At 32.2% G+C, this 144179-nt stretch overlaps 10 protein-coding genes across 21 annotated transcripts in view; 8 read left to right on the top strand and 2 right to left on the bottom strand.

The window, feature by feature from the left end:
* Positions 1–11811, bottom strand: part of LOC114324771 (uncharacterized) — a 12508-nt gene extending 697 nt beyond the window's left edge. The window contains exons 1-5 of the mRNA XM_028272613.2: positions 11805–11811; positions 6452–6788; positions 1005–3243; positions 667–859; positions 1–434 (exon numbers count right to left, since the gene is read on the bottom strand). The exon at positions 1–434 is cut by the window's left edge and continues 70 nt beyond it. Coding sequence (XP_028128414.2) covers positions 1–434; positions 667–859; positions 1005–3243; positions 6452–6788; positions 11805–11811 — 3210 coding nt within the window. The remainder of the gene's footprint in view (positions 435–666; positions 860–1004; positions 3244–6451; positions 6789–11804) is intronic.
* A 426-nt stretch (positions 11812–12237) lies between these two features.
* Positions 12238–26106, top strand: LOC126882737 (zinc finger protein 208-like). The gene is made up of 5 exons (XM_050647726.1): positions 12238–12346; positions 14186–14902; positions 20738–21691; positions 22912–23802; positions 25232–26106. Exons 1-5 carry the CDS (start codon positions 12238–12240, stop codon positions 26104–26106), a joined length of 3546 nt encoding a protein of 1181 aa, XP_050503683.1.
* Positions 26107–27604: 1498 nt separating this feature from the next.
* On the top strand, positions 27605–28156 carry LOC126882736 (zinc finger protein 32-like). Its single transcript, XM_050647725.1, has one exon. It carries the CDS (start codon positions 27605–27607, stop codon positions 28154–28156), a length of 552 nt encoding a protein of 183 aa, XP_050503682.1.
* A 7451-nt stretch (positions 28157–35607) lies between these two features.
* Positions 35608–41169, top strand: LOC126882735 (zinc finger protein 239-like). The gene is made up of 3 exons (XM_050647723.1): positions 35608–35680; positions 39070–39150; positions 40310–41169. The coding sequence occupies exons 1-3, from the start codon at positions 35608–35610 to the stop codon at positions 41167–41169; spliced, it is 1014 nt and encodes a 337-aa protein (XP_050503680.1).
* Positions 41170–57795: 16626 nt separating this feature from the next.
* Positions 57796–100974, top strand: LOC114324775 (gastrula zinc finger protein XlCGF57.1-like). 11 transcript variants are annotated; one of them, XM_050646151.1, is made up of 5 exons: positions 57814–58682; positions 78335–78466; positions 87881–87961; positions 99605–99736; positions 100160–100974. In XM_050646151.1, the coding sequence occupies exons 1-5, from the start codon at positions 58442–58444 to the stop codon at positions 100969–100971; spliced, it is 1398 nt and encodes a 465-aa protein (XP_050502108.1). In that variant the 5' UTR covers positions 57814–58441; the 3' UTR covers positions 100972–100974. The 11 variants fall into 11 exon arrangements, with proteins under 11 accessions (XP_050502099.1, XP_050502098.1, XP_050502100.1 ...); XM_050646147.1 differs by having other exon boundaries at positions 57815–58682; positions 78335–78415; positions 87881–87955; positions 99605–100974; XM_050646146.1 differs by having other exon boundaries at positions 57815–58682; positions 78335–78415; positions 99605–100974.
* Positions 100975–101017: 43 nt separating this feature from the next.
* Positions 101018–101725, top strand: LOC126882734 (zinc finger protein 723-like). Its single transcript, XM_050647722.1, has one exon. The coding sequence runs from the start codon at positions 101018–101020 to the stop codon at positions 101723–101725; it is 708 nt and encodes a 235-aa protein (XP_050503679.1).
* Positions 101726–106481: 4756 nt separating this feature from the next.
* Positions 106482–106946, top strand: LOC114324768 (zinc finger protein 468-like). Its single transcript, XM_050647721.1, has one exon. It carries the CDS (start codon positions 106482–106484, stop codon positions 106944–106946), a length of 465 nt encoding a protein of 154 aa, XP_050503678.1.
* Positions 106947–106992: 46 nt separating this feature from the next.
* On the top strand, positions 106993–107700 carry LOC126882732 (zinc finger protein 723-like). The gene has a single exon (XM_050647720.1). It carries the CDS (start codon positions 106993–106995, stop codon positions 107698–107700), a length of 708 nt encoding a protein of 235 aa, XP_050503677.1.
* A 13672-nt stretch (positions 107701–121372) lies between these two features.
* LOC114324766 (ER membrane protein complex subunit 7 homolog) lies at positions 121373–129304 on the bottom strand. Its single transcript, XM_028272608.2, has 2 exons — positions 128603–129304; positions 121373–121783 (listed from the first exon to the last, which is right to left on the bottom strand). Exons 1-2 carry the CDS (start codon positions 129006–129008, stop codon positions 121488–121490), a joined length of 702 nt encoding a protein of 233 aa, XP_028128409.1. The 5' UTR covers positions 129009–129304; the 3' UTR covers positions 121373–121487.
* A 351-nt stretch (positions 129305–129655) lies between these two features.
* LOC114324765 (high mobility group protein 20A) lies at positions 129656–140613 on the top strand. Of its 2 annotated transcripts, XM_028272607.2 has the most exons (5): positions 129674–129971; positions 130030–130235; positions 131616–131899; positions 135073–135391; positions 140259–140613. In XM_028272607.2, exons 2-5 carry the CDS (start codon positions 130061–130063, stop codon positions 140399–140401), a joined length of 921 nt encoding a protein of 306 aa, XP_028128408.1. In that variant the 5' UTR covers positions 129674–129971; positions 130030–130060; the 3' UTR covers positions 140402–140613. The 2 variants fall into 2 exon arrangements, with proteins under 2 accessions (XP_028128407.1, XP_028128408.1); XM_028272606.2 differs by having other exon boundaries at positions 129656–130235.
* Positions 140614–144179: the final 3566 nt, after the last annotated feature.

Below are 144179 nucleotides of genomic sequence, written 5' to 3'. Positions count from 1 at the left end.
ATTTATCATAGTTGAAAATGTGCTACTCATGGACCGAGTTTCTCTAAATACTTTTTCACATGGCTGACTGCTATACAGCCATGGAAGAAAAGCTTCTGAAATTCCATTTTGCCGAAGTTTTTCAATGACTAAAATAATTCCATGAGCGTTTATTTCTATGCATGTATAGGCATTTGTGGTGATAAAATTCTTTTGGATATTTTCACCATTTTTTTTTAGCCAGGCTTTCCAAATACGCATGAAAAAAGTTGAATACCAAATTAGGTATACTCGTCTTTCAACACTAATTTCTTTTAACAAGAATGCATCCAATATGTTGCGAGTCAGTATTAAATATTGCCTTGTAGCTTCGGCGTTGGGAACTTCCTTAAGCATATTTGTGACATGTTCAGAACTTAACTTGTCTATTGCATTGAAGTTCATTTTGTCGGAAGCTAAAAAGAAAAGTGTCAGTGCATAGCTCAAAAATGTTTTGTGGACCGAAAATTATTATCTATGTAATACAGCCAAATGCATAATAGTCCTACCATAGCTACATACATACATACATATATATCTAGTTGGGACTTTAATTTGAATAAAGCTGACAAATTGATATATTTTTACGTTTTTCTGGAAGATTCTTGATTAGAAAAGTAAGTAGCAAATTTATTCTAGTATACTTACATTCAAGGAAGCTCTTGCATAATAAGTGTTTATCTCTAGGATAGTTTTCAATTATGTACCGGATATTGTCAATAGATACTCGTTTTCCTCCCATATTCATAGAAATATTTTCATTTAATAAACGAGTCTTAAGCTTCGTTGATATATGTATAGTGTCTTGAAAAACTGCTGGATTTTCTAAATTGTAATTCGCCTAAAAATAATTACAAATTAAGTATAGAATAGTAGAGCAAAATATGTATTGTTTTCGAGATTGTTTTATAGTGAGAAAAAAAATAAAAATTTTTGAGGTTTTATAAAATTATGAATTTAGAATATCACAGTACTATATAACTAACCTGAAAATAGGGAGAGTAAGGGTTCAATGAAGTAAATGACAATTTCGATATAATTTTCATACTTTTTAAGCACCGAGTGTCACCATCGCTTGAAAAGCCCAAAATTGTAATTCCATGTTTTCCTGCTTCCTTTATGAGATATTGCCATCGTTTATAAACATCTTCTGAGGTAAATCTATTATCACTGCCAAATATTGATATACAAAATGCGGGTGATCCATCTACTAATGGCTGAGCCATAAAAATATATGCATTTATTGCTAATGTTTTATTCTTAAAAGCATTTTCAATGTCGCTAACTGAATCAACTGGGAATTTGTTAATGCGAGGAAATCTCGTCTGTTCCTGTAAAGGTGCTACAAAGCCAACCATTTGATTTGAAGCTGAATCATATTGGACTTTTTTGATGAGTGCAGTTTGATCTTCGGATATAAAAATTATGGGTGGATAATTTCTCTTTTGTAAATAAAGTTTTAAGTCTTCAATTCTCACTTCACCCTCTAATATATTATTCATTTCTTCTAGTTGTCTGTGAATAGTTGTGACAGAAGGCAGTATATTTTTTAAATTTGAGTGCAATATTTCATAACTCATCCTTCCTGCGCTAATGAATATATAAAGCCAGAATCGTTTCATTCCATCATCAAATTTATTTGTGTGTCCTGATTTATTTTTAGAGTTTCTTATTGCTGAGTCTAATAGATATTTTAGTAGGCCTTTGGTGCCATAATTAAATTTATTAATGCCTTGATTTTCGGTAAGGATACTTGAGGTGTTTGTAACTTCTGGGTTAGTGTCTATGGCATGATTTATGGTATTTAGAAAAGTTGTTATTTGTGTTTGATGATATGGTAACTCATTTAATATGCGCAAGCTTCTTTCTCTTCTGGAATTGCTATCATCAAATAAAGATTTAGCTTTGGGAGACTTTACTTTTTCAGAACCATTATTGCTTTGATTGATTTCCGCTACATTGTCAAGAAAGAAAAAATCTTCCAATGGAGATGAATTGTCTGGATTATACTCTAATTCAGATACTGGGATATCATTTACAACTTGGCTGGCTCCTTGATGTTCCTCAGTAGAAAAATCATTAACAACAATTGTTCTTAGTTGACTCGACGATTGATTATCTGTTGGAGAGTCTGTGTCGAGGTCTGTGTTATAGTGTAAAAAAACCCCATTAGGATTATTTTGCTGTGCCTCATCATGAATTTCGTAATTTTGGTCAATGAACGAATCATTTTGACTCAATTCAGTAGTCAATTCCAAGTGCAATCCAGATGATGTCGAAGCTCCATAATTTAAATCTGTATTGGGATCGGTTAGGTCAAAGAGATTTCCTCTTGGATCTTCAAAATCTTGGTTTAAGTCACATTTTTTATTAGCATCTTTTTTTATAAAGTTAAGTATAGTGGTCTGAATTTCGGGTTTCTGCGGTTTAATCGGTAATTTTTTAGTTAAGTTGGTTCCATCATCTTTAAAATGTATTTTATAATGTCTCAGGAAGTTTGAAATCACCCATTTTCTTCCGGTTTTGGAGTTCTTCACTGAATAGGCTGAAGAAATAAATGTACATAAAGGGCAAGATATTTTTGCAGTAAATTCACCATCCATTTTGACTTTAAGGTTTTTGGAATTATTTAAAACATCTTGTAATCGTTCTTCACTAATTTTGCCTTTGTCGAATTCATTTCGTGAAAATTTATCGATATAGCTTCGACTAATATTTAAAACATGCTGCATCGCATAATTAACTTGCTCTTCATCTTGAGAAACACAACCATCATTTGGAGTACAAAAACCATCGCCTTCATTACCACTCTCAGATCGAGATGTACTTTTATTTGTCACTGTTCTTCTCTTTTTGGGGAAAGTTTTTTCAGCTGGACAGCCTTCAGACCTTTCACAAAGAAGTGGACGTTTTAGCAGTTTAATTTTTTTTTCTGATTCTTCCTTTACAAAGCGCAAAAGCTTTTTATGGCCTTCCGGAATTTTAAATAGAGAGCATTCTTCGCTGACAATTCCAAACATTGCTTTTTTTTCTTCTCCTTTCAATACCTTTGAAAGGACGTCCCTTGCATAACACTCCATTCTCTCAATGTCTTCATCAATATTAAACTGTGAAAGGGAATATAAATTATCAAATCCGTTGTATATAAGAAGTGATTTGAGATAAGCGGGAACTTCAGCTTCAAAACTTTTTAACAAACCATTAATATATTCCATCGTAAGTAACCTGAAAATAATAACAAATCTAACTCTTAAATAAAGCAATGCCTTTTTACGAGTATATCTCGGAGTATATATAGTACCTATTCTTATTAGATACATTATAACAGTGCTGTCAGATTCGAGCACAGTTTGATTGCAACGACGTACTTAAGCCATACTCTCTAACTTTTACACTGTTCATAATAATTTTATTTTATTTTAATTATTATGTAATGTTAGTTCAGCTAGTCCTAACAAGAAAGGTATAAATTAGTTATCATTAAAAATGTAAAATTTATAGGGCCTGGTTGGAAATCAAAGAAGCCAGAATGTTTGCTGGGTTTGTTAATAATAAATACAAATTAATAAATTTAAATACAGTGAATGCAATATTGACCCTTTAAATTTACATAGATGCAAATCAAACAAATCTAAACAATTCAACTAGATTATTAGCTAAAGATGCTGATAATGTCGGTAAAATCACATATTTTTTAAATTCCATACTCAAGAATTAGTATTACTTACCAGTTTTGTAATTTTTTAGCACTAAAAACACTCAAAAACCCACAAAATCTAAACAAAAACAAGGCAGCTAAAACATGTGTGAACACAAGTGATATTAAAAAGTGAGGTTATTTCTATGGATTTCCACATTGATTTCCATGGATTTCCAAGTGATTCCCATGGATTTCTATGTGATTCCCATGGATTTCTATGTGATTCCCATGGATTTCTATGTGATTCCCATGATTTCCATGTGATTCCTATGGATTCCCAAGTTGATTCCCATGTATTGCCAGGTGATTACCCAAAAAATGTACAATGATTTCTAATAGTGGTTTACCCCTCGTCTGACTCATTTATTTATTTATTTATTACGGGATGTCCCCATTTTTACAAATAACAAAAGTAAAGTATCCTAACCATAACACAAATACTATATTAAGTATTAAATAATTAGTAAATATTGTTAAACAAATTATTATAATTTAGGTAAATTAAAATTCCTGAAAATATTATTAAAATGAAAATCTCTGACAATTAAAATCAAATGAAATGAAGACTCCAAGGTAAAGGTCACTCATCTTCGATTCCTTACATACTCAGTCAGGCAGTGCTTAAATCTTACAGATCTGGTATCCACCAGATCATAAGATTGACTAAAGTAATTTCCCAGTGTCTGAATCCTGTTAATTAGAGAGAATTTGCCATTGTTGGTGCGATAGTGTTTTATAGAAAATATGGGCATGTCCCTAAGAATTATAGTGCTACATCTAAAGTTGATAAGACTTAATAACTCAGAACAGTCGGTGGTATGGTCAAGTAGTTTATAGAGAAAAATTAAATTACATTTAGTTCTGTAGTCTTCTAAGGAACTGATATTTAGCCTTGACCTTAATTCCACTGAAGACATTATGCTCTTTAAGTTTAACCTATAAGCACAAATCTGGAGAAACCTATTTTGAATTTTTTCAAGGGTGTAAATATGGTTAAAATAGTATGGTGACCATACTATAGAAGAATAAGACAGGATGCTACGGACGAAAGTAAGATATAAAATTCTATATGTGGGTACGGAAAGATCTCGAGAGTTTCTTGTGATAAAACCTAGTATGCTTTATTTGACAAATTGTTAATGTGTGGGATAAATTACAAGGAACTGTCAAATAACACCCCCAAATCTTTTATTTAAGTCACTCTTGATAGAATGCTTGTATTAATGTGATAGTCAAACACAACATTATTTTTAGATTTGCTAAAGGATATAACAAAACACTTATCTTTATTTAACTGGAGACAATTGGAAAGAGACCAATTGTATAGAGAAGTCAAGTCTTCCTGGATCCTTAGACAATCAGACAGATTTGAAACTTTGAAATATAGCTTAAGGTCATCAGCAAATAGCAAAAACTGACAAACTTTTATTACCTCAGAAATATCATTAATAAACAAGTTAAAGAGAAGAGGACCCACATGTGAGCCTTGTGGGACCCCTGAACTGACCAAGATAGGAATCGAAAGTGAACCCTTTATAAAAACAAACTGAACTCTTTCATCAAGATAACTAGTCAACCATGAAAGAAACCACTCAGGAAAACCTAAAACTTAATTTTAAGATGAGTAAAGAATGGTTCACTGTGTCAAAAGCCTTCGAGAAATCAGTATAAAGGGAGTCCACTTGGTACCCATCTTCGAAAGCCCTGACAATGTAATCATGATATAAAACAAGATTTGTAGACGTAGATTTACCCTGCCTAAATCCATGTTGCTCATTAATTAAGAGATTTCTACAATGTCAAGTAAGATATTTGTTTAAAATTAATTCAAAAAGTTTGGGGATGGCAGATAACATAACAACAGGTCTATAATTTTTTATATTGTCTCTGTCACCGTTTTTAAATACCGGAGTTATATACTAGGGAAGGTATGTAGTCTCAAAGATAAATTAAATAATGCATGTAAAGGTTTAGATAAACTGTAGACACATCTTTTTAAAAAAATATGTTGGAATGTTATCAGGGCCATAACGGAGTTTATCCTTAAAGACCATTTATAGACTCAAAGACTTCAGAAAGTGAAAATTGAATAAATGGAATGTCGACCGAATTTTTTAATTTAAAATCGTAGTTACTTAAATTAACTTTGTCAGAGCGATAGACACTAGAGAAATGGCTCGCAAACAAGTTTGCTATTTCCTCACTTGATTCTGCTGAAATGTCATTAAAATGCATAACACTTGGAATTCCATGGCTTTTATTCAATGAGTTAACATTATTCCAAAATTGTTTTGAATCTGAGTGAATAGATTCCTCAATGTTGGAGATATAAGATCTATAGCATTGATTTGTTAATGTTTTGCGATCTGAAAATAAGGTATAATCAGCAGCCTACTGAGTATGTTTGAATCTAGTATGAGCAGTTTTTTTTGAAATAACAAGTTTTTTTAATTCTGGAGAAAACCAACGAGGAAATTTTGAAGGTTTATATATTTTTCTCAGAACAAAAAGTGATATTGATATAGTGATATTAATATTTGCAGTATCAAAAACAATATTCCAGTCAACAGAAGAAAAATAATTATTTGACTCACAAAATTTGCATTACGATAGTCAAAATATGTAATATTATAATCTAATTGTTTAACATTACCACTAAAACTAAAATCACAAGTAATTGCCAAATGATGAAAATTATTGGGAAGCAAAGTGTCAACTGTTTCATAGACTGACAGTTTCTGATAATCTTCAATCCTGTGGAAAATCAGATCCAAAAATACTCCACATTGATTTGGTATGATATTTGATTGCCTCAGGTTTAGGTAAGAAAAGCATTCGCATATCAGCTTTGCTGGATAGTTTTCTTGGCAGTCAACGAGCAATCCCTCTTCATTTGAGTGAGCCCAAGAAGCCAGTGGTAAATTGTAGTCGCCAAATAAATATACAGGTACATCTGGCCTATTGTTTCTAATAGTTTCAACTGCTGAGCAATGACCAAGGTAGATATCTTCTGATGAGTTCAGAGGAATGTATACTCCACCCAAGACAACTGATGCACATTCACAATCCACTTGAACAAACAGATGCTCAACATTATCAATGTTAGATTTGATTTGTTTAGCTTTAAAATGGTTTCGTAACAAAATTAAAACTCCTCATCCATGCTGCTTAGTACTAGTTCTTAAATTACGATCCAATCTGAAAACGTGGTAGCCAGAGTTTAACAATTAATTATCCGAATAATCTTGATTTAGCCAAGTTTCTACTAGAATGATGACATCGTAGTTGTATTGAGAGATGGAGGTTCGAAGTTCATCTAGTCGAGTACGTATTCCTCCAAGATTCTGATAATATATAGACATAGTGTTTATTGCGTTTGGTTTTTTGAAGGTTTTTTAGCAACTGTCGGAAGTCCATTTATAAATTTAATAGTCAAGTCAGATTCTCCCTTCTGTTCGCGAGCACGCAAATCTGTCAAAACAGTTGTTTTAAACTGTTCCTGTTGAAGTTTCGTTCTATCATAGCCTATTTTTATGCCATCCTTAATGCGATTGCGCTCTTAATTGCGTTTTTGACTATATGGCGGTTTTTGGTTACAACTTTTATTGGCCTGTTTTTGCCATCATATGTCTGCCCCACACATAATATCTTCACCACATCGTTCTGAACAAGACCAATATTGTTGAAGATAGGAGTAAGTGCACTGTTATCAGCATTTATTTGTTCTTGAATATTATTACTTGGTGATTCAGGGATGCCATACACCATCAAATTATTAGCAAGTTCAGCACGATCCTCAACCTCATGCAATAATAATTGATGGATTCGACCGTTACTTGAGTTCATTTTATCTAACACAACGTTTTCCAAATGGTGGGTCACGACCCGGTACCGGGCCACGAAAGCAAAATGCCGGGTCGCCTCACCATCGCATGGATAAGGAATCCATTTACAATGGACGTAGAATCCAAGACAGGACCTCCGGATTTAGATATTGAGTCAGTAATTAAACTACCGTGTGATAGGGCACTCAAAGACATATTTGACAAAATAACACTGATAGATTTTTGGCTGTCTTGCCGCCAGGAGTACCCAGTTTTAACAGAAAAAGCGATAAAATTTCTAACTTCCACAAGGAAAAAGTTTTGCTGTAGTTGGCTGTATACCATGTAATACAAAAAATAGTAAAATCCTTTATAAAAGGTATATTTAAAATCCATAAAAAGGACTACATCACAATCACATAACTAGTTTTCGACTAGTTTACCAGTCATCATCAGTGCTTACGTGAAGTTTACATGCTAACCACCAATATATAATTTACAAAAATATTAGGGTCAAAGCCCTGTAAAAGTAATCCGTCAAGGAAACATCGATTGAAAATACTGATTTAAGCGTTGATGTTTGAAATATTTGTTAATATGCCCCAGGTAACATCTGAGCTGTGATTTGACTTGTTCACATGGTGGAAGTGTAGCAGCAAGTGATAACTTTTTAGGGATTTTAAATATACCTTTTATAAAGGATTTTACTATTTTTTCTAATTTCCTTTTGTTACGACCTACTATAAGCGTGAGGTAGGGTTGTCAACACTGGTTTTCCTCAAAAATAAATATATTAACCTTTTGGAAGTCAAACCAGACGTGAGGATAAAATTGACATCTTTTCTTCCAAACGTGAAATTTTTAGTTAACCAGGAACAACTGCATACTTCATTAATACAGTATTTGATTTTTATTTTGTTTTATTACATTTTTGTTTGAGCTAATTATTCTATATTAAATTATATAAAACTAATAAATATTTAAATACGTTTTCTTGTACACTCACACCAGGGTAGGCAAAAAAATTAGTAAGTCACGAAAGATAATGACAAAAATAACCGGACCACAGAAAAATAAGTTTGGGAAACGCTCTAACAATAAAACACTGAAAACATATGTTTTCTATACTTCCACAAAATTTATTACAACTATGTGACTACAGCTGTTTTGGCAGAGTGCCTTTCTCATGTGATTTAGTTTACAATGGTTTGCCTATTTAAAGTCTTTAACTGAAGAGGTTGAGGAGTGGGGAGCTGTTTGTCTCGAGTTGGTCATTCAGAATTATATCTGTATTTTTCAATTTATTAATTTCCATAGATTCTGCTGTTCTGCATATTCAAAATAAAGGCATTAAGCTATCTTTATTAGAATCTATGGAAATTAATAAATTGAAAAATACATATATAATTCTGAATGACCAACTCGAGACAAACAGGTCCCCATTCCTCAACCTCTTCAGTTAAAGACTTTAAATAGGCAAACCATTGTAAACTAAATCACTTGAGAAAGGGACTCTGCCGAAACAGGTGTAGTCACATAGTTGTAATAAATTTTGTGGAAGTATAGAAAACAAACGTTTTCAGTGTTTTCACGCAATAATGTTTCCATATTAGTTGTACCACCAACACACAGTTGTTGCTTAATTGCGTTTAGCTCCTCCTTTAAGGACTTGATTTGATCTTCCAGTTGAATGAACTTGTTAGTTAAAACAGGTATTTTTTTCGCAGGTATTTTCGCAGGTATTTTTTTAACAACAGTCTTCGCAGAAGAACAAAATTATCAGTTTTTGAACAACAGTGGCTCTTTGCTCACTATATCGGCAATTTAGACATACATTATACATTTTAAAGTAGAAGACTTTAAAATGATATTACAATATTTATGAGTTGCGTTTGAAAAATGCCATAAGCAAATAGCTAGAACAATAGTGTAGAAATAATATTGGAAGATTTCTATTAATGTAAATAGGAAACTTGCCCATTTTTTTTATGCATAATATTGTTCAGTTTTGTTTAAAAATGAGATTTCCAAAATTTCGCGCTTCAAAAACTCATAACCTAGAAGTACAAGTTTAAAGTCTTCTGTATTTTAAAATACATAATTCAAACTTCAAACGACCCGTGACATCACATAGATTAACTTTATGGTTATATTTAGGTGTATTATTTTCTTCTTTAGTTTATTGGCGTCCACCTACTTTTCTATTTGGCCAGCACCTCGTCGTGTAATAAGGGAAACATATTTATATTCTAATGACATTTATTGTATGTCATTGTAATAATAATATATACCAGTTTGTTGAGATTGGAGTTTGATACAGTTTTTGAAGGAAAGGAAAGAAGGTTTACTATGGAAAATAAAAGAAAACACCATAAGTGCTATTTAGTGCCATTTTCTAAAAGTACAAGTTTTCTATGATTTAAAATAGTTCAAACGATCAAACGTATTTTCTACTGACGTTTATAGTGTCTAATTTAAAATTATATACAATTTTGTTTACTTTGTTGGTGCAGAATGTAAACATATAATCATATGACGTCACGAAGCGTTTTGGACTGGCTGAAATAATTTGAATTTAGAATCGTCTTTAGGGGCCAAACGAAACACAAAAACTTTTTTTTTATCTTTGATACATGTTTTGAATTATGTTCCGTGAATTACGTTACGTATATAACTTAATTCTTGTTTTCTATTTCTAATGTTTTTATTTATTTACATTGAATATTAATTTGTTTTGTTGCATAATCCACTTCGCAATAATTATGTGATATAGATTTAAAATGAATTCAGGAATTTTTTATTGTCATTTAAATGCCTTTTTTTATACTGCAGACATAACACATTTATGTTAATCCATATTGTAATTTTGTATGTTGTGAAATATCCAAGTTTATATTAGTAAAGCATACTTTAGGCTATAATCAAAATCTCTATTCGCTGGTTTCACCAAAAATGAATAGTAGTTTATTTGATAAATAAATAAAGTTATTTCACCAATAGAACTGACACACCTATGTTTCACTAACGTCAAAAACTTATGTTAATTATTTGTCAAATAAATATTGACTCTTCAAGTAAATTGACAAGTTCATCTCGCTTTAAATATAATAATAACGTCGTCAACACAAGAAAAACTCATAACTCCGTTTTCCTTAATTTTTCAGGATTGCCTAAAAACAGTAACATGTAACATTAGAAGAACATGTTACTGCTTTTCTAGTATACATTTTAATATTAGAAATCGACATTTAAATGACGTATTATTTGTCGGATGGCTAGAATAGGCGATTGGCTAATGGATGGCAGTAAAATCTCATTTTAAGTAAAAATTGGAGTTATGCGGTTTTCTTGTGTCGACGACGATAAATAAAATAATTACAATATAATCGACCAATAAATTTTATTCAACCAATAACTATTCACTGATTTATTTGATGTTGGTGAAACCAGCCCCAAACATTCTGTATTTTTTTAAATGTTGTTACAATATAATTCTCAATAAATACTTTAATGTTTATTTTTTTCAAAAACAATATTGTAGACTTTGTATCCAATTAATTTGTGACAGTCTCATATTATGTATGTTTATTACAAACTAGTGATTTTGCTCATGTCATGTGACAGGGGATCCAATCAATAGCCATCCATATCTATAGCCACTCCACTCAATTTTTTTAAAATATTTCATCATCATTCCACTTTTCAGGATCAACAAACTTTCAAAAGAAGAAAAAATTAAATATTTAAAATAATAAATGTCTTTCATGTAGACCAAGTAAATATAAAATACATAACATAAAGCCTTAAATTGTTTTTGTTAATAAAGTAACCAATATTTTTTTTCAATTTTACGAAAAATTTAATTCAGTACAGAATCTGGGAGTAGGTATCATTATATTACTTTTTCAAGATTAAGATCACAATGTAAAGTCCTATCTAAAACTTGTTACAGTGAATTTGTGTCCAGCTCGGAGAATGCTATTGTCAATGAAAGTAATGTGAAAAAATTGTGGTCCTATGTCAATTCACAACGAAAATCTAATGATTTACCATCTGAAATGTTTTACAATGAGTTGAGTTGCCAACTGTTTGCAACTATTTGCAGATTATTTTAAAACTTTACTCAACAAAATATTGTCAGGTGGTTGAATCTTTATTCTTTAATAATATTAGTATAAATAATCTTCACATCAGGATATCAACAATTTAGTAATAGATTTGTAATCTAAAAACTAACAAGAGTCAAGGGGAAGATGGAATACCTCCCATTATTCTAAAGGCCTGTAGTTTTGTACTTTCTCGTCTTCTCTATATAATACTCAACTCTTCTTTAAAGTCTGGTTATTTTCCTAAGTTTTGGAAGACTAGCTGCTTGACCCCCATATACAAATCAGGGAATAGAGCTGATGTGTGGAAGGTCTACTGAGCTTAATTTACTGGTTTACAGTGAGTTTCTATCAAATGTCTTGGATGGTGGTGGTGAGGTACATAGTATATATACTGACTTGTCTAAGGCCTTTGACAGGGTAAATCATACAATTTTATTGGATGAGCTGAGGATAGCAGGCTTGGGTGGTGGTTTGTTGAGCTGGATGGGCAGCTATTTGTCTGATATATCTCAAATAGTAAAGGTCAAAGGCTTTAAATCTAAGGAAATACAAGTACCTTCTGGTGTGCCTCAAAACATCTTTATAAATGACATCCATAGTTGCTTTCAAAATTTCCGAATTTCTATGTTTTGCTGATGACCTGAAATGCTTCAAGGCTGTCTCTTTTACTACTGATTGTATCAACTTGCAGTCAGGTTTGTCCAGACTTGTGGACTGGTGTGAAAGCAATTGCATTAATTTAAATCCAAACAAATCCCTTACTATGTATTTCTCTAAAGGCGTTACCCCTTGGCTCTTCCCTATGCAATTTCTAACATCATCTTGATCAACATCTTATAGTCCTATTTGACAATGCTCTATCCTTCAAAATTTCATATCTCAGTGATTGTTTCTAGAGCCCTTAAAATGGGTGGCTTTGTCAAGAGATGTACAAGAGATTTCAAAAATATCTCAGCAATCCGCCTATTGTATTGTTCATTGGTCAGACCCCTTTTGGAATTATGCTTCTTCAGTCTGGAATCCTCTCTATACATGCCACGTACACAAATTAGAACAAGTGCAAAGAAGATTTTTGCGGTACTTGGCTTTTAGGACTGGATTGGATCCCCCTGATAACTATCATTACAACTATGATTCACTTCACACGAGATTTTCTCTCTCCTTTTCAGGTTCCTAGGCAATGTAGGGGCTTACAGAATCTCTACAAAATTTTTAATGGTATTGCTGATTGCCCAGATCTCTTGTACTCTATTAGAAGACTATATATGTTAGAACTTTTTAACCGGAAATGATATAAAAACCAAAAGTATACATTTGTTCTCATCTGGCTAAGGCACGTCGAATAATATATCGCTTATACTATTTCGTTGGCTTTAAAATAGTATTTCCGGCTGCAACTCTAAAACCGCAAGTCCGAGGTCAAATTTCTCATCTTTAATACCAGCCTTAGCTGTATTAATAACGGGGGAGTTTTATTCGCGGACGGACGGACAGACAATCATGAAAACATATCGCTTGTACTCTTCCGGCGACTTTAAAACAATACTTCCGGTTGTATTTCTAAAACCTGAAGTCATATTTAAAATTTCTCACCTTTAGTACCATCTTTGGATTATAAGCTTTGATTTGACTGTCATTCTACCTGGTATAATCAGCGCCGCCGAGAGGGATGATCGGGCCCCGGCAAGAAGTGACGAACGGGTCCCCGCAAAAGGTGAAGAGCGAAAAAAATTGTTCAACTTTTATAAAAATAAACTTATCAATACATAGTAAAAATATGTAATAAGAAACATTTCAAATATAAATTTTATTAAATTTTCATTTTATTTATATCTAATGGTGAAAATATTTATAATACAGGTGCTTTTCGAGTTTTCTGATTGGAAAAGATGTCTATAACTTTCGAAAAATCGCAGGATTTTACCAAATCATTCTCAATGCACAGAGTTGAAAGGCGAGTTAACCAATCCTCTTTCATTGTAGATATCACAGCATTCTTTATGCGGAAAAGAAAACTAAAGGATCTTTTCGCTTCTGCGATTGTCACCGGCAATGTGCAAAATATTCTTAACGCAATAACGAGGTTAGGAAATAATGAATCTAATTTGAGATGTTTAATTTTATTAAGTAAATCTATTGGAGAAATTGCAGGGAAAGATTTAAGGAAGGCGCAGCATAGGTAGAAGAAAAATGTCCTGGCAGAGAAATCTCAGAGAATGAGTTTTCCTACTATTAAAATCTCAACAATCAACTAAAGGTCATGTTAAATATAGCCGAGGATTAATTAAACGTATTATGGACATAAAGTGAAGAGCAAAAAAAAGCGGGAAGAATTACGTCTTTGGTCTGGTCGACGCCGGGCCCCTTACATCGCCGGGCCCCGGTAAAATGTACCGGCTGTACCGCCCTCTCGGCGGCCCTGGGTATAATGACGAATTGTGTTTACGGACGGACAGACGGACGTGGACAATTCAAAGTATTCACACTTTTTCAAAATTGGGTGAAAAATTCTCACAATTTGGTTTTTATTTTAGGTGCTTCACAGGATATCACACTGGAAGTTGCAATTGCCGAACCATTCAATGCTCCCAATTTGAAAACATGTACTGGTAAAAGATCATATAAATGTGAAATGTGTAGTAAATTGTTTACTTTAAAAAGTAATTTAAAACAGCATATGAGACTTCACACTGATGAAACACCTTATAAATGTGAAATTTGTAGTAAGTTGTTTACTACAAAAGGTAATTTAAAAATGCATATGAGACTTCACACTGGTGAATATCCTTATAAATGTGAAATTTGTAATAACCAGTTTACTTTAAAAGGTAATTTAAAACAGCATATGAGATATCACACTGGTGAAAAACCTTATAAGTGTGAAATTTGTAGTAAGCAATTTAGTCACTTAAATAGTTTGAAGCATCATATTATGGTAGTTCACACTGTTGAAAGGCCTTATAAATGTGAAATTTGTAATAAGCAGTTTACTTTAAAAGGTAATTTAAAACAGCATATGAGACATCACACTGGTGAAACACCTTATAAGTGTGAAATTTGTATTAAGCAATTTAGTCACTTTAATAGTTTTAAGCATCATATGGTAGTTCACACTGAGGAAACACATTATAAATGTGAAATTTGTAGTAAGTTGTATAACGCAAAAAGTAGTTTAAAGACACATATGAGACTTCACACTGGTGAATATCTTTCTAAATGTGAAATTTGTAATAAGCAGTTTACTTTAAAAGGTAATTTAAAGCAGCATATGAGACATCACTCTGGTGAAACACCTTATAAGTGTGAAATTTGTAGTAAGCAATTTCGTCACTTACAGAGTTTGAAGCATCATATGGTAGTTCACACTGATGAAACACCTTATAAATGTGAAATTTGAAGTAAGTTGTATAATGCAAAAAGTAGTTTAAAGATGCATATGAGACTTCACACTGGTGAAACACCTTATAAGTGTGAAATTTGTAGTAAGCAATTTAGTCACTTCAATAGTTTGAAGCATCATTATGGTAGTTCACACTGTTGAAAGGCCTTATAAATGTGAAATTTGTAATAAGCAGTTTATTCAACTAAGTAATTTAAAAGAGCATATGAGAGTTCACTCTAGCCAAAGAGCATATAAATGTGGAATTTGTAGTAAGCTGTTTACTACAAAAGGTAGTTTAAAGATGCATATGAGACTTCACTCTGGTGAAACACCTTATAAATGTGAAATTTGTAATAAGCAATTTACTCAAATAAGTAATTTAAGTACGCATATGTGAGTTCACTCAAAAACCGCAAAAACCTTATAAATGTGAAAGTAATAAGCTGTTTACTACTAAAGCCCTAATAACACAAAACATTCCAGGAATGTTCCTAGAAAGTACACACAGGACATTGAAAACATTCCTGGAATGTTCCCAAAAGCACACGAACGTCCCTGGAAAGTCCCAGGAATGTGCTGTGTCAGCATTTTAAGCATTCCTTGAATGTCTTGTTGGAACATTCCATGAATGTCTACGAATGTTCTTTGAACATTCACAGTATATTTTTTAGACTGAATGACTTGTTGAAACATTCCATGAATGTCTTGAAACATTCCATGAATGTCTACGAATGTTCTTAGGACATTCAAAGTATATTTTTAGACATTCTCTGAAATATATCGTCAGTGATGTGACAATACCTCCTATATGTTTTTCATGAGTTTTGCAGGAGACGAAAAACATTTTTTAAGGTCACCTCCTGTTTTCATACGTAAGTTTTGACTTGTTTTGTAGTAAATAGGTAGTTGAATTTACTACAAAACAAGTCAAAAAATATATGAAAACAGGAGATGGCCGAAACAAGTTTTTAGTCTCTCTTACAAATCTCATGAAAAAACAAATAGGAGGTATTGTCACATCACTGACAATATGTGGCCATACCAAATAATACATCCTTGATAAATATAAACATTTTTATTGCACAAAATCTTTTCATACATTTTTTTAATGTAGTTTACTGATATTCCTATAAAAAATGTGTTACATTTGCTTTGTAAACCTTTCTTTTGCCTTTCGTAGCCACATATTCCGTTTCCTTCCTGGTTTTCTGTAGACCACTTCTCTCAGCTGATTCTAAAAAAATTAAAATAAATGGTAATTTTCCTATCCTTCACAATTAACAATCAGAAGAGATATTAGGTATTTACAGGTAATAATATGGATAAATAATAATAAAATAAATATTAAATAATATTTAAATAAATAATATTTTGTATTTTGACAATGACGTCCAATGTGGTTCATTACAAAAATGCCACAAAGAAATAGCTTTTTCAAAAAGAAATAAGTATTTGTTTTATTATATTTATTGTTTTTACTGTCTACTTTAACGTTAGATTATAACTTAATTCTTGTTTTCTATTTCTGATGTTTTTATTTATTTACATTGAATATTAATCAAATAATTGAAGACACAAGTGCGTGAAGGGTCTATGTGACATTTGCAAGTTATTGAGAAAAATGAAGTTAAAGTTTTTATACTAGAACTTTTTTACTACAAGATCTAAACAGACTAAATTTATAGGATAGGTAGTCCCAAAACTTTTATATTTATTAACACTATTAAAAAAAACTTAAAAAAATATTTATTATATATTTTTTATATATAAAAAGTGTACATAGATCCTTTATGCACTTACATTTTAAAATTTACTATGTACATAGATCCTTTACACTCTAGTAACTTAGAAAATATTAATTTTAAAACGTGTTTGGCTTGTTTGAAAGATTTTTAGGTTCGAACAACTTACTTTTAACAAAAACACATGTTTTGAAAAATTTGTCACATAGACCCTTCATGCACTTGTATCTTCAATTAAACAATGTCAACTTAGATCTCTGATGTAGATAATGAAGTGCAACGGTATCTATATTGTACGGACTGTATTATTAATTAGGCATTTATTAGTTAAGCATATTACCTGTGTGACATAAGCTATTGGAACAGCACAGTCTCTCAATGAACAGATGAAAGTGAAGTTATGTCAATATCTTTTTCTAAAAAATGTTTTGAACATACTCCTCTATTAGCATTATTAACAAATTTATATTTTAAATAAAAAATATGATTAATGAACTCAAAAATATTATAAAACAGCTTAGAAATTGTTTATTAGTATCTTTATATTCTGTGTATTCATTAATTGGTACCATTACAGTGTGAGGTCTACCATTGTGTTTTAAACGCAGACATTAGCAAAAACGCAAAAAGAAGAATAATTATTTTAATTTTACAAATAATAGTTTTGTTATTATCTCTATTTACTATATTAGTTAGGAATAAGCCGAAGTTTGTGGCTTATTCGCAGTTAAAATAATAAATTGATATGGCCAATTATTAACTTCGAATAATTCTTCTGATTTATGCATTTTATTGACTTTGTAAAGATTTTCATTATGGTGTTCTGAGAAAAGATTAAAAAAATATGGTATCGTTTAGCCACACAGGTGGGTATATACAGTGCCAGTAAAAAAATCTTTACAAAGTGAATAAAATACATAAATCAGAAGAATTATTATTTTAACTGTATAAATTAAAAATTTGTCTTATCAATTTACTATTGTAGTTGGGAAAAGGCTACAAAATTAGCTTATTTTGTACACTATACTAGATAAGGATATGGAGACGGCTTACTATGTTTTACTTTTACTCTTTTGTTAACGTTTCAAAATATTCAATGACTGAAAAATTAATCGAGAAACGTTATCTACGTTACTTAAAAGATGTTTTATTAATAGTATTAGTATGAATTTATTTTCTGAAATATGAGTAATTCCTTTGTTTACATATTTGCATACTAACTTATGAATGAAACGTTATTTCTGCAGATTTTTAATCTACATTGCTTCTGCTACTGCAACTGCGTTGAGAACAGGACACCATTTGATGCACTATCGTAATAATACTATTATTAAAGTTATATATAAAAGTCTCCGAATTGAAAAAATCCTTTCTTTTACGTGCTTTTACGTCCTTTAGCAAAACAAAAACGAGGAACGGCAAGATGGCCGAAGCGAGGTCGTTCGGTGGTTGGTCGTTTTTAGTCACGTGATGCCCTCTCTAAGCGTCTTGCACAAATACACGCGCAGCAAATTTGAAAATGAATGCATTGAAGAATAATTATAAATGTCTCTCTTCGTTTTTGCACAAGTTTCTGTTATAATGTTATATCTGTTACAAGTATTTATTATTTGGCAGCTTAAAATATAGGAACATTGGTAGTATGTTCACAGAATGTCTTATGGTAACATTCCAGGAATAATTTAATCAGATGTTCACCGAATGTTCCCTGAATGTCCAGGACATTCAAATATTGATAGAACTTTGGTAGTACATTCCTGGAATGTTTTGTGTTGTTAGGGAGGTAGTTTAAAGATACATATGAGACTTCACACTGGTGAAACATCTTATAAATGTGAAATTTGTAATAAGCAAATTACTCAAATAGCTCATTTATATGAGCATATCATCGTTACTTGACAATGCTGTATCCTTCAAAATTTCATATCTCAGAGATTGTTTCTAGAGCCCTTAAAATGGGTGGATTTGTCAAGAGATGTACAAGAGATTTCACAAATCTCTCAGCAATCCGCCTATTGTATTGTTCATTGGTCAGTCCCCTTTTAGAATTATACTTCTTCAGTCTGGAATCCTCTCTATGCATGCAACGTACACAAATTAGAACAAGTGCAAAGAAGATTTTTGCGGTACTTGGCTTTTAGGACTGGATTGGATCCCCCTGATAACTATCATTACAACTATGATTCACTTCACACGAGATTTTCTCTCTCCTTTTCAGGTTCCTACGCAATGTAGGGGCTTACAGAATCTCTACAAAATTTTTAATGGTATTGTTGATTGCCCAGATCTACTGTACTCTATTAGAAGACTATATATGTTAGAAAACTTTTTAACCGGAAATGATATAAAAACCAAAAGTGTACATTTGTTCTCATCTGGCTAATGCACGTCGAATAATACAGGGTGTAACAAAAATACAGGTCATAAATTAAATCACATATTCTGGGACCAAAAATAGTTCGAATGAACCTAACTTACTTTAGTACAAATATGCACATAAAAAAAGTTACAGCCCTTTGAAATTACAAAATGAAAATCGATTTTTTCGAATACATCGGAAACTATTAGAGATTTTTTATTGAAAATGGACATGTGGCATTCTTATGACAGGAACATCTTAAAGAAAAATTATAGTGAAATTTGTGCACCCCATAAAAATTTTATGGGGTTTTGTTCCCTTAAACCCCCCCAATTTTTTGTGTACGTTCCAATTAAATTATTATTGTGGTACCATTAGTTACATTCACTGCCATTAAAACTTTTTTGCCTCTTAGTATTTTTTCAATAAGGCAGTTTTTATCCAGTTGCGGCTTCTTTTTTAATATGTTTACATAAAAAATTTTTGGGGGTTTTGTTCCTTTAAACCCCCCAAATGTTTGTGTACGTTCCAAATAAACTATTACTGCGGTACCATTAGTTAAACACAGTGTTTTTAAAACTTTTTTGCCTCTTTGTATTTTTTCGATAAGGCACCTTTTATCGAGACGTGGCTTCTCTTTTAATATGGTTCAAAATCTACCTAAAAATATAAATCATAAATAAATTTTCATATTTTTACTAAGTCTCCATAATCGTACTTAACCATATACAAATATGTGGTGGATTTGACAAATATTCTAAATATCTCGATAAAAACTGACTTTTCGTAAAAGTACTAAGAGGCAAAAAAGTTTTTAAAATATGCTGTTTAACTAATGGTACTACAATAATAATGATTAAATTGGAACGTACACAAAAGTTTGGGGGGGGGGGGGGGTTAAAGGAACAAAACCCCAATAAAATTTTTATGGGGTGTCCAAATATCACTATAATTTTTTCTTAAGATACTACTGCCATAAGAATGCCACATGCCCATTTTCAATAAAAAATTTCTCATAGTTTTTGATATATTGGAAAAAATCGATTTTCATTTTGTAACTTCAAAGGGCTGTAACTTTTTTTATGTGCACGTTTGTCCTAAGGTAAGTTAGGTTCAATCAAACTATTTCTGGTCCCAGAATATGTGATTAAGTTTATAACCTGTATTTTTGTTACACCCTGTATATCGCTTATACTATTTCGTTTACTTAAACATAGTATTTCCAGTTGCAACTCTAAAACCGCAAGTCCCCGATCAAATTTCTCATCTTTAATACTAGCCTTAGTTCTATTAATAACGGGGGAGCTTTATTCGCGGACGGACGAACAGACAATCATGAAAACATATCGCTTGTACTTTTCCGGCGACTTTAAAACAATACTTCCGGTTGTATTTCTAAAACCTGAAGTCATATTTAAAATTTCTCACCTTTAGTACCATCTTTGGATTATAAGCTTTGATTTGACAACTCATTTGTCATTCTACCTGGTATAATGACGGAGGAGTTGTGTTTACGGACGGACAGACGGACGTGGATAATTCAAAGTATTCACACTTTTTCAAAATTGGTTGAAAAATTCTAACAATTTGGTTTTTATTTTAGGTGCTTCACAGGATATCACACTGGAAGTTGCAATTACCGAACCATTCAATGCTCCCAAATTACATTTGAAAACATGTACTGGTAAAATATCATATAAATGTGAAATGTGTAGTAAATTGTTTACTTTAAAAGGTAATTTAAAACAGCATATGAGACTTCACACCGATGAAACACCTTATAAGTGTGAAATTTGTAGTAAGTTGTATACTACAAAAGGTAATTTAAAGATGCATATGAGATTTCACACTGGTGAAACACCTTATAATTGTGAAATTTGTAGTAAGTTGTTTACTACAAAAGGTAGTTTAATGGTGCATATGAGACTTCACACTGGTGAAACACCTTATAAGTGTGAAATTTGTAGTAAGCAATTTAGTCACTTAAATAGTTTAAAGCATCATATTATGGTAGTTCACACTGTTGAAAGGCCTTATAAATGTGAAATTTGTAATAAGCAGTTTACTTTAAAAGGCAATTTAAAACAGCATATGAGACATCACACTGGTGAAACACCTTATAAGTGTGAAATTTGTAGTAAGCAATTTAGTCACTCAAATAGTTTGAAGCATCATATGGTAGTTCACACTGAGGAAACACATTATAAATGTGAAATTTGTAGTAAGTTGTATAATGCAAAAAGTAGTTTAAAGACACATATGAGACTTCACACTGGTGAATATCCTTATAAATGTGAAATTTGTAATAAGCAGTTTACTTTAAAAGGTAATTTAAAGCAGCATATGAGACATCACACTGGTGAAACACCTTATAAGTGTGAAATTTGTAGTAAGCAATTTCGTCACTTGAAGAGTTTGAAGCATCATATGGTAGTTCACATTGTTGAAAGGCCTTATAAATGTGAAATTTGCAATAAGCAATTTATTCAACTAGGTAATTTAAACGAGCATATGAGAGTTCACTCTGGCAAAAGAGCATATAGATGTGGAATTTGTAGTAAGCTGTTTACTACAAAAGGTAGTTTAAAGATGCATATGAGACTTCACTCTGGTGAAACACCTTAAAATGTGAAATTTGTAATAAGCAATTTACTCAAATAAGTAATTTAAATACGCATATGAGAGTTCACTCAAAAACCGCAAAACCCTTATAAATGTGAAAGTAATAAGCTGTTTACTACTAAAGGTAGTTTAAAGATATATATGAGACTTCACACTGGTGAAACATAAATGTGAAATTTGTAATAAACAATTTACTCAAATAGCTCATTTAAATGAGCATATCATCATTATTTGACAATGCTCTATCCTTCAAAATTTCATATCTCAGAGATTGTTTCTAGAACCCTTAAAATGGGTGGCTTTGTCAAGAGATGTACAAGAGATTTCACAAATCTCTCAGCAATCCGCCTATTGTATTGTTCATTGGTCAGACCCCTTTTGGAATTATGCTTCTTCAGTCTGGAATCCTTTATATACATGCCACGTACACAAATTAGAACAAGTGCAAAGAAGATTTTTGCGGTACTTGGCTTTTAGGGCTGGATTGGATCCCCCTGATAACTATCATTACAACTATGATTCACTTCACACGAGATTTTCTCTCTCCTTTTCAGGTTCCTAGGCAATGTATGGGCTTACAGAATCTCTACAAAATTTTTAATGGTATTGCTGATTTCCCAGATCTACTGCACCCTATTAGAATACTATATATGTTAGAAAACTTTTTAACCGGAAATGATATAAAAACCAAAAGTATACATTTGTTCTCATCTGGCTAAGGCACGTCGAATAATATACCGCTTATACTATTTCGTTGACTTTAAAATAGTATTCCCGGTTGCAACTCTAAAACCGCAAGTCTTAGGTCAAATTCCTCATCTTTAATACCAGCCTTAGTTGTATTAATAACGGATGAGCTTTATTCGCGGACGGACGGACAGACAATCATGAAAACATATCGCTTGTACTCGTCCGGCGACTTTAAAACAATACTTCCGGTTGTATTTCTAAAACCTGAAGTCATATTTAAAATTTCTCACCTTTAGTACCATATTTGGATTTTAAGCTTTGATTTGACAACTCATTTGTCATTCTACCTGGTATAATGACGGAGGAGTTGTGTTTGCGGACGGACAGACGGACGTGGATAATTCAAAGTATTCACACTTTTTCAAAATTGGTTGAAAAATTCTCACAATTTGGTTTTTATTTTAGGTGCTTCACAGGATATCACAATGGAAGTTGCAATTACCGAACCATTCAATGCTCCCAAATTACATTTGAAAACATGTACTGGTAAAATATCATATAAATGTGTAATGTGTAGTAAATTGTTTACTTTAAAAGGTAATTTAAAACAGCATATGAGACTTCACATTGATGAAACACCTTATAAATGTGAAATTTGTAGTAAGTTGTATACTACAAAAGGTAATTTAAAGAGGCATATGAGATTTCACACTGGTGAAACACCTTATAATTGTGAAATTTGTAGTAAGTTGTTTACTACAAAAGGTAGTTTAATGGTGCATATGAGACTTCACACTGGTGAAACACCTTATAAGTGTGAAATTTGTAGTAAGCAATTTAGTCTTTTAAATAGTTTGAAGCATCATATTATGGTAGTTCACACTGTTGAAAGGCCTTATAAATGTGAAATTTGTACTAAGCAGTTTACTTTAAAAGGCAATTTAAAACAGCATATGAGACATCACACTGGTGAAACACCTTATAAGTGTGAAATTTGTAGTAAGCAATTTAGTCACTTAAATAGTTTGAAGCATCATATGGTAGTTCACACTGAGGAAACACATTATAAATGTGAAATTTGTAGTAAGTTGTATAATGCAAAAAGTAGTTTAAAGACACATATGAGACTTCACACTGGTGAATATCCTTATAAATGTGAAATTTGTAATAAGCAGTTTACTTTAAAAGGTAATTTAAAGCAGCATATGAGACATCACACTGGTGAAACACCTTATAAGTGTGAAATTTGTAGTAAGCAATTTCGTCACTTGAAGAGTTTGAAGCATCATATGGTAGTTCACATTGTTGAAAGGCCTTATAAATGTGAAATTTGCAATAAGCAATTTATTCAACTAGGTAATTTAAATGAGCATATGAGAGTTCACTCTGGCAAAAGAGCATATAGATGTGGAATTTGTAGTAAGCTCTTTACTACAAAAGGTAGTTTAAAGATGCATATGAGACTTCACTCTGGTGAAACACCTTAAAATGTGAAATTTGTAATAAGCAATTTACTCAAATAAGTAATTTAAATACGCATATGAGAGTTCACTCAAAAACCGCAAAACCCTTATAAATGTGAAAGTAATAAGCTGTTTACTACTAAAGGTAGTAAACAGGTGAAACACCTTAAAATGTGAAATTTGTAATAAGCAATTTACTCAAATAAGTAATTTAAATACGCATATGAGAGTTCACTCAAAAACCGCAAAACCCTTATAAATGTGAAAGTAATAAGCTGTTTGCTACTAAAGGTAGTTTAAAGATATATATGAGACTTCACACTGGTGAAACATAAATGTGAAATTTGTAATAAGCAATTTACTCAAATAGCTCATTTAAATGAGCATATCATCATTATTTGACAATGCTCTATCCTTCAAAATTTCATATCTCAGAGATTGTTTCTAGAACCCTTAAAATGGGTGGCTTTGTCAAGAGATGTACAAGAGATTTCACAAATCTCTCAGCAATCCGCCTATTGTATTGTTCATTGGTCAGACCCCTTTTGGAATTATGCTTATTCAGTCTGGAATCCTTTCTATACATGCCACGTACACAAATTAGAACAAGTGCAAAGAAGATTTTTGCGGTACTTGGCTTTTAGGGCTGGATTGGATCCCCCTGATAACTATCATTACAACTATGATTCACTTCACACGAGATTTTCTCTCTCCTTTTCAGGTTCCTAGGCAATGTAGGGGCTTACAGAATCTCTACAAAATTTTTAATGGTATTGCTGATTGCCCAGATCTACTGAACCCTATTAGAATACTATATATGTTAGAAAACTTTTTAACCGGAAATGATATAAAAACCAAAATTATACATTTGTTCTCATCTGGCTAAGGCACGTCGAATAATATACCGCTTATACTATTTCGTTGACTTTAAAATAGTATTCCCGGTTGCAACTCTAAAACCGCAAGTCTTAGGTCAAATTCCTCATCTTTAATACCAGCCTTAGTTGTATTAATAACGGATGAGCTTTATTCGCGGACGGACGGACAGACAATCATGAAAACATATCGCTTGTACTCGTCCGGCGACTTTAAAACAATACTTCCGGTTGTATTTCTAAAACCTGAAGTCATATTTAAAATTTCTCACCTTTAGTACCATATTTGGATTTTAACCTTTGATTTGACAACTCATTTGTCATTCTACCTGGTATAATGACGGAGGAGTTGTGTTTGCGGACGGACAGACGGACGTGGATAATTCAAAGTATTCACACTTTTTCAAAATTGGTTGAAAAATTCTCACAATTTGGTTTTTATTTTAGGTGCTTCACAGGATATCACAATGGAAGTTGCAATTACCGAACCATTCAATGCTCCCAAATTACATTTGAAAACATGTACTGGTAAAATATCATATAAATGTGAAATGTGTAGTAAATTGTTTACTTTAAAAGGTAATTTAAAAAAGCATATGAGACTTCACACTGATGAAACACCTTATAAATGTGAAATTTGTAGTAAGTTGTATACTACAAAAGGTAATTTAAAGAGGCATATGAGATTTCACACTGGTGAAACACCTTATAATTGTGAAATTTGTAGTAAGTTGTTTACTACAAAAGGTAGTTTAATGGTGCATATGAGACTTCACACTGGTGAAACACCTTATAAGTGTGAAATTTGTAGTAAGCAATTTAGTCTTTTAAATAGTTTGAAGCATCATATTATGGTAGTTCACACTGTTGAAAGGCCTTCTAAATGTGAAATTTGTAATAAGCAGTTTACTTTAAAAGGTAATTTAAAACAGCATATGAGACATCACACTGGTGAAACACCTTATAAGTGTGAAATTTGTAGTAAGCAATTTAGTCACTTAAATAGTTTGAAGCATCATATGGTAGTTCACACTGAGGAAACACATTATAAATGTGAAATTTGTAGTAAGTTGTTTAATGCAAAAAGTAGTTTAAAGACACATATGAGACTTCACATTGGTGAATATCCTTATCAATGTGAAATTTGTAATAAGCAGTTTACTTTAAAAGGTAATTTAAAGCAGCATATGAGACATCACACTGGTGAAACACCTTATAAGTGTGAAATTTGTAGTAAGCAATTTCGTCACTTACAGAGTTTGAAGCATCATATGAAACACCTGAAACACACTGATAAAACACCTTATAAATGTGAAATTTGAAGTAAGTTGTATAATTCAAAAAGTAGTTTAAAGATGCATATGAGACTTCACACTGGTGAAACACCTTAAAAGTGTGAAATTTGTAGTAAGAAATTTAGTCACTTCAATAGTTTGAAGCATCATATGGTAGTTAACACTGTTGAAAGGCCTTATAAATGTGAAATTTGTAATAAGCAGTTTATTCAACTAAGTAATTTACATGAGCATATGAGAGTTCCCTCTGGCAAAAGAGCATATAAATGTGGAATTCGTAGTAAGCTGTTTACTACAAAAGGTAGTTTAAAGGTGCATCTGAGACTTCACTCTCGTGAAACACCTTATAAATGTGAAATTTGTAATAAGCAATTTACTCAAATAAGTAATTTAAATACGCATATGAGAGTTCACTCAAAAACCGCAAAAACCTTATAAATGTGAAAGTAATAAGCTGTTTACTACTAAAGGTAGTTTAAAGATACATATGAGACTTCACACTGGTGAAACATCTTATAAATGTGAAATTTGTAATAAGCAATTTACTCAAATAGCCCATTTAAATGAGCATATCCTCATTACTTGACAATGCTCTATCCTTAAAAATTTCGTATCTCAGAGATTGTTTCTAGAGCCCTTAAAATGGGTGGCTTTGTCAAGAGATGTACAAGAGATTTCACAAATCTCTCAGTAATCCGCCTATTGTATTGTTCATTGGTCAGACCCCTTTTGGAATTATGCTTCTTAAGTCTGGAATCCTCTATACATGCCACGTACACAAATTAGAACAAGTGCAAAGAAGATTTTTGCAGTACTTGGCTTTTAGGACTGGATTGGATCCCGCTGATAACTATGATTACAACTATGATTCACTTCACACGAGATTTTCTCTCTCCTTTTCACGTTCCTAGGCAATGTAGGGGCTTACAGAATCTCTACAAAATTTTTAATGGTATTGCTGATTGCCCAGATCTACTCAGATTGTACTCTATTAGAATATATGTTAGAAAACTTTTTAACCGGAAATGATATAAAAACCAAAAATGTACTTTTGTTCCCATCTGGCTAAGGCACGTCGAATAATATATCGCTTATACTATTTCGTTGACTTAAAAATAGTATTTCCGGTTGCAACTCTAAAACCGCAAGTCCTAGGTCAAATTTCTCATCTTTAATACCAGCCTTAGCTGTATTAATAACGAATGAGCTTTATTCGCGGACGGACGGACAGACAAAAATGAAAACATATCGCTTGTACTCGTCCGGCGACTTTAAAACAATACTTCCGGTTGTATTTCTAAAACCTGAAGTCATATTTAAAATTTCTCACCTTTAGTACCATCTTTGGATTATAAGCTTTGATTTGACAACTCATTTGTCATTCTACCCGGTATAATGACGGAGGAGTTGTGTTTGCGGACGGACAGACGGACGTGGATAATTCAAAGTATTCACACTTTTTCAAAATTGGTTAAAAAATTCTCACAATTTGGTTTTTATTTTAGGTGCTTCACAGGATATCACAATGGAAGTTGCAATTACCGAATCATTCAATGCTCCCAAATTACATTTGAAAACATGTACTGGTAAAATATCATATAAATGTGAAATGTGTAGTAAATTGTTTACTTTAAAAGGTAATTTAAAAAAGCATATGAGACTTCACACTGATGAAAAACCTTACACATGTGAAATATGTAGTAAGTTGTTTCCTACAAAAGGTAGTTTAAAGATGCATATGCGACATCACACTGGTGAAACACCTTATAAATGTGAAATTTGTAGTAAGCAGTTTACTCAAATAAGTAATTTAAATACGCATATGAGAGTTCACTCTGGAAAAAAAGCATATAAATGTGAAATATGTAGTAAGCTGTTTACTTCCAAAAGTAGTTTAAAAAAGCATATGAGACTTCACACTGGTGAAACACCTTATAATTGTGAAATTTGTAGTAAGTTGTTTAATACAAAAGGTAATTTAATGGTGCATATGAGACTTCACACTGGTGAAACACCTGTGATAAAACCTGTTAAAGGTGCATCTGAGACTTCACTCTGGGAATCACCTTATAAATGAGAAATTTGTAATAAGCAATTTACTCAAATAAGTAATTTAAATACGCATATGAGAGTTCACTTAAAAACCGCAAAAACCTTATAAATGTGAAAATAATAAGCTGTTTACTACTAAAGGTAGTTTAAAGATACATATGAGACTTCACACTAGTGAAACATCTTATAAATGTGAAATTTGTAATAAGCAATTTACTCAAATAGCTCATTTAAATGAGCATATCGTCGGTGATGTGACAATACCCTCTATTTTTTTTCATGAGTTTTGTAAGAGAGACTAAAACGTATTTTAAGGTAAAAATCCACGAGAAAAATAAAATTCCTGTACTTGGATGTATACCATAAATCACAAAAAATACAAGATCCTTTGTAAAAGGTATATTTAAAAGACCCCAGTAAGGGTTACATCACAAAACAAAACGTTTTTGGGATTAATAGGTAATCCATCATCAGTGTTAAGCCCTACAATAGTAAGTATAACCTAATTAATAATAGACAATGTTATAAAAGTTGACTAAGGTTAAGAATTGACAGATGCCATACTTACAATAGCATGCATGCGTGAGCCACCAAAAAGTTATGGCTGAAAACCCTTTAAAAGTTTCAATATTTTAATGATACTACATATTATTAATAATACAGATGTATGCTGCAAATATTTCTGGATATAACCCAGGACAACACAGGACTCTAACCCACGTGGATGTGATATGCAAGGAGCGAACCTCACATATTGAAAATTGAGTGTCAACTGAACTGAAAGGTGAAAGAACTGTAGAAGTATGCCAGTGACAGATTGTCAATGCGACGTTATGAACTATTTTGTTACTTCAGCCAATGAATTTAAAGTTTATGTTGATGTTAAAAATAAAACATTATCAAATATCCATATATTGGTGTTAGAGAAATATTCGAACATAAATGTAAAATTGTGAAATATAATGTGATAATTAAATATGAACATGACCAATGATAAATAGGTACTAGGAGTTATGCAGTCAGCAATACATTAGGATCTTACAGAAGTGGTAATAGACTTAGAATTATTAAAAACGCCTTTTACGAAATGCGTCTAGGATATCAGAATTTGTTTAATATGTAAAGTCTATGTAAAGATGAAAGTGGGCAAATAATCAGTGACCAACAGAAAGTCACAGAGACCTGGAAGCACCTGGAAATACCAGCAGAACTATATAAGGTAGGTGGCGACCACCTAGCAAGTCACATCCACGAGCTCATCAAAGACGTATGGCAAGAAGAGAAATTACCCAACGACTGGAAGAAAAGTATTGTATGCCCGATCTATAAAAAAGGAGACAAACTCCAGTGCAAGAACTACCGTGGAATCTCTCTACTATGTACAGCATATAAAGTCCTCACGTATATTATAAACCAGCGGCTCCAACCACTAGCAGAAAATATTATTGGAGAGTATCAGACGGGCTTCCGACGGGGAAGATCGACACTGGATCAAATATTTACAGTCAAGCAGATCTTGAGCAAAGCATGGGAACACGATGTTGATGTTCACAACGTGTTTGTAGACTTCAAACAGGCATACGACTCAGTCAAAAGGAACAAACTATACTATATATTGGCTGAATTGGCAATACCACATAAGCTAATAAGACTCATTAAAGCCACAATGGATGAAACTCAGGCATGTGTACGAATACAAAACCACCGGACAGACTTTTTCAACATTTCGCAGGGACTAAAGCAGGGAGATGGGCTGGCCCCAACATTGTTTAACCTGGCATTGGAGTATGCGGTTAGGCAAATGCAAACTGGACGAGGAAATCTACTGACCAACCGAACGGTTCAACTGGCCGCTTATGCTGATGATATTAATATTATGAGTAGAATATCAACAGGAGCACAGGAAACATATGCAGAGTTAAAAACACAAACTAGAATGCTAGGTCTGGAAATTAACACAGAAAAAACAAAAATAATGACTCAGACGAGAAGAACATTATACATGAAGATGACATTGAAACGGTTGAAAAGTTTACATACCTGGTAGTAGAAATATATGCCGACGGATCAGAAGATGGAGAAATACGGAAGAGAATAACGCAGGCAAACAGCTTATTTTGCCCTCTCCCATATATTTCGGTCTAAAAGTGTCCACCGAAATACAAAGATGAGAATCTATAAAACCTTAATTCGACCAATATCATCCAAAAACAAACTCGACACATTCGAAAGGAAAGTACTTAGGAGAATACTAGGACCTGTGAGGGAAAACGGAATCTTCAGAAGTCGATACAACAACGAGCTTTATCAACTTTATAGAGAAGCACCCCTGTCAGACTTCATTAGAATAAAAAGATTGCAATGGGCCGGACATGTGATAAGAATGGGAGAGGATATGCTACCAAAACGAGCACTGAATGCTAGAATGCAAGGAAAGAGACCGTTTGGGAAGCCACGAAAGCGCTGGGAAGACACAATAAACAGCGACGCATAAGCCCTTTTAGATGTCCGTGTATGAAGAAGAGCAGCCACAGACAGGCAAGGGTGGAGGCAAAAAATAAAGGAGGCCAAGGCTCAATTTAGGCTGTAGTGCCGTAGAAGAAGAAGAAGAAGTTATTGATTAATGTGTAAGTGTTTGATGACTGATAATTTGATCTAATTTGTTGAGTATAGATGAACTTGAAAAAATTGGAAAGTGATGGTATATTTCGTTTGGCTAAAGAAATTTTGTTATTTGCGAATGAGATTGAGACTAAAAAACACTTGATAAGACTGATAACCCAAGAGACTCAACCCCAAACCGCCCGAAAATGAATGGATGTATGAGGAAGAAAGGTGGAAGGATGTGGAAATAATCAATGTAGAAAATAAAACGAATATGGAGAAGTATGTCTAAATTGTTGTAGAAGTGAAATAATAAGAATATGGAACGATAAAAAGTAAATAAAATGTGCTGAGAGTTTGAAGTAGGATGTTGCTTACAGAAAATTTGTATAGAAATAAAAAAGGTAGATGATAGTGAAAGTATGATGATACACATAAGATGAGAGGATATAGATGATATGTGTTATGAAAATAGTTGTCAGTGTAGGGGTTGAAAATATCGATTAAAAGAAACATGGCGATTAACACAATTAGGACTTTTCTGCTTCTCTTTAACTATTTCTAAGTCCTCATACAGGTCCAATTTTATGAAGTTTTTTGAGAGATGTTATGTAACAATGAGACATGAGACGTCTTCTGGGATGTTGAGAGTATGTTTATTTTGTATGAGATGTTGTGAGAAAGTTGAAGTGTTCTCTCTTTTGGTATGTTCTAAGGAACGAGAAGCGAGTGATCTACAAGTTCTTCCTATATATGTAGCATCACAATTGGAGCATTGTAATCTTTAGACTCCACTACGATTCATGTAGTTAATAAGGTCTTTAGAATTGGTAAGACACTGTCCTTGATTATTTAGCATAGAGGGGTTTAATGTTCAAGTCTCTGGGGAAAGCAGTCTCTCTCAAGACTCTAAGGTGTCTCTTTTGGATGAATTTGTTTATAAGATTAGGGTCGTAACCGTTTATAAATGCTATTTGACGGAGAATATTGAGTTCTTTATTATAGTTAGATGGAGATAATGGAATTGTCTCTAGTCGGTGCACATAACTGTGGAAGGCTGCATATTTATGTGCCATTGGGTGATGAGAGGATATGATCATGTCATACCGTTATTCTCTTATCACCCAATGTCACATAAATATGCAGCCTTCCACAGTTATGTGCACCGACTAGAGACAATTCCATTTTCTCCATCTAACTATAATAAAGAACTCAATATTCTCCGTCAAATAGTATTTAACAACGGTTACGACCCTAATCTTATAAACAAACTCATCCAAAAGAGACACCTTAGAGTCTTGAGAGAGACTGTTTTCCCCAGAGACTTGAACATTAAACCCCTCTATGCTTCCCTACCGTATCATCATGAACATCTTTCCGGTGATACCTTCTTAAAAGAGCAGTTGGTAACACTCACATTTCTTTTAAAGTACCAAATAATCTAGGACAGTGTCTTACCAATTCTAAAGACCCTATTAACTATATGAATCGTAGTGGAGTCTATAGATTACAATGCTCCAATTGTGATGCTACATATATAGGAAGAACTTGTAGATCACTCGCTTCTCGTTCCTTAGAACATACCAAAAGAGAGAACACTTCAACTTTCTCACATCTCATACAAAATATACATACTCTCAACATCCCAGAAGACGTCTCATTGTTACATAACATCTCTCAAAAAAACTTCCTAAAATTGGACCTGTATGAGGACTTAGAAATACTTAAAGAGAAGCAGAAAAGTCCTAATTGTGTTAATCGCCATGTTTCTTTTAATCGAGATTTTCAACCCCTACACCGACAACTATTTTCATAACACATATCATCTATATTCTCTCATCTTATGTGTATCATCATACTTTCACTATCATCTACTTTTTTATTTCTATACAAATTTTCTGTAAGCAACATCCTACTTCAAACTCTCAATACATTTTATCGTTCCATATTCTTATTATTTCACTTCTACAGCAATTTAGACATACTTCTACATTATCCGTTTTATTTTATACATTGATTATCTCCACATCCTTCCACCCTTCTTCCTTATACATCCATTCATTTTCGAGCGGTTTGGGGTTGAGTCTCTTGGGTTATCAGTCTTATCAAGTGTTTTTTAGTCTCATTCTCATTCGCACATAACAACAAAATTTCTTCAGCCAACAAGTTCATCTATACTCAACAAATTAGATCAAATTATGTCATCAAACACTCGCACATTAGACTCAGACAACTTGGAATTGTACATTTATGTACATATTAAACAAATTCTGATATCCTAGACGCATTCCGTAAAAGGCCTTTTTAATAATTCTAATTACCACTTCTGTAAGCTCCTAATGTGTTGCTAACTGCATAACTCCTAGTACCTATTTATCATTGGTAATGTTCATATATTTAATCATCACATTATATTTCACAATTTTACATTTATGTTCGAATATTTCTAACACCAATATATGGATATTTGATAATGTTTTATTTTTAACATCAACATAAACTTTAAATTCATTGGCTGAAGTAACAAAATAGTTCATAACGTCGCATTGATAATCTGTCACTGGCATACTTCTACAGTTCTTTCATTTCAGTTCAGTTGACACTCAATTTTCAATATGCGAGGTTCATTCCTTGTATATCACATCCACGTGGGTTAGAGTCCTGTGTTGCCCTGGGTTATATCCAGGAATATTTGCAACATCCATCTGTATTAATAATAATATGTAGTATCATTTAAGATCTTGAAACTTTTAAAAGGTTTTCACCCATAACTTTTTGGTGGCTCACGCATGCATGCTGTTGGCCTCTGTCAATTCTTAGCCTTAGTCAACTTTTATAACATTGTCTATTATTAACTAGGTTATACTTACTATTTTAGGGCTTAATACTGATGGATTACCTAATAATCCGAAAACGTTTTGTTTTGTGATGTAACCATTATTGGGGTCTTTTAAATATACCTTTTACAAAGGATCTTGTATTTTTTGTATTTTAAAGTCACCTCCTTCCTGTTTTCATATGATATTTTTTAACTTATTTTGTAGTAAATTCAACTATTTATTTACTGCAAAACAAGTCAAAACTTACATATGAAAACAGGAGGTGACCCTTAAAAAGGTTTTTCGTCTCTCCTACAAAACTCATGAAAAAGCAGATATAGTCTGTTCGCTAAACTCAGACGCAACTGGCTAGATATTTTAGTCGGTAATTTTGCCAATTTTAGTAAAATTGGCAAAAAATAATTACTAAATAGTTAACAATTACTAAATAGTTAGTAATTTTGCCAATTTTTACAAAATTGGCAAAAAACGAAAAAATTACCGACTAAAATATCTAGCCAGTGCGTCTGAGTTTAGCGAACCGACTATAGGAGGTATTGTCACATCACCGATGGTATGAGAGTAAACTCTGGCAAAAGAGCGTACACATGTGAAATTTATAGCAAGCTGTTTACATTCAAAGGTAATTTAAAATAGAATATGAGACTTCACTCTGGTGAAACACCTTATAAATGTGAAATTTGTAATAAGCAGTTTACTCAAATAAGTAATTTAAATACGCATATGAGAGTTCACTCAAAAACCGCAAAAACCTTATAAATGTGAAATTTGTAATAAGCAGTTTAATCAAATTGGTTATTTAAATGAGCATATTATCGACCTAATCTGTAAACTGCGTAACTCCATTTATCGACATTTTACAGGAGACACAAAAAACTATTTCTCTAAAGACAAATGTAAATATGTACTACGTATCTTCCATTTTAAAAAATAGGATGGTAAAAATGAAATATTTTATAGATACAGATATCACTAACATTTGTATATTGTTTAATAAGTATTTAATATTACTTACCACCAACTTTTTCTTATCGTGTGGTATGACAAACTAGGGAGTTATACATATTTTTCGTACTACATTTTACTGCAAGTGAGGTACGATATATACGAAGAGGTCGCTATTTACTCATCTGGTAAAGATATACATGTGCCACCTTTTTTAAACGATAAGTAGGGACTTTTTGAAACAGATGGCAGTAACAACTCATTTTCCGAGAATTATGGAGTTACGCAGTTTACAGATTGGGACGACGATATGAGAGTTCACTCTGGCAAAAGAGCATATACATGTGAAATTTATAGTAAGCTGTTTACATTAAAAGATAATTTAAAATAGCATATCGTCGGCCTCATATGAAAAGTGCATAAGTCCCAAAATAAGCAAAAATGAGATTTTTGCGCCATCTAATTAATATTTATGGTACGCATGCATAGCAAGACAAAAAAGTCAATAGATGTCACTAGAACCACAAAAAAGAGTTCTACAAACTCATTCTTTCAATGGTTCTTTAAATCAGTTTTTTGCGTCTCCTGTAAAATTTGTTAATTTGGACTTCATACGAGGCCGACGATATGAGACTTCACACGGGTGAAACACCTTATAAATGTGAAATTTGCAGTAAATTGTTTACTACAAAAGGTAGTTTTAAGATGCATATGAGACTTCACTCTGGTGAAACACCTTATAAAAGTGAAATTTGTAATAAGCAGTTTACTCAACTAAGTAATTTAAATGAACATATGAGAGTTCACTCTGGCAAAAAAGCATATAAATGTGGAATTTGTAGTAAGTTGTTTACTACAAAAGGTAGTTTTAAGATGCACATGAGACTTCATACTGATGAAATACCTTATAAATGTGAAATTTGTAGTAAGTAGTTTACTCAAATATGTAATTTAAATACGCATATGACAGTTCACTCGAAAACCAAAAATAGGTCATTTAAATGAGCATGTGAGAGTTCACTGTGGAAAAATAGCACATAAATGTGAAATTTGTAGTAAGCTGTTTATTATTAAAGGTAGTTGAAAGATGCATATGAGACTTTACACTGGTGAAACAACTTATCAATGTGAAGTTTGTAGTAAACTGTTTATATTAAAAGGTAATTTTAAATAGCATATGAGACTTCACATTGGTGAAACACCTTGTAAATGTAAAATTTGTAATAAGCGGTTTACTCAAATAGCCAACAACAAATAAATCAATGAATAGTTATTCGTCGAATAAAATTTATTAGACGTTTAATGGCCGGTTTCACCAACGTCAAATAGTAGTTGATTCTATGATTAAAGTTATTCGACCAATAAACTGATATTTCTCCATTTTACTAACGTCAAATAAGACTTATTTTATTGATTCGTCAGATAAATATTTACTCTTCGAGTAAATTGGCAAGTTAATCTCGCTGTAAATATCTATAAGAAATTATATTGGTCAATTTAACTTTAAATTATCAAAATTATATTGAAACAAAAGAAGAATATAAACGTCTAATAAATTTTATTCGATAAATAACTATTCATTGATTTATTTGATGTTGGTGAAACCGGATTTAAGTTTATATTTTGTTTCAATGTAATTTTGATAATTTAAAGTTAAACTGGCGAATTTACTTTCTTCTAAATATTTACAGCCCGATTAACTTGCCAATTTACTCGAAAAGTAAGTATTTTTTTATAAATAAATAAAATAAGTCTTCTTTGACGATAGTAAAATGGAGAAATGTCAGTTTATTGGTCGAATAACTGTAATAATAGAATTAATTACTATTTGTTGTTGGTGAAACCGGCCATAGGTCATTTAAATGTGCTTATGGGAGTTGACTCTGGCAAATAGCATATTCATGTGAAATTTGTAGTAAGCTGTTTACATTAAAAGGTAATTTAAATGAGCATATGAGGCGCTCAGAGCAACAGTGGCCTAACCTACATCACACAATTTTACCAAAACGCTTTTATTACATTAAAGTTATGCATTACTTAAGTATTTTCAGAGGCAGAGTGGCTCAAGCAACCATTGGTTGAGCTACTCTGCATCTGAAAATATTTAAATATGAGATAGGTAACTTTAATGTAATTAAAGCGTTTTGGTAAAATTGTAGGATGTGGGTTAGGCCACTGTTGCTCTGAGCACCTCATATGAGAGTTGACTTCGGCAAAAGAGCATATTCATGTGAAATTTGTAATAAACTGTTTATATTAAAAGATAATTTAAAATAGCATATACGACTTCACACTGGTGAAACACCTTATAAATGTGAAATTTGTAATAAGCAGTTTACTCAAATAGGTCATTCAAATGAGCATATCGATGGCTTATTGTATGCCGGTGCATGTTCTTTTTGAGATAATCTATTTTGAATGTTTATGCTCTTGTAGCATAGCCACCGAACAACCCGAAGGTTCACTTCAATAAATTTCATTGTTTAGCTGTCAGATTCTGTGACCTTGCGCCATTTTATCAGCCCCAGTGTTCAGATCCGGCTTTATTTAAATAGATGTTGCAGCACCGGTCTTGATTTTTCAAATAAGTGTAGCAAATAAAATTTATTTATTTTAAACTTATTTAACATATAATTTTAATTGAAAAATCTATTTTTAATTGTGCTGTCTGATACCAGTACAAGTTTTCAATGCATCGTTTACCTTTTTGGTCTTTTTGGCAGCGTTAAATAATTAAGATATTATGCTGAATAATTTGTTATTAAATTATTTATTAGTTTATATCTTGTTTTATTAAATTTAAAACAGTTACATGAAAAAATTGCAATACCAAAAATGCCCATACGAATAATTATTGTGTATTTTTAAAAACATAAAATGAAAAATAAATCTAAAAAACGACCTAAAAACTACGTTTTTGATATCACGTATTTAAAACGTGACAAAAATAACATCAATTACGGTTGAACAAATTCACGTGACTTTCGTAGTAGTAATAAGCAGTTTACTCAGATATTCATTTAAATGAGCATAATATGAGAGTTCACTCTGGCAAAAGAGCATATAAATGTGAAATTTGTAGTCAGCTGTTTACTTTAAAAGGTTGTCTTAGCGTGGTAAAAAAATATACAAAAATAATAAATAAAAAAACAAAAAAACTAAATAAAAAAAAATAGTAAAAAAATTCAATAAAAAATAACAATAAACAGACTAAAACACTTAGTATGTAGTAATAGTTTTAAATGTAGATACTAAGCACATCTTTTGTAAAAGAGAGAACTCAAATCAAATTGACTGGCCAGTTGGTTGCTAAAACCAGTGGCAATAAAACACAAACACATATTAAAAGGTAATTTAAAAAAGCGTATGCGACTTTACATTTGTGAAACATCTTATAAATGAGAAATTTGTAATAAACAGTTTACTCAAATAGGTAATTCAAAAGAGCATAATATGAGAGTTCACTGTGGCATAAGATCATATAAATGTGAAATTTGTAGTAAGTTGTTTACTCTTGTTAGATAATCATATGAGAGTTCACATTGGAAAAAAAAGTATATGTGAAATTTATACTGACCAACTCATTCGAATAAGTTGTTAAATATTGAACAATTTTATTTTTTAAATGAGACCTGGCAACGCCCAATATTTTAATCTTTTCAATTGAGAGACGAGGATGAACCAGAGTACCAGTGAAAATACAGACACTTATAGACTTGTGTAATTGTGTGTAACATGTGTAATTTTAAGCTTGTAATTTTGTAGCGTTTAAAATCAAAATAAAGTTTACAACTCTTCTTTGAATGTAATTTCTAAATTAACATGTAATAGGACTTCGTAAGTCCTAGGTTTTCACCCAAAGTGATCGAAAGTAGAACCGGAAGTCGATATTTGAACTCTTCGTTGAACTTTGCGACGATTGATATACGATTTCACTAATTCTGAGTAATTTTTACTAAACTTTCGGTCATAATTGCTTAAACGGAAATAATTTGAAATCCAGAACTAAAGATTCAACTTAACCGGAAAAGATATAAAAACCATAAGTATACATTTGTTCTCATCTTGCTTAGGCACGTCGAATAATATATCGCTTATACTAATTCGTTTACTTTAAAACGTTACTTCCGACTGCAACTCTAAAACCGGAAGTTCGAGGTCAAATTTCTCATTAATACAATTCTTGGGTTATAAGCTTTCATTCGACACCTCATTTGTCATTCTAGCTGTATTAATAACGGATGAGTTTTATTCGCGAACGGACGGACAAGCAATCATGAAAACATATCGCTTGTACTCTTTCGGTGACTTGAAAACAATACTTCCGGTTGTATTTCTAAAACCTGAAGTCGTAGGTAAAATTTCGCAACTTTAGTACCATCTTTGGATTATAAGCGTTCATTTGACGACTCGTTTGTCATTCTACCTGACATAATGACGGAGGAGTTGTGTTTACGGACGGACAGACTTATGACGTGAATAATTCAAAGTTTTCACATTTTTTTAAAATTGGGTGAAAACAAATTCTCATAATTTGTTTTTATTTTAGGTGCTTCACAGGATATTACAATGGAAGTTGCAATTACCGAACCATTAAATGCACCCAAATTACATGTGAAAACATGTACTGGTAAAAGATCATATGAATGTGAACTTTGTAGTAAATTGTTTACTAAGAAATTTAATTTAAAGATACATATATGAGACGTCACACTGATGAAACACCTTATAAATGTGAAATTTGTAATAAGCAATTTACTCAAATAAGTAATTTAAATACGCATATGAGAGTTCACTCAAAAACGACAAAAACCTTATAAATGTGAAATTTGTTAAGCAGTTTAATCAAATATGTCATTTAAATGAGCATATCATTTAAATCCTAATCCGTAAACTTCGTAACTCCATTTATCGACATTTTACAGGAGACAAAAAACTATGTCTCTAAAGACAAATGTAAATACTACGTATTTTCCATTTTAAAAGATAGGATGGTAAAATGGAAATATTTTATAGATACAGATATCACTAACATTTGTTTATTGTTTAATAAGTACATATTTAATATTACTTACCACCAACTTTTTCTTATCGTGTGGTATGACAAACTATAGAGTTACATATTTTTCGTACTAAATTTTACAGTTAGGGAGATACGATGTATACGAAGAGGTCGCTATTTACTCATCTGGTAAAGATATACATGTGCGACCTTGCTAAAGATGTTTAAACGGTAAGTAGGGACTTTTTGAAGCAGATGGCAGTAACAACTCATTTTCAGAGAATTATGGAGTTACGCAGTTTACAGATTGGGACGACGATATGAGAGTTCACTCTGGTAAAAGAGCATAATATACATGTGCAATTTATAGTAAGCTGTTTACATTAAAAAGGTAATTTAAAGTAGCATATGAGACTTCACGCGGCTGAAACACCTTATAAATGTGAAACTTGCAATAGGCAGTTTACTCAAATAGGTCATTCAAATGAACATATGAGAGTTTTCTCTGACAAAAGAGCATATTGTGACGAATTACTGACCGCAAGTAACAGTTTCCGTCTCGACAGCCTGGCATGTACGGAAACATCGGGAAGAATGACGCAGCGAACAAGCCAAGAAAGGTTTTCTCGAGAATGTTCGGCGGTCAAGGCTACGGATTACTAGAGATGGGCGGTTTCGTTTTTTTGGAACGTTCAAGAACATGTCTGCTATTTTTGTATGTAATATATAAGGACGCGAATTTTTAGGAGTAGTTATTAAGATAACTCATAGTTTGTTTTTATTTTAGGTGCTCCACCGGATATTACAATGGAAGTTGCAATTACCAAACCATTCAATGCTCCCAAATTATGTTTGAAAACTTGTACTGGTAAAAGATCATATAAATGTGAAGTTTGTAGTAAGTTGTTTACTACAAAAGGTAATTTAAAGATGCATATGAGACTTCACACTGGCGAAACACCTTATAAATGTGAAATTTGTAGCAAGCAATTTAGTCATCTAAGTAGTTTTAATTATCACAAGAGAGATCACACTGATGAAAAACCTTATAAATGTGAAATTTGTACTGAAAAGTTTTTTTCGAGAAGTGAATTAAATATTCATATAACAATTCATACTGGTAAAAAACATAAATGTGACATTTGTAGTAAGCAGTTTATTACGAGAAGTAAACTAAGTGCTCATATGAGAATTCACACTGGTGAAAAACCTTATAAATGTGACATTTGTAGTAAGCATTTTATTGCAAAAGGTAGTTTAAACCACCATATGAAGGTTCACACTTGCGAAAAATCTTTTAAATGCAAAATTTGTAGTAAGCATTTTATTACAAGTAGTAACTTAAACCTTCATTTGAGAATTCACACGGGTGAAAAACCTTATAAATGTGAACTTTGTAATAAGCAGTTTACTCAAAACAGTAATTTAAATACGCATATGAGAGTTCACTCTGGTGAGACACCATATAAATGTGAAATTTGTAGTAAACAGTTTACTACAAACGGTAATTTAAACCACCATATGAAAGTTCACACTGCTGAAAAATCTTTTAAATGTGAAATTTGTAGTAAGCATTTTATTACAAAAGGTAATTTAAACTACCATATCAAAGTCCACACTGGTGAAAAACCTTACAAATTAATGTGAAATTTATACCAAGCAGTTTACTGAACAAAGTAATTTAAATACACACATGAAATTTCAGAGTGGTGAAAAACCTTATAACCGTCATCGAACAGGCAGGGGTCTGAACGGACCCCATTCTTATAATGTGTGAACGATGCATATACGAACAAAAATTGTAACAATAACACATTGTTTTTATAGTATTGAACATTTATTAGACTAAGGCATTCACATTACTACAAAATACATTCTACTGATTTATAGTAACAAAGTAACTAACTAGGTACTTCTTTCTCTGTTTTAAGAGCCTTTTCTACTATTTGTCTCATTATGAAAATCTGATCGTTCGATCCTCTTTCTTTTCTGAAACCACTCTGGCTCTCCTCAAAGGTGTTTTCTAGTTTTTCTCTTAGCCTGTTTTCTACTACATATACTAGTATAAAGTTTTCCTACTGTGCAGTGGCGGCCGGTCAGGGTCGACAGTACCGACCCACACATTTATAGATATAAATTTTTTTAATATTTGTATCTGTCAAGTAAAAAAATCTGTCAGATAATACAGACAAAATTTTATTCATGTTTTTTAAAAGGATTTGATCAATCCGAGCGTTAAGTGATCCCTGCGCATAAGGGAGCGTTCAAGTATTACGTAACGCAGTTTGGGGGGAGGGAGGGTTTTGTAAAACGTTACGGCGCGTTACATGGGGGGAGGGGGGTTCGAACAGCGCGTTACGTAACATTCTTTTTTAACTTAAATAAAAAAAACTACATAATGTCTTTTATGTTTTACATAGACCCCTGAATTGTATTATGATTTGTCTTCTGATTTTTCAGTAGACCTACCGATTTGAACTCCGATCTTCTGAAAACTGTGTAAAACCTACTGATTTGAACTCCAATCTACTTATCTACTGAAAACTGTATAAAATCAACCGAAAACTCTAAAAAAAATTCATTGCTCAAATGTAAACCATTTCTCATTTATATTATACAATCCAAAGCCCAACATCCAACAGCGCATAATCTTCTTTCGTTTCACTTCACCTAAATTATATTTGATGGTAAAGTTAGCGACCTAGGATTTTCAGGGTAAAAATGATGTCAATCAAGTGCCTAACATAAGTTAAAAGGCATTCTTTCGTTGAGAATTGTTTTGTTTTCAAAAGACCATGTGTCATATTATGTTTCCAATATCCGGAACTGTTCCCTCGGAGTTATTTATGGGTTTATCTGATGAATAGATAGGTAGGTACTTTATATTTTGGTAAATAAAAATGAAATGGGTAATTTAAGTCCATAACATGCAGTATCGTTTTCAGCAGTAGGTAGGTATTCATTAATGTTTTAAATATGTACGCAAATTTTCAAATTATTTAAAAATGTCTTTAAATAAAAAGCATTAAATAAAAAACCCACTATATTGATACTTATTTTAGAAAAGTGATAGATATTTTAAAAAATAATACCCTTATTTAAAGTGTGATTCCTGAATTATTAATTTCAAAGTTTTATGTGATTAACATCTTGACGAAAATTATACATAATTTCAAAATTTCACCTTGCATTATTCATAATAGACCCTACATAATCCACATTTTTGAGATGAGGTTGTTAAGCAGCTTCTAAAAAGAAAAATATACAGGGTGTTTAATTAAAATTAAAGATAATGGACTACGCTAGGCTTGCATGAATCACCCTTTAGGTACATTTAAATTTATGTTTAAAAAGCACACATTTTTATATATGAAAATCTACGGGTCCCAGCGCTTTTTAAAATTATTTAAAACAAGGACAGAAATAATTTTATTCCATAAGTGCCTTCTTATATATATACAAGGTGTTTCAAAAAAAGGTAACACGATCTCTAGGATAGGTGAATAATTAAAAAATAATTGGGATTTGCTTACTAAATAATTTTGGTAACGGCATGCGTTTTCACGATACAGGGCGTTGAAGAACAAAAAGTTTTACACATTTTTTTCACTATTTTTCCGAAACTACTGGTAACATCGTATATTATTCGTTATACAAAAATTTTTAATAAGCAAAATAAAATGTTGAAATTATAAATGTTATTTTATTTTAAGCTTTTATTAAAAAAGATCAAATAGAAGAATGCGTGAGAAGAACAATAAAGAATGAAACCAAAAATGTATGTAAGGATGGGGCCAAGTAGGGAAAATGTAAATGTAAAATTAATAATAAAAGATTATTATTGTAAGTTTTGAACATATTTCATGTCATGGGACATGAAATTACGAGTGGCAGGGATAACCAGACACATGAACTGAATAGAAGAATCGTTCTTGGGTGGGCAGCATTTGGAAAACTGAGAGAAACTTTTAAAAGTGAGTTGCCCACATGCCTAAAGAGAAAGGTATTTGATCAGTGCGTCCTCCCAGTCTTGACGTACGGATCAGAAACACTTACCTTAACTAAATCCTCGGCTACCAAACTAAGAGTAACGCAGATAAGAATGGAGCGCTCAATGTTAGGAATAACTCTGCAAGACAAAATCAAAAACGAAGAAATCAGGAGAACAACAAAGGTGACTGACGTCATCGAAAGGCTAGCCAGGTTGAAGTGGAGATGGGCAGGACACATTGCCAGAATGACAGATGGGAGATGGACAAAAAGGTTATTGGAATGGAGGTCAAGCGAAGACAAGAGAAACGTCGGTCGACCGCCTACAAGATGGACTGACGACTTAAGAAAGCTAAATAAAAACTGGATGAGAGCGGCGCAGGATAGACGTGGTTGGAAACGAGGGGAGGATGCCTATGTTCAGCAGTGGACATTTAAGGCTGAATGATGATTGTAAGTTTTTATTATTACCTCAAATGCCATTAAAATAATAACAAAGTTCTTTTACCGAGTTTCCGGTACTTTTCGCAACCTCGTTTTCCATTTAGGTTCAAATGGCCACTTGGGTGTTACGTAACGTTTAGGTAGGGGAGGGGGGTACAGAAAAACGTTACGGTGCGTTACATAGGGGGGAGGGGGTCAAAAATCCTCAAAAATTGCGTTACGTAATACTTGAACGCTCCCTAACAGACTTCTCAAAAACTGTATCATCCTAGCCATTCATCCGACTTTTCGGCCAGCCGACCCCAACTCATCCGTAACTTGACGATTTACACGTAAAACTCAACGAAATAACAAGTCGATGAGCAAGCGAACATAGACATTCTCTCCGTAGGCATTAAGCGGCAGGTACGGCACATTTAAATCTGCCGTTTCATTCGGAAGCATCGGCAGAAATTGTCAAAAATAATCACGCCGTTTTACGTCGTTTAATTGATATTGTAATTTTTTTAAATTGTCAGGAATTATCATTTAGTGGACACGATGGATCGAATCATTTGTTAAAAATCAAAGTAATTATAGAGAATTAATAAAATTGTTTTAGAAATATTTACTTTCTGATTAGAAGTGTATTCGTAATACAGAATGAACTAATATATATAATCAAATAGTTACATTTTGAATAACGTTATTGAATCTGAGATTTAGAAAACCATTTGCTTTTCGCTGGAAATAGATGAAACTTCTGATTATCATGTCATTCACAATTATCAATTATTGTTGTTCGATACGCGTTACGTGGTAATATTTATGAGAGGTTTTTAGGTTTTAGAGACGCGAGTAAAAGCAATAAGGCAGAATATATTTTTGGTGTTTTAAAGAACAGATTAAAATTTTTTGATATCAAAAATAAATTGATAGGGCAATCTTACGACGGCGTTGCTGTGATGTGTGGTGAATTGAATGGTCTCCAGGCAAAAGTTAAAACTATTGCATCACAAGCTTTATTTACTCACTATTATGCGCATGTAATGAATATAGTTTTGCATGATACGTGTAAAAAAATAAAGAATATCGTCTTTTCTTGCCAGTTTAGCTAACCTAAACGGACTACTGCTTTAGAACAAATTTGTTTCAAAAAAAAGCAAACAGTTTGTCAGACGCGATGAAATTTTAAATCTCGTTTAGTTTTATCTAAGCAGATTATCTCTGGTAGTTTTAGTATCTGTAGCAGATATTCGTGAACAGCTTTTGGAAGTTTTTGATTTTATTATCGAAGGCGACGATTTTGAAAGTGGCGATACCTCGATCCGTGAAGCAATCGGTTTGAGAACTTTATTAAATAATTACTCTATTAATATTCTTTTAAATATTTTTAAGACAGAGTTTGCCCAAGATATTCATTGTTGTTCAAAATCAGTCAACTGACATTATTTATTCCAAAAATAGAATAAGAAAGCTGGTGCAAAATCTCAGAGGTTTTCGTAATTATAGTAGTTTCCAGTGTATACGCAGTGACGTTTTGGATTCGCTTGATATTTCCGAACCATCCCAAAAAAGACAACATGATACATATCTCGAAAAACGAGTAGGTATATCTTGAAATTTTGGATACCTACTGTTATATGCAAATAGATACTCGTTTTTCGAATTTTGAAGATTTGCAAATTTTTGACCTCTTTGACGATTCAAAATTTAAAAGTTACCTTCGCCAAAGAATTTCCAAGATATTTATTATTACAAGTTAGGTACTTAAAAATTATGCCGATCCAAATATTTTCAGAATGTATGTATAATTCTATGTAGTAAGTACTGCAATTCATTACAACAAACTGTTCAACAATTTTCTTATTACCACCAATTTCTGCCTCAAATAAACGGGATTTATCTTGTCTCAAAAGAATCAACAAGTATTGTCGAAACACCATGAAACAATCAAATAAAAAAAACAACAAAATCTCCTATGATTATTTAAGCCTTTTAGTTGATGGTATACCTATATGAGGAGACAAAAACCTTGCCGACCCTGTCTCGAAGGCCACGAGCCGCCACTGCTACTGTGCTTCCAAGTGTTATTCCTCTATAGTTTGAGCATTCTTTGCTATCTCCTTTTTTATTCAATGGTGTTATAATGCCTATCTGCCAATCTAGCGGTACTTTATTTTCTTTCTTAGCTTGGTTCATGATGTTTAGTAGTTCTTGTTGTCTTTCTTCATTCATGTATTGGACCATTTCTGCAGTTATATCGTCATGTCCTGGTGCTTTGTCCATCTTGATTTTGTTGATTGCATTTGTTAATTCTTTTTCTGTTATATTTCCTATCAGTTCCTGTTGCTCTTGTGGGGTATGTTGATTTTTGTTTTGTTCTATCTTATTTCCTTCTACTTGTTCCACTTCCAAGACGTCGAAGAGTTCTTCAAAATATTCTCTCCATCTCTCCATAATATCATTATCTTCTGTAAGTATGGTTCGATTCTTATCCTTTACGTTTTTCAATGTATTTGGTTTTGGTTTCCTCATGCTCTTAAGTGTGTTATAGAACAATTTCTGGTTTTCATCGAATGCTTCTGTTAATTTATTTCCAAATTCTACCCACGTTTAGTCTCTGTTATTTTCAGAATTGTAAACATCGTTTCAGGGGCATTAAATCATACTGCGGCTAAAAAGTTGGATTTAGAAGCTTAGTTTCCAGGATCCGGAGCCTTTAGAGCAGAGGCGTAGCTACCGCCGTATAGGGGGCCCAGCGCGGCATTTCGAAACAAAATTCCATTTAAAAAAATTAAATAAAATATTCTACAATTTTACTGTTAAAACGCTTTGAAACAGTGTATATATTGTTTGGATATCGACATTTTCGTATAATGGATTTTGTATCTATATATAAATTATATTTATCTACTTTCTATTCTCTGCCGCTCGCCATTATTCTATAACAACAGAGCTTTTTTGTTTTCAAGCTACTTTTCATTGTCCATTTACCGTTGGATATGTATAAGACATTGTATAATGTATTATGCCAAATTGCAATTTTTGTAATCGCTTACCTTTGAATATTTTAAACAGTGCGTATTGTTTGGGTATATTTTCGTGTACTTAATATGTTCTACCATAAGAACAGTGCTTCCTTGTTTATGCTCATTGTCACTGTCTATCAATGGGTTCGTGAATGGATGAATGAGTTGGTGATTTTCAAACAGTGAGTCTCAACAACTCTAATCTATTTGTCGACTTTGGTTTATTATTATTGTCTATATTTTTGTGTTGTACGCAGAACTTACTTATTAGTTCCTAATGGTAAGGGAGTCCAAGCGGGGACTTTTGCAGTTACTCGAGCGCATCAGAAAGTCACATTTTGAAGGGGAGAAACCTTGTAGGTACCCTGTAAATATACCCCTACCATGGACTCTTGATACAGGGGAGTTCGTTAAGGGCGGTCAGAAAAAAATCTATCCTTTGAATTTTTCGTCAGATTGAGATAAGGTAAGTACATGCATAACAGTGTATATTTAAAAAATCTAACGATTTGAGCGGGGTGTAAGGAAATGGGCGAGTCACAAGGTTTCACAAAAAAAGCGAATATTTCGCGAAATGAGCGTCAGTTCGAAAAACTGAAAAATACGTGTTCAATATTTTTCAAAAATCTATTGAATCATATCAAACACGGCCCCCACTGAGAGGGGTGGGGGGTAGCTTTAAAATTTTAAATAAGAACCCGGAGATATTTCACGAAATGAACATCAGATCAAAAAACTGAAACATATGTGTTGAATATATTTTTTAAACCTATCGAATGACATCAAACACGACCACCCACGGAGGTGGAGGTTAACTTAACTTAAAGATAAACTTAACTTTTTTTGGTTTTAGGACCTACTTCACAACCCAATAGGTCCTAATAACGCTCGAGTAACTGCGCATATTTTTTAGCATACTTGCCTCCTCTACTATAAGGTTGTATTATGTAATTTGAAATGTATTTAAATATTGCAATAGATAGTTTTGTTTTATTTTGTAATATTATTGACGGTTTATGTAATTTCAGTAAACTGTATTTGTTATTGTTTTTTTTTCGACTCTTTGTAAGGTTTGTCGATAAAATTGTAAAATTTTCACTGACAATAAAGCATATCTCTATTCTGTTCTATACAAGCGTTTTTGCTTCTTTTGAACATTTTTTTCGCACTGTCCCATATCAGTCGTGGAATAGGGCCCTGCGACAAACTTTGATATGGGGCCCCTGTGGGACTAGCTACGCCACTGCTTTCGAGAATAATTAGTATCTTGCAGCAATTGTTTGGAATACCAAGCTAAGATTACACAGTGCGTTATGGTCAAACCATCAAGAAGATTATGAATGCTGTAATGCAGGGGTGTCAAACTCAATTTTGCAGAGGGCCATATATTAAATTCAGAATGTGTCGGCGGGCCAGATTCAAATTAAAAAAAAATGTACTGAATTATTATAACATTTTATTTAATAGTATACTTATAATATACGGTTGTTAAAAATCATATCAAAGTTATAAAAGAGGGTAATTATTTTGAGCTCGAGGATCCAGATACCTGACTTCTCTTGTTTTTGACAAGCTCATTGATGTCAGGTATCATATTCGTTGTATTTATTTTAAGAATTGATTGGAGATGTTCATTTGTAAGTCTTGTGCGATGTTTGTTCTTATTTATTTTCATGACGGAAAACATCTGCTCACATAAATAGGTGCTACCAAACATGCACAGAATGCGTGCTGCATGCTTTTTTAATTCCGGGTAGTTATCCAAACTCTTGAAATATTGTGTATAAAATGTAAGTGCGTTAACCTCTTTAAATTTTTCTTTCAAAATACTGTCCGATTGAAGATCTATCAACTCCATTTGCAAATGAACTGGTGCCTGTGAAGCTTCAAAATTGAATGGATTGTTGAAAATTGGGAATTCCATTTCATTCATTTTGTGGAAGTCTTCAAAACGATTGTTGAATTCCGTGATAAGATTTTGCAGAAGTTGAGAATATTGATCCAATTTTTTTTGATCCACTGTGCCAAATGATTTTAAATGAGGGAAATGATCCAAAGTTTGATTTTTTACCTGATTTTCCCACAGCCTCAACTTTGTTTCAAAGGCTTGAATACATGAGTACATTTGAGTGACAATCAGATTTTTACCCTGTAACTTTACATTCAGATCAGTCAAGTGTTTATTCATATCTACCAAAAAGGCACAATCAACCCACCAGTCATTGTCATAATCAATTGGGTTGCCTTTTTCTAACATGAAAGCTTGAATAGGGTCACGTAATGCAAAAAATCTTTCTAAAACTACTCCTCGACTGAGCCAACGAACTTCGGTGAAATAAGGGACATCAGAAAACTTTTCGTCCAAATCTTGTAAAAACTGCCTGAACTGTCGGTGATTTAGTCCTCTGCTCCTTATAAAATTTACTATTTTAATTATAGGTTGCATGACATGGTCCATTTTTAAATGTTTGGATGCCAATGATTCCTGGTGAATTATACAGTGAAATCCCACAAAATTTCCTGATGTTTTCTGTTTTAATTTAGTTACAACGCCCGAATGTTGGCCAACCATGGCAGGAGCGCCATCCGTAGTTGTGCTGCTAAGTATATTCCAATCGAGTCCATATTCTGCCATCAAATGCTCCAATGCAGAATAAATATCATTTGCTGTTGTAGTACCTGTCAATGGAACGCACTTTAATAGTTCTTCAGTTATTTCAAAGTTACTGTTATACCTCGTATAAAAACAGCAAGTTGAGCTGTATCAACAGTATCAGTGCTCTCATCAACAGCCAGTGAAAAGTTTGTAAATTCCTTAATTTTCTCCTTCAGTTGAAGAACCAAATTTTGAGATAAATCATTTATTCTTGAAGCAACAGTGTTTCTTGACAGCGAAATATTTTGAATTATTGACTTTTGAAATGGAAATGAAACATCGGCAACTTTCAACATACAGTCTTTAATAAAATCACCATCAGTGAAAGGTTTTGATCTCTTCGCGATTTCTAATGCAATAATAAAACTTGATTTCAGGGCATCTTCGCTCTCAGTATTAGCTTTAGTAAACATCGATTGTTGACCTTGAAGTTTAGATTTTAAAGATGACAATCTGTCCATTCTTATTTTTTCAGTGTAACAATCGAATTTTGATTTATGATTCGTATCATAGTGTCTCTTCAAGTTAAACTCCTTACAAACAGCAACTGTTTGATTGCAAATCAAACACAGTGGTTTACCTTTCCATTCTATGAAAAAATATGCATTTTCCCATTTAGACTGAAAAACTCTACGTTCACTATCAACTTTACGTTTTTATGACATTATGCCGAAATCGTAACAAATATGGAACTCGACACAATTATGGATATCGCACACGCACGACACAAACAAATGTACAATACCTTCTCAACCACTACTTCGCAACTGACTCACGTGACACGTCGACGCACTTCTTTTATATCGATAAGGAAGGTTCTAGTCTAGACTCGAAGCGCATGGAAGATTCTATTGTTCTCAACAAAAATAATAGGGTGTTTCCGCTAAGAGATGGTGTTACTGTCTATCTCTCTCGCTTGTCTAGGCACGCGCTGCCTTTGAAATGACTTATAAATGTAGTGTAGTGTACGCATTTTAAAACTTCCGTAGAGCAATCGAGTGAAGTCTAAAAGCTCTAAAAAACATGATTCTTCTTTCTGTGACACATTGCGATCGCGGGCCGTATTGGTATGGCCCGGATGCGGCCCGCGGGCCGTATCTTTGACATGACTGCTGTAATGGATTACGATCATATGTTAAACGCAACTATGTGCACTACGACCAGAGTAACCTGCGCAATTTTAGAGAACTATCAAACGGAGACAGGAGTACGAGTTCCAACGGCCTTAAAGTCTTTCATGCCAGAAGATTAGCAGGACGAGATTCCATTTGTAAAACCAGCTCCAATTGATTTAGAAAAGGATTCTAACAAGGCGAAAAAACAAAAAGATGGTATGAAAAAAGGCGCAGAAAAGTGAGTTTATTATCACGTTTAAATTGCATTTAAACAAACTCTAATAAATAAATTGTTAACTATTCAAGACTTTTATTTATTACTGTTTCGATTATAGGTATACCGTACCCTCAGTGTAAGACTGTTGTAACTCAAAATAAGTAAGTTTCGAGATAAAGACGATTTTGTTTATTTTCGTTCTATTATCGCTGTGCTAATGTCGGTGTGATAGTTGTGATGTTTAGGTTTATTTTTAAATGGTTCTGAAACTTCCCTTTGTACCCGAACTCGACTTCTCATTGTCATTTTATTCCATTTTTGGTATTCCAAATTTGATCATAGCCAAATATATTGGGTCTATCAATAGTATCCTATACCTATACCAACGCCTATACTACCTTAAGTTTATGAAGATTTCATGGCGGTCTATGTTTAGGGTTACCATAATTTATTAAGGCCAAATCCGGACAGGGGTTGTAAAAAATGTAAAATGTGAATTTGACTCTGTTTCTACTTCTACCTCGACATATTGAACCGGGTGGTCCAATAAGCCGACCTCTCGCGCGGCTACATTTCAGAAACTATTCATGTTATAACTTTAGGAGAAAAAATTTCTTAGTAAAAGTGGCCAATAGAAATCGCTGGAAATAACTTTCAAGTTTCTGGGTTAACCGCTAGGGGGCGTAACCTGTGAAGAAAAATTTGAAACCCAATTTTTTGTGAAATATGCCCAATTATACCAAGTGTTAAATAAGTAAACTAGAAAGAGGCCAAAATTCTGCACAAAGTTGTTCAAGGACTTTTTTTTTTATTTTTTCAAATAAAGGGTGGGGGACAGTGGGAAAGTATTTGTGGATAAATACCTATAACTTTGGTTTGGATCAACCGATTTTAACGAAATTAGTGTCATTAGAAAGAGTGTGGATGAATTAATTTACATCTACTATAAAATAATTGCATTTAGTTTTAATTGTCGTAGGTAGAGGGTACTTTCGAATAGAATAAATAAAATTTGTTTTTCTTCAAAATGTTTAATGGAAACACCTATTTATTGTAAATTATAATGGAACTGGATTAAATTCATAACAAAATGGCGCAAACCGCATGTTGATAGCTTTTGTCGAACTCGAGATATGAATAAAAACGCATAAACATAAGTAAGTATAGTATTGACTCGCCCTTTATTCTAACTTAAAATTAAATATGCGAAAGAAAGATCATACAAATATCTCGATCAATAAAACTTTAATTAAATGTCCAATTAAATGCTCAAATTGTTTTCCATCGTTGTTCACACAAAGATGTAAATCTTTCGCGCGTAGACATAACAGCTGCTTCAATCTCAGCTGTTGATATAAGTACTATTTATCGCGTTTATAATGCGCTGTTTCATGTCGTCTCGGGTGGTTGGTCGAGTTTGGTACACTAAGTCCTTCAATCTTCCCCACAGATAAAAGTCCAGACATGTTAAGTCTGAAGATCTAGCTGGCCATGAAAATATACTTCCCCTTCCAATCCATTTATTTGGATAACTTGCATACAAATACCTAATCTCGAACTCGTCTGAACAAATGCGCAGGACACCCGTCATGTTGTAATAGCATATCTCTTCTTGTTTGTAAGGAAATATCTTCCAATAAAACAGGCAATTGATTTTCCAGAAAATCCAAATATGTTTCGCCATTTAAAGTTTTATCAAAGAAATGTGGACCTACGATATTTTCCATCAACTATACCACACCAAACATTAAGACTCCATCTACCTTGAAACCGCACCTCCTGTATTCAGTGTGGATTCTCTTCAGCCCAATAATGCATATTATGCAGATTAACACCACCCGCACTATTAAACGTAGCCTCGTCTGTCCACAAAATCTTTGACATGCTATGCGGTTCCTCTTCTAGCAGACCTAACATCCAATTGCAGTAATCCAGCCTTGCATCAAAATCTCTCTCATGTAAAGTTTGGTGGAGAACTACACGATAAGTATGCACTCTAAAAAAGCAGAACAATAAATATTGGTGAAAAAGAAACCACTATATTTACTAAAATTCAAAAAATCTTGAAAAATCCACAATTATTGTTTCACAAGATAAATCGTGCATAAGTATTTTTAAGAAACGGAATATTAAAATAATTTAAAGGGAATTCCAAGTTTCTGACCTAAACATTCACTTTATAATATGAAAAACCAACCTGTGATGTTTTAAAATCCTTAGAACAGTAGTTTTGGGTATGTTTAATTCTATAGAGATTTGCCGACTACTTATATGTGGATTCAGTTGAATTAAAGCAAGAACATTGATTGAATTATCTTCCGTCATACCTCTACTACGTCGTTTAAAACAAGGACGATGAAAACTACCAGTTTCTCTTTAATCTTCTTGCCGTTCTTTGAAATACTTGTTTGCCATAATGTCTAATGTCAGGATATCTTACAGAATATATACGTAAGGCAATAGCGGCATTTTGGTGACATTCGAAATAAACTCCAATCATATGTTACAATTCTGCATTTGATTTACTCATCACGAATTATTAGTACTGATAATTACTAATATTACCAATATTAATATCTATTAAAAAAGTGCAATCTTCAATTCGAATTATAATATAACACTTCTTAACAATGTTTTGACTGCTGTCAATAAATAAACAATATGAACTCCCCGCCAAATTCATTGTCCTAGCCTACTTTTCGAAAAAACTATTTTCAATCGTATGAAATAGCAATGGTCAAAATAGTTATCAACATTAAGATTCTTCTGCTATAAAAAAATTTGAAAGTACCTACTGACTTATTTTTTAATTTAATTTATAATACAGGGTGAGTCAATATATACTTACTTATGTTTATGCATTTTTATTCATATTTCGAGTTCGACAAAAACTATCACCATGCGGTTTGCGCCATTTTATTACGAATTTAATCCAGGTCCATTATAATTTACAATAAATAGGTGTTTACATTAAACATTTTGAAGAAAAACAAATTTTAATTTTTTCTATTCGAAAGTACCCTCTACCTATGCCAATTAAAACTACATGCAATTATTTTATAGTACGTAGATGTAAATTAATTCATCCACACTCTTTCTAATGACACTAATTTCGTTAAAATCGGTTGATCCAAACCAAAGTTATAGCTATTTATCCACAAATACTTTCCCACCCTTTATTTGAAAAAATAAAAAAAAGTACTTGAACAACTTTGTGCACAATTTAGGCTTCTTTGTAGTTTACTTATTTAACACTTGTTATAATTGAGCATATTTTACAAAAAAACGGGTTTTCAAATTTTTCTTCACAGGTTACGCCCCCTAGCTGTTAACTCAGAAACTTAAATGTTATTTCCAGCGATTTCTCTTGGCCACTTTTACTAAGGAATTTTTTCTCCTAAAGTTATAACAATAGTTTCTGATATATTACATAGCCGAGAGATCAGCTTATTGGACCACCCGGTACATAAGGTACAAAATATTGATAAACAATGAATAGTGGCAGAAATAAACAGACAGGTAACCAATATTTAAAAAATATTTTTATTTAAAGGAAAATATTTAAAAAATATATAACTGGTAACAACTAAGTATACAAATTAAATAGTGTATTTGTGTAAATAGTGAATTTGTGTAAACAAAAACATTTTGTCATTTTTTTTAAGTTATTCTTCTTTAGGCGCGATTAAGAATAAAATTTCATAAATCTGCGCGCATGCGCACACAGACAGTATGTAGTTCTATGCTAATCTTTCAAGATAGGTATGTATGAATCTGTATCAACGCAAATAAGTCATTAAAAGAATATATTAGTATTTTTAGTAAATAAATAAATTATTTATTTAAATTTTTAGATTTGTCTTCGTCTGTAGTAAAATAAAATATGTAGGTATAACATTTTTATACTCGATATTTGTCACTGTGTTGTGTAATTATATCCGAAACTTACGTGTCACTTACAAGAAGCCCGCTGGCGTAGTTGGTAGAGCATTGGATCAGAGATCGGAAGGTTGCGGGTTCCAATCCTGAACGATTCATATTTTTTTTTAATTTTTGGTTGTTTTAATAAATTTTTTTTGAAAGTGGTAGATAAGAAAGTTAGTTTAATATTTAAATAAAATTCAAATAACCTCTTAAAACACTTCGTTGAAATTATATAATAGAAGAATAACTTCTTACGTGCATACAAAGTACACACACATTCTTTTTTTTATTTTTGACATTGTGATAGATAATATGTCCACGGATGGGGTGCCCAAGAGGGAAAACTTCTATATTTTCAATTTTAGCAAAAAATGTCATTCTTGATAAAAAGTTTTGCTTGTTCTAAAACCCCATAAAATGAAATAAAATTCAAGTTTTTCAAAACCTGCTTAATTTTGTAGCCTATTTTATGTAATTCCCTATAAATTTTTGCACTAAGTTCAAAATCGTAACAATAATCTAGTGTTGCTAAGCTACAATGTAGCTTAGTAACTGTCCACTCTGATACATAATTTGCGAATTATCATTTTTTCGACAATTTTAAGCGTTCAACAAAAAATTTATTGTTGGATGCTTAACATTTTCTTCTCGAAAAAGAATGACAATTCGCAAATTTTTTATCAGAGTTGACAGTTACTAAGCTACATTGTAATTAAGCAACACTAGATTATAGTTACGATTTTGAACTTAGTGCAAAAATTGATAGGGGTTTACATGAAATTTGCTACAAAATTTTAAGCAGCTTTTGAAAAACTTGAATTTTATTTTGTTTTATGGGGCTTTATAACAAGCAAAACTTTTTATCAAGAATGACATTTTTCACTAAAATTAAAAATAAAAGTTTTTTCTCTTGGGCACCTTATCCGTGGACACACTATATCATATGTATTTACAAATTATTTTGTATTGAAAAGCATCAAACATTACAGACAAAAGTACCAAAAACACTCCCAAACTTTTTGGTATTTATTTAAAGGGTTATTACAGATTTATCGGGTTTTTTCTAGTGTTCTGCAAAAATGGTTCTCATGACTTAGAAAGTTTTTGTTTACACTGATTCAATTCTTCCGTTTAGTAAATATTAAAATTGTCCATGTATTTAATTAAAACATCAGTCTTGGACCTACACCTCCCCTTTCTTTATCTGTTTGATCAACAATTTTAAATATACACAATTAGATGGTCTTATTGCCCCAGGTGTAATACTAGAACTTTGAGATTGAACAATGAGATTTAGTACCATTTCTCAATAAAAAGTTGTCATCTATTTTCTTTATCAACTTTATTTGGTATTAATTGCTTCAGTTTTTTCAAATTCTTGGTATATTGGACAATATTTGATTTTATTTGTTCTTTAAAAAACAGAACTGTGATAATCCCTTCTTCCAACCGACCATAAACTGAGACGATTTCATTATCTTTAGGTAATTTATTCATACTGTTAAAATTAAGAGAAACACAAATGTCATTTCGTTTTATCCAGTGTATTGTGAGATGATGTCCTTTCTCAGGACAAAATTTGTATAAACCTATTGTGTGAATATTAGTTGAACTGGTTTTTGGCAGTTTTAAGATATGTTCTATATCGACATATAAATAAGTACCACCAATTGTTCTAGAAGGTAGAGACGATTGTTTATTTTTGGTTTCTTTTGGGGATCTTGTGGATATTAAAAAGTAATCTTCAACATTATGTACATTTTTATTTGTCTTGATTTTCTTTCTACGTGACTTCACGTGTCTTAATGGTGTTGCGTTTATTATATTATCACTATCACTAGACATTATCATTAAGTTTTTTTTTAGAATTTTTCATTTCAAAATTATAACTAACATGTACATAACCTCAACTTTTGACAAATGTATATTTATGGTTAATTCTGTGGCAGTCAGTGATGGAGTGATGTGAGAGTTCAGGGCCCGGATTACGAACACTCGATACGAATCGTATCCGCCATGTTTTCCCATAAGGCGCTACGGTAAAACATGGCGGATACGATGCGTATCGAGTGTACTATGGAGACCTACACAGAGGAGAGGAATCGAGATAGGACGACCTTGAAATTTTTGTACACAATTTTGCCTGTTTGCTTGGTTTCTCGCTAGGGCGGCGGTGGCGTAGAAATAGATGCTACTTTTGCATTGGAGTGAATGTGAAAATTTCGAAAATAATTAATTATTCGTAGTTAATATAAGATTATTGGTTTTGGTGGTTAATATTATTTAAATATGAGTGCCAAGAAAGCTTACACTAAAAGAACTTGCTTCGTACTGGGATTTATATCGAGTTATCGTTCCGATAAAAAATTCAAAAGGGAACTTAACGAAGTTAATAAAGACTTTTTATAAAGATTTGTCTTTATGTTATTTATAACGTTCGTGGATTAAACCTATTCCTTTGTATGTTATTTCCTTCGGTGTAAATAAAATTTGTGCCTATTATTGGTTTTTATTTTAACCTGAAAATTATAGTGATAATAGTAGGACGATCTTGAAAGTTTTTCTGTCGAAACAATGCATTTTTTGAGACAAAATATTTCACAAAAATTAACATTAATTTTATAAAAGTCAGACTATCGTCTGCGTAGTTTATAGACATATATTTTTATTAACTAAATTTAAACATCTGATAGATAAGCTTTCAGAATATAGATAAATGAAGTATTAAAAAAAGAAGTTTAAATTTTGATAAAAAGAATACCTAATTAAAAAAAATTGATCAATAAACTTCAAATTATTTAAATAACTTTTTAAACTTTTTAAAAACAATTACGTACAGTTAAGTCAATTTTTTCAACTAACAAACTTTTTAATATCAGTTACAAAGATATTAAAAAATTCATTTGCCGTTGAAATACCATTGGTATATAAATGTGGCAGTTAGATAATGTGACAAAATATTTCCGCTTCAAAATAAGCTGTCCTACATATTAAAGTAATGACAAATTTAAATTTGATGTCACATCTCCATCTACAATGGTATATAAAGAATACACTTTTTACCACACGTCGATATGTTATAAGGGTAAAATAATTTATTTTTGGCATAAAACATATTCAGCTACAATCCACCAATAAATTAATGTCTAATTACGCTAAAAACAAAAATAAAATGAGTTAAATATTAAATAAGTCCATAAGAGCTAATGTATTTGTAGCACCTATTCGAACACTTGCGCCTCTAGCGGCGATTGCTGAAAGTTGAATTAGAGGTTGAAAAGTTAGCCCACAAACGATGCATTGCGTTTCCACTCCTTCTTACAGGTCTCCATAGAGTGTACGTAATCCGGGCCCTGTGGTAACCTTAGACAAGGAAAAAAGAGGTGGTAACACTTGCTTTGTCTTTAAATAATCAGCCACCTAAATAGGTGGCTGTGATGAAAGTCTTTCCCTTTTCTCTTACCTTAACCTTAATCTGAAGAAGATGAAGTCTGCTGTAGCTGTAGGTTAACCGTTGTTTGTTAGTTTATTTTATTTTTATTGTTATTTATTTCAATTTAATATGGAATGTAATGAGAATAATAAAGACTCTAGAAACCAAGAAGTATTAACGGGTATTAAAGAGGAAGGACTAAACAATATAGAAGTTAAATTGGAACTAGATAAAAACAGTTATGGACAGGAATCTGTAGATGAGTATTGTTCAAATTCAGATGATATTAAAATAGAAAACCATGAATTCGTAGATGTATCTAATGAAATTAAAGCTGAAATAAAAACAGAACTGGAGGACTATAGTATTGGTAAGAACCTGATTTCTCTTCTTCATTTTTAGGTATCTTGCATCATGAATGTGATATTTCATTTTACTGAAGTGTTGAATAAGATTTTAGGTTTATCTATCTATATGGATTAAACTAATCTTGAAACTGTAAACATGTTTCTCTTGTGTAAGGAAGAGCCATATTGAATGTATGGGGTATTCTTCCTCTCATATTCTTATACATATTATTAAGCAGCATTCTCATTGGTAAAAATTTGTGACGAACCAGCTGTATGTCGCAAATATTTGCGTGCTTGACGTAAATTGTGCTAATGTGAATGTGTTCATTGTGTAAATTGGATGAAAGCATTTTCGAAACACACAACACACACACTCCATTGGTTATCGGTTTTTGAGCGAAGATCAAAGGATTTGCGTCACATACTGTTTGCAGTCTGAACAAACGATAAATAATAATTCTTGCAACGAACCATTAGTTCAATATGCACGTAAAATTTACCAGTGAAAATGGCAACTTTACATTCCATAATTTTGTTGTGTATTTAATGCCTGGTTGCACCAACAAATCTTAAGCTCTGGCGTAGCCCAGCTCAGTTTATAGATAGGGCGGCTTTTATCTTGCTTACATTGCACCACAATTTTCAATTCTTATCTATGCAATCTATGTGGCAATCCATTCTGGCAAGCTTAAAATTAATCTAAGACTCAATGGTGCAATGCATATGTTTCTTAAGCTGAGCTTAAGACACATCTTAATCTTAAGATCTGTTGGTTCAACCAGGCATAAATATAAATCATAGGTGTGTTCCTTTTTAGAATCATTTAGGTGAGTATACTGAAATTACAGCCACTTGACATATTTTATTATATCATCGCCTTAATACTATAACTCGATAACTTGAAATGAGTAGTTCTGAGATAAACGGGATTGGAGATTTTAAAGATATTTGTGCTGCTACCATGATGTTGGTAAATACGGAATTGACTCTGCAGCTTTAAAATACTGTTCTTTAACTTTTTGGCTACTGATTTATTTAGGATTACGGTGCAAATTTGTTTTCCAATATGCAAAATAACATGAAAAATTACAGTTACCAACTTTTAGCACTACCATAATGTTAACATTTGGCAATGTCGCATGTCGTGCCAAATTGCATCTAAGTGAACTTTTTAACAAAACTAATATTTTAAGTATTATTTTGGTGAAAATTAGCCCTCTGCCGGGGGGTTGCCAGATCTGCTAACAATTCTCGAATTTTTGCATTAACATGAACTGAATAAAAAGATATCAATTACGTGGTAAGCTTAATGGATTCAGAAAAACATGTGCTACAACTAGATAACTAGAGTTAGCTAGTTGTAGCATTCAGTGTATGTCCTATTCACGATTATTTCGATTGAACAATAGCTTGATAACTTCTTGTCAAATTTTAGCACTGAATATTAGGGGCATTTGAGTTCTATCAACTTTCGTCAATCATAAATAAATACTTAACCCGTTTGGAGCGAGTTATCCAGTTTTTACACAAGATGGAGGCAAATAAAATATATCTTGTCAACTAGTTATCTCAAAAACGTCAATTTTGGAGTTATCAAGTTATAGTACTAAGGCGACGATATATGTGTAGAAATAATATTGGAAGATTTCTATTAATATAAATAATAGGGAACTTGCACATTTTTTTGTATACATAATCAGTGCCGAATTTACCACTAGGCCGCGGCCTAGGGCCGCAAGCAAAAGGGGACTGCAGCATTTTGTAAGAAAACTTTTTTGGTAAAAAAAATGTGTAAAAAAAGCTGTGTCCGAATATGGACATGGCTTTGCGCATTCTACTATGCATGATGACATCTAATGCATCTGGAGAAAGGTCATTCAGCGTGTTGAAAAGAATAAAAAGTTGACGAAGATTCTAGATTGTCTAGTTTGGTTAGTTTTGTGTCAAATGCTAAGCTTTTTCAAGCCTTTAACGATTTGATAAAAGATTTTGCAGCCAAAAAAGGTAGAAAAGTGAGTGTTCAGAGTTTAGATATGAGATTTATTATGAGTATGGAGTGGAGTGAGTGTCATTGTTAATCACTATAATAATCATAATCCAACTTTATCCAAATTAAGAACATTACATTTATATTTTCCAGTATAAGAGAATAATGTGACAATTTAATGATCTAAAAGTTTATTTGTGGTACTCTTAATATTTTTATTTTTTAGTACCGTACAGTTCATATTATTTTACTTGTTCTTTTACTTATAATGTCTTTTCAACTCAGCTTTTTTTTTAGTCTTTTGTTGTACCTGTATCAACTTTTCCCACGGATAAAATAAATGCTATTTAATTTTAACAATTAAGGGCATAGGTGCAAAATTTCGCCTGTCGAAATGTTCAATGTGATTTAAATGTATTCATTTTTTTTTCGAATCCTGAGAAAACTAATAAGTAGGTATTTTTGAAAAATTTAAACGCAGAATGAAAGATTTTTTTTTTTTTTTTTTTTATTCCATTTATTAAAATACGTAATAACAATATACAAAAAAAAAATACATTAAAAAAACCAAGAGCCGTAGCTATGCTGGTTTTGTGGTAACATAATAAACATAAATATAATGGTAACAGATTACATAACATAAAACTTTTTAGACTACTTTACACTGAAGGTTAAGTTTTCCTATATAGATTCATTAAAGAAATTGTATTAAAGTAAATGATTAAATTATTATTTATTATTAAATTGTTATAGAATTTTATTCAATTAAAGCTATCTGTTGTAGTAGTTAGTAAGAAGTAACTCTTTTAATTCAGTTTTAAATCTTTCTAGCCTGCAGTCTTTGATCTTTGTGGGTAACTTATTATACAAAATCAGACCACTTGAGTATATACTTCTTTGTGCACCAGTAGTTCGCATTCTTACGGTTTGAAAACTACCTCCCTGTCTGGTATTATGGTCATGCACATCTTCTATACGTCTTAGAGTAATATTTGTAAGTGTTTGAGAAAGCTTAATTTGATGAATGAATATACAAACTTGTAAAATGTATAGCGACTCAATGTTTAGAATTCCTCTCTGATAGTACAGGTCGTCAGTTGGATGAAGTCTTGACAGTTGAAATATATATTTCACAGCCTTGTTCTGTAACACCATGAGAGGATGTAGCTGTTTTTGATTTGTATTACCCCAGACAATAGTTAGATATGACAAATGTGAATTTATTAAAGAGTGATAGATCATTTTACGCTGTGGGATACTTATAAATTTAGCAATTCTTCCAAGCATACCCACTGCTGGAGCTATTTTTTGACACGTGTTCAATATATGCTGTTCCCATGTTAGTCGATTATCTATGTGTAAGCCAAGGTATTTGGTAACATTTTTTTTACCGAATTTGAATTTTCCAAAATTTAACTGTAGCTCTCTGTGTTCTTCAATATTTGAAATTATTGTGTAACTACATTTATTCATATTGAGTGAGAGCTTGTGGTATCTGAGCCAGTCATCTATATCTGTCAGATCTTTTTCTACAACATATTCTAGCTTTTTGGGATCTTTGTCAGCATACAAGAGTCCCGTATCATCAGCATATAAAAATAGCGTTGATTTTAAAGGCAGATTGGAGATGGAGTTTATATAAATAAGGAACAATGTTGGTCCCAATATAGACCCTTGAGGAACTCCACATGTGATGTCTTCTGCTGTACTAAGTACATTATTACAGAGCACTTTTTGTATTCTGCCAGTCAAATAATCCCTGAGCCATACTAAGGACATACCAGTTATACCATATTGTTCAAGCACTGAGATAAGTAACTCATGGTTAACTGTATCAAAAGCTTTTTGTAAATCTAGTGATACAAATACACAGCTTAATCCTTTGTCTAAGTTACTATATATATCTGTAATCAAATCGGTAGCTGCTGACACTGTGCTGGAATTATGTCTGAAACCATATTGTCGATTAAACCAGGCACCAGTTGTATTCAAGAAGTTTACGATTTGAAGATTTACACATGATTCTAATATCTTTGACATAGCTGTTAAGAGAGATATTGGCCGATAACTTCCTGGCTGTTTTGAGTCTCCTCCCTTATACAGTGGTATCACTATTGCCATTTTCATAGAGCTCGGGATTGTTCCAGTGACAAGAGAAAGGTTAACTAATTTAGTTATAATCGGTAGAAGCTCCTCTTCAAACTCCCTGATAATATCAACACCAAAGCCATCCCAGCCAGGAGATTTGCCTTTTTTTAGTTTTCTTACAACCTCTTGAACATTAATTTCTAAGACTTGTTGCCATTCAAATATATATTCTTTTGGTGATACATTTATTGGAGTGCTTGTTGAAGGTGTTATGTTTTTTGACAGAGATTTTCCTACTTGTGAAAAATATTTGTTTAATTGGTTTGATAGCTCCTCAGATTTATTATATATCGAGTTCTGATAGTGTAGTTCATGTATTGTTATTGTTTTTTTTGTATTTTCGGCATTATGAATAAGGTGATTGATAGTTGCCCATAATTTTTTACTATTGCCTTGTGCATCGGATAATTTATTCGTGAAATAGTCTTTTTTTGCTTTGCCTACTGCTTTCAGTAGTTCATTTTGCACGGACTTATAAACATCTTGTAAGAACTTACTATTAGGGAATTGTCTATGCCTTCTATAATGAAAATCTCTTTTTAAAACAAGGTTATGTAATGTGACATTAAACCATGGTGCACTTTTTTGTCGAAATCGATTTTTAATTGTTTTTGTATTAAGATTATTTAAATAAACACGTAATATTTCATCACATAAAGAATCAGGTTCATTCCAAATCTGATTTTGCAAGCTGTATATTTCATTTTTGAATTTCAGTTTGTTTAAAGTTGTTACTGTATAATACTTGTCAGTGGTTATAAATGATGTGTTTTTTACCTTTAATAGCTGCAGTTGATGATCACCGAAACCTTCATCTACTATATATAACGTTGCATCAAAGTTTAAAGTGTTTGTCATCACATAATCAATACATGTAGCCGAATGATTGGTGATTCTGGTAGGGTTAGTTTTATTTAATATACTAAAACCGTTGGACACAATTGTTTGACAAACTAATTTTTGTGGGATACTCTCTTGAATAAGGTCTATGTTAAAGTCACCTAGTATCCAAACTGGAATTTTTTTATTCACAAATATGTTTAGTGCTGTATCCAGTGCATCAAAAAGTTCATTGCAGTAGAAATCTTGAGGTCGATATACTCCACCCACTATAATACTTCTATCGATCTGTAAAAATAACATTGAACACTTTTTATTATATCTGTAGACTTCTGAGTACTCGTAACAGCTTTTAACAAATAACCCTACACCACCACCTTCTTTATCCCTACAAACAAAAACTGAACTATAACCATTCACATTAAAATATGTTTCTTCACCCACTCTCAGCCAATGTTCGGCCACTACAATTAAATCTGGCATATTTAACTTAACAACTAACGTTTCAAAGTTCAATATCTTATTTCTCAAAGACTGAGCATTCAGGTAGAGTATGTTAAACTCAGTACTATTATCACACTGTACTTTATCCAGTTTAAATTTTATTTGCAATTTACAATCATTATCCATTTTACTAACGTATTTTCCATTTTACTATAATGTTCACACAAATAATATTAAAGAGTTTTGATAATATCCTCATTGTGAATGTAAATTGGCTCAGAATCATCAGATTTTTTTACATATACCCTACCATTTTTTGTCCAACAGTATTTGTATTTCCTTTCCTTTTTTAATTTGTATGCAATGTTAAACAAGTTTCTGTTTGTAAAGGTGAGCTGCTCGTTTATATAGATCTTTGAAGTATTCTCTTTGTTTTTGTTGCAACTCAGCATATTAGATTCCATTTTACGATTTTTTCGTGCTTTGATAAACTTAGTTTTTATATCACGTGATCTCATCTTTGCAACAATTATTGCTCCATTTTTGGTTTCTTGTTTGAAGCAGTCTGACACATCTTGACTATTAAAATTACATGATAAAAGATCATTAGCAATTTCCATTAGAACTTCTTTGGGATCTTCATTTTTGATTTGAGTTCCGTGAATCTCTAGGTTACAGGAAAATTCTTTGATTTCTAGTTCACAAATTCTTTTTTCCAGCTGGCTAACTTTGGTTTTTAATTGGATATTTTCTCTTTTCATATCTCGCAATTCCCGTAATGCATTTTGATTTTCCACTGTAAGAGTATCAAATTTGCTGCTCAGGAATTCCATAGATTCTTCCATTTTCTGAAATAACTTTTGAAACTCTGAGATTTCCTTTGATTTGTTTGAAGAAAAATCGACTTCATCCGACTTAACCTCACTTTTTGCACATTGACCACATTTGATTGTATTTCCTTTCATTGCTCCAGATTTTTCTGCACAACTCTCGTGAAAATAATTTCCCTTACAAATACTGCACATTACAGCATGAACTACCTTTTTTTTGCAGAAAAAACAAAATTTTTCTGTAGAGCTCATTTTTGTAATGTTTACTTGTACTTAACCTCCAACCAATCAGATTACCTTATTACTGAGGGCGAAAAGTTCCTGAAAACTTCTATAATGTTTATTTTAATAGGTAAGTTACATAGGTGAAAAAAGAGAACATTTAGTATGACTTTTAATTTCAAATATTTCATGCAAAAGAAACTTTTTTAACATTCTTTCATATTTTCTTTCTTTCAATCTTTCATTCTGCGTTTAAATATTTCAAAAAACACTTATTAGTTTTCTCAGGATTCGAAAAAAATTAATACATTTAAAACACATAGAACATTTTGACAGGCGACATTTTGGGCCTATGCCCTTAACTGCAATACTAATTTTAGTGGAGTCACTGAAGGTGGATATGAGCTATTACCTCCGATTTCGTTGAACCTCACATCGATTTGCATGAAAAGGGCCTAGCCGGGTAAGATGGTGAAAAGTGCCCCCAACTCGATTTAAATTCCATATAGGCCGCTTTTTAGCACATATAGAGGAACTCACTTTCTGAAATTTTTAGCCCCCTAGGTGGTCCCGTGACCCCCCTAGAGCCTAATTAGGCTTTTTAAGTTTTTATTTTTTATCTCAGCCGCATCAAGAGCTAGCCAAAAACTTTATTTAAAAAAGTTGTAAGTTTCAAAAATATCTACATGAAATTTTTTTTTTAATTTTTTGGCCGGAAATTCGAATTTTTAGAACAAATTTAAACTTTTAAATAACTCTGAAAAAAAAAACTAAGACTCGTTTTTACGAAAATTAATTATAACGTGTATTTTTGCACAATCTTTCACCCTGATTTTTTTCAGATTTTTAAAATTGGTGAAACGTACCTTTAAAAATAAAAAACTGCATTTTTTCGGTTTTTCTTTTTCGTTTTTTGATACAATTTTATACATATTTTTCAAAAAAGTAACACCGTCACTAGAATAGGTAAAAAACTGAAAAATAATTGGGGTTTGCTTTATAAAAATTTTTTGTAACGCCATCCATTTTCAAGATACAGGGCGTTGAAGAAAACAAAATTTTACACATTTTTTACGATTTTGTTGAAACTACTGGCAACATTGTAATAAAACTTGGCGGGTTTTAAGAGGTAGTTATTGTGCATGTTTTGACATACAATTAAGGATTTGATATTCATCATTGACGCGCATAGGGGTAATGGTCTGAACTTTTTAAAGTTTAAAGATAGTATGCCACTGACATATTTCAAATTAACAATCGTTTTTGAATTCCTCGTTCAATTTGTGACAAAAAATCTATCTTCTTATTTTTTCATACGACGCACCATTTTTATTCAAAAAATAAAAGATCTTAATCCTTACAAAGCATTCGAACTTCTAGTAGTTTCTACATCTACATACGTACAGTTGAGTCCGCGAGTCTTTACCCGTGCGCCATCATTTAAAGCATACGAAATAAGTCGGAAATATATTTCACGTAACAACAACTGACAGAAAGTGGCTACTGTTCCGATTACGGGTTTTATTTTAAAATTTGACGTTATCAAATATATAGAATATAGAATGTCAAATGTAAGTTTTGCTCAAAATTTTTGTGCAGAATTACAGCTACATTTGAAGTAGCTTAATAAATTCTTTTATTATTATTATTGATTAATAAATAAATAAACAATTTATAAAAAAAATCAATAACATATTTTATTTTTGTTATTTTGATTCACTTTGACGCAAATCTAAACACAATCATTTCTTTACTGTGTGAATGACGTTAGCTTTGTATGTTTTAAATATTAATTGAGTGGTAAGAGCGCCTAACCTTTGGATCGAAAGTTCCGAATGGTAGTGAGTTCGAATCTCACCAGGGTCAGGAATTTTTTCATTTATTATAAAGTAATAAATGAAAATAGTTTCTGTCCTTGTGGGATCGGTACTCACCGGAGGGACCGCAGACGTTCGGATACAATTATCGTCTCTTTGCAAAGACAATGACGTCGACTTTGCAAAGTAACAAGACACTTACTCAACACACACACACACACACACACACACACACACACACACACACACACACACACTACACATTGGGGTGTATTCTGTAACATTTCCGTTAAATTTAAGAGGCCTCTAAAATTTAACTTTTAACGGTCCTCTAAAACTTTTCGGTTAGATTGTCATTCTGTAAACACATATTATAGAGGACCGCTAAAATAATATTATTTTAGAGGAATCCTCTAAAAGGTTTTGGAACAAATACGGCAACGTCGCACGTTTATCGTTTTGAACTACTTTTAACCTAGAGATTGACCGAAAACTGACTGTTAGAGGCCAAAAACTTTAAGAAGAAGAAGAAAATGACAGTTTCCTAGAAAATAATATATATTATATTTAATTATTTTTTAGTAAAACTCATATTTTCCAATTACATATACATTTTTATTTATAAAGTTATACATTAAATCATCATCATTCTCTTTGCCTTATCCCTATGCGGGGTCGGCTTCCCTAATTGCATTTCTCCACACAATTCTGTTTTGGGTCATATCAATGTTAATCCCCTTTACCAACATGTCCTGCCTTATCGCCTCCCCCCAGGTCTTCTTTGGTCTTCCTCTCCTACTCCTTCCAGGAATCTGCACTTCAGCTATTCTTCGTATTGGGTGATTAACGTCTCGACGTTGAACATGACCGAACCATCTTAACCTATGCTCTCTCATTTTGGCATCAATTGGTGCCACACCTAGAGTTCCCCTAATATACTCATTTCTAATTTTATCCTTCTTTGTCACTCCACTCATCCATCTAAGCATTCTCATTTCCGCCACATGCATTCGTTGTTCCTCTTTCTTTTTCACTGCCCAACATTCAGTTCCGTACATCATAGCCGGTCTTATGGCTGTTTTATAGAATTTTCCCTTCAGCTTCATTGGAATTTTTCTGTCACACAACACACCACTCGCTTCTTTCCACTTCATCCATCCAGCCCTAATTCTACTGCATGCATCTCCATCTATTTCTCCATTACTCTGTAATACCGATCCTAGGTACTTAAAACTATTGCTTTTCACAATCATTTCACCATCCAAAGATACCATTTTATTTGTAGTAGCTCCATCTTTAAATGAACATTCCAAATACTCTGTTTTTGTCCTACTAAGTTTTAAACCTTTTTCCTCCAGAGCTTGTCTCCACTGTTCCAGTTTTTGTTCTAAGTCTCTTTCACTATTTCCTACTAACACGACATCATCAGCATACATTAAGCACCATGGAATGTTACCCTGTAGTTTCGCTGTTATCTGGTCCAAAACTAATGAGAATAAATAAGGACTAAGCACAGAGCCTTGGTGCAATCCTACTTTCACATGAAATTTATCAGTCTCTCCCACACCTGTCCTAACACTAGTCGTTACTCCCTCATACATATCCCTCACAATCTTTACATATTCACCAGGGACTCCTTTCTTATTGAGTGCCCACCACAGAATCTCTCGAGGAACTCTATCATATGCTTTCTCAAGATCAATGAATACCATATGGGCGTTTGTTTCTTTACTCCTGTATTTTTCCATCAACTGCCTTATAATGAAAATTGCATCTGTTGTTGATCTACCCTGCATAAAGCCAAATTGATTCTCGGATATTTCGGTCTCTTCACGTATCCGTCTGTCAATTACTCTTTCCCATATTTTCATGGTGTGGCTAAGCAGTTTTATAGCCCTGTAGTTTGTACATTGTTGTATATCTCCCTTGTTTTTGTAAACAGGTACCAGTATACTGCTTCTCCATTCGTCTGGCATTTGTCCGACTTCCATAATTCTATTAAATAGACCTGCTAGCCACCTTGTTCCTGTCTCTCCCAATGCTCTCCATACTTCCCCAGGAATATCATCTGGTCCTACCGCTTTTCCTTTCTTTATTTTTTGAAGCGCTTGAGCCACTTCCTCGTTGGTTATTTTGGTGACCATTGCTGCTACTGTCTCCGTTGCCTCTACAGGCTGTCTGTCAAATTCTTCATTTAATAAGCTGTCAAAGTACTTTCTCCATCTCTTTTTGACTTCCCTTTCGTGAACTAGTATTTTATTATTTTCATCTCGGATACATCTAATCTGATTAAAATCTTTTGCTTTCCTTGCTCTCTGTTTGGCTATTTTATATATCTTCGTTTCGCCTTCCCTGGTATCAAGTTGATCATATAGGTGTGAATACGCTTCTGCTTTGGCTTTTGCTACTGCTACTTTCGCTTCCTTTTTCGCCACCATATAGTTTTGAAGATCTGTGTCGGATCTGGTTTCTTGCCACTTTTTATATAATTTTCTCTTCTCTTTTATTTTTCCTTGTACTTCGTTTGACCACCACCAAGTCTCTTTATCCTCAAACTTTTTTCCTGACGTTTTCCCAAGTATTTCCATAGCAGTCTCTCTAATACTACTGGCCATTTTTCTCCAAATTGTATTAGGGCTTCCTTTCATGTTCCAACATATTTTTTCTACTATTCTTCTCCTGAATAGACCTTCTTTCTCATCTTTCAGCAACCACCATTTGATTTTTTGTGGTCCTCTCCGATATTTTTGTTTAGTTTCGCTTTTTACTTCGATGTCCAGAACAAGCAGCTTATGTTGTTGGCTTACTGTCTCACTCACTATTACCTTGCAGTCCTTGCATTCACGTATGTCTTCTTTCCTTATCATGAAGTAGTCTATTTGGGATTGATGTTGTCCACTTTTGTAGGTAATAAGTTGAGTTTCTCTCTTTTTAAAGAATGTGTTAACAATCGCCATATCCAATGCTGTTGCTAATTCAAGCATGTCATCTCCAGCTTCATTTCTAGTTCCAAAGCCTAATCCCCCATGTATTGTTTCATATCCTGTCTTGGTTTGGCCCACATGTGCATTGAAATCACCTCCTATTATAACTTTCTCCTCTGCTGGAATACCACTCAGTACGTCTCCTAATTGATCATAGAAAGCTCTTCTTTCATTCTCACCCAGACCTGTTTGGGGAGCATACACACAAACAACATTCAATACCTCTTTATCAATTACAAATTTCACTGACATCATTCTATCACTCGTTCTTACAACTTCTACTACGTTACCTTTCATTTCACTATCAGCAATTATACCTTATATAACCAATTAACCAAATTATAACCAATATAACCAAAGTTATACATTAAAATATTGCTGAAAAAATGCATATCTTATTTTTTCTTCTCCCCTTCGACACTAATTTTGGTCAAATAAATGGTCTATTTTCAATAACATTAAGGTCATCTTATTAATCTGCATCTGGTTATAAACCTTCTGAAACTTTACCTTTGTAATCATTTGGTACGTTTTGTAATGTTCCACAATAAATTTAAATAATTTTACCTGCATTAATACGATTTAATTGCTTTGACAAACATCTTTGACTTCCAGCACTTTTTCAATAACATTTCTAGGTACTTAGGTAGGTACCTACTTCCTTTGAAATAGTAATTGTAGTTATTTACTTTCAGGTCAATTATTTACTTTGTGTTTATGTTGTAATCTGAAATCAGCTCTACAAAAAGAAATAAACATTTGAATTTTGTTACTTATAGGTATAGTGTGTCAATTGTAAAGTAAAAATGAGACTTACCTTTCATTATTATTTATTAAGTACTTCTTCGCCAAATACATTATAAAAAGCCATTTTCCATTTTTAAATATTTATCTCCAGTATAATACAAGAATAACAAACTACTATTCATACAAACATAACCCAACAAAAATAATCAAACCACATTTAACGGACTGCTAAAAATTTAGCGGGTACGTTTTGACATCCTCTAAAATATTTTTATTTAGAGGGAGTTTTAACGGTTTAGGTTATGATTTTAACGGATGTATGATTTACAGAATACCAAAATATTTTTAGCGGGCGCTAAAATTTTAGAGGCCACTAAAATTTAACGGAAGTGTTACAGAATACACCCCATTACATCTGAGTTAGTGATAAGTTATACAATTACGTGGCTAAAGGTTCTAGTTCTAAACCAAGGCCAGAATCAGAGAAAAAAAATATTAATTGCCAAAATATAATTATTTATCTTAAAATTTCAGAGCCCAATATAAAATTATTTGTCAAAACAACTGTTTGTGTAATATAAAGAAACTTCAAAACGCAAAAATTAGACAAAAATCGCAAAAAATTCAACTGACTGACAGCCACAAAAATAAACAAAGCAGAAACGTCAAACAAATTGTGCTTAAAATATGAAAACATACCGAATCGTCTTTTTTTGTACCTATCTCTTTTCAATGCACTGAGTCTAGATGGTTCATAAAAATAACATGTGTTTTTACTTAATAACAAACGGCAGCTGGTTTGTCATGAGTTTCATGCGTGGAAGAGAATGATGCTAGATAAAAAGTTTGTGTTTTATCTCGCCATGTATTAATGACGCACGGGTAAAGACTCGCGGACTCAACTGTAAACTCGTACATCCATTATAAAAATTAATTCGAGTACTTTGGAAGCGTTAAGATATTTTATTTTTTGCAACAAAACGGCGCGACGTATAAAAAAATGGTAAGATAAATTTTTTGCCACAAATGGAACGAGGAATTAAAAAATGGTTGTTAATTTGAAATATGTCAGTGGCGTACCATCTTTTTTTCTTTAAAAAGTTCAGACCATTACCCGTATGCGCGCCAATGATTAATATAAAATTCTTAATTGTATGTCAAAAAATGCACAATAACTACCTCTTAAAACTTGCCAAATTTTATTGCAATGTTGCCAGTAGTTTCGGCAAAATCGTAAAAAATGTGTAAAATTTTGTTTTCTTCAACGCCCTGTATCTTGAAAATGGATGGCGTTACAAAAAATTTTTATAAAGCAAACCCCAATTATTTTTCAGTTTTTTACCTATTCTAGTGACGGTGTTACTTTTTTGAAAAATATGTATAAAATTGTATCAAAAAACGAAAAAAAAAAACGAAAAAATGCGGTTTTTTATTTTTAAAGGTACGTTTCACCAATTTTAAAAATCTGAAAAAATTCAGGGTGAAAGATTGTGCAAAAATACATATTATAATTGATTTTCGTAAAAACGAGTGTCTTAGTTTTTTTTTCAGAGTTATTTAAAAGTTTAAAATTGTTCTAAAAATTCGAATTTCCCGCCAAAAAATTTAAAAAAAATTTTTTTCATATAGATCTTTTTAAAACTTACAACTTTTTTAAATTAAGTTTTTGGCTAGCTCTTGACGCGGCTGAGATAAAAAATAAAAACATAAAAAGCCTAATTAGGCTCTAGGGGGGTCACGTGACTACCTAGGGGGCTAAAAATTTCAGAAAGTGAGTTCCTCTATATGTGCTAAAAAGTGACCTATATGGAATTTAAATTGAGTTAAGGGCACTTTTCACCATCTTACCCGGCTAGGCCCTTTGTGAGTGGTTAAAGGATATCTCAAGAAACAAACGTGGCATGGTGCCAACTTGCGCTTTTACCTGGGGTGAATGCCTCCCCTTCTCGGGGTGAAAATTATTTTATTAAAAATAACCCTAGATAGGGGGACAAATTCTGACAAAATTTCTTATATAAAGTTATTAAAATAAATCAAAACTTTTTGAGTTATTAAAGATCAAAAATTTTTATTTTTCCTAAGAAAAATGCATATTTTTAACTGATTTTTCATAGATAACTCAAAAACTATAAGTTTTTACAAAAAAGTTATTACATATTACCAAAATTGAAGCTAATAAAAAAATAAAAAACGAAATAAACTCCTTACTAGAAAAACGTTTTAATATTAACTAAGAGTGAGTTATAGGTAATTGAATGCATATTTTTTTCGGCCAGTATCCATATCTAATTATTCAAGCTTAAATTACGGGAAAATGATGCATTTTATAACATAAACTTATTAAACATTTGTGAAAGTACTTAGAAATATCTATCAAATGAGATACCGAACAAGTTAATAGCATTAAAATTTATGCTCCAAAATTTTTTCAAACTTTATCTTTTAAAAAATTTTCCGAAAAATGTTATCGTTTTTTTTTAATAACTCCGTTAATTTTTAAGATATCAGGTTCACCTAAGACGGTTTGAAAGGTAATTCCAAAGGCTATTAAAATGCGTTGAATTTAATCTTTTAATCCCCTTACTTTTTTTAAAAATCAAAGATTAAATGGCCACGGTTACATGGTTCTCGCAGCAAAATTTAAGCTTTAAACGCTTCTATCTCGGTTATTTTTCACCCTACAGAAATGGTAAAAAAGGTATAAAATTTGATATAGAAAAATCTAAAATTTAGTTATTTGCCATTTTTTACGTATATTGAGTATTTTTATAGTTATTATCAAAAGATAATGAAAATGACGATACTTTTAAAAATTCTGATTTTTTTAAATTATATCTTTTTTTCAAAAATATGCATTCTAAACCGGTGAAACTTGTTAAAATCATTACTTATGCTAATACAAAGAAATTTTTGTAAGGATTACCATACATTTTAATGTTTGTGGAAATGGCATATGTTTTGTTTTTCCCTTTTTCCTAAAAAAATTCGAAAGGGTTATCTTAGTTTCATCATAACTTGCTTAATTTTGATGCTATTAAGTTCTTCTGGGGCTCATTTGTTATGTATTCTGAAGTACTTTGATAAGTGTTTAGCAGGTATATCTTATAAAATGCATCGTTTTCCCGTTATTTAAGCTTGAATACTTAGATTTGAGTACTCATCGAAAAAAATATACATTCAATTACCCATAACTCACTTTGAATTAACATTAGTTTAGTACTTTGAGTGAATATTGTATTCAATTTTTTATTGTCTTCAATTTTGGTAAGAATAACTTTTGTGTAAAACTAATAGTTTTTGAGTTATACATGAAAAACAGCTTTAAAACATGCATTTTTTTACGAAAAAAATAAAATCTTTGATCTTTAATAACTAAATAAAAGTATTGATTTATGTTAATAACTTAATCTAACAAATTTTGCTTAGAACTTGTTCCTCTATCGATTTATGTTATTATTTTTAATAAAATAATTTTCACCACAGAAAGGGGTGGCATCCACCCCCAGGGTAATAGCGCAAGTTGGCATCATGTCACCTTTGTTTCTTGAGGTATCCTCTAACTGCTCACCAATTTTCATGAAAATCGAGGGGGTTCAACGAAATCGGAGGTGAAAACCTTCAGTGACTGCACTATTTATAATATACATATACTCTGGGCTAATTACATAGCTAAATTCATGGAAAAGTTATTTACCAGCAATTTTATTGCTGGAATCGAATTATAAGATCCTATATATTAATAATATAGGTATGCAAAGTCCGCAGATAGTGTGCTACTTTTTTATAAACAAAATGGCGCCGACAAATCGTATTTTTTTCAATTATTGCTCTATAACTCCGAAGATTTTAACTTTACAACAAAAACACCCAAATAAAAATTCACCGCAATTAAATTCTGCATAGAGATATGTTTTTCACGATTTGCTCCGACGAAAATTTTCCTCGGAAAGTGCGGGTTTTCCTAACAAAAACTCTAATTTTCAAATAAAGTTTTAGGTAAGTAATTATTAATCAATAATTAAATAACTTAGTGACATCAAAGCTTTCTTGGTATAGATTGTAATTCCAGAAGCCGGTGAAAATTAAACGAATATTTTAGCAACAATTCAATTGTTAATTAACAATTTATGATGGCAATAATAACCAAAATAATCATGATACATTGATCAAACTTATAAAGATTATAAAGATGAGATGCTTATTTAATATTTTATCTACGATTGATACATAATATATGTATTATACTTGTGGTGTTTGCAATATAATGCCATATAATAATCCCTTAGGGATTAATAATGCGGGATTAATAGCTATTAATCCCTCTGGCACAACAATCACAAAATTCACCACGGAAACAAAATAATCAACCTCAAAAAGTGTCACTGTCAAACGAATAGTATATTTGACAGTTTGTGTTGAGATGGACGAAAATGAAGAATCTTTTAATTGTACACCACCAGAAATTGTAGAACTAGCTACAGCAACAGCATGAAGATATATATAGCTGAAGGATACATTGATCAGTCTATGAGAAACAAGGCAACTACAGCAGATACTATCGCTAAAGAGATAAACAGTAATGTACCATCTTCTTGTTCTACAGCAATCGAGATCCCAAATATTTGTATTAAAAACTCTACTAAAGTTAATGATAATTCTCAACCAATTCAGTTTATTAATTGTACTATTACTAATTTTAATGTTTTTAACAAAGAAAGTTGTTCATTAAAAATCTTAAATTAATTAATTTGTCGTAGCAATAATGGCTCTCATTCCCTCGGAATGTTACTTCCTCGCCGCTAACGCGGCTCGGTTCGTAAATATTCCTCGGGAATAATAGCCATCATTATTGACTCGTGGTATAATCTACTATTTTCGACAAAATATAAATTTTTCGTTTTTTTGCATAATCTTTAAATTTTGAAAAAAAAAATAGTTATAATACGCTGGTCTAATTAGTAAAGTACAAAGAAAGGTTATTTACCAGCAATTCTATTGCTGGAATCGAATTATAAGATCCTATATATTATTAATATAGGTATGCAAAGTCCGCAGATAGTGTGCTACTATTTTTATAAACAAAATGGCGCCGACAAATCGTATTTTTTTCAATTATTGCTCTATAACTCCGAAGATTTTAACTTTACACCAAAAACACTCAAATAAAAATTCACCCCAATTTAATTCTACATAGAGGCATGTTTTTCCCGATTTGCTCCGACGAAAATTTTCCTCGGCAAATGTGGGTTTTCCCAACAAAATCTCGAATTTTCAAATAATTTTTTTGGGCCAGTAATTATTTATCAATAATTATATAGCTTGGTGAAATAAAAGCTTTCTTGGTACAGATTATAAATTCAGAAGCCGGTGAAAATGAAACGAATACTTTAGCAACAATTCAATTGTTAATTAACAATTTACAGTCGCAATAACAACCAAAATAATCATGAGACATTGATCAAACTTAGAAAGATTATAAAGGTGTGATGCCTATTTAATATTTTGTCGACAAAATATAAATTTTTCATTTTTTGCATAATCTTTAAATGTTTAAAAAAATTGTTATAAAACAAATTAACATTTCTCAGAAATTGTTTGTTATATTTTAATTTTAAAAATACTTAAAATGCGTATTTCATAGTCTTGAAAATGAATGCTTTAAAAAATTTTTCCAACCATTTGCAAAAAAGTTATGAAACAGCAAAGTAAATATATGATTTCTCCGTTGTTTATAATTTGTTTTAATTGTTTCAAAGCTTAAAAGTGAGTCTATGGTACAATCTAATTACTCACAAAGAATGTCAAAAATTAGTGCAATGGTTATATTTTAATCAAAGATTAAAAATACTTTTTTTTGTAATTTTTAGCGCAAAAGTAGGCCTGATACAGAGTCGGAGCTAAAATGTTCACTCGAAGCGACTGACACGCAGCATACATTATTTATTAAAAGTGTACGTCGCGCGGCCGCCGGTCGCCGCTCCGAGTGAAAATTTTAGCTACAGTACTGTATTATTCTACTTTCGCGCGTGTAAATTACAAAAAAATATATTTATAATCTTTAATTAAAATATAACCATTAAATTTATAATCGATATTTTTTGTAAATAATTAGATTGTACTTTAAACGCACTTCTACGCTTTGAAAGAATTCAAAAAAATTATAAACACCGTAGTAATCGTATGTTTACTTTGCTGTTTCATAACTTTTTTGCAAATGATTGCAAAAAAGTTTTAAAGCATCCATTTTCAAGATATATGAAATGCGCATTTTAGCTATTGTTTAAAATTATAATATAATCAAAACTTTCTGAGAAACGTTAATTTGTTTATAACTATTTTTTTAAACATTTAAAGACTATGCAAAAAAATAAAAAATTTATATTTTGTCGACAAAATGTTAAATGGCATCTCATCTTTATAAGATTTCAAAGTTTAATCAGTGTATCATAATTATTTTGGTTATTATTGCGACCATAAATTATTAATTATAAAAATACAAGTCGATGAGCTACCAAACATACATTTCTCCGTAGGCATTAAGCGGCAAGTACGGCAAATTTACATCTACCGATGTTTTATTTGGAGGGATCGGCAGAAATTGTAAAAAATAACCACGACGTTGTACGTCGTTTAATTGATATTATAATTTTTTAAGTTGTCAGGAATTATCATTTAGGGGAGACGATGAGTCAGAGCATTCGTTAAGTCAAAGTAATTATAGAGAATTAATAAAATTATTTAAGAAATACAATTTGGAATTTTCTAATTTACTTTCTGATTTGAAGATATTTAACTGCGTGTCTAAACAGTACAGAATGAAGTAATATAAATCAATTAATTACATTTTGAATATCGTTATTAAATCTAAAGGTACGTATCCATACAAGGGTGATCCGCGCTCGGTGTAGCAAGTAGCAGCTACATAGTATCCATTTGAGCAGCTACACCGAGCGAGGATCACCCTTGTATGGATACGTATTTTGAGATTCAGAAAACCATTTGATTTTCGCTAGAAGTAGATGAAACTTCTGATTTTCATGTCATTCACAATTATCAATAATTTGTAATGATCAATATTGTACGAATTTACATTTTGATTTACATGTAGTGTAATTTTATTTTACTAGACTATGATTCACTGATTGGATCCCCCTGATAACTATCATTACAACTATGATTCACTTCACACGAGATTTTCTCTCTCTCCTTTTCAGGTTCCTAGGCAATGTAGGGACTTACAGAATCTACAAAATTTTTAATGGTATTGCTGATTGCCCAGATCTACTGTACTCTATTAGAAGACTATATATGTTAGAATTTTTTAACCGAAAAGATATAATAACCAAAAGTATACATTTGTTCTCATCTGGCTAAGACACGTCGAATAATATATCGCTTATACTATTTCGTTGACTTTAAAATAGTATTTCCGGTTGCAACTCTTAAACCGGAAGTCCCAGGTCAAATTTCTCGTCTTTAATACCATCCTTCGATTATAAGCTTTCATTCGGCACCTCATTTGTCATTCTAGCTGTATTAATAACGGAGGAGTTTTATTCGCGGATGGACAGACAGACAGACGTGGATAATTCAAAGTTTTCACATTTTTTTTTAAATTGGGTGACGAATTCTCATTGTTTGTTTTTATTTCAGGTACTCCACCGGATATTACAATTGAAGTTGCAATTACTAAACCATTCAATGCTCCCAAATTACATTTGAAAACATGTACTGGTAAAAGATCATATGAATGTGAAATTTGTAGTAAATTGTTTACTACAAAAGGTAATTTAAAAATGCACATGAGACTTCACACTGGTGAAACACCTTATAAATGTGAAATTTGTAGTAAGCACTTTACTCAAATAGGTCATTTAAACTCACATATGAGACTTCACAGTGATGAAACACCTTATAAATGTGAACTTTGTAGTAAATTGTTTACTACAAAAGGTAGTTTAAACATGCACATGAGACTTCACACTGGTGAAACACCTTATAAATGTGAAACTTGTAGTAAGCAGTTTACTCAAAGAGGTCATTTAAAAGAGCATATGAGACTTCACACTGATGAAACACCTTATAAATGTGATATGTGTAGTAAGTTGTTTACTACAAAAGGTAATCTAAAGATGCATATCAGACTTCACACTGGTGAAACACCTTATAAATGTGAAATTTGTAATAAGCTGTTTAATAGAAAAGGTAATTTAAAGATGCATATGAGACTTCACACTGGTGAAACACCATATAAATATGACATTTGTAGTAAGCAGTTTACTCAAATAGGTCATTTAAACTCGCATATGAGACTTCACACTGATGAAACACCTTATAAATGTGAAATTTGTAATAAGCAGTTTACTTTAAAAAGTAATTTAAAACAGCATATGAGACTTCACACTGATGAAACACCTTATAAATGTAAAATTTGTAGTAAGTTGTTTACCACAAACGGTAATTTAAAGGTGCATATGAGACTTCACACTGATGAAACACCTTATAAATGTAAAATTTGTAGTAAGTTGTTTACCACAAACGGTAATTTAAAGGTGCATATGAGACTTCACACTGGTGAAACACCTTATAAATGTGAAATTTGTAGTAAGCAGTTTACTCAAATAGGTCATTTGAACTCGCATATGAGACTTCACACAGATGAAACAGCTTCTAAATGTGAAATATGTAGTAAGTTGTTTACTACAAAAGGTAGTTTAAAGATGCATATGAGACTTCACACTGGTGAAAAACCTTATAAATGTGAAATTTGTAGTAAGCAGTTTACTCAAATAGGTCATTTAAACTCGCATATGCGACATCACACTGGTGAAACACCTTATAAATGTGAAATTTGTAGTAAGCAGTTTACTTTAAAAGGTAATTTTAAACAGCATATGAGACTTCACACTGATGAAACACCTTATGAATGTGAAATTTGTAGTAAGTTGTTTACTACAAAAGGTAGTTTAAAGATGCATATGAGACTTCACACTGGTGAAACACCATATAAATGTGAAATCTGTAATAAACAGTTTAACCAACTAAGTAATTTAAATACGCATATGAGAGTTCACTCAAAAACCGCAAAAACCTTATAAATGTGAAATTTGTAGTAAGCAGTTTATTACAAGAAGTAAATTAAATAATCATATGAGAATTCATCATCATCATCTAGCTTCTTCTCTTGTCCACTGCAGGACATAAGCCTCCTTAGTACGTCTCCAGGAAATTCGATCTTGAGCTAATTGCATCCATCTACCATCTATTTTTTTTATGTCGTGTGCCCAGCGCGTTAGTGGTCTGCTGCTTCTCTTGTCAATGAGAGGTCTCCATTCTAACAGTCTTTTTGTCCACCTGTCATCCTGCAGTCTCGCTATAAGTATGTGCGACGAAATACTCTGGGCTAATTAGCAAAATACAAGGAAAAGTTATTTACCAGCAATTTTATTGCTGGAATCGAATCTTATTATTGTATGTATTGTCCTTTTCATGATCATTTTTCAGTGCGTAACAAATGATAGGAAAAAGGGTAAGTCTGTGATAATACACATTTATGACATTTATTCTAACATGACATTTTAGTTAAATCTGACAGTTGTCACATTTTATTTTCAATTTGGAATAAAAACAAATCAAATGTGTTTCTTGCATTTATAAAATGGTATTTTCTTTGATTTGTATAGTCTTATAAATTATACAGATTATATTTGTAATATTATCTAATTAAAAAAAAATTATTTTTTTATTATGGCGCCATCTATCGACAACTAGAATAACTAGAATAAATGTTATAAAAATGTCACCGACGAAATTTAATCACCGACGTGCCTTTTTTTCTGTCACATACAATTTAATGCGTTAGAAAGAAATCGAAAAACTGTGACGCACTGAAAGATGATCATGAGAAATACTGTATTAATAATATAGGTATGCAAAGTCCGCAGATAGTGTGCTACTTTTTTTATAAAAAAAATGGCGCCCGAAAATCGTGTTTTTTTTTCAATTTTTGCTCTATAACTCTAAATATTTTAACTTAACACCAAAAACACCCAAATAAAAATTCACCGCAATTAAATTCTGCATAGAGATGCGTTTTTCCCGGTTTAATTCGACGAAAGCTTCCCCGGAAAATGTGGGTTTTTCCAACAAAATCTTTAATTTTCAACGAAAATTTTAGATTAGTAATTGGTAATCAATAATTAAATAACTTAGTAACGTAAAAGCTCTTTTCATATAGATTATAATTCCAGAAGCCGATGGAAATTAAATGGAAAGTTTAGCAACAATTGAATTGTTAATTAAAAATTTACGGTCGCTATAATAACCACAATAATTACGATGCATAAGAATAACTATGATTTTTTTTATAAAAAGACACTATACCTATCTAATGTATTTTACTGAATTGAAATTCGACTATTGAAGCGGCCTCAAGAATATTTTAAAATTATAAACAATTTTTTGGCTTATAAACAAATAAAATATCTCGGGAAATATTAAACTAAATTAAATTGTGAAAACGGTATTGGAAAAACAGCGGCATGACGCTTCTTTTAAAAGAAAAAACGTTTATATATGATGAGTGGTTCCTGAGATATAGCCGGTCAAAGTTGACCGAAATTTACGGCAAAGATATAAACAATAGGATCATAATTTTTAAACCGTCACCTTTTTATTTTTGTCCTCTTTCTCCACACCAATTTTCATATCTTTAGAATACTCATAACATATATTATTATAATGAAAACTATCGATAATACGTGTGAAAATTGCCAAAAATACCAAAATTCCAATCAAAAATTAGGTTGGAGAAAATGTAATCTCAAAATTCAAAATCGGTATACGTTAAAAAAATGCATTTTCTCGGCTTCCCATGGAGCGATTTTCTTCATTCTTTTTTTTTTATTTCCAAGTAACTCGAGTAGAGCCATCTAACTATCGCATTATTAAATGTCAAACTTGCTGTTATTTTGTTATAATAGATTAATTTATTTATACGGAAAGAAAACTACATATTTTTTTCAGGTGTAGACTTTTTTAGATAAACTTACTTCAAGTGTACCTTTTAATGTTAAAAATAAAAATATTTTCATTTGAAAGCTGTGTAATTATTTAAACAATCTTTATTTAAACAAATTAAAAATTTTTGTTATAATAAACAAATTAATTTATTATAACAAAACAAAAGCAAGTTTGACATTTAATAATGCGTTAGTTCGATGGCTCTACTCGAGTTACTTGGGAACAAAAAAGAATGAAGGAAATTGCTCCATGGGAAGCCGAGAAAATGCATTTTTTTAACGTATATCGATTTTGAACTTTGAGGGTTACATTTTCTCCAATCTAATTTTTGATTGGAATTTTGCAATTTTTACTCGTAATACCGATAGTTTTTATTATAATAATATATGTTATCCTTATTTTAAAGATATGAAAATTAGTGTGGAGAAAGAGGACGAAAACGAAAAGGTGATGGTTTGAAAATTATGATCGTATTTTTATATTTTTGCCGTAAATGCCGGTCAACTTTGACCGGTTGTATCTCAAGAACCACTCATCACAATTAAACGATTTTACTTTTAAAGGAAGCGTCCTGCCGCTTTTTTTCCAGTACCGTTTTCACAATTTAATTTAGTTTAATATTTCCCGAGATATTCTATTTGTTTATAAGCCAAAAAATTGTTTATAATTTTAAAATATTCCTGAGGCCGCATAAATAGTCCAATTTCAATTATGTAAAGTACATTATATAGGTACAGTGTCTTTTTTATACAAAAATCATAGTTATTCTTATGTATCATAATTATTGTGGTTATCATAGCGACCGTAAATTTTTAATTAACAATTCAATTGTTGCTAAACTGTCTATTCAATTTCCATCGGCTTCTGGAATTATAAATCTATACGAAAAGAGCTTTTATGTTACCAAGTTATTTAATTATTGATTAACAAGTACTTATCTAAAATTTTAGTAGAAAATTAAAGATTTTGTTGGGAAAACCCGCATTTTCCGGGGAAAGTTTTTGTCGAAGTAAACCGGGAAAACACGTCTCTATGCAGAATTTAATTGCGGTGAATTTTTATTTGGCCTTTTTTCGTGTAAAGTTAAAATCTTTGGAGTTATAGAGCAATAATTGAAAAAAACACGATTTTCAGGTGCCATTTTGTTTATAAAAAAAGTAGCACACTATCTGCGGACTTTGCATACCTATATTATTAATACACACGATTCCAGCAATAAAATTGCTGGTAAATAACTTTTCCCAAAAATGGCCTATTCTCCGATAATCAGCCCAGACTAAAACTCAATTTTAATCTGGCAATAATTCTTTCTATGATATATTGCACAAGGGGACACAAGAAGATGAAATTGAAAATAGAATAAAAGCAGCTACAAGAACATAATATCATTTCGTGTATAAAAACTTCTTAAACAAAAAGGAAATAACAAGGAAAACCAAAATGGTAATATTTAAAACAATTTACGTAGGTACCCATAACTACATATGGAACCGAGAATTGGGTATTGAACGAGAAACAAGAAAAGAGATAGCAGGCTGCGAAAATGAGGTACTTAAGAAAAGTCGCGGGAGCTAGGAGAACTGATAAAGACGTAGCGAAGATACTAGAAGAGAATTAAAAGTAAAAACATTAAAAGAAAAAAATCGTGATAAGAAATTAATATGGATTGGACACTTATTTAGAATGAATTACAGCAGACAAGTTGAAGTGATATTTGAAGCGAAGCCGATAGGGAAAAACAGAAGAGGCCAACCAAGAAAAACCTGGAATACAAGTATGATAGCAATATTGAAGAATAGAGGAAAATTGTGGCAGGAAGCTAAATAATTAGCTAGGGACAGAAAAAAGTAGCATAAGTTCGCCGAAAATTACGAGTAAAGAAAACACCTCGACACCTATGGTATACGAGGAACATCGACTATTATGGACATTTAAAAAAGTTTTTATCATTATTAAATTCTATTTAGGGGCCCGAAAATTGTGTAGTGCCTCGGGCCTGATTTGAAGTAAAATAGGCTCTGGGCATATGAGACTTCACACTGGTGAAAACCTTAAAAATGTGAAATTTGTAGTAAGTTGTTTGCTCAAATAGGTAATTTAAAACAGCATATGAGAATTCGCACTGTTGAAACACCTTAAGTCCTGTTCTCACCATCAAATAATTTGATCAAACTGGTTTGAGCAAACTGAAAGTGAAAGTTAGTGACGTCACATCCTGAGTTTTCATTGTGGATAATAATGAAAAATTTTAATTTTAAATAAAGTACAAACAAGTTAGACAACTCAATACAAAAAATTTGATCAAACTAGACTGATAGTGATAACACAGATTCTTAGAATTTCAAAAAAACTGCAATTGTGACGTCACTTTAACGTACTTCAGGAGTTTTCTCAAATTGTTTGATGAAATTATTTGATGGTGAGAATACGACTTTACAGATATTAAATTTGTACTGAGCAATTCATTCAAATAAGTTATTAAACATTGAACAATTTTATTTTTTAAATGAGACGTGGCAACGCCCAATATTTTAATCTTTTCACTTGAGAGACGAGGATGAACCAAAGTACCAGTGAAAAAGAGACACTCGTAGACTTGTGTAATTGTGTGTAAAATGTGTAATTTTAAGCTTGTCATTTTGTAGCGTTTAAAATCAAAATAAAGTTTACAACTCTTTTTTGAATGTAATTTCTAAATTAACATGTAATGGGACTTCGTAAGTCCTAGGTTTTTACCCAAATGGACGGAAAGTAGAACCGGAAGTCGATATTTGAGCTCTTCGTTTAACTTTGCGTTGATTGATATACGATTTCACTAATTTTGAGTACTTTTTACTGAACTGTCGGTCATAATTGTTGATGACTTCAAAACCGGAACTAAATATTCAAGCCCGATTTTTCAATACGCTTCGATTGCTATGTCACATGTCACATGATGTGCTAGTGCTTCGATTGATGTGCTAGTCTCCGAAGGTAAGGCTATAATATTAACAGGTGATTTTAATATAGATTTCAAATCAAATGCACTAAGTAAGCAGAACTTGGTAAATGTTTTACATTCTTATGGCTTAACCGTAACTGTGAATGATTATACAAGAGTAACTGCAACTAGTAAAACTCAAATTGATTATATTGCTACAAACATAAATTACCAACAAAAACATTGGCTGTGGAAGGTTTAATCTCTGATAATCGTGCGCAATTGTTCCAATGTAGCATTAACACAGACAATGATGCCTATATATTTATCCGTTCATATAGTGAAAGGAACATAAATCGTTTTGTTCAAACCCTTGAGTCAACAAATTGGTCAGAGGTATTTAATACAATTTCTGCTGGGGATAAATCATTAGCTTTTTTAAATATCATCCAAAATTACTTTCGGTCCCATTTTCCACTACTTAAATGTAAACCTAAAAAATGTACACGTTCGAATTGGTTTACGCAGGAACTGTACAATTTAAGGGATCAGCTAAAACTTTTAGAAACGATCTGTCAGCAAAATAGTAATCTTATGCCAGTCCTTCATTTGGCAAAGAGAGAATATTCAATTAAATTAAAAGCAGCTAAAAGTAGTCACTTCATGAGACAGTTAAACGAATCATCAAATAAAATGAAATGTATTTGGCATTTAGTAAACTTAACAGTCGGGAAACAAAATAACTCAAAAGTACCTAGTGATGATAAGAATTTACCAGACAAATTTAACCACCATTTTGTTGAAATGGCTCCAGAGTTACTTGCCGCTTTGGATCCTACTAAAATAGGTGGGTTTACATCACCATAAAAAAACTGTAATAATTGTTCTATGTTTTTATATCCAACTAACCCACAGGAAATAACTAGTATAGTCGGAAGTTTTAAATCCAAACACAGTTGTGGTTTTGATCAGATTTCCCCTAAGTTATTAAACCAATGCATTCACGCTCTCGCAGATCCACTGACGGATATTTGTAATGCCTCTTTTCAACAAGGAATATTTCCTAGTATTTTTAAACTATCTATTGTAATCCCTTTATTCAAAAGTGGTGATAAAGATGACCTTAACAACTACCGTCCCATAAGTCTCGTATCTGTGTTTTCAAAGATAATTGAAACTCTGGTTTATACTAGAATGAACGCATTCCTAAAAAAGCATAGTGTCTTGCATAATTTTCAACATGGTTTTACATCTTCTAAGTCTACAACTACAGCTCTTGCAAATTTCGCCAGCGTAGTGTTGGATGCTTTGGGCAGACGAGAGAAGGCATGTGGTTTATTTCTCGATTTGTCCAAAGCTTTTGACACTTTGGATCATAATTTGTTACTAATAAAACTTGAGGGATTGGTATTCGTGGTGTAGTTCTAAAATGGTTTACTTCCTACCTAGAGAATAGAAGACAAAAAGTAAAGATAACATCTAATAAACTTGTAAACGAATCGGACACATTGGATATCCATTATGGTGTCCCTCAGAGTAGTGTATTGGGTCCTCTACTTTTTATAGTATTTATTAATGATATAGCTTTGGTAACTAATTCACTGACTGGGGTTAACATCATCAGTTATGCAGATGATACCAACATTCTAGTCACAGGAACATCTGATCAAAATTTGCAAAATAAAACTACACATACTATCCACCATCAACAGTTATTTATCCAACAAACTAGTTTTGAATGAAGAGAAATCAAAGTACATGATTTTCACGTCAAATAATTTATTAAACCATCAAGCCACTATACAGGCAGCAATAGATAAAGCAGACTGCACGAAAATGCTGGGGGTTCTTTTGGATAGTAATTGTAAATGGTCAAACCACATTTCTAATTTGAAATCCAAATTAAGTAGCGCATGTTATGTATTGAGAATTCTTTCACGTCTCTTTAATACATCAGTATTAAAAACAGTATACTTTGCCCATTTTTACTCAATAGCCAAATATGGCATTGAAGTCTGGGGTTGTACCTCTGAATTAGAGCAGATATTCGTACTTCAGAAGAGAGCTATTAGGATAATGTATATATAAAATGAAATTTAGGGATTCCTGTAGAGGCATCTTTAGACAAAACAATATTCTTACAATTCCTGGTCTGTATATATTTTCGTGTATAATGTATTTACATTGCAAAATTTATGAATTTAATAAATTTCAATTTAACCATGTTTATTCAACAAGATTCACAGACTATCACTTTATGCTTCTACAACATCGTTCTGTTTTGTTGGAAGGTAGCACACATTATGCAGCCATAAGTTTCTTTAACAAATTGCCAATAGATATACGAATGAATTTACATCAGCCAAACTTTCGGAGGTGTGTACATTAATACATTTGTGAGCTAGATCCACATTCTAAAAATAACTTTTAAGTATGTTTTATCGTATTTATTAATTTATATACTTTTTAAGATGTATGTCTGTAACCTTGACTTGTCTCATAGATGTACTTTGTATAATGTCGCATGTGATCAATAAATTTGACTTGACTTGACTACTATTTCTGCGACTATACTCGTAATATGGCACCTCCGATTAGAATTTTTTAATCAAAAATGATATAAAAACCAAAAGTATACATTTGTTCTCATCTTGCTAAGACACGTCGAATAATATATAGATAGCTTATACTAATTCGTTGACTAAGACGGTAATTCCGGTTGCAACTCTAAAACCGTAAGTCTGAGGTTAAATTTCTCATCTTTAATACCATCCTTGGGATATCAGCTTTAATTCGACACCTCATTTGTCATTCTATCTGTATTATATTCGCGGACGGACGGACATACTGCCATGAAAACATATCGCTTGTACTCTTCCGGTTACGCTAACACAATACATCCGGTTGGTTGCATTTATAAAACTTGAAGTCCTAGGTAAAATTTCTCACCTTTAGTAGCATCCTCGGATTATAAGGTTTCATTTGACATTTGAAAACATATCGCTTGTAGTATTCCGGTGACTTTAAAACAATGCTTCGGGTTGTATTTCTAAAAGCTGAAGTCTTGGGTAAAATTTATCACCTTTAGTATCATCCTTGGATTATAATCTTTCATTTGACAACTCGTTTGTCATTCTACCTGGTATAATGACAAAGGAGTTGTGTTTACGGAGGGACAGACGAACGTGGATAATTCAAAGTGTTCAAATTTTTTTAAAATTGTGAAAACAAATTCTCACAGTTTATTTTTATTTTAGGTGCTCCACCGGATATTACAATGGAAGTTGCAATTACCAAACCATTCAATGCTCCTAAATTACATTTAAAGACATGTACTGGTAAAATATCATATGAATGTGAAATTTGTAGTAAATTGTTTACTACAAAAAGTATTTTAAAGATACATATGAGACGCCACACTGGTGAAACACCTTATAAATGTGAAATTTGTAATAAGCAGTTTACTCAAATAAGTAATTTAAATACGCATATGACAGTTCACTCTGGAAAAAAAGCATATAAATGTGAAATTTGTAGTAAGCTGTTTACTTTCAAAAGTAGTTTAAAACAGCATATGAGACTTCACACTGATGAAACACCTTATAAATGTGAAATGTGTAATAAGCAGTTTACCCAAACAGGTCATTTAAAAGAGCATATGAGACTTCATACTGATGAAACACCTATTTGTGAAATTTGTAGTAAGCAGTTTACCCAAATAGGTCATTTAAAAGAGCATATGAGACTTCACACTGATGAAACACCTATTTGTGAAATTTGTAGTAAGTTGTTTACTACAAAAAGTAGTTTAAAAAGGCATATGCGACTTCACACTGGTGAAACACCTTATAAATGTGAAATTTGTAGTAAGCAGTTTACTCAAATAGGCCATTTAAACTCGCATATTATGAGACTTCACACTGGTGAAAACCCTTATAAATGTGACATTTGTAATAAGCAGTTTACTCAACTAAATAATATAAATGATCAGATGGTGGTTCACACTGGTGAAAGGCCTTATAAATGTGAAATTTGTAGTAAGCAGTTTACTTTAAAAGGTAATTTAAAACAGCGTATGAGACTTCACACTGATGAAACACCTTATAAATGTGAAATTTGTAGTAAGTTGTTTAATACAAAAGGTAGTTTAAAGATGCATATGAGACTTCACACTGGTGAAACTCCATATAAATGTGAAATTTGTAGGAAGCAGTTTACTCAAAAAGGTCATTTAATAGAGCATATGAGACTTCACACTGGTGAAACACCTTATAAATGTGAAATTTGTAGTAAGTTGTTTAATACAAAAGGCAATTTAAAGGTACATATGAGACTTCACACTGGTGAAACACCATATAAATGTGAAATTTGTAGTAAGCAGTTTACTCAAATAGGTCATTTAAACTCGCATATGAGACTTCACACTGATGAAACACCTTATAAATGTGAAATTTGTAGTAAGTTGTTTACTACAAAATGGATTTTAAAGATGCATATGAGACTTCACACTGGTGAAACACCATATAAATGTGAAATTTGTTGTAAGCAGTTTACCCAAATAGGTCATTTAAACTCGCATATGAGACTTCACACTGATGAAACACCTTATAAATGTGAAATATGTAGTAAGTTGTTTACTACCAATGGTAGCTTAAAGAGGCATATGAAAGTTCACACTGGTGAAACACCATATAAATGTGAAATCTGTAATAAACAGTTTAACCAACTAAGTAATTTAAATACGCATATGAGAGTTCACTCAAAAACCGCAAAACCTTATAAATGTGAAATTTGTGGTAAGCAGTTTATTACAAGAAGTAAATTAAATAATCATATGAGAATTCATCATCATCATCCAGCTTCTTCTCTTGTCCACTGCAGGACATAAGCCTCCTCAACACGTCTCCAGGAAGTTCGACGTTGTGCTAATTGCATCCATCTACCATCTATTTTCGCGAAACTCAATTTTAATCTGGCAATTCTTTCTATGATATATTGCACACTCTTTCTTTGTCATATTTCTAAATTTCTCACTCGATCCGCAAGTCTTATTCCTAGAATGGATCTTTTTATTTTTCTCTGCGCTTTTCTAAGCTTTAACACCCCTTGCTTTGGTTAATGTTAGTGTTTCAGCTCCGTACGTAATGCCTGGAAGAACACATTAATTGAATGGTGGGCTACAACAATGTTGTAAGCGACAGAATCGAGATTATGCAGGAGATGAAAAAAACACATTGACAAGCCATTTACGAACATACGGATACCAACATTGCGGTACGAAAAACTCAGGGGAGGCAAAATATTATTAGCCAGATTGAAAGATGCTCGCATTGGTCCTTGGATATACAATAATATTGCACTAAAACCTCACTTTGACCCAATATGTCGCTTACAACATCGTTGTAGCCCACCATTCAATTGAATACTTTCCTTTTAAGGCTTAAAGAAATTTCACTGCTGAATATGTCTTTCAATCTACCATATACTGCCCAGCCTTGACCAATCCTTCTATCTATCTCTTGGGTCTGATTGTCTCTAGAAATTTTGATGTCGTACCCGAGATATCGATATTGACTTATTTCTTCTATGATATTATCTTGGAGTGTTATTGATCTTCCTAACACCAAGTTAGATATCATTTTGGTTTTGTCTTAATTTATTTGCAAACCAACCTCTTCAGCTGCTTTCACAAGCTCTGTGAGCATTTCGTTTGCTTCGTTGATGTCGTCAGCGATTATTACAATATCATCAGCGAACCGGAGTTTTTTGAGTTGCTTTCCGTCTATGCGTATTCCTTTGTTGGCCAGTCCAGTTTTTTAAACGCATATTATAAGAAAGTCGTGAAAAGCTTCGGTGACATTGTGTCTCCTTGTCTAACACCTCTCTCGATTTTGAAATGAGAATCACACTGGTGAAACAACTTACGAATGTGAAATTTAGGTCATTTAAATACGCAAAAAATCATATAAATTACCCCAGGCTGTGAGTGAAAAAACGTGTTATAATTCAGGAGTTTTTGAAACCTATTAGGAGTGTTGTAAAGGATGATTCATACCAGAAATAACTTCTACTAAAATGTCGTTAATTTGTTATTGCAAAACAGCTTGCGAAAGTTCCAAAATGATCGTTTTTTGAAATTGCATTATTTATTGTAAAAATAACTGTTTCTTATTATTTAAGGCTTTAAAATAAAGATCTTTCAATTACAAACAAAATTGTAAAGCTCGATTGGTGAACTTGTTGCTTAAATACTATAAATTGTTTATCCCCAGAGGTCAAATGTCGAATGATATAACTTTAAGCCAAGTGCACAATCGGGCTTTACAATTTTTTTTATGTTTGGAGTTGAAATATCTTAATTTACAGCCTTAAAGAATAAAACAAAGTTATTTTTACAATAAATAATGAAATTGCAAAAAACGGCCATTTTGGACCTTTCGCAGGCTGTTTTGCAATAACAAATTATCGAAATTAAAGTTGCCTTAGCTCAAATTGTAGTTTTTTTTAATATACTACAACTACCTATTTAAAAGTTTTTTTCTAAAATAAATATCCTAAGCTGCATTATTAAAAATCTTTAAAAATGGCAAATTTAACAAATGAAAAACTTCATAAATAAAAAGCCGCACAAACTTTTTGGTTACATTTTAGTAGAAGTTAACAACAATTTAATAATAACACTCCTAGAGAAATGTGGCGTACTCTAAAATATTATAAATTTATACCTGACAAAAGAATTGAGATACCAAATAATTTAAATAATCCAGATGAGATAAACAAATTTTTTATTGAATCAATTCCACAATCTGAACCATCAGAAGATGTTAATTTTTTTTATAAAACTAATAAAATTATAGATTCTACTTTTAACTTTCATGAAATTAATGACCTGTTTGTTTACAAAGCAATTTGTGACATAAAAACTAATTCTGTGGGATGTGATGGTTTAAATGTTAATTTGATTAAACCATGTTGTCCACATATAATTTCCTATATTACTCATATTGTTAATTTTTGCATAACTAACTGTGTCGTTCCAACTTCCTGGAAAAAAGCAATTATTAAGGTTTTGCCTAAAAAGCAAAATTCTGTTGAATTTAAAGATTTGCGACCAATAAGTATTTTGCCTACCCTGTCGAAAGTTTTAGAAAGAGCTTTGGAAACACAAATTAAAGATTATTTACATGTTAATTCATTACTTCCTTCTATCCAGTCAGGCTTCCGTAAAGGATATAGTTGTACTACTGCTTTACTTCATATTACTGATGATATTTTAAAAGGAGTAGATCAAGGTGAGTACACAGTGTTAGTGTTATTAGATTTCAGTCATGCATTCGATACCATACATTACGATCTTATGATTAGCATGCTAAAATATATAGGATTTTCTAATAATGCCAGTACTTTACTTGAACAGTATCTCAAATTCAGAGAGCAGCAAGTTTATATCAATGGTGTAAATTCAAACTTTCTATTACTTAAATCAGGTGTTCTACAAGGTTCCATCCTTGGACCTTTATTGTTTTCTATATATACTTCTAAACTTTTAACCAAAATTCGGAATTGCAACGTGCACTTATATGCTGATGATACCCAATTGTATTTAAATTTTAAGCCAGATGATGTGGAAAATGCCTGCAAAATTATTAATGACAATCTAAAAGCATTTATTGATTATGCAACTGAGCACTGCCTGATTATTAATCCAACGAAATCAAAAGTAATGCTAAGTATTTGGTAATAAGCATCATCAGCAATATTTGATAAATTCAATTAACATTTATATAAACAATGAAAAACTTGAAGTTGTAAATGCTGCAAAAAACTTAGGTGTTACTCTTGACTCCGAATTAAGGTTTCAGAAACATGTAAATATACTGATACAACGCGCTTACTGCAATATTAAAATGATTTATGGAAATCGCCATTTATTTTCAATTTATATGAAAAAACAGCTTTGTGAAACACTTGTATTATCATTATTTAATTACGCGGATGTATTGTATGGACCAAATTTAACTCTAGTATATAAAAATAAGATCCAAAAAGTTCAAAATTCGTGTCTTCGTTTAATTTTTGGTATAAGAAGGCGACAAAGAGTATCGCATAAATTAAAAGAAATTAAATGGCTAAATATGGAGAATAGAAGAAAACATCATTTTGTCACTCTTTGTCATAAAGTAATTGTAAATAAAAAACCATCTTACCTACATCGAAAAATAAAATATCACTCTGATGTTCACAATATAAATATAAGAAATAGGGGATTGTTGACTATTCCTCCTTTTTCAAGTGAGCTTTATCGACGCTCTTATAGTTATCAAATCAGAAGTTTATATAATAAGATTCCATCTACATTAAAAACATGTAACATACCAAAATTTAAATTCTTGCTTAAACGCCGTCTCCTAAACATTCAAAATTAAGGTGCCGTGATTTTTTTTTCTCTTTTCTCATAGCAATAAAAAAGTAAGTGGGTCCGTCTTCCTTGTGAGGTGCATTTTTTACTATCTTACTGTTCAATATTGTATTCTTTATTACTGTTTTGTTAGAGCCATAAGACTACTATTACACTGGGGTTAAGTGGAAGAATATTTTTGTTGTGTCTTAGAACAGCAAAAATAAACTTCGCCCTCTACTTTAGAGAATGTACAGTTTGTTATACTTATTATTTTTTGGAAATAAAAGTCGGTTTATTATTATTATTATTATTAGTTATTCCTGGCATCGTCCTTTACAACACCTGATAGGTTTCAAAAACTCCTGAAATCGACCTAATTTTGACCTACAGCTTGAAGTGTGAAATTTGTAGTAAGCCGTTTTAAATTCATTTAAAACGGCATATGACTTCACATTGGTGAAACACCTTACAGATATTAAATTTATACTGACCAATTCATTCAAATAAGTTCTTAAATATTGAACAATTTTATTATTTAAATGAGACCTGGCAATGCCCAATATTTTAATCTTTTCACTTGAGAGACGAGGATGATCCAGAGTACCAGTGAAAATACAGACACTTATCGACTTGTGTAGTTGTGTGTAACATGCGTAATTTTAAGCTTGTAATTTTGTAGCGTTTAAAATCAAAATAAAGTTTACAGCTCTTCTTTGAATGTAATTTCTAAATTAACATGTAATTGGACTTCGTAAGACCTAGGTTTTCACCCAAAGTGACAGAAAGGAGAACCGGAAGTCGATATTTGAACTCTTCAACTTTGCGTCGATTGATATACGATTTCACTAATTTTGAGTAATTTTTACTGAACTGTCGGTCATAATTGTTTAAACTGTCAAATTTCTCATCTTTAATACCATCCTTGGGTTATAAGCTTTCATTCGACACCTCATTGTATACTACAAAAGGTAGTTTAAAGATGCATATGAGACTTCACACTGGTGCAACACCTTGTAAATGGTGAAATTTGTAATAAGCAGTTTACTTTAAAAGGTAATTTAAAACAACATATGAGACATCACACTGGTGAAACACCTTATAAGTGTGAAATTTGTAGTAAGCAATTTAGTCACTCAAATAGTTTGAAGCATCATAACATGGTAGTTCACACTGTTGAAAGGCGTTATAAATATGAAATCTGTAATAAGCAGTTTACTCAACTAAGTAATTTAAATGAGCATATGAGAGTTCACTCTGGCAAAAGAGCATATAACTGTAGAATTTGTAGTAAGCTGTTTACTACAAAAGGTAGTTTAAAGATGCATATGAGACTTCACACTGGTGCAACACCTTATAAATGTGAAATTTGTAATAAGCAGTTTACTTTAAAAGGTAATTTAAAACAGCATGAGACATCACACTGGTGAAACACCTTATAAGTGTGAAATTTGTAGTAAGCAATTTAGTCACTCAAATAGTTTGAAGCATCATAATATGGTAGTTCACACTGTTGAAAGGCGTTATAAATGTGAAATTTGTAATAAGCAGTTTACTCAACTAAGTAATTTAAATGAGCATATGAGAGTTCGCTCTGGCAAAAGAGCATATAACTGTAGAATTTGTAGTAAGCTGTTTACTACAAAAGGTAGTTTAAAGATGCATATGAGACTTCACATTGGTGCAACACCTTATAAATGTGAAATTTGTAATAAGCAGTTTACTTTAAAAGGTAATTTAAAACAGCATATGAGACATCACACTGGTGAAACACCATAAGTGTGAAATTTGTAAGCAATTTAGTCACTCAAATAGTTTGAAGCATCATAATATGGTAGTTCACACTGTTGAAAGGCGTTATAAATGTGAAATTTGTAATAAGCAGTTTACTCAACTAAGTAATTTAAATACGCATATGAGAGTTCATTCAAAAACCACAAAAAGCATCATATGGTAGGTAGTTCACACTGTTGAAAGGCCTTATAAATGTGAAATTTGTAATAGCAGTTTACTCAACTAATTTAAATGAGCATATGAGAGTTCACTCTGACAAAAGAGCATATAAATGTGGAATTTGTAGTACGCTGTTTACTACAAAAGGTAGTTTAAAGATGCATATAAGACTTCACTCTGGTGAAACACCTTATAAATGTGAAATTTGTAATAAACAGTTTACTCAAATAAGTAATTTAAATACGCATATGAGAGTTCATCCAAAAACCGCAAAAAGCATCATATGGTAGGTAGTTCACACTGTTGAAAGGCCTTATAAATGTGAAATTTGTAATAAGCAGTTTACTCAACTAATTTAAATGAGCATATGAGAGTTCACTCTGGCAAAAGAGCATATAAATGTGGAATTTGTAGTAAGCTGTATACTACAAAAGGTAGTTTAAAGATGCATATGAGACTTCACTCTGGTGAAACACCTTATAAATGTGAAATTTGCAATAAACAGTTTACTCAAATAAGTCATTTAAATACGCATATGAGAGTTCACCAAAAAACCGCAAAAAGCAACATTATGGTAGTTCACACTGTTGAAAGGCCGTATAAATGTGAAATTTTAATAAGCAGTTTACTCAACTAAGTAATTTAAATGAGCATATGAGAGTTAACTCTCACAAAAGAGCATATAAATGTGAAACTAAAGGTAGTTTAAAGGTGTATATGAGACTTCACACTGGTGAATATCTTATAAATGTGAAATTTGTAATAAGCAAATTATTCAAAAAGCTCAGTTAAATCAGCATATCATCGGTGATGTTACAATACCTGCTATTTGGTTTTTCATGAGTTTTGTAAGAGAGACTAAAAACGATTTTTAAGGTCACCTCCTGTTTTCATATGATATTTTTAAACTTGTTTTGTAGTGAATTAAACTATTTATTTACTACAAAACAAGTCAAAACTTACATATGAAAACAGGAGATGACCTGGACCTGACCTGAACATGAGAGACAAAAAAGGTTTTTTTGTCTCTCCTAGAAAACTCATTAAAAAGCAGATAGGAGGTATTGTCACATCACCAACGATATGAGCACTCTGGCAAAAGAACATAATATACATGTGAAATTTATAGTAAGCTGTTTACATTAAAATTTAAAATAGAATATGAGAGCAATTTAGTCACTCAAATAGTTTGAAGCATCATAATATGGTAGTTCACTCTGGTGAAACACCTTACAAATGTGAAATTTGTAATAAACAGTTTACTCAACTAAGTAATTTAAATGACCATATAAGAATTTACTCTTAGTTCATGTGGTGAGACCGCTTCCGTCTAAAAAAATTTCTGATTCGGTTTCTTTGTGGATTCCTATTCAAAAATGTCCCCTTTAACAAATCTGAAGGGTGTGGGGCGGAATTTTTGGGCAGAAATTGTTTAAACAATTTTTTTAAACAAATACAAAAGATCGCGTTTTTTGCTCTGGAACGTATATTTTTAGGTTTTTTGGATCATTTTAAACATAAAAAAATATCTTGTAATTTTTCTTAAAAATTGATAGTTTTCGAGTTATAGGCGATTTAAAATCTGAAAAATGCGAAAATGCGCATTTTCGAGGCTTAAAAACTCGTATTTAGACTAGTATTTTTGAGGTTTCCAGACACTTAAATTGAAGATTAAGCATTCAGCTTCAAGATTCTGAAGAGTGATCGCGTCTAACCTTAATTTATACGGTTGCTTTTTAATTGTTAAATATGCGTGTTTATCCGATTTTTTTGCCGGTGCGGCGAGCCCTATTTCAAAAATCTCCTATTTTCCTCCAAAAAATATTTTTTCTAGATGTGGAATATTCTAAATAAAATAAGTTTCTTGACATTTTTCTCAAAAGTTAATAGTTTTAAAGTTATAAGCGATTTAAAATCCGAAAAATGTCAAAAATTCGCATTTTTGGATATTAAATCGCTTATAACTTTAAAACTATTAACTTTTGAGAAAAATGTCAAGAAACTTATTTTATTTAGAATGTCCCAAATAATTTAGATCTAGAAACAATATTTTTCGGAGGAAAATTGGAGATTTTTGAAATAGAGCGCTCCGCACATATGCATATTTAACAATTAAAAAACAACGGTTTAAATTAAGGTTAGACGCAATCACTCTTCAGAATTTTAAAGCTGAATGTTTAAACTTTAGTTTAAGTATTTGGCAACCTCAAAAATACTAATTCAAATATGAGTTTTTGGGCCTCGAAAATACGTATTTTCGCATTTTTCAGATTTTAAATCGCCTATAACTCGAAAATTATCAATTTTTGAGAAAATTTACAAGATACCTTTCTTATTTAGAATGACCCACAAAACTTAAAAATATATGTTCCGGAGCAAAAAAAGTGAACTTTTGTATTAAAAAAAAATTGTGTAAACAATTTCTGCCCAAAAATTCCTCCCGGCACCCTTCAGATTTGTTTAAAGGGGACATTTTTGAATAGGATTTCCAGACGGGAGCGGTCTCACCACATGTACTATTAGTGCAGTCACTGAAGGTGGATATGAGCTATTACCTCCGATTTCGTTGAACCTCCATCGATTTGCATGAAAATTGGTGAGTGGTTAGAGGATATCTCAAGGAACAAAAGTTACATGGTGCTAACTTGCGCTTTTACCCTGGTGGTGGATGCCACCCCTTTTCGGGGGTGAAAATTATTTTATTAATAATAACCCCACAATTCGATAGAGGGACAAATTATAAGAAAAATTTGTTATATAAAGTTATTAAAATAAATCAAAACTTTTTGACTTATTAAAGATCAAAGATTTTAATTTTTCGTGAGTAAAATGCATGTTTTTAACCGATTTTTCATAAATAACTCAAAACTATAAGTTTTTACAAAAAAGTTATTATTATCAAAATTGAGACTAATAAAAAATCAAATAAAGTCCTTACTAGAAAAACCTTTCAGTGTTAACTAAAAGTGAGTTATAGATAATTGAATGTATATTTCTTTCGTTGAGTACCCAAATCTAAGTATGCAAGCTTAAATACCGGGAAAATGATGCATTTTATAACAAAGTTCATAGAAATATCTATCAAATAAGCCCTCGAACAAGTTGATAGCATTAAGATTTATGCACCAAAAATGTTTCAAAATGTATCTTTTAAAAAATGTTTCCAAAAAATGTTAGTGTTTTTTGTAAATAACTCCGTTAATTTTAAAGATATCAGGTTCATCTAAAAACTAGTTAAAAGCTGATTCCAACAGCTATTAAAGAACGTCAAAATTATTTTCTCAAAGCTCTTACTTTTTTAAAAATAAAAGGTTAAATGGCCCTGGTTACATGGTTCTCGCAGCAAAATTGAAATTTTAAACGTTTCTATCTCGGTTATTTTTTACTCTACGGAAATAGTAAAATGGGTAAAGTATTTGGAACAGAAAAAACTAAAATTTAGTTATATATCATTTTTTACGTATATTGAGTATTTTTGGAGTTATTATCAAAAGAAAACGAAAAGTACGATAATTTTAAAAATTCTGATTTGTTAATTTATATTTTTTTTTCAAAAATATGCATTCTAAACCGGTCAAAATTGTTGAAATTATTAACTGTGTTAACCTAAAGAAATTCTTGAAACGATTACTATAAATTTTAATTTTGTGGAAATGGCGAATGCTTAATTTTGAACTTTTTCCTAAAAAAAAATCGAAAGGGTCCTCTTATTTTTATCACAACTTGCTTAATTTTGATGCTATTAACTTCTACTGGAGCTCATTTGATAGGTATTCCGAAGTACTTTGACAAGTGTTTAACAAGTATATTCTATAAAATGCATCGTTTTCCCGTTATGTAAGCTTGAATACTTAGATTTGAGAACTCGTCGAAAAAAATATACATTCAATTACCCATAACTCACTTTGAAATAATATTAGTTTAGTTTTTAAGTGGGGAGTGTATTACATTTTTTATTATCTTTAATTTTGGTAATATTACCTTTTTTAAAAAAGCTTATAGTTTTTGAGTAATACGTGAAAAACAGCTTTAAAACATGCATTTTTTTAAGAAAAAATAAAATCTTTGATATAAAGTAACTCAAAAAGTATTGATTTATGTTAATCATTTTATATAACAAATTTTGCTTAGAAGTTGCCCCTCTATCGACTTCTGGTATTATTTTTAATAAAAAAAATTTCACCTCCAGAAGGGGTGGCATCCACCCCCAGGGGAAAAGCGCAAGTTGGCATCATGTCACCTTTGTTCCTTGAAGTATCTTCTAACTACTCACCAATTTTCATGAAAATCGATGAACGATCAACGAAATCGGAGGTGAAAACCTTCAGTGACTTCACTATATCTGGCAAAAGAGCATATTGTGACGAAGTACCGACCGCAAGTAACAGGTTCCGTCTCTACAGCCTGACATGTACGGAAACATCGGAGAAATGACGCAGTGAACATGCGAGGAAAGGTTTTCTCGAGAATGTTCGGCGGTCAAGGCTACGGATTACTAGAGATGGGCGGTTCCATTTTTCTGGAACGTTCAAGAACATGTCTGCTATTTTTGTATTCAATATAATATAAGGACGCGAATTTTTAGGAGTAGTTAGTTATTAAGATAACTCATAGTTTGTTTTTATTTTAGGTGCTCCACCGGATATCACAATGGAAGTTGCAATTACCAAACCATTCAATGCTCCCAAATTACATTTGAAAACTTGTACTGGTAAAAGATCATATAAATGTGAAGTTTGTAGTAAGTTGTTTACTACAAAAGGTAGTGTAAATAAGCATATGAGACTTCACACTGGTCAAACACCTTATAAATGTAAAATTTGTAGTAAGCAATTCAGTCAGATTAATAGTTTAAATCATCATAATATGGTAGTTCACACTGGTGAAAGGCCTTATAAATGTGAAATTTGTAATAAGCAGTTTACTTTAAAAGGTAATTTAAAACAACATATAAGAGTTCACGCTGATGAAACACCTTATAAATGTGAAATTTGTAGTAAGTTGTTTACTACAAAAGGTAATTTAAAGATGCATATGAGACTTCACACTGGTAAAACACCTTATAAGTGTGAAATTTGTAGTAAGTTGTTTACTCAAATAGGTCATTTAAAAGAACATATGAGACTTCACACTGAGGACACACCTTATAAATGTGAAATTTGTAGTAAGTTGTTTACTACAAAAGGTAGTGTAAATAAGCATATGAGACTTCACACTGGTGAAACACCTTATGAATGTGAAATTTGTACTAAGCAGTTTACTTTTAAAGGTAATTTAAACCAGCATATGAGACTTCACAGTGATGAAACAAATTATAAATGTGAAATTTGTAGTAAGTTTTTTACTACAAATGGTAGTTTAAAGATGCATGTGAGACTTCACACTGGTGAAAAACCTTATAAATGTGAAATTTGTAGTAAGCAGTTTACTTTAAAAGGTAATTTAAAACAGCATATGAGACTTCACAGTGATAAAACACCTTTTAAATGTGAAATTTGTAGTAAGTTTTTTACTAAAAATAGTAGTTTAAAGATGCATAGGAGACTTCACACTGGTGAAACACCTTATAAATGTGAAATTTGTAGTAAGCAGTTTACTGTAAAAGGTAATTTAGAACAGCATATGAGACTTCACAGTGATAAAACACCTTTTAAATGTGAAATTTGTAGTAAGTTTTTTACTACAAATAGTAGTTTAAAGATGCATAAGAGACTTCACACTGGTCAAACACCTTATAAATGTAAAATTTGTAGTAAGCAATTCAGTCAGATTAATAGTTTAAATCATCATAATATGGTAGTTCACACTGGTGAAAGGCCTTATAAATGTGAAATTTGTAATAAGCAGTTTACTTTAAAAGGTAATTTAAAACAACATATAAGAGTTCACGCTGATGAAACACCTTATAAATGTGAAATTTGTAGTAAGTTGTTTACTACAAAAGGTAATTTAAAGATGCATATGAGACTTCACACTGGTAAAACACCTTATAAGTGAAATTTGTAATAAGTTGTTTACTCAAATAGGTCATTTAAAAGAACATATGAGACTTCACACTGAGGACACACCTTATAAATGTGAAGTTTGTAGTAAGTTGTTTACTACAAAAGGTAGTGTAAATAAGCATATGAGACTTCACACTGGTGAAACACCTTATGAATGTGAAATTTGTACTAAGCAGTTTACTTTTAAAGGTAATTTAAACCAGCATATGAGACTTCACAGTGATGAAACAAATTATAAATGTGAAATTTGTAGTAAGTTTTTTACTACAAATGGTAGTTTAAAGATGCATGTGAGACTTCACACTGGTGAAACACCTTATAAATGTGAAATTTGTAGTAAGCAGTTTACTTTAAAAGGTAATTTAAAACAGCATATGAGACTTCACAGTGATAAAACACCTTTTAAATGTGAAATTTGTAGTAAGTTTTTTACTAGAAATAGTAGTTTAAAGATGCATAAGAGACTTCACACTGGTGAAACACCTTATAAATGTGAAATTTGTAGTAAGCAGTTTACTGTAAAAGGTAATTTAGAACAGCATATGAGACTTCACAGTGATAAAACACCTTTTAAATGTGAAATTTGTAGTAAGTTTTTTACTACAAATAGTAGTTTAAAGATGCATAAGAGACTTCACACTGGTGAAACACCTTATAAATGTGAAATTTGTAATCAGCAGTTTACTCAAATAAGTAATTTAAATACACATATTAGAGTTCACTCAAAAACCGCAAAATCTTTATAAACGTGAAATTTGTAATAAGCAGTTTACTAAAATGGGTCATTCAAATGAGCATATGAGATTTTACTCTGGCAAAAGAGCATATTGTGATGAATTACCTACTGCAAGTAACAGTTTCCGTCTCGACAGCCTGACATGTACGGAAATATCGGGAAGAATGACGCAGACGCAGCGAACATGCGAGGAAAGGTTTTATCGAGAATGTTCGGCGGTCAAGGCTACGGATTATTAGAGATGGGCGGTTCTGTTTTTCTGGAACGTTCAAGAACATGTCTGCTATTTTTGTATTCAATTTATAAGGACGCGAATTTTAGGGGTAGTTAGTTTACCAAACCATTCAATGCTCTCAAATTACATTTGAAAACTTGTACTTGGAGTTCGAGTTTGGCAAGCGAGGCGAGAGGTCGTGTGGCAGGTGTATTGGCGATAAGGTAATTTCGAATTCGAAACCTATCACAATAAAAACACCGGTTTTTTAAAAGACCTATCGTTATCGATAATCGTTAAACTTAAAAAGCGTTCTTGTGCGAAATAAAAATAAACTTCTAAGTGTATAATAATAATATTTATATTAGTGCTGAGGTTAACATTTAATTTAAAATGGCCAGTGGCGGAACAGGAACAATCCGAAAGGAAACCTATAGAAAGAATGAAGAACTATCTGATAGTGGCGACGAAGAATCTAAGAAGAAAAAATATAAAGAAGATAAATTATATTTTGAAAAGAGTAACCTGACGAGACGAACACCGAATAAAAGCAACGACACAAATGAAGAGATGATAAAAATGATGCGGGAAGTTATGTGGAAAAATGATGAAATGATGGCAGAAATAAGAACCATACGGAAAGACCAAAAAGAAACGATGGAATATATTAAGGAGCTGAAAGAAAAAAACGAAAAATTGGAAGAAGGTTTAAAAATGGCAAACAATAGAATAGAACAATTGGAAAAAGATAGACGGAGAAATAATATAGTATTAAAAGGCCTAACACTAGATGCTACCGACGGAAAGCCTGTAAAGGAGTCAGTAGAACACTTCATAGGAAGAAATCTGAAATTAGAGGTCAGACTGAGAGGAGCGGTGAAGATCGGCGACCAAATCTTTGTAGCAGAAATGGAAAACCTAACGGATAAGATGAGTGTACTAAAAAACAAAGGAAAACTGAAAAATCTACAGGGACAAAAGGTGTATATAGAATCAGATTTAACAAGAAAGGAAAGGGAAATACAAGCAAAAATTAGGAAAATGGCAAAAGAAGAAAAAGACAAAGGTAATACTACGAAGATAGGATATATGAAACTCGAGATTAATGGAAAGGAGTGGAAATGGGACCATAATAAAGAGAAACTTATACTAACTCACAGAAATATCGGGGAAGGGACTTCAAAAAACTAAAAGAAAATAATGAGACCGGACCCACAACAATGACAACCAAGGCAATGAATGGGAAAAGCGATAGGGAAAAAGATGATGCAAAGGTAAACAAGGATGAAAATAGGAAAAAGGGGAAAGCTAGATTGCAGAAAAAAGGAGAGATAAAAATGGGAACATGGAATGTGAGAAGCATCAATGGAAAAGAGGAAGAACTGGTAGAAGATATGATAAGACAAAAAATAGAAATACTAGGAATAACAGAAACGAAGATGAAAGGAAAAGGTCTTAAGAAAATACACAAAGGATATTGGTTACTTTGGGTAGGAGCGGATACAAAAGAGAGAGCAAAAGAAGGAGTCGGGATAATAATTGCACCGAATAGACTACAACACGTTATAGAAGAAACATATGTTAACCAGAGAATATTATCGGTGAAAATTAAACTGATGGACGAAGAAATATGGACAATAATAACAGCCTACGGAGTAAATGAAGATGCAAGAAAGGAAGAGAAAGATAAATTTTTCGAGGAGCTCCAAATGCAAATTGATAATGGGGAAGAAAACATAATTGTAATGGGAGATCTAAATGGTAGAGTCGGAAACAACAACAGCGGAATAGAGGAGTGCATGGGAAAAGAAGGAGAAGAAATGCTAAACAGAAATGGTGAAAGAATAATAGAAATATGTATGGAGAATAAACTAGTTATAACAAATACAAAATTTAAACATAAAGAAGTACACAAATACACGAGAGTACAAGACAGCAGAAACGAAAAATCAATCATAGATTACTTTTTGGTAAGCAGCAACAAATGGAAAAGAGTACAGGATACGAAAGTGAAAAGAGGCTCGGAGATTGGCAGTGACCACCATCTAGTAATAATGAGAATGAGAACAACAGAGGAAAAAGAAGAAAAGAGAAGAAAGGTAGTAAATGAAAAAATAAAAAGTTACAAATTAAAAGAGGAAATATATAAGAAGAAATTCCAAGAAAAATTAGATAATACTTTGAAAGGTAGGGCAAAAAATACAAATATAGAAAAAAAATGGGAATATCTAAAAACCAGCATAATCAAAGCAGCTGAGGAAACTTGCGGGAAAGCAAAAATAGCAAACACTAACATGAGGAGAACAGAATGGTGGACGGAAGAAATACGAGAGAAAATAAAGAACAAAAAAGACAAATGGAAAAGATACCTAAGCACAAAACACCCGGAAGATTACGAAGCATATAAAGAAAAAAGGAAAGAGGTTAAAATAGCGGTGAAAGCAGGAAAGGAAAGGTCATGGGAGATATTTGGACAAAAAATGACAAAAAATTATAGGGAAAACCAAAAACTCTTCTACGGCGCATTAAAACAACTCAGACAAAAGAAAGAGCACACGATGCCGAATATAAAAGACAAGAATGGAAACGTACTAACAGAAGAAAAACAAATAATGGAAAGATGGAGAGAACATTTCAAAGAGCTAACTCATGTAGACAAGGACAACATAGGGGAGATACAAGAAAGGAATGAAGAACAACAAGTGGAATCCATAACAAGAGAGGAATTAGAGAAAGCAATAGAAAGAGTAAAACTGGGCAAAGCACCAGGCAAGGATCATATCACCCCGGAAATGATAAAATTCATGGGGACAGAGGGAATGGATAGCATGAAAGAACTAATGAATGATATCATAAATAGAGCAGAATTACCAAAGGACTGGAAGAAAGACATTATATTACCAATACACAAAAAGGGAGACAAGAGAAACTGTAATAATTACCGAGGTATCACCATATCAAGTATCCCTGGGAAGGTATTAGCAAGAATACTAGAGACAAGAATAAAAACACAAATAGAAACAACTATGGAAGACACACAGTGTGGATTCAGGAAGGACAGAAGCACGCAAGACCTAATATTCACATTAAGACAAGTAAGTGAGAAGGTAATCAAGAAAAATAGAGAGATACATATGTGCTTCATTGACCTGGAAAAGGCGTTTGACAGAATCCGAAGAAAGGACGTTTGGAAGACACTAACAGAAAGGGGAGTCGACAGACACATAATAGAAGTAATAAAGGATATGTACAAAAATAATACAAATACAGTAAGAACCAATAACGAGGAATCCAGAGAATTTTCTACAAGTCAAGGCGTCAAACAGGGATGCGTGCTGAGTCCACTGCTATTCTCAGTGGTACTGGATGAAGCGATAAAGAAAGCCAAGAGAAGAATGAGAAAACTAACATTAGGATACTGGCAAATGAAACAGACTCAACTATCGGAGCTACTATTTGCAGACGACATGGTATTGATAGCAGAAAACAGAGAAGACTTACAGAACAATCTTGAAATCCTAGAAGAAGAACTATCAAACATAAATATGAAAATTAATACAGAGAAAACAAAAACAATGATAATTTCAAATACGAGGAAGACACACGCAATAGAATTAGACGGGAAACAACTAGAGCAAGTGGAATATTTTAAATACCTAGGAGTAATAATCCAATCAAATGGTAAACAAGACATGGAAATAAACGAGAGAATGGGACGAACAGGAAGCTTATTTAACACTATGAAAACAACATTTTTTGGGAAAAAAGGGATACCGGAAAAAGTAAAAACGGCAGTCGTTAAATCAGTAGTTAGACCAACAATCATGTATAGCAGCGAGACATGGACATTGACGGGGAGACAAAAATCCAGAGTCAATGCTATGGAAATGAGGTTCCTGAGGAAAATAGCAAACAGAAAAAGGACAGACAAAATACGAAACGAAACAATTAGACAAAACCTAAAACTAGAACCAATCAATGAAAAAATAGTAGAAGGACAACTTAGATGGTTCGGGCACGTGTGTAGAATGTCGAACGAGAGGCTAACAAAACGAGTGTTCGAAACGAGAGTGCAGGGGAAAAACAAAAGAGGGAGACCAAGAGTTATGTGGGTAGATGAAATCAGGAAAGAAGTCGAGAAGAAGGGATTGACATTGGAAAGTGCAAGAAACCTAGCGCAAGATCGGAAAGCATGGAGACTACAATGCCAAACTCAACTCCACCAGCCTTACACCTAAAGGTAGAAAGGCTTAGGACTAAGTAAGTAAGTAAAAAGTTTACTTTTAAAGGTAATTTAAACCAGCATATGAGACTTCACAGTGATGAAACAAATTATAAATGTGAAATTTGTAGTAAGTTTTTTACTACAAATGGTAGTTTAAAGATGCATGTGAGACTTCACACTGGTGAAAAACCTTATAAATGTGAAATTTGTAGTAAGCAGTTTACTTTAAAAGGTAATTTAAAACAGCATATGAGACTTCACAGTGATAAAACACCTTTTAAATGTGAAATTTGTAGTAAGTTTTTTACTAAAAATAGTAGTTTAAAGATGCATAGGAGACTTCACACTGGTGAAACACCTTATAAATGTGAAATTTGTAGTAAGCAGTTTACTGTAAAAGGTAATTTAGAACAGCATATGAGACTTCACAGTGATAAAACACCTTTTAAATGTGAAATTTGTAGTAAGTTTTTTACTACAAATAGTAGTTTAAAGATGCATAAGAGACTTCACACTGGTCAAACACCTTATAAATGTAAAATTTGTAGTAAGCAATTCAGTCAGATTAATAGTTTAAATCATCATAATATGGTAGTTCACACTGGTGAAAGGCCTTATAAATGTGAAATTTGTAATAAGCAGTTTACTTTAAAAGGTAATTTAAAACAACATATAAGAGTTCACGCTGATGAAACACCTTATAAATGTGAAATTTGTAGTAAGTTGTTTACTACAAAAGGTAATTTAAAGATGCATATGAGACTTCACACTGGTAAAACACCTTATAAGTGAAATTTGTAGTAAGTTGTTTACTCAAATAGGTCATTTAAAAGAACATATGAGACTTCACACTGAGGACACACCTTATAAATGTGAAGTTTGTAGTAAGTTGTTTACTACAAAAGGTAGTGTAAATAAGCATATGAGACTTCACACTGGTGAAACACCTTATGAATGTGAAATTTGTACTAAGCAGTTTACTTTTAAAGGTAATTTAAACCAGCATATGAGACTTCACAGTGATGAAACAAATTATAAATGTGAAATTTGTAGTAAGTTTTTTACTACAAATGGTAGTTTAAAGATGCATGTGAGACTTCACACTGGTGAAACACCTTATAAATGTGAAATTTGTAGTAAGCAGTTTACTTTAAAAGGTAATTTAAAACAGCATATGAGACTTCACAGTGATAAAACACCTTTTAAATGTGAAATTTGTAGTAAGTTTTTTACTAAAAATAGTAGTTTAAAGATGCATAAGAGACTTCACACTGGTGAAACACCTTATAAATGTGAAATTTGTAGTAAGCAGTTTACTGTAAAAGGTAATTTAGAACAGCATATGAGACTTCACAGTGATAAAACACCTTTTAAATGTGAAATTTGTAGTAAGTTTTTTACTACAAATAGTAGTTTAAAGATGCATAAGAGACTTCACACTGGTGAAACACCTTATAAATGTGAAATTTGTAATCAGCAGTTTACTCAAATAAGTAATTTAAATACACATATTAGAGTTCACTCAAAAACCGCAAAATCTTTATAAACGTGAAATTTGTAATAAGCAGTTTACTAAAATGGATCATTCAAATGAGCATATGAGATTTTACTCTGGCAAAAGAGCATATTGTGATGAATTACCTACTGCAAGTAACAGTTTCCGTCTCGACAGCCTGACATGTACGGAAATATCGGGAAGAATGACGCAGACGCAGCGAACATGCGAGGAAAGGTTTTATCGAGAATGTTCGGCGGTCAAGGCTACGGATTATTAGAGATGGGCGGTTCTGTTTTTCTGGAACGTTCAAGAACATGTCTGCTATTTTTGTATTCAATTTATAAGGACGCGAATTTTAGGGGTAGTTAGTTTACCAAACCATTCAATGCTCTCAAATTACATTTGAAAACTTGTACTGGTAAAAGATCATATAATTGTGAAGTTTGTAGTAAGTTGTTTACTAAAAAAAGGTAATTTAAAGATACATACCGGGTGGTGAATTGGAAAACGGGCCATAGGAAACTCAATGTAAAATTCTAAACTGTTGAATTCCTGCTTCCCTAATTATTTTGCATCAAGATACATTAGAAACTATTTGTATAGTATTGAAATCTGTATTGAAAACAACTATTAAAATTGTTCTACGAATTAAACATATACCGAAATTTTGTAAAAATGTAATACATTTTTCAGTTTGTCAGCCCAAAATTAGGCCACACACAGTGCAATAATGTGTCACAATGAAGTTATTATTTTCCCTTTTTTGAACTGTCAATACTTTTATTTTATCATTTATTGTTTAAAAACAATACAGTTGATAAGATACCCTCGGTTGCGGAGAAAGTATTAATAATAAAGATTTTTTATTCAGTCAATGGTGTGAGCACTGTCAGTTAAATAGTAACGTGTGGCCTAACTTTTACACACATACCTACTGTGGCAAATATATTATATTTTTCAAAATTTTGGAATGCGTTTAAATCGTAGAACAATTTTAACTTTTGATTTTAATACAGATTTCAATCCTCTACAAATATTCTCTCATGACTTTTAATGTAAATGATTAGGGAAGCAGGAATTCAACAGTTTGGAATTTTACATTGAGTTTCCTATGGCCCGTTTTACGATTCACCACCCGGTATGAGACTTCACACTGGTGAAACACCTTATAAATGTGAAATTTTTGTAGTCAGCAATTTAGTCATCTAAGTAGTTTTAATTATCACAAGAGAGTTCACACTGATGAAAAACCTTATAAATGTGAAATTTGTAGTGAACAGTTTTTTTCAAGAAGTGAATTAAATAATCATATAAAAATTCACATTGGTAAAAAGATAAATGTGACATTTGTAGTAAGCAGTTTATTACAAAAAGTAAACTAAGTGCTCATATGATGATTCACACTTGCGAAAAATCTTACAAATGTGAAATTTGTAGTAAGCATTTTATTATAAGAAGTAACTTAAACCTTCATTTGAGAATTCACACTGGTGAAAAACCTTATAAATGTGAAATCTTGTAACAAGCAGTTTACTCAACAAAGTAATTTAAATACATATACACATGAGACTTCACTCTGGTGAAACACCTTATACATTTGAAATTTGTAGTAAGCAGTTTACTACAAACGGTAATTTAAACCACCATATGAAAGTTCACATTGCCGAAAAATCCTTTAAATGTGAAATTTGTAGTAAGCATTTTACTACCAAAGGTAATTTAAACTACCATATCAAAGTTCACACTGGTGAAAAACCTTACAAATTAATGTGAAATTTATACCAAGCAGTTTGCTCAATAAAGTAATTTAAAAGTACACAAGGGTGTGAGTTATTTTAGCATATTAAATTAAAATGTTGAATGGGTGCATATGAGCGTTCATTTTGAATGCAGTAAAAGACAGACCTACTCTCAATCATGTATTGTAACTTCCGACAACTGGGCTCTCTATAGTATGCAGAGCATATTCAGGTCAACGGTTATAAGTCACTAAATGATTCCGCTACAAGGGGCTTCTTCTCGAGTATTCAATGATTTATTGCTCAAATTATGCCAATGGTATATGGTGGAATAGACGGAAAATGTTGTAAAGGTTAACAAGTGTATGGAAAAGTTCTTGAGGGTGGTGAGATAAGTGGCGAGAGACAGCCAAGAGATCTATGTTTGTTATTTTGTTTGTGAAGTAGACCAAAAGTGAATGTCATATATTGAGGGGTTCGAGCGAAAACCCGATAACTAACAAAAGCATTGTTTAGAGATAATAGCGATTAAAGATTTTAGCTAGTTTATTTTATTTGCTATAGCCAAATGGTAGAGAATTTAATATTTAGTTAGAATAATTTATTTTAAGTTTAATTTATAAAAATGTATTTACAAAAAAAAAAAATAAAACTTGATATTTATCGGGCTTTAATTTATTTTAAGTTTAATTTATAAAAATGTATTTACAAAAAAAAATAAAACTTGATATTTATCGGGCTTTACCTCGTTGAATGAGTATAACATTTGATTTTATTGGTTTTTATTTTTAATTATAAAATAAAAATTTACTGTATATTATTCCAACAAAAAAAAAAAAAAAAATTAATCTACATTCTTTTTAGAAAATTAAAAGGTAAAATGTCTTCTTCCGATTCTTCTCCCATCATTACGTCTGGAATTCGATCTACAATATAATTATCGGTTTTTAAATTTGTTATTCAAGTATGCACCTCTTCTGGAAAAATATTTTCTTGGCACATCTTTATCAAATCCGTTTTCTTTGCTTCACTTATTGGAAGGGTAATTGTATATAACTTTGGTAAATTGCCCGGAGTTGGCAAGTCTATGGTTGCTTTTTGGGAAGAAATTTGTTATTGCTTTTTAGGGCGTAGAGTAGGAGTTTTTTTGAAGTTATTCTTCTTTAGGCGCGATTCGATTGAGAGTAAAATTTTTCAAAAATCTGCGCGCCTGCGCACACAGACTGTATGTAGTTCGTTGCTAATCTTTCAAGATAGGTATGTATTATTGTGTTTTCAATTTATCAATCAAAGGCAAAATGAAAATTAAATTAAAATTTTTTTAAAATAACGCGGGTACATAAATTTGATACACCCTGTATATTGATCTGTAAATATTTATTAGAATTTAGTTTGGATGTAAGTAGATTTCTCTTTTAATGAGCTTTCCGATGAACCATTAAAGACTTTTGTGAATAATTAAAGTGAAAAGGACGATGTATTTAGTTTTAAAATGGAAAAAGATTGTTTATTACGGGAACTATAGAATCTACAGGTAGAGGTAATTATCATTTTCTAGAAAAGTGGTTTTAAAAGAAAGTTTGGAATTTTAATATCTTTGTTTCATCCCGAGTAAATGTTGTAGGGTTCCCCGAAAGCAATTAGGATGGTCGGAATAATTTTGAAAATGACTGTTTGTTTGTCGAATGGAAAAGAGAAATGTTTCTGACTCTTGGCAATTTGGAAGGGGAAAAGTGGTTTGAATGTTGAATGAATTTGAAAAAGAAGGCATTATGTTTTGGCATCGCTGAGGAGCAGTTCGACGTTTTCGTGGATAAGTAGTTAGCAAGTACCAGTGGTTCTTTGATAGTGGAGAATAGTGCTGAAAAGTGGAACGAGAGACAGATCAAATTGAGACGAAATACCTCTTTTGTTCTATATTATTGTGAGGAGAGCAGAGAATTTTTGGAGTTTGTGTGAATCGAGTACTGGTCAAAAGAGGCTTTGGCTCGTTGGAGAATTGGTGCTGGTATGCTGATAGTTTTGAAGCTGGAGAACGGAGAGGGCTTTGATGAGTAGCCTTTAACATAGTCAACGAGGGAGAGCTGTTTTTGGGTCACGAGAAGACATCAGAGTGAGTGAAGAAAAAGGTCAGTCAACTTATGTGAAAGATATTTTTATGTCCGGAAACTAAAATTTTGAGTAAAAAGCATATGAATTAAAATTCCAATATTTCTAAAAGTAAATAGGAAGTATAGCTAATCTTGCGAATACATAAATTTGTTTTGTTTAGTTTGTTTTACCAAAGTCATCGGGAACAAACCGATAAATTGTTTTTTTTTAACTATAATAAATTTAAGTGGTAAAAATTTCATTCGGACATCTGTGTCCACAGGTTTTAGATTTGATAGATTTTAGAGTATTGATTTTGATAAATAAAAGACAATTTTGTATGTTTATTTTAATATTTTGCTTTATTTCTTTTCCCTATTTTATCCCGATTAGGATCAACTAAGAGATACTGAACCCACGAGAGGAGATAAATATAACGTGAGATAATTTAGATTTTTTTTAATAGTATAAAAAGGCACCCTGAGATTTTTTATTCATTTTTATGTATGAGTCGTCGCTGGGCCATCGAGGTGTAAACATCGTTAAAGCGCTCCGAAAAACCGGTGATTAAGAATTCTAATTATCTTATCAACAACAATAAAAAAAAACCCATTAGCAATAAGTGAGAAAAACAAAACAATATGTTCCCTTCGGGGAATCTTATTGGGTTCAGAAATGGACAACCAGTTTATCAACAACAAAACATACAGAGTGATCCAATAAATTTACAAATACCACAAGCAACCAATAACCAACTACAGTGGCAGCCAACAATGATGAAGCAACCAGAAAATGCAATGAACATGAATATGCCAACTATGCAACAACAGTATCATACAACTCCTATACAGACAGTAAATACCAACCAGTTCAGCTCTCAACCAGTTCAGCAGCAAATGCCGACATCAAGTAAAAATAGTGCAAATATCGAAGACAGAGAAACTCACTATATGACATCAACCAGCGAAGATGAAGAAGAAAATCAGACAAACAGTAAAAACGCTTGGCAAGTCATGGGAAGCAATAAAAGAAAGAAAATACATAACAACAAACCAAATCCAAGCGAAATTGAAACAGGTAACCGATTCCAACCGCTGTCGAAAGAAACAGAAGAAAATATTGGAAACGTCGAAACCAACAAAATACCAAAACCTCCACCAATATTTGTACACGGGGTACAGGATTTCAAAGAGATGACAAAGCAATTAGAGGAAATAGCCAAAAAAGAAGAATACCAGACAAAAAGTTTAATAAACAACGTTGTCAAAATAAATTGTGAAACACCAGAAATATACCGAAAATTGGTTAAGGCGTTCAAGGAAAAAAATATATACCATCACACGTACCAACTAAAAGAAGAACGAGCCTACAGAATCGTGATCAGATACTTACATCACTCAACCAATACTGATGACATAAAAAGTGAGCTATCTCAGTTAGGGCACAAAGTGAGAAACATAGTTAATGTAAAACAACAAAAAACCAAAGAACCACTTAATCTCTTCTTTGTAGATTTAGAACCCGCGCAAAACAACAAAGATGTCTATAATATAACAGGCCTACAGAACAGAGTAGTACACATAGAACCTCCACGAACTCAAAAAAACAGTATAATACAGTGCATGAGATGCCAACAATATGGACATTCCAAATCATATTGTAATAAACCATACGTCTGTGTAAAATGCGGAGGCTCACACAATACCACCACGTGCAAAAAGTCAAAGGAGACGCCAGCCATATGTGCGTTATGCAATGGAGGCCACCCAGCCAATTACAAGGGATGTGATCACTATAAGAAACTTACCAAAGGAAGCAATAAAAACAATGGAGAGCATCAAAACCCATCAGCAATCTACACAAATGATATATACACAAGAAACACACAACAACTATCCAATCCACTGCCCCAGGGCATGAGCTATGCTGAAGTAACTAAACGCAACCAAACAGAAGATACAACCACTGTGTTAAACAAGTTTTTGGAAGAATTCAAGAATCTATTCAACCAACTAATCCAACAAAATAGCATGGTCCTCAACATGCTTACCATGCTTATGAACAAAATGAAATAAATGGCTAAGTTTCTTCGAATAGCCCAATGGAATGCCAACGGCCTTCCAAGCCATACAGAAGAAGTGAAAATATTTCTAGACATAAATAAAATTGACATATTTTTAATTAGTGAAACACACTTCACAAACAGAACTTATTTTAACATACCTAAATATAAACTATATCATACTGAGCATCCTGACGGCACAGCCCACGGAGGTACAGCAATACTCATCAAAGAAACTATTAAACATCATGAACTACTGAAGTACAAAGAAGAACACATACAAGCAACGACAGTAAGCGTTGAAGCACTTCCATATAATGTCAACGTAACAGCTGTGTACTGCCCTCCTCGCCATAATCTAAAACGAGAACACTATGAAGAATTTTTCCAAACTTTAGGACCAAAATTCATTGCTGGGGGAGATTACAACAGCAAGCATACCTTGTGGGGGTCACGACTTATAACAACAAAAGGCAGAGAACTGGCACATGTTATACAAAATAAGAATTACTCATTTATCTCAACGGGAACACCAACATACTGGCCGACCGATCCCAACAAAAAACCAGATTTATTGGACTTCTTCATAACAAACGGTATCGGTATAACTTATACAGATATAACACCAAGCTATGACCTAACTACTGACCATAGCCCAATAATAGCAACGGTAAGTACAACAGTTATCACTAAAAAACCAAAACTCCACCTGCACAACAATAAAACAAACTGGGACACTTACCGACAAATAATTCACGATACTATCGAAATAACAACGAGGCTGAAAAAACCGGAAGAAATAGAAGAGGACTATAACAAATTTATAAACATACTACAGTATGCAGCTAAATCAGCTACCCCACAAAGTAGTCCCAACAGAAACATAAGTAATATACCTTTAGAAATAAAAAAACTGGTAGCTGAAAAAAGAAAGGCCAGATCTGCATGGCAACGAACACACACACCAGACAGCAGAACAAGATACAATCGCATCAGCAACAAATTAAAATCAAAGCTGCAAGAAGTCAAAAATGAGTCATTTACGAATTATATCACCAATCTTTCAAGACAAGACAACTCTATATGGAAGCCCATAAAAAGTAAGAGAAAGCCAATAACAGCATTACCTCCAATACGTAAAAATTCAACACCACCAGGACCATGGGCAAAAAGTGATAAAGAAAAGGCTGACCTATTTGCCGAGTATTTAGCAGAAGTTTTTACTCCACTAAATGACGACCAAGTACCAGAAGCGAACCAAATATTAGAAGAACCACTACAGATACAGGACCGAATAAAACTATTTACTCCAAAAGAAATTAGAGACGTAATTGCCACCCTAAACCCAAAGAAGGCACCAGGCGAAGATCTGATAACCGCAAAAATGTTAAAAGAAATACCCAAAAAGGGCATAGTTAAACTACTGCACATATTCAATGCAATACTTAGATGTGACTACTGGCCCAAAGCACTCAAAATTGGACAAATAATTATGATACCAAAGCCTGGCAAAAACCCTCTAGATGTCTCATCATATAGGCCTATCAGCTTATTACCAACAATCTCCAAGTTGCTTGAAAGACTTATCCTAAACAGAATAAATGCAGAAATAAATCCACAAAATTGGATCCCAGATCATCAGTTCGGATTTCGACAAAGCCATTCAACGATACAACAATGCCATCGCATAGTCAACGCCATTAACCAGTCACTTGAAAATCAGCAGTACTGCACAGCAGCCTTTATAGACATCAGTCAGGCTTTTGACAAAGTCTGGCATCCAGGCTTGTTATGCAAAATAAAAAGAATTCTTCCAGCAAGTTACTACAACCTACTGAGAGCCTACCTACACGAACGGCAGTTTAAAGTAAAAGTTAATGAAGAAGTCTCGGAATACAAGCCTATTCACTCTGGCGTACCACAAGGGAGCATACTAGGACCATTATTGTACATACTATATACATATGACTTGCCTACAAATGATAAAACAACCATCGGGACATTTGCAGACGACACTGCTATTTTTGCCAAGCATGACGATCCTATTGCAGCAACACAAAATCTCCAAGAGCATCTAAACTCACTTGAAATATGGCTGAAGAAGTGGAAGTTTAAGGTAAACGAAACAAAATCATCCCATATAACATTCACTCTCCGGACTGGAACCTGCCCACCAGTAACCATCAATCAAATAAAAATACCACAAAGTAATCAAGTCAAATATCTAGGGCTACACTTTGACAATAAACTCAACTGGAAACACCATATAACAAAGAAAAGAATGCAACTTGACCTAAAAACCAAAGAACTTTACTGGCTCATTGGAAGAAATTCCCATCTTTCAATAGAAAACAAATTGCTAATATATAAAGCAGTGATAAAGCCAATCTGGACTTATGGCATTGAACTGTGGGGCTGTGCTAGCAAATCCAATACTGTGATTATCCAGAGAGCGCAATCCAAGATACTTCGAGCAATAGTTAATGCACCATGGTATGTATCAAACCAAACTCTACACACAGATCTAAAAATTCCATATGTAACCGAAGTCATCCGAGAAAACAACAGAAAACACCACAACAAACTAGAAGACCATCCTAATCCACTACTTCATCCACTACTGCAACCTGTCCACAATAGAAGACTAAGAAGAAGTTGGCCCTCCGACCTAAGAGGTAACTGAGGAAACATCGCTGGATGTTTACCTCTCCACGTCACCACATTTACAATAATTTAATTTAATGTAAGACCAACAAATTGACTTATAGATGTTTGTTTTATATCTGATTGTCAATAAAGGGAGATAATAAAAAAAATAAAAAAAAAAAAAAAAATTTTTATGTATGATTTGCGACAATTAAATAATTAATCAAATAAATAATAATTAATATAAAATTAATAAGAAGCAGATCATAACAGCATGTATCTGTATCCGCGCAAATAAGTCATTAAAATACTATATTTTAGTGTTTTTAGTAAATGTATTATTTATTATAATTCTTGTGTTTTTGGATTTGTGTTCCTCTAGTAAAATAATAAAATATTATGTAGGTATAACATTTTTACACTGTCTATTTGTCGCCGTGTTGTGTAATTATATCCGAAACTTACGTGTGAATTACAAGGACCTCGGTGGAGTAGTTGGTATGGCGTTAGATCCGAGATCGGAAGGTCGCGGGTTCCAATCCTGGGCGATCCATATTTTTTTTATTTTTGGGTGTTTTAATAAAAAATTTTTGAAAGTGGTAGATAAGAAAGTTAGTTTAATATTTAAATAAAATACAAATAACCTGTTAAGAATATTTACTTCGTTGAAATTACCTATATAATAGAAGAATAACTTCTTACGTGCGTACAAAGTACACACACATTCTTTTTTTTTTTAAATTCAAACCAATATCTTCTGATATTTTTATTAACTGGTTACCGTTTTCCGCGATTGTCCTTTTAGAATAGCATCCAGTATATAATCACTGTTAGCTACAGCATTCATTATATCATCTGAGAATATACAACACAGCGTTTTTGTACAAAACATTTGACACACTGGAATTCATTCATGGTAAGCTAGTGGAAACATTTTTTACGAAATGTTCGTTCCTTTCTTTGGGAAGTTTTAGGGACAAGTCTAGTCCTAATTAGTTTGACAGTTATATTGTAGAAAATAAAAATTTTTCTAGACTAGACTACTAGACTCCAGTAATTTCTACAGAGTTTGTTTCAATAGTCTTCAGACAACTTTTCAGTACACTTAAATTTACTACAATTTATTTGCTGTGGTATCTTGGAAGCTCAGAGTTTGTTTTTCATCATACATATGGGCCTCATTCTAACCTAACCGCCTTTTTTGTTTTCGTAATATTTAATTTCCCATTTACGCCATCTTTTATTGGGTTTTCGCAGGAAAAAAGTGTGCTGAAATTTAATAAACTATCATACCTAGTCTAAAATTCTTTATTGGATTTTCGCATGAATATATTTGGCCAAAATGAACAATTTTGTAATCTTCATCTCCGATCAAATTAATTATCAGTTTTTAACTTAGAAATATTTCTAATAAAATTAGTTACTTTACACAGAAAAAAGAAAATAAATGATTCTACCGGATTCTCATATTATAAATATGTTTACAACAAAGTATTTTTATATATCGGTTTGGTGTTACTTATAAAATAGGAGTTAACGGTTTTTAGCATGTTTGGTTTTTATTAGTTATTGTGCTTAAAAATGTAAATATCAAATAATAACATTTATCAGTGCTAGGAGACATGTTTTTACTACAGCAGAAATAAAAATACCGGATTTCATAATTTTGGTATTTATCGGGTCTTCGCTTGAACTTGCCTGCGTTATTCTCTTCCGTATTTCTCCATCTTCTGCATGATCCGTCGGCATATATTTCTACTCCCAGGTATGTAAACTTACCTGGATACCCAGGTATCCAACTGTTTCAATGCCATCTTCATGTATAATGTTTTGTGGGAGTATATATATATATTTCTTCTCGTCTGTATCATTATTTTTGGGTTTTCTGTGTTAATTTTCAGACCTAGCCTTTCGTTTGCGTTTTTAACTCTATATGTTTTCTGTGCTCCTGTTGATGTTATACTCATATTAATGTCATCGGCATAAGCGGCCAGTTGAACCGTTCTGTTGATCAGGGAGCATCCATAAACTACGTCGTTTAAAAGGGGGAGGGGGGACTTTGCCTATTACGACGGTATACGACAGGGGGGAGGGGGCCAAAACTGCACATCCGATGTCGTTTGAAGTTCACGAATATAAAAAATTTACCCTATTTTAGAATGAAAAATGATTTGTATATTACTTTTATCGCATACTTTTCATTTCGTTTTTATCACTCACAGCCTTAATAATATTGCTATGATAGCAGTTTTATACAGAATAACAAAGAATAAAACATTGTGCTATGTCTTTTTAAGCAAACGCTTCTTTTCAGAACAACGTCTGGAAGCAATAAATGTTAAACTGTTCACTTATTTACTGAATACTTTGTATGAAAAAATTCTAAATGAATGAATAGAAATAAAATACATATTCTATTCTATTTAGTCAGCACATTTTATCTATTTATAGTTAATAAACGAAATGGCATTGAATTCAAAACAAAATAAGTATCAATATTTATATGATGCAGTTAAGAAAGCATAGGAACTCCGATAAAAGTGTTGTCTTTTGTCCCTATAAAGGTAATTATTAGTTGTACAGTGAATTGAGAGAGTACGCAGATATTAATGAGCTATATAGTAATACTGATTTGCATACATTCGTAAATAAACTTCGAGAGCTAACTTTTAAAAATGTAGGAATAACATGGAATTTGAAAAAAAATACTAATAATTACACTTTTATAAAAAAGAACTTTTTTATAGTAAAACCTTTTTATTATTTATAGGAAAGAATATAAAATAATTTAACGATAAAGGATTTAACGATTAGATGCTTAAAATTCCAAAAATTACACTCTAATAAAAAAGTACTTTTTATAATATCACGGTTTTGTTATTGTACATACAGGACACAAGATGTTTGGAAAGAATAATTAACATAAAATATGAATTTTTAGTAGAACTATTAACTGTTATTTATAATTATGATTCCAAAAATTACACTAGTATAAAATAGTATTTTTTATAATGCCACGGTTGTTTAAAATGGTATATATAAGTTAAAGTATATAAACTTTTAATTATTTATTAAAACAATTAAAAAACGATACGCAACAGCCGGGTTCCAACTGGGGACCTCTCGATCTGCAGTCTAATGCCACTGAGACACCATCAATTTGTAGATATCGATTTATTAACGTACGTACTTTAAAATATCAGTGCATTAGTCACATTTTTAAAATAGTTTGAAATTAAAAAAAAAATAGATTTATCCATACAGTGTGATTGGTCAGTGGGGTAAAGCTTTGTAGATCCGTTATAAGTAATATGTAGATATTAATAAAATTTAATAACAAAAATTGTAGCCAACTTTTAGTACAGATTATAATCAGTATACGTAAATTGTAAGTTTTACACAATTATTCAGTCATGGCTTACTTAAAATTTGGAAAGATTTAGACCCGTAATTATTAATAATTTTGCTTTAAAAAAATGAAAATATCTCGAAAACTAATAAATTTACACATAGGGAATGTTATACAAAAATTATAGTATGGTAATGGTACTTTTCGATAATGATATAAAATACAGGGTGTTGTATTTAAAATTACTGAGAAAATAATGTACTTGCGTTTTGACTCACCCTGTATTCATATAAAGAAAATTAGCAAAACAATTATTTACGAAAATTTTGACAATAAATAAAAAAAGAATGTGTGTGTACTTTGTACGCACGTAAGAAGTTATACTTCTATTAATTTCAACGAAATTAATATACTTTAAACAGTTTATTTATATTTTATTTAAATATTAAACTAATTTTAATACTTACTACTTCTCAAAATTTTTTATTAAAACGGTGCCAAAAATTAAAATAATAAAAGAATAAAACACACACAAACATTGAAAAATGCCACAAATGATTTCTGAACAATAAAAACTAATATAGACAACATTAATTTGTTTATCCAAAATCTCCATATTGAACAATTATTGACAGATGATTTTAACACCCAATCAGATCTCGTATAACGTTTATACCATACTGTATGTGTGCGCATGCGCCCAGAATTATGAAATTTTACTCTCAATCGCGCCTAAAGAAGTATAACTTAAACCTTTATATTTTTGTAATCGAAAAGTTACGAAGATTTCGAATATAAAATAAAATATAGGGTGTTCTATTTAAAAAAACATAAGTTTGGTCTGCCACTATGTTATCGAACACTCTAACTAATTTTGTAATGTGAAGCTCAAAATTCGCTACAATTTTTGTTATTAAGTTTTATCTCTATACATTACTGATTACTATAACGGATCTACGGAGCTTCATCCCACTAATTATTAATCACCCTATATAATAGCAGTAAAATATTGCATTGTTAGCTAGTTCTAAGCTATCCTGAAAATTTCAGGTGTCTAGGTAGTCTAGAACTATTTTTAAAATGGATTACAAAATTTGCGGAGTCCGTGACACCAACCAACCCAAGTATATAAAAAGGTTTTAAAAAGGGGGTCACGAGTTGAAATTGCGACGTCGGTATGAGGGGAGGGGTCAACTGCAAACGACGCTTTACGACGGAAGGGGGGGGGGGTATTAAAAACTCCAAAATTTTTACGACGTAGTTTATGGATGTTCCCTAGTAGGTTAGGTTGCCTCATCCAGTTTGCATTTGCCTAACCGCATACTCCATTGCCAGGTTAAACCATCAGCCAGCTCATTATTATTATTTGCTCTTTTATTTTTTACACCTCTTCTAGTTATTGAGCAATATTTTCATCTGTTGATATCTTTTTCCATTCTTCCGCTATATCATTCAGCTATTAGTCTATTAAGCTAATTAATTATAATACTTCACTGATCAATACTATTCTTCATGTTAGATTATCGAGCGTTGGCTATCAAATTGGCTATAATTATTTTGTTGACGGCAGCTAGGAAAAGGGATGCAGAGGATCTGTTAAACCATTCGCTCAGGTTTCTAAGCCATCACATATTTCTTCAACCTGGTCCTCTTCTTTAATCTACTTTGCTATTATTAAATGGATTTTATTATATCTCTCTCTGGGACTCTGGGTGTCGCATAACATGGCCAAAATATTTAAGTTTTTGATTTTTAACTGTTCTGATAGCTTCCGTAACTTTCCCATCTGATGCAAACTCTGATGTTCACTACTAGAACTAGATTACTAAAGTCTTTTCAAAGGGAATTAATTTTATTATGGTGACCCTATTCATGTAATTAACAAAAACTTACAAACTTAAATTGTATATCTAATGCAATTTGCTATTTAAAAATAATAAACTATAATTTATTTTTCTATTCGTTTCCTAGTCTTTTGACTCTTTTTATTAACAGCTTGGTTTTTATCCTTGTCAGTCTGCGCTGGTGTAGTCGATCCAGCCAAGTAATTTGAGAACCTATCAGACATTTCAAATTTGGCCATGTTTTGAATTTGCTCCATTTCCTTCTTTGTTTCTGGGTCATTCATCATCTTTGGCAGAACCATGACTAAGAGAAGAGGTAGGACCATCATCATGATCATTGGGTTAAATAAGAGATCTGTTATTCTCCATTGTTCTCTCAATTGGAAATACCGTGTTTTCCCTAAAACAATAAGTAAACTGTTTAATATATTCCGAAATACAGTCATAGTCCAAGTGGTGAGACTGCTCCCGTCTGAAAAAAATTCTGATTCGGTTTCTTTGTGGATTCCTATTCAAAAATGTCCCCTTTAAACAAATCTGAAGGGCGCCGGGCGGAATTTTTGGGCAGAAATTGTTTAAACAATTTTTTTAAACAAATACAAAAGGTCACGTTTTTTTGCACTGGAACATATATTTTTAGGTTTTTTGGCTCATTCTAAGGCTACGGCTCCACGGGCGGGAAATTGACGCTAACAGTAGCAGTAAAATGAACTTAAGGTTCCGCGGAACGGAATAGGGATAGCCGAACTGTACCGATTACAGGACCTGTGCGTAGTCGGTTCAGTTCGGCTATTCCCATTCCGTTCCGCGGAACCTTAAGTTCATTTTACTGCTACTGCTAGCGTCAATTTCCCGCCCGTGGAGCCGTAGCCTTAACAAGAAAGGTATCTTGTCATTTTTCTTAAAAATTGACAGTTTTGGAGTTATAAGCGATTTAAAATCTGAAAAATGCGAAAATACGCATTTTCGAGGTTTAAAAACGCATATTTAAATTAGTATTTTTTAGGTTGCCAGATACTTAAATTGAAGATTAAACATTGAGCTTCAATATTCTGAAGAGTGATCGTGTCTAACCTTTACTTATACCGTTGTTTTTTAATTGTTAAATATGCGTGTTTATCCGATTTTTTTTGCCTGTGCGGCGCGCTCTATTTCAAAAATCTTTTATTTTCCTCCGAAAAATATTTTTCTAGATTCTTTGGGATATTCTAAATAAAATAAGTTTCTTGACATTTTTCTTAAAAGTTAATAGTTTTAAGTTATAAGCGATTTAAAATCCGAAAAATGCCAAAAAAACGCATTTTCGGAGTTTAAATCGCTTATAACATTAAAACTATTAACTTTTAAGAAAAACGTCAAGAAAATTATTTTATTTAGAATATCACAAATAATCTAGAAAAAATATCTTTCGGAGGTAAATTGGAGATTTTTGAAATAGGGCGCGGCGCACCGGCAAAAAAATCGAATGGACATGCATATTTAACAATTAAAAAACGACGGTTTAAATTAAGGTTAGACGCAATCACTCTTCAGAATCTTGAAGCTGAATGTTTAAACTTCAATTTAAGTATCTGGCAACCTCAAAAATACTAGTCTAAATATGAGTTTTTAAGCCTCGAAAATGCGTATTTTCGCATTTTTCAGATTTTAAATCGCCTATAACTCGAAAACTATCAATTTTTGAGAAAATTTACAAGATACCTTTCTTGTTTAGAATGACCCACAAAACTTAAAAATATATGTTCCGAAGCAAAAAAACGTGATCTTTTGTATTTGTTTAAAAAAAATTGTTTAAACAATTTCTGCCCAAAAATTCCGCCCAGCACCCTTTAGATTTGTTTAAAGGGGACATTTTTGAATAGGAATCCACAAAGAAACCGAATCAGAAATTTTTTCCAGACGGGAGCGGTCTCACCACATGGACTATGATGAGCGTGCTAATAACCGGCAAAATAATGCAAAAGATGGAAAACCTATTAAGTTGTGAGATAAAAAGAAATGAATCTATAGTTCGTCCCACCTTGACTTTACAGTATAAGGAACATATGCAATGCAGTTCTTATAAGAGGAGTTTTAGAGCAGTGATGCTGATTTTATCAAAAATAATTTGTAATCGAACATTCTTCGTCTTTTAGTGCCTATTCGTTTCGAATATTGGCGATCATTCTGGCTCTGGCTATAATTATTTTATTAACTGATGCTTTAAATAGATTAGTTGCTGTTGTGGAGAACCATTTCCTCAGGTTCTTTAACCATGATATTCTTCTTCTCCCAATTCCTCACTTTCCTTATACTTTACCGTGAAGGATTACCTTCAGTAATATGTATTTAATGCCGTTTCTCATTATGTGTCCGAGATATTCTAACTTTCTCCTTTTAATGGTATACATCACCTCTCTTTCTTTACCCACTCTTCATAATACGGTCTCGTTGGTTATCTTGTCTGTCCATGATATCCTTAGGATTCACCTGTATAGCCACATCTCGAAGGCTTTAAGTTTTTTCTCCATTGCTTCAGTGAGTGTCCAGGATTCAACTCCGTAATACAATATTGAGAAGATATATCTTCTCAATCGAACATTAGAGAGATTAAATTGAAATTGATTTAGAAAGGCAATTTACAATTTTAGGATTAATAATGCGAAATAACTATAATATATATTATTGTGTTTCAATTTATCAATCAAAGATAGAATCAAATTTTTTATTTTTTTAATATAAAGGGGCACATAAATTTGATACACCCTGTATATTAATTTGTAAATATTTATTAGAAGTTAGCTTTCAACGCAAGGTGGTTTCTCCTTAATGAATCTTTCCATGAAGAATATTTTAAAACATTTGTAAATAAAAGTGAAGTGAAAGTTATTTAGGATTATTATTTTAAACAGATTGTTTACGGGAAATGTAAAACCACAGGTAGATGTAATTATTAGTTCTTAGAAAATAAAGGTAAAGAAAGTTTAGAATTTAATATCTTTTTGTTTAACCCCGAGTAAATTTTGTAGAATTTCCCAAAAATAATTATTATGATGGTACGAATATTTTTGAAAGTATGAGTGGGTGTTTCAAATGAAAAAAAGAATGGGGAGAGAGAAATGTTTCTGATTGGCTTGGAAATTTGGAATGGGGAAAGTTTTGTTGGAATGTTGAGATAGTTTTGGAAAGAGGGATTATTGTGTTACCGGCAGCCGAGAGGAGCAGTCGAAAGTTTTCGTGAGTAGTTCAGAAGCAAGTACTAGTGGTTGTGTTTGATAAGTGAGAGTAGCTGAAAAGTGGAACGAGAGACAAATCAAATCGAGAAGAAATACCTCTTTGATTCTGTAAAGTCCAAGAGAGTAAGTTACAAGAATTATCGTTATTAAAATTATTTGTGACACCAAGTAAAAAAGATGCTTGGGTCTCAGGAGATTATTGTTGAGAGAAAGAGAGGAGAGAGATTTGGAGTTTATTGAACGAGTCCTGGTCAAAGGAAGCCTGGCTTGTGTTTTGGAGAAATAGTTGCTGGTATCCTGCTGGATTGTTTGCTGAGAACGGAGAGGGCTTTGATTGGTAGCCTAACATAATCAACAAGGAGGAGCTGTTTGGGTCAAGAGGAGACATCATCGTGTGTGAATCAAAAAGGTCAGTCAATAACCTATGTGATAGATTTTTTTTATAATCAGAAGTTAATTTTTTTACGTAAAAGCATATGAATTTAAGATTCCAACATTTCAAAAATTTAATAGGAAGTACATATAAGTAATTTTGCTAATACCAAATTTGTTTGTTTAGCTGGGTTTATTAATGGTATCAAGAACAAAGCGATAAATATTTGTTTGAATTAGATTAATTTATATGGTAAAAGTTTCTTTTGGACAGTTATGCCCACAGAATTTAATTGATAAATTTACAAAACATTGCTTTTGATAATAAAGGTAATTGTATGTTTTTATTTATTTCCTTTTCCTATTTTATCCCGATAAGGATCAACTAAGAGATACTGAAACCACGAGAGAAGATAAGTATAACATAAGATAATTTAGACATTTTTTTATATTATAAAAAGGCACCCTGAGATTCTTTCTTAATTTTTATGTATGATTTGCGTTAATTAAATAATTGATCAAGTAAATAATAATTAATATAAAAGTAATAGAAAGCAGATCATAACAATATGAAATTAAACTTAAACACATATGGATACTAAAATTGGAGATTGCCTTTCTAAAACAGTTTTAATTTACACTCTCTAATGTTCGATTACAAATTCTTTTTGATAAAATCCGCATCACACTAAAACTCTCATAAAAACAGCATTGCCTATGTTCCTTATACTCTAAAGTCAAGGTGGGACGGACTATAGCAGAGGTGGGAAGTTTAGCGATAAAAACCTATAAATTCACATTCTATTTATTGTTTCCCACCTTTAAACATATTGGATGGGTTTGGTAAGTTTTAGTTGACATACACCTCCGATACGTCTGAAGGTGGGAAATTGCTAAAAATGATCGTGAAGATTTGACCTTAGGATCAAGAGAAGTACCTGATATGTTAGATTGCATTGCTGAACCTGCAAGTCACTGGGTATTTTTGATAATTTATTTACCAGAAGAGATTTGTTAATTCATTTACAAAAATGTTGATAACTAGCAACACGAACCTTGCAGGAAAATAGATTATCAAAGTTTCCTATACTAGATAAGAAAACCCTTAGCAAAGAAGCTTGTTGTTCATATGATTTTCAGTGTGATGTTAATGGAGAAATACTTTTTGCAAAATGGAACGATAATGAGGGTCTTACTATAGCATCTAATTTTGACAATATACAACCTCTCACATAAGCTAGTAGATGGAATCACAAACTCAAGAGAACACATTTGATTTCTCAACCACAGGTGTTAAAAATTATTATAACTACATGGAAAAACCCGGATCAACATGACTGGTTTGTTGGAAAATAGGCCACTAAAATTAGAGCCAAGAAGTTGTATCCTCTACAAAAGAGTCAATAAGTCAAATATTACAGTGGAACCTTGATAAGTCGGATTAATCGGGACCGCATCAGATCCGGGTTATCGAAAATCCGGGTTAGCCAGAGAATACGACTAAAAATGAATAAAATACATATAAATAATAAACAAATACACATTATAATTGCAAAAACATGAAATACATATGCATAGTACATCTAAATTACATACAGTTTTGTTTATTTCTTGGTAAAAACTCAGTCAAAAAGAAAAAAATGTTTGTTTTGTCTGACGAAAATCGGTCCGGGTTATCGGAGGCTGACTTATCAGGGTTCTACTGTACTTTATTAGATTTTCGTCGATCTGTATGAGTTTGACTCTTAGTTCAAGGAGTATTATAGAAAGACCAAGTACCTACATCATTAGCAAAAGTTTTTATATACGTAATGTGATGTACAGAGATGATGTCAAGCAGAAAATTGTAAAGCCAAACTACTAACATACTGTGGAAAATGTACTGTAACATTATGTAAAAATTGTTTCATACAGTATCATAAAAAAAACTTGGTTTCAGGGCCTATTTTACCACTAGGCCAGTGAGGCACCTACCTCGGGCTCGCATTTTAATGGGGGCCCGGAAAGATCATCAAAAAATTTTTATTGCAATAAAACAAGATAAATTTTCAAATTTGTCAACTGTGGTCTTAGAAACACATGAGCCACACTTTGAAAATCTTTCTACGTATCATCCACAGTAGAATCAGAGATAAATGTGAAGAAGACCAGGATGAAACACAATTTGGCTTCAGAAATGGACTGGGAACCCGGGTCGCACTCTTTGCACTAAATGTATTATTACAGAAATGCTGAGATCAAAGGAAAGACATATTTGCTGTATTTATTGACTATGAGAAGGCCTTTGATCGAGTACAGCATCACAAATTAATTAAAATATTAAAGGATTAAGGAGTTGATAGTCAAGATGAACGAATCATAGAAAAATTATACTGGCGTCAAACACGACAGCTTGCATAAAAAGAAAATCAACAGAAATATGCAAAATACAAAGAGGTGTCAGACAGGGTTGTATACTGTCCCCACTGTTATTCAATTTATATTCCGATAGAATATTTAAGGAAGCGCTCCATATTTTGGAATGGGGTGTGAAAGTTAATGGAATTCTGATAAATACAATCACATAATATGGACGATACAGTTATTCTAAGTGATGATATGAATATATTACAACACCTCTTAAATGCCACTGACACAGGGGGAAGAGAGTTTGGCCTAAACATAAGCTATTCAAAAACAAAATACATGGTATTTAGCCGTTTGGCCCATCAAGATTCACAGTTATATGTTGATGGTCATATAATTCAAAGAGTACCCAGTTTTAAATATCTCGGTTGCCATATTACTGAACAACTAGATCCAGATAAAGAGATAAAATGTAGAATCGAGATAGCCTGCACGACATTTTTAAAAATGAGGTCATTCTTTTGTAATGATAACTTGCAACTTAAACTTCGAAAGCGAATGATTAAATGTTACATTTGGTCAGTCCTCGTGTATGGTGTATTTGGAGGCCTTTGAAATGTGCTCAGACGTACACTGAAAATACTCTGACAAGTGTGGCAGTCCTTAAGAGAACAAATGCTGCCCGCGAGCTTCTTGATAACATCAAATATAGAAAGATGGCCTATTTTGGACACGTAGTAAGAGGCGACCGGTATAATACTCTTCAACTTATTATGATGGGTAAAATCGAAGGATGCAAAGGAATTGGTAGAAAGCAGGCCTCTTGGTTGAAGAATATCCGGAAGTGGACAGGAATAAAGAAAGCAGAACAACTATTTAGAATAGCTCGAGACAGAGACAGTTTCGCCATGTTAATCGCCAACATCAAGAGGACTTGATAGAGCACGTTAAGAAGAAGAAGAAGGTCTTAGAACAATTAAAAAAGTTGATATCAATATTAGCTAATTATCTTAATTAATATTATTATTTATTTATTTATTTATTTTCAACGGGACACTGCCCAATACAATTAAATTATTATTGGAATATACTTCCTGCCAAGCAAAAATATTCGTATAACCGGGTTTGACTGTATTAGAAAAATCAATTTTCATTTTGTAATTTCAAAGGGCTATAACTTTTATGTGCATATTTGTACAAAGATAAGTTAGTAGGTTCAACCAACTATGAATACATGATTTTTGTTACACCCTGTATAAACTTAATACATTTCCATTGTATCTTACCTAATGCTTTCATACGTAATGGATATGGCACTATGATAACTTCAGAAATCTTGATATGATTTACTTTCCTAGCCCTAAACTTCCCCTTGGAATTTATTTCCACTCTAGCAGGCTCGAATGCAAACTCTGGATGTAATACTTCCACAATATAAGATCCGGCGGGTACGTTATGAACAGTGAAAGAACCATCCCTTCTAACAAATCCCAAATATTCGCCACCATTTACGTGTATTCTTGTATTAGCTTGCCAGTTGAATTGCTTGCTTTGGGAGTCAGTAAGAGGGAATACTCTACCTTCTAGAACATACCTAGAAGCGTCATTGTCTTCTTCACTATTTAATTCCGATTTAGCCGCATTTATAACTACTAAAAGGATACTAAAGAGATAAAATAATTTCAGATACATTGTTAATTATTATAAAGAATACAATAAGCTCACTGAAAAACTGAAAATCACAACTAGAAATTGACACTGACAATGACAAGAGATCAGATGTTCATGACGTCATGACAAAGCTTTTCATTTAGACATTTGACATTCTTCTAGCACAGAAAAAGGACTTATAAAAACACAGAAAAGGACTTATATAAGGATTAGGACTTTTCTTCAGAGTAGCCAAGAGATTAGTTCTAGAGATTAAAGTTGATAATAGTATTAACCGTTAAGATGCTTAAGAAATTATTGTATCTTCTTTCTAAGCTTTCGACCTACCTGGGAGTCATAGTTTATTTATTTTTCAAAGTAACACAAGGCTAGAACATTGAAATTCGTGTTAATTTTTAATCAAGTATAACTATATTAGGAAAAATTAAAGATTACCCATGAGCGATTGTATTAAACACATCTTTTCTATGTTTCAGAAAGTAATCAACCAGTAATTAGGACATACCAGTCATACCAGTATTATAAAAACAGTTTGTATTGCATGTTACATGTGACACGGTAAAAGCGTGTTATGTTCGCTCATGGGTAATCTTTAATTTTTCCTACGGCCCTCTATTTGACAGCTCGACAGCGTTGCGACATCTAATATGACGACTTGTTCAAATAAAATAAAAATGGCCATACCTAAAGTTCTTCAAATAATATGAAATAATAATAACACTCAATAGATGAATTTATACATGAACATAATATGATGTAATTTTTTTGAACATTTGATTGTGTAATTAAATTTAAATAGGTGAACAGTTTTGAAAGAAAAAATAAAAATCCGAGGAAAAGAAAATATGTACCAAAGTAACGTTTTTGTCCAAGCCCATCTCTTGCTATGAAAATGAAAGCTGTGGTGTCTGGTGTCTGATTTGATTCCTGAGTCTGACTGAAGTCTGAGTTGATCCGAGTTCTTAATTAGTGAGAAGTTAAAAAGTATTTTGTGTTTTTTGACGTTTAAAAAGACAATTTTGACAATTTTTCTGATTTCTAGTATTCTAGTCTGTATACAAATATTTGAAGTAATGGAAGAGGTTTCAAACACCATGATTACAGAACAACCAAATGCAGTGGAATCAAGTGCTTCAACTAATTCTAAAATAATAGAAAACCCAGAAAACACTTTAAAACCTAAGGTATTGAAAGCGAAAAAACGTAAGAAGCCGAAAGATAGTACTGCACCTAGAGTGCCTCTTACTGGTAAGTGTACCATTTGATATTTATTTTTATTAGGAACTCTGAAGCCTAATTCTAAGCCACTGTATTCTCCCAGTCACCTTCTCTGAGATCTCTAGCTATCAGAGCTCCTATGTAAGTTTTCCATCTCATAGTAGATCTTCCTCTCCGTCTTCTTCCCGGTGGGTCCCAGCCAATATTATTTTCTGCTATCTGTAGTCTGGCATTCTTTGTACTTGCCTCTATCACTGCATTCTTTTTCCATTCTGTTCCATATTTCGTCTGTTCTTATTCTACCCTCTCTGGTGATCTGCAGACACCTTCTCATAAAGCCCAATTCAGTTGCTCGTATTTTATTTCCTATTGCTGTTGTCATTGGCCATACTACTGCTCCATATAGGGTAATATTGCTATTGGGTAAGTGCCAGAGACCAACGATTCTTGCCTTATTTAAGAAGACGAAGAAGAAGGAGGTAACTTAAACGCTAGATTTGGAAATATACCTAGGTATAAAGCTTCCTTAGTGAACCTTTTGCTGCCTGCATTTTTTTGCAAATGGTGCGAATTGCTTAATATTTTAAAATATTTCATGTTTATTTTCAATTCAAACGAATTAGATGTAGTTTATATCGTCGCCTTAGTACTATAACTTGATAACTCCAAAATTGACGTTTTTGAGATAACTAGTTCACAAGATGTATTTTATTTGCCTCCATATTGTGTAAAAACTTGATAGCTCACTTCAAACGCGTTAAGTATTTATTTATGAATGACGAAAGTTGATAAAACTCAAATGCCACTAATATTCAGTGCTAAAACTTGACAAGATAAGTTATCAAGCTATTATTTAATCGAAATAATCGTAAATACAACATACACTGAATGCTATAACTAGATAACTAGAGTTATCTAGTTTTAGCACGTGTTTCTCTGAAACCATTGAACTTACCACATAATTGCTATCTGTTTATTCAGTTCATTTTAATGCAAGAATTCGAGAATTGTTAGCAGATCTGGCAACCCCCATGGCAGAGGGCTAATTTTCAACAAAATAATGTTTAAAATATTAGTTGTGTTAAAAAATTCACTTATATGTGACTTAGCACAACATGCGACATTACCAAATGTTAACATTATGGTAGTGCTAAAAGTTGATAACTTTAATTTTTCATGTTTTTTTCCATATTGGAAAACAAATTTACACCATATTCCTAAATAGATCAGTTGCCAAAAAGTTAAGGAAGAGTATTTTACAGCCGCAGAGTGAATTCCGTATTTACCAACATCATGGTAGCAGCACAAATATCTCTTTAAACTCGTTTATCTCAAAACTACTAATTTCGAGTTATCAAGTTATAGTATTAAGGCGACGATATTATATCATATATTTGTTTTATTTTGTAGGTTACGTGAGATACTTAAATGATCGAAGAGAAGCTGTACGAAGCACCAATCCAAACTTAACATTCGCTGATATAACTAAAATGTTAGCTAGCGAATGGAGCAATTTGCCAGTGAATAAAAAACAGCAATACTTAGATGCAGCAGAACAAGACAGAGAACGTTATACGAAGGAATATAATGCATATAAACAAACTGAAGCCTACAAAATTTTTACGCAACAACAGAACGAAAAGAAAATTAAAGAAGTTAAAGAAAAAGAAGATATTGTTAAAATACCTAATCTCGTAAGTTTATTTTATATCTATTGCATGCATAGTATTCGAGTTTTCGCTATATATCTGATTGTCATTCATCCCTGTCATTACAATCAGCAGAGCCGTGCGGTACATCTTTTCAATATGATGCAAGTCTTCGAAATGCCGCCCCTTAAATATTATTGAAACTTGAATTTTATTTTTATTAAATGCAACTGCACATAATGAACTAAAACTTTTTTTTAAAACAACCTATAATTTAAATTAAATGAAGTATGTATTTAACATTAAATAATATGATTAACTATTTAGATGGGAAATAAATTAATTTAATTAAAATAAAATAAAATAAATAAATTCGATTTGCACTTCGAAACGTTAATAAAATTATTTCTTCAATTTAATTGTGTCGTATTTCCCATCTAAATAGTTAATCATAAAAATGCCACAAGGAAATAGCTTTAGAACAACATTATATAATATTTACAAACATTTCAATTTTATTCTTCTGACTATAATTTTGGTAAATTCGTCAGAATGGTGTAGTCTGAAGTAGCAGCTCTATTATTTAACGCTTATTCTGAAGAGGTAATGCGAGAAAATCTGGAAGATGAAACAGTCAGTATGAGAGTAAATGGAGTCTTAGTTAACAACATCAGATATGCAGATGATACAGTAATAATAGCTGATAGTTTACAAGACCTGCAAAGACTCATGAGTAAAATAGTAAGGTGTAGTAGGAAGTACGGACTCTTTCTCAATATCAAAAAGACGAAGTTTATGAAAATTAGTAAAAACAACCATAATAATAACGAAATCTTGATAGTAGAGGGTCAGCAGATCGAAAGAGTAAAAAAGTACACTTATCTAGGAACACTTATAACAGAAAATAATGACCACACTGCAGAAATCAAAGTCAGAATCGAAAAAGCATGTTCTAATTTTATGAAAATGAAAAAGGTCCTATGTAGCAAAGATTTGACATTAGGTCTTAAAGTACTCCTAACAAAATTATTGAGTGGAATCATGGACGTTAAATGTAGAGACAATGAAACGACTTAACGCTTTTGAAATGTGGACCTATAGAAGAATTATGAGGGTTTCCTGGGTAGATAGAGTTACGAACAACGAAGTACTGAGAAGAACAGGTAAAGAGAAGGAAGATGAACTTACAATTAAAGAAAGAAAACTACAGTATCTCGGACATGTGATGCGGGGCGAGAAGTATGGCATCCTGCGACTCATAATGCAAGGAAAAATAGATGGCAGAAGAAGCATCGGAAGAAGACGAATTTCATGACTGAAGAACCTGAGAGAATGATTTGGATACAGCTCAAAACAACTATTTAAAGCTACTGCCTCAAAAATTAAAATAGCTATGATGATTGCCAACCTCAGTAGCGGAGATAACACCTGAAGAAGAAGAATCTAGTATCACTCAACGGTTTTAGAGTTGTGAAACATGTTTTTTCGGAACTTCCCAACGCTTTGTATAATTAGAAAAAAGTGTACAGTTCTTGTGTAATACAAAAAGGGTTGTTGTTTCTGTAGAAGAAGATGCTTTCTTCACTTTTAAAACTAAGTTTAAAGAGTGGCATGCGCAGGGCACGTAAAACGCTGATATTTTTCAACTGTTCTATTTTGCACACCCTATCTTATTCCTATGATTATTTTTATGTACTTATTTTGATTTTGCTGATTATGCCGTCCCCCTTATGATGCCGCCTGATGCGACTGCCTCACCGCATCATAGCACCGCAAGGCCCTGACAATCAGTGATAACCATCTCCCAGGAGTCTGTCTCTTATTTCTTCGTCTCTCTCACATATCCAACTTCTTCTGGGTTTTTACTGTACATACTTATACAGAGTTCTTTTCTTAATGGTAGTAACTCTCAGGTTCATTCTTAGTTTTTTATCACTTCATGAACCACTGTATTGATCTTTTTACATATTCTCTATGTACGAATTCTCAATATACCTTTTTATTGTTTGTTTCATAATAGAATTGCAATCCTATTTCGAGACTTTGTGTTAGGAGTTTGGCAGTAGTGGATTTTTGAAGTTATACTTCTTTAGGTGCTATTGAGAGTAAAATTTTTCATAAATCTGTGCGCATGCACACACAGACAGTATGGCGTGTAGATACTAATCTTTCAAATATATACATTCAAATATATACATAATAAATACATTTTTACATATAAAAAAAAACTAAAAAAAAACTATTATAATTTTGTGTCTTTGGATTTGTCTTCCTTGGGCGCAAAATAATAAAATATCTATTTTTATATTTCACTTGTCACCGTGATGTGTAATTATGTATATCTGAAACGTCAGTAGCATGCGCCTTGATGGCCTGGTTGGTAGAGTATTGGACCAGAGATCAAGAGATCGCGAGATTGCGGGTTCAAATCCCCGACGATTCATATACCTTTTTCATTTTTTTTTTAATAGTTGGCATTGTTTAATTTTTGGTTAATTTTTGGTAATTATTGTTAATTTTTTGTATTGTAATTGTTAAGTATATTTATTTCGTTGAAATTATATAATAGAAGTATAACTTCTTACGTGCGTACAAAGTACACACACATTCTTTTTTTGTTGAGAATAGGCTGCGTGTATATAGCTCAACCCTCTTGCTTTATGCAGGCTTGGAATAGGGACAGGTTGAGCTGAAATACTGGATCTACATTGAGACAACCTGAGGCAACCTTAGAGTAAGTTGTTCTTTGTAGCTTATGGAACCCTAATGCCTGGTAGCACCAACAGATCTTAAGCTGAAGACATGCCTTAAGCTCAGCTTATGAAACATACACGTTGCATCTTTGAGTCTTAGATCAATTTTCAGCTTGCCACAATGTATTGCCATGTGGATTGCATCTCAAACTCTGCATAAGAATCGAAAATTATGGTGTGCCGTAAGTAAGACTTAAAACGGCCCTATCCATAAGCTGAGCTGGACTAAGCTGGAGCTTAAGATTTGTTGGTGCAACCAGGCATTTGTAGTGCATCTTTTATGATGAGACTGTATGATATTCTTTGGTATATACAGGATGTGACTCTAAAGCCATAATAAATAAAACTCATTTTTGAGCAGTGGTTTACTATGTGAATAGATTGTTTGTTGTTGATAAATATTATTTTTATTAGTGTTTCAATAATTTTAAACGTAATTTTTAAATATTCTGGAAATATTTTTAGGCTTACAATAACCATCCAGGTTTAAATAAAGATCAACAAGATGTAGACTATGGCAATTTCGACATACCTATTTTTACTGAAGAATTTCTTGACCACAACAAAACAAGGGATACGGAATTGAGACAATTAAGAAAAATAAACATAGATTTTGAACAGCAGAATGCCATACTTTCCAAGCATATAGAAAACATGAAGATGGCTATATCGAAATTAGAATTCGAATTAATACAACAAGAAAAAAATAATCTGTCTCTTAACAAACATTTAAATCATTTGAAGAACACGTTAATCGATGGATTTGGGGGTACAGTATTACCAGGTAAGCAATGAATTAGTTCATCATCATCATCCAGCCTTCTGCATCCAAAGTTGAACATAGGCCTCTCCTAATTTTTTCCAGTTTTGTCGATCTTGAGCTTCCTACAACCAATTCCCAGCAATCCTTTTGACATCGTCTGTCCATCGTGTAGGTGGTCTACCTCTACTCCTTATGTCTGCTCTTGGTCTCCACCCTGTAATTTTTTGGATCCGCTCTGGCTACATGGCCCGCCCAGTTCCACTTCAGCCATGCTACTCGCTCTATGACATCTGTGACATCTGTCCTTCTTATGATTTCTTCGTTTCAGACCCTGTCTCTGAGGGTCAGTCCAAGTAGTGACCGTTCCATTCTTCTTTGGGCCCTCTAAATTTGGTTGTTGTGGCCTGGGTTAACGATAATGTTTCGGCGCTGTAAGTCATGACTGAAAGCAAACATTAGTTGAACATCTTCTTTTTCAAATAATTTGGCAAGTTGCTCTTGAAGGTGTCTGATAGAGCTCCATATGCGGCCCATGCTAAGGTGATCCTTCTTTGTAATTTGGTAGTTTGATTGTCCCTGGCAATTTGGATTTCATGCCCTAAGTATTTATATTTATGGACCAATGCTACACTCACCGGCACAAAAAACGGGCACCCCAAAAAATGGGTAATTTTTAATGACTTGTATTTCCTAAACCTGATATCCGATTTAAGTAATTTTTTTAATATGTTATAGCCTTATTCTTTATCAATATCGCTGTAATAATATTGTTGCTAGACAGGTACATTGTCATTGTATACAGGGTGTACGAATCAAACTGTGTTTTTTCTGAAACTTTGGAACACCCTGTGAAATGTTCTAGCTTTTATAAAATACTGAAAATAAAACCCAATGACACTTATACACTTATACACTTTAACAACTACCCCTGTTTTTCGTCATTACAGGGTGTTTTTAAATAAGTACGGCAAACTTTAAGGGGTAATTCTGCATGATAATATAATGACAGTTTGCTTTATAAACGTAGGTTCGTAAATGCTTCGTTTCCGATATAGGGGGTGTTGAAATTGTTCTTACAAACTGACGATTTATTTATTGCTCTAAAACGGTTTGTGATATGCAAATGAAATTTGGTAGATTTTAAGAGGTAGTTATTGCGCATTTTTTGGAATACAATTAAAAATTTTATATTCACCATTGGCGTGCATACGGGATATATCTAAAATGTTTATACCCGTATGCACGCCAGTGGGGAATATAAAATTCTTATTTGTATGCCAAAAATGCGCAATAACTACCTCGTAAAATCTACCAAACTTCATTTGCATATCACAAACCGTTTTAGAGCAATAAATAAATCGTCAGTTTGTAAGAACAATTTCAACACCCGCTATCTCGGAAACGAAGCATTTGCGGGCATACGTTTATAAAGCAAACTGTCATTATTTTATCATGCAGAATTACCTCTTAAAGTTTGCCGTACTTATTTAAAAACACCCTGTATTAACGAAAAACAGGGTAGTTGTTAAAGTGCCTAAATTTTTTATTATCCAACATAAGCGAATGAATCTAAAAACAGAATGTTAAAAAAACCTGGGGCTATAGTTGCGTTTTAATTACAGTATTCTATAAAAGCTGAAACATTCCATAGGGTGTTCCAAAGTTTGAGAAAAAAACACAGTTTGATTCGTACACCTTGTATACAATGACAATGTACCTGTCTAGCAACAATATTATTACAGCGATATTGTTAAAGAATAAGGCTATAACATATTAAAAAAATTAATTAAATCGGATATCAGGTTTAGGAAATGCAAGTCATTAAAAATGGCCCATTTTTTAGGGTGCCCGTTTTTTGTGCCGGTGAGTGTATTTCGTTGATGTCGACTTTTGGATTTTCGCTTGGTACCAGGTTTATCATGTATTGTGCCTTTCCAAAATTTATGTTTAAACCAACTTTCTTACAGGCGGCATCTAACTCAGTAAGCATAGTTTTAATCTCTTTTAAATTGTCTGTTATAAGAACTATGTCATCTGGGAATCGTAGGTGGGAGAGCCTTTCGCAATCGACATTTATTTCTTTGGTGTCCCACACCAATTGTTTGAAAACATGTTCAAGTACTGCTGTAAAGAGTTTGGGAGATAACGTGTCTCCCTGTCTGAATGAATTACTTAGTTGTTATTAATTTGTAGTTGCATTAATTAAAAATATTTCTTATTAAAAAGTGCTTATTCCTTAGATTGACAAACCATTCATGACAAACCATCTAACCATTAACTAGATCTTTACAACACATATTATCCTCGAAAAAGCGCAGAGCTTAACATGTATCATATTTAGCATATTTATTACGTATAGCACGAAGTACGAAGTAATCAGAGTAATCAAAGTAATCGAAGTAGATACAATAGTCGTTACTCACTCTGATACGATTGGTACGAAGTAATCAGAATAATCAAAGTAATCAAAGTAAATACGAAGTAAAGAAGTAATCAGAGTAATCAAAGTAATCAAAGTAGATACAATAGTCGTTACTCGCTCTGATACGATTGGTACGAAGTAATCAGAATAATCAAAGTAATCAAAGTAGATACGAAGTAAAGAAGTAATCAGAGTAATCAGAGTAATCAAAGTAATCAAAGTAGATACAATAGTCGTTACTCGCTCTAATACGATTGGTATGAAGTAACGAATTAATCAGAGTACTCAAAGTAGATACAATAGTCGTTACTCGCTCTGATACGATTGGTACGAAGTAATCAGAGTAATCAAAGTAACGATTTGCCTCTCTGTATAGTAATCGTTACTTTCGGTATTCGTAAGTAAAGAGTACTTTGTAAAAAGTAACTACTTTTTTAACATCACTAACAAGATGCCGAGAAGATCGGAGTCGGCAACTGGACAATGCAAGCAAGGGACAGAACAGAATGGCGTAGAAAGCTTGAGGAGGTTGAGGCTCTCAACCCCTCATCCTCTTCCTTAGATATATTTATAAAGACGTACAGGATAACGGATTATGTTGTACGCTATAATCTTGAGCTCATCATTAGTCCAAATTCTAAAGACAAAAAACATAGGCAACAATGTCTTACGCATAATAACAAACCTTTACTGGAATCAAAGAGCACACATTGTCATCGATAACACACCCAGTCTAGAAATTGAAATCAGGGAGAGGTGTTCGGCAGGAATGTATTATGTCTCCATTGCTATTTAATGTATATAGTTAAGCCATTTTTGAGGAAGCATTACTATCTCAAATAGTGTTGGAAAATTCTCGAGAATGAAAAATCGGAGAATATTCTCGATATGGAGAATTTTCTGAGAATGAATCCCAGGACGAATTTAGGAATATTGTTGAAGATGAAAAATAGGGTATTAAAAATCATGACATTATATACAAAATTATGAGACGAAACAACAATTACGAGAGGAAACAACAGTGTTCTTTGTATACAAAAAAATACAAAAACAACAGAAAACACAAAATTTATTTGATAAAAAAATTAAATTGAAAAAAAAATGAAGGCCTCAGATTCAGAATCTATTTCTATCATTAGCTTATCCTGGTCATCTACATTCTGCATTTCAATGTACTGACGAGAAGTTGTAGGATTTTGTTTGTCACGAGTGGCCAGCTCAGTCATGGATTGGTCTACGTAAACAATTTTAGATTGTGAGCATAAAAGTTACCTTACGAGCCCGTTCAGCAGTAAGCCGATTTGTTTTAGAGTAGATAAAAAAACCATACGTTCAGTGCTTTCCATGCTTAATATATCAACTGCTATTTTAGTTAATTTTGTTCCGAAACATGTACCTTTTCACCATATGATTGGGTCTAGTTTTTCAATTGATTTTACAACGTATGGTTTTCCAAAAAATCCCTCCTTAGGCCGATAAAGTCTCAAATCTGCCATTATTTCAGCTGACTCATCACCATATTTTAAAGTTGCTAAATTATCTACAAACTCAGTTTCCTCAACTTGTTCTCCTCATGAACACCATTCTAAATATTTGCACGTTAATATTGCACCAAAGAATAAATATTGACACTGTAAACACCCTTGCTAGTGGTTCATGGGATTGGCAAAAACAATATACCTACATATCTTATAAATTATCTGACCTAATTACCATTTATTTGACCCGTATCTAGTTTTTATTTTTGTTTCGGTTTTTGAAAATATAGAAAATTTTTGCTGAGAATATTCTCCAGAGAATTTTCTGGCCACGAATATTCTCGAGAATATTCTTGTTCTCGAGAATATTCTCTTGATAATATTTTCCTCTTACATCACTAATCTCAAAGTGAAGGAATAATAATTAAAGGAAAATCTTTTAACATAAGATATGCAGATGACACCGTGATTATGGTAAGCTCCGCTGAACACTGTTCAGTCTAGTGAGGTTTCGGTAAAGTGCTTTTCGGTCTAATGAGTTCGGTCTAATGAGTTCGGTCTACTGCTTTCGGTCTAATGATTTCGGATAAAAGATTTATTTTAGTATTATTTCTAATTTTATTAGAGTAAAACTAGCTTGTTCGCTTATTAATAATATATTGTAACGTAAGAGTTTCGAATAGACGCAATAAACGGTTCCCACGACTAGAAAAATCGACCCGTCCGAAGAACAGTAGACGTGACGTCAGAGAATCGACCGCGCTGTGCTAGAGATGAACGAGGATCTCTCCGAAATGTTCGGCAGGTCTAGAGATGGGCAGAGATTTCTAGAAAGGAATCTGTTCACTGTTTAAGCAGCGCGCGGTGTTATTTTAGAGTTAGTTATCGATAGAATTCGGTACTGAAAACTTTATAAATAAATTCGTATATAAACGAACCGCTCGTTTTATTGTTACAGTAAAACCGCTACAATATGTATTTGTTTTAGGTATCAAAGATGTTGCTACCATACAAAATATTGACAATTATATGACAAATCTCCATTCAATACTCTTGGAAAACAGCAGTAGCCATTCCAATTTATTACAAGTAGTGCGAGATATTGTAGGAAAGTTGGAGTTTAATGGATGACAGAGTTGTACAACTACAAAGAAGAAGAGAGTTAATAATAGGAATCTTAAGGGGACAGCTGATTCTCAACAAAAGAGTTGATTGTTCAATTGACATAATATTAAACTTTTAATAAACTTGTCCTTTGCTGTCTATGTGTGTAGTTTAGAGGCTTTTACAATAAAATGTATGACTCAATATTTATTTTACAATAAAAAGTTATTGTAAGTTCATTTATTTTGTGTAATTATTTATAGTCATGTCTATACTTTTTGTATAGACATGACTGTCTACATCCTATTTTTCCAGATGAGCCTGTAACATACAGTGGCGACGCGTGACTTTTTCTAAAGTGTTACCAAAAGCAGATATTAAATATATACCAGATATATTATATATTATCTATATATATATGGTGTCGAAATCTCCACAAAATTTTTCTGACATAACCGTACATGATCAAAGAATTGAGCGTGTTAGAAAATATAATTACCTGGGAACTGTGATTAATGAAAACAACGACAACTCTGAAGAAATCAAGATCAGAATAGAAAAAGCTAGAGCTACTTTTACCAAAATGAAAACAGTTTTATGCGGAAGAGAGCTAAGTTTAAATCTTAAAATTCGCCTGATGAGATGTTACGTGCTGTCAGTTCTTTTCTATGGAATGGAAGCTTGGACACTGAAAAAGATCGATACAAGGAAAATAGAAGCATTCGAGATGTGGATGTACCGCAGGATACTGAGAATATCGTGGACAGAGAGAGTGACAAACATGGAAGTGTTGCGAAGGATGCAGAAAGAAAAAGAACTTGCGCTTACTATTAAAAAGCGCAAACTGCAATACTTGGGACATATAATGAGGGGACAAAAGTACCAGCTACTACAATTAATTATTCAGGGAAAAATAATAGGTAAAAGATCCATTGGCAGAAGAAAACATTCATGGTTGAAGAATTTAAGAGATTGGTACAAGTGCAGCAGCTGCCAATTATTTAGATCTACGGTATCAAAAATACGCATAGCCTTGATGATAGCCAAACTTCGGAACGAGGACGGCACCTGAAGAAGAAGATCTATATATATAATGTATTTTATAAATATTTTTATATATACAGTGTTCCCATACATCAAAGTTTGTTCGACTAGACACCGTGAATTTTCAGCTTGCTATTAATCAACTTTTTTTGGTACGCGCGATCCAGGTCTATTATAAAAATAGATGAAATAAAATTAAAAATTTAAGAAATTATATAAAGTACCTATCTACAAACTAAAAACATATTTGTTGTTTTTAGGTAAAATATGTATTATATCACCTTTATACTTTATTAAAAAATCCAAATTGTATAATTAGTATACTAATCAGTACATTCATTTGTCATTTTTAACCTAACATATTAAATAATTTTTATTTTATTGATTATACACTACAATGTACTGTATAATCAATATTATTATATGTCATATTATAATAATGTTGTTGTTAATTAATATATTTCGACAAGTAATTAAAATCGATTAATATGATTTATATAGGATAAAAAGGTGTAGATATATTATCTGTATAATAAGCAAGTACAGTTACAAGTTATAAACTAATAATTAATAATTTATATTATGCAATAATCGAATCCAAAGGGCCGGTACGGTTAACTAACCGGAGTTTAATCGAGAAAATACCGGCCCTAAGAATAACAGACTTCATAAATGGAATTATAATTATTACCTATAATTATAATAATAATTAAAATTGCATTTATTAAGTCTGATATTCTTACGGTCGGTATTTTCTGTCCCGATAGACACCGGCCCTACCTAGCGTCACCAAATTAAAATTTGGTAACACCAATACGCGGTTTCAGAGCCATCGTCCCCGCAAAATTTTCAGAGACGATCCAGTCAAAGATCCTACTATCGTTGCCACTCACAGAAGTGGTAAACGGCGCGGCGCACGGTAAGGGCACAGTATAATAAATATGGAACCTCTTTATACTGTGGTAAGGGCGTATTATAATAACGTGCAACCGATTTTACATAAACTCGCTGATATTTTCGTGCGTCTAGTTGGCTATTTTACTGAATTAGGTAGATACTACACACACCGGCAAAATTAGCCGAACACGTTAAAAATGGGACATGTTTGATGTCTCGTATTTCATAACCCAGTGGTCCGATTTGAGTGATTCTTTTAGTATGTTATAGCCTTATTATTTAAGAATATCGGTGTGATAATATTGTTGCTAGACAGGTAAATGTCATTTTATACCGGGTGTAACAAGCATACTGTGTTTTTTTCTTAAAGTTCGGAACACCCTGTGGAATATTCCAGCATATATAAAATATTAAAATTAAAACTCAATTGTAGAATTATGCTTTCTTAACATTTTCTTTTTTGATTCATTTGCTTATGTTGGAAAATAAAAAAGTTATGTGCTTTAACAAATAACCATGTTTTTTATCAATAAATCCTCATAGTAGGGGAGAAAAGTATGCTAAATTTGCAATTACTCGAGCGTTCTTGGGACCTGGAGTGGATTGTGAAGAGTGGGTGCTACAACCAAAAAAAGTTAAGTTTTCCATAAAGTGTGGGACTCTCCATTTTTCAATTTAATTTTCCATTTCCACCAATCGTTTTTTCCGATTATAGCGCCATTTATCCATAATAGGAAAAATATTGAGAATAAAAGTTGCTTATTTTTACGTCAAGGATCCAAATCTGCAATAAAAATTGGGGCTCCTATTTAATATTTTAATGTAACCCCCACCCCACCTCCGCGGGGGGTCATGTTTGGTGCCATTCGGTAGATTTTTGAAAAATATTGAATAGGTGTATTTTGCAGTTTTACGATCTGATGTTCATTTCGCAAAATATCGCAGGGTTCGTATTTATAATTTTTAATTTACCCCCCACCCCTCTCCGTGGGGTGTCACGAGCCCCCACGGAGGTGGGGTGGGGGATTTAATTTAAAATCTTAAATAGGAGCCCCCAATTTTTATTGCAGTTTTGGATTCTTTACGTAAAAATAAGCAAGTTTTATTCGACATATTTTTTCGAATTATGGATAGATAGCGCTATAATCTGAGAAAAATGATTGTTTCAAATGGAAAATTAAATTAAAAAATGAAAAGTCCCCCACTTTATGGAAAACTTAACTTAACCTTTTTCTGATTTTAGCACATACTCTTCACAATCCACTAGGTCCCCATAACGCTCGAGTAAGTGCAAATGTAGTATACTTTCCTCCCCTACTATGAGGATCTATTGATGAAAAACATGGATAGTTGTTAACGCACATAACTTTTTTATTATCTCACATAAGTCAATGAATCGAAAAGGAAAATGTTAAGCAAGCCTAAATCTACAATCGAGTATTAATTCTAATATTTTACATATGCTAGAATATTCCACAGGGTGTTCCAAACTTTAAGAAAAAAACACAGTATGATTGGTACACCCGGTATGAAATGGTATTTACCTGTCTAGCAACATTATTATTACAACGATATTCTTAAATAATAAGGCTATAACATACTAAAAAAATCACTCAAATCGGACCACTGGTTTATGAAATACGAGACATCAAAAATGTCCCATTTTTAACGTGTTCGGCTAATTTTGCCGGTGTGTGTATTAACAAATATTTCTATTTTTAAAAAATATAAATGGAATTATTTCATAGTAGTCATAAAATATTTATTTAAAAATTTTAACTGTTACCAATGGTAAAAATGGTTACATGGACACTTCGCCAGTGGTAACATATCCCTGCTCTGCTGTAGAGGGGCTAAAAATATA

The sequence above is a fragment of the Diabrotica virgifera genome, chromosome 3, assembly GCF_917563875.1.
Source record: "Diabrotica virgifera virgifera chromosome 3, PGI_DIABVI_V3a".
NCBI classification, from domain to species: domain Eukaryota; kingdom Metazoa; phylum Arthropoda; class Insecta; order Coleoptera; family Chrysomelidae; genus Diabrotica; species Diabrotica virgifera.
This window is presented reverse-complemented; position numbering and strand designations above follow the sequence as displayed.

Coding starts and splice junctions, on each gene's coding strand:
- LOC126882736 (XM_050647725.1), top strand. CDS start 27,605: ATGGAAGTTGCAATTACCGAATCATTCAATGCTCCCAAATTACATTTG.
- LOC126882732 (XM_050647720.1), top strand. CDS start 106,993: ATGAGACTTCACACTGAGGACACACCTTATAAATGTGAAGTTTGTAGT.
- LOC114324768 (XM_050647721.1), top strand. CDS start 106,482: ATGCATAGGAGACTTCACACTGGTGAAACACCTTATAAATGTGAAATT.
- LOC114324765 (XM_028272606.2), top strand. CDS start 130,061: ATGGAAGAGGTTTCAAACACCATGATTACAGAACAACCAAATGCAGTG. Junction 131,900..135,072: donor TTGTTAAAATACCTAATCTC/GTAAGTTTATTT, acceptor AAATATTTTTAG/GCTTACAATAACCATCCAGG. Junction 135,392..140,258: donor TGGGGGTACAGTATTACCAG/GTAAGCAATGAA, acceptor TATTTGTTTTAG/GTATCAAAGATGTTGCTACC.
- LOC114324775 (XM_050646141.1), top strand. CDS start 58,442: ATGGAATGTAATGAGAATAATAAAGACTCTAGAAACCAAGAAGTATTA. Junction 58,683..78,334: donor ACTGGAGGACTATAGTATTG/GTAAGAACCTGA, acceptor TTTTTATTTCAG/GTACTCCACCGGATATTACA. Junction 78,467..87,880: donor TAAATTGTTTACTACAAAAG/GTAATTTAAAAA, acceptor TTTTTATTTTAG/GTGCTCCACCGGATATTACA.
- LOC126882737 (XM_050647726.1), top strand. CDS start 12,238: ATGACATCCATAGTTGCTTTCAAAATTTCCGAATTTCTATGTTTTGCT. Junction 12,347..14,185: donor TTGTATCAACTTGCAGTCAG/GTTTGTCCAGAC, acceptor TTTTTATTTTAG/GTGCTTCACAGGATATCACA. Junction 14,903..20,737: donor TAAGCAGTTTACTTTAAAAG/GTAATTTAAAGC, acceptor TTTTTATTTTAG/GTGCTTCACAGGATATCACA.
- LOC126882734 (XM_050647722.1), top strand. CDS start 101,018: ATGAGACTTCACACTGAGGACACACCTTATAAATGTGAAGTTTGTAGT.
- LOC126882735 (XM_050647723.1), top strand. CDS start 35,608: ATGCATATGAGACTTTACACTGGTGAAACAACTTATCAATGTGAAGTT. Junction 35,681..39,069: donor TAAACTGTTTATATTAAAAG/GTAATTTTAAAT, acceptor TTTTTATTTTAG/GTGCTTCACAGGATATTACA. Junction 39,151..40,309: donor ACATGTGAAAACATGTACTG/GTAAAAGATCAT, acceptor TTTTTATTTTAG/GTGCTCCACCGGATATTACA.
- LOC114324766 (XM_028272608.2), bottom strand. CDS start 129,008: ATGTATCTGAAATTATTTTATCTCTTTAGTATCCTTTTAGTAGTTATA. Junction 121,784..128,602: donor ATTACGTATGAAAGCATTAG/GTAAGATACAAT, acceptor TTATTGTTTTAG/GGAAAACACGGTATTTCCAA.